The 131,818-nt window shown below is 34.6% G+C and overlaps 1 protein-coding gene across 5 annotated transcripts; it reads right to left on the bottom strand.

Annotated features, from left to right (window-relative positions):
• Positions 1-19,333: 19,333 nt before the first annotated feature.
• On the bottom strand, positions 19,334-79,897 carry X11Lbeta. Of its 5 annotated transcripts, none has more exons than XM_075299036.1 (12): positions 77,621-79,897; positions 55,151-55,513; positions 49,297-49,556; positions 48,271-49,074; positions 43,453-44,173; positions 37,729-37,989; positions 37,383-37,655; positions 36,324-37,316; positions 33,829-33,959; positions 27,217-27,984; positions 26,992-27,132; positions 19,334-20,661 (listed from the first exon to the last, which is right to left on the bottom strand). In XM_075299036.1, the coding sequence occupies exons 1-12, from the start codon at positions 79,875-79,877 to the stop codon at positions 20,590-20,592; spliced, it is 7,044 nt and encodes a 2,347-aa protein (XP_075155151.1). In that variant the 5' UTR covers positions 79,878-79,897; the 3' UTR covers positions 19,334-20,589. The 5 variants fall into 5 exon arrangements, with proteins under 5 accessions (XP_075155151.1, XP_075155152.1, XP_075155153.1 ...); XM_075299037.1 differs by having other exon boundaries at positions 33,829-33,950; XM_075299038.1 differs by having other exon boundaries at positions 36,339-37,316.
• Positions 79,898-131,818: the final 51,921 nt, after the last annotated feature.

The following is a 131,818-nucleotide window of genomic DNA, read 5'->3' as shown; positions in this document are numbered from 1 at the left end:
TCTGGAAGTGCTTTTAAAGTTGTGCCTTTGGAAGAACTTCCAAATTTTTTTGCTGGGTTATCCATTTAGCAGCCTACCTTCATTTTTGGAATCTTTTTGCTATGTTCACTAGAAGATTCGAGATATGTCCTATTAGATTGTGGTATTCAAATGAAATATGACTACTGATATTATTTCATGTCATGCATATTCATTTTATATGAAAGAAAACAATTGCATTTTATCTCTCCTCCGCAAAGGAAACGCATAATTGCTGGGGCAAATTACATATCAACAATGGGCGGAAGATGAAAAACGCTTCACTCCAAACAATCGACTCTACATTTGAAGTTCGTGCCAGAGTAGATCAACTATTAAAGATGAATATGATCACCCGAAGGTAAAAGTAATTAGAGTTTGTTGCTTAACCCAAATACAGATATGGATGAAGATAGGCCATTTTGTCTAGCCACGAGACTGTAACTTGCTGTCCATACACATTGAGTTTCGAGTGGACTATGAAGTGGACAACGAATATTATGGTCATCCATCTCCTTTAGTATAGAGCCAGCCAGCCGAATCAATGTTACTGACATATTTACCCCAAACTGTTCGTAACGATAGCACTTCATCTGATTAATTTGGGCAATTTAATTATAATGTTTGTGGCTTTGTTTGATGGAATCACTTTCATTTTGTATTTCTTCTTTTATTTTGGCATTACCATATTGAGTCACATTTATGGTATTCTGCTATAAAATATCTTTTCATTGGGTCATATGGTCTTCTCCAAAACAATATGAAACTAGTTGATACTTGTCATCTTAACTCTTTAATATATTCGACTTTATTTTTATACAAGCTCGTTAATATTCAATACAAAGTCGATTCTGATTTAAAAATTTCCCTTTCAACAGATGTCTCTAAAAATGTGTGATGTTATTGTGATTTATGATATTGGTTGATGGAATGGGTTCATTGGCATTTTAGTAATCTATTAGACATGCATTTTACGAAATACCAACTAATACCAATAATATTTATTATAAAAACCAATATTAAAAAAAAGGTGTCATAGAGTGTTGTTTATTAGCATGACGCTTTTCTGGTCAAAGAGTCACAGTATACACTGGCTTCAGGTGGACACAGCTTAAAAAATTCTAACGAATTTATTAAACTATTTTCAAGGATGTTTTCCAAGGAATATCTTATAAGAAGTAACTACCTTTTGAATTATCAGGGCAACCAATAATATTGCTATCGGTATTTATTTTTAATAATTTTATTGTTTAATAATATAAAGGCATAAATAATACAAATTTAGACATACAAATTTTTGTAAGTATCCGATTTTGTTGTTCCCTTCAAATCGTAATGCCGCTGGCTCTGCGCCGGTGTGTATGCGAAAATAATCGAAAAGCTCCTTTCCTCCTGTAGCTACCGCCAAGATCTTGTTCAATGAGTTTCCACGTAGACCCCAATGGTTTTTGATGGGTAACGTCCAGACGTCCCGAAACGGCTACCATTGCACATATGCTGACGAAACATAGATCACCTGGTACGCATCTGAGATCAAGGAGTAGTCGAAACAATGAACTTACATATTTTTATTTCGTTTTGGCGATGGATGGATTAGCAGTATTCAGGTTTTATTCGTATGTACGAGTATATAGTATGTACGAGTATATAACTAAAAATTTTCAAAATATTATCTATTTATTGACATTTAATATTCCACTTACTATTTTACTCACATTGAAGTATTGAAGTTGATATGGTTGCAGCAACAATCAGTTTTTAAATCTGTTAACACAACCGAATTATCTGCTGTACAGACTTTCTGTTAGTGTTGCTGACAATGAAATTTGTTTTTAATGAATTGAGTTACAACAACCAATATTTGGTTAGTAATAGCATTTGATTGCATTGATATTTTATTGGTTATATCAACCACCAAACGAAAGAAATAGCAAACATATGATCCACACAACTAAAAATAATGTATCTCAACTATCTTTCTGTTATCTTGCTCGAATTCCAACCAACTATTTCTCTGGGTGTAGTATAACATTGTTGGGACATTACATTTTCCGAAATATATTAATTTAAAAAATTCGTATAAACATATATATGTTTAGAAATTCCAGAGAGAGAGCGAGAGAGAGAATAAGAAACGATCGGAGAGAAAACCATATTTATTATTTCTTTGTATATAATTTATTCTGTTGGTTAAGCTACACTTGTAGTTTAGTCCAGGGCTGTGGAGTCGAGTCAATTTTGCTCAACTCCGGCTCCGACTCCGACTCCAGCATTTCTTATTAGCCTCGACTCCGACTCCGGAGTCGACTCCGGGTGGTGTACCTAAATCTCATTTTAACAGTATTCCAATTGTAATTTTAAGGTGTAGTGTTTCAAAAATAGACCGATATAAGTATTCTATACACATATGGATGTGTTTATATGTCCTAAAGAACACTAATTTTAAATTTTGATACGACTCGACACAAATCTCAGCATTTCAGGGATGTAAAGAACTCCACAATATGTTTTTATAAAAACAAAAATTTCCAAAAAATAATTAGGCTTCCAGAAGTTTAAGAGGTAAAATCCTGGTATTAACCCTTTCACTACCGAAATAAACCTAATGTTAAAAACTTTAATTTTTCTTCTGTTTCTACTTGTACATGCTGTAGAACAAAAATTGTCATTTTAAGAACCTACCTCAATTACTTCAAGAGCTATATGAGCTTATTCTGAAAAGTTGATTCTTGAATTGTGACCAAATGATCTTACAAAAATAAGCGCTATGTGCACGCACAGAAAAACCATGTTTGGACATGGTTGCCGCATGCATTTAATGCTTATCTAGAGCATGTAATTGCCGCGAAAACCATATATTTTGTCTTTGTAAAAATAGTTTTCGAGCGGAGAAAAATGTATGGTGGCAATAAGCATTTGAATGGTTCTCAATTATCGCAAACATGTTCTATCATTTGAATGATAGAATTTGAGACCATTAAATGGTCGGGAAAATCATGTACCTGACCATTCAATTTTTTTATTTTTTTGCAGGGAAAAAGTATTTTTATAGGTTACGTATAGACATGTCTAAAACCATTACATGGCCATAAAGACCATGTACATTGTTTTCGTGACCATTTACTTTTTTAATTTTTTTGTAGCGAAAAGAATTTTATAAAAACATTGACAGGTATACACGATTTTCATTTTGCGCATCAGTCGTGTGTTAATTGTTTCTTGGAATGGACGGAGAGTAGGGAATTACTGTGTTTTGGGTTAATTTAGTTATTCAGAAGTGGCACGTGGTTTTATGTGAACACAAAAAAGGAAAGTGTAATTGAAAAAATGTACCTGTTTTTTGTTCTGCATTTTGATAGGTGGTATAATTTATGGAATAATTACTTATTGTTGAAATTGAAAAAAAGAGTATGTAAAAATATGTGATGTTTGCTTGAACGGCATTATAAATACAAATAAACAATGAACTAGTTTATAAATAAATAACAACAAATAAATAAAGTTAATTTTGTGTTTTCTTTTCTCAAGTGGCGTCCTTTTTTCGACAATGAAAAACATTTTTTCATAAAGATCAAAACATTTTAGGTTGTGACCATGTTCTTTTAACCAGAAGAAAAGCATTTTTAATGAATACCATAACATTTTATGGTATTCATTACATCCAAAACATTGAATTCGGATCACACTTCACTTCTTTACGTAATGCAAATTCAGTACAACGGCTCCTGAAAGGGAGGACTTCCATCCTATGACAAGCCCATGTTAAATTCATCGCTTCTGCGTCAATTTTGCACCACTTCCGGATCCAAAAAGAACATTTTCATTACTTTTTTGGCGACGCTTTTTTTGCTGGGATGTTATAAAAAATTTAATGAAAAATGCTTCTTTGGCTCGGAATCAACACATAAAATTATTGGAACCGGCCATGCTTTTTTTCAGATTCAATCACAAAATTAATTGATCCAATTAAATTTTTAATTGAATTGTCTTCAATCACAAAAATAATAGTGTCAATCACAGTTTTAATTGGGCATCAAAAAAAATACTTGATTAAAAAATTAATTGATTTTATTAGCAAATTTCAATTAATTTTTTAATTGATTCAATTAAATTTTTAATTGATGTTGATTGCAAAATTCAATTAATTTGTTAATTAAAAACGAAACTATTTGTAATCGCTATACTATATTTCAATCACTTTCTATAACTATTTATTAATCCTTTTTAGTTTGATTCAAAAATTTATAGTTTCAAAAAAATTTCAATTTAATTTAAAAAATGTATCCATAATTTTTAACTGTCTTATTCTTCCGAGTTTGATTAAAAAGTTAATTGTATCAATTAATTTTTTAATTGAACATTTTAAAAATTTCAATCATGGACTTAATTGACTTATTGTTTATAGTTTGATTAAAAGATTAATATTATCAATTAATTTTTTAATTGAAAAAGTTTTCAACTTTAATCATCTTTTTAATTGGGAATATTTTTTGATGATATTATTTCATTTATTTATTATTTTAGGAAAGTAATAGTAATTGAATCAATTAAGTTTCTCATATTTCCAATTACATATGTAATTAAATATTTTTTTTTATATAATTAGAATTTTAACATAGATTATTAGTATTTTAATTAAAAACATTAAAAAAGTAATTTTAATGTAAGACGGTTTTATAAAAGAAATATGTGTTTTAGAATAAAAAGGTGTTTTATTGATGATAAAATAACAAATTTGGAAGAAAAATATTTTTTTATGTGATAAAAGTTTTGTAATAAACGAACAACGTTTGCGACACCTGTTTCCAAAGTTTTTATTTTTGTGCGTCTACTAAATTTCAATATTGGCAATAATGAACCCAGTAGCATGATTGTGTTAGACCATTATCCTAATTGAGAATATGCATATTTCATATAATTTCTAACTAGGGATATATAGAGTAAATCAATAATCGATTTCTCGACTTTTTATGTTAAGTATAAAATTTTTAACATGTACAATGATTTAATTATTCTTTATTTCACACTTCCCCAATTAAAACTCCTATAAATTCATAGAAATTGAAAACACAAATCAAATAAGAAGTTTTATTCTTATTGGTAATAAAATTATGTTAATAAAAATTAATTAATTAAATTGATATGGTGATATATATGGTGAATTTTACCTCGTACTATTAACAATGCAGTGTTGATGTTTGGTATAGGAAATTTAATATGAGTTACTGGCACCCATTTGAGTTTGTAATTAAATAAATTTTATGAAAATTGGCAAATTGGCTACTGTTGTCCAATGATCACAACATCAATTCAAATTTAATGGCGATTCAATGTCAAACCTGAAAACCACATTAGATTTTATTTTGATTTTGTCGTTTTGAATAGTCGTTTTACATAAGTAACTTAAATTTTGGATTGTCTACAGATATCTGATATTAATGACTCTATCAATAGATGGTCGTAACCAAAGTAATCGTATCACTTTTTCAGATATGCAAGGGAGCTTTGATTTCTATTGTTTTTGTGCGTTGGTCAACAATGTAAGCAAACAAACAAAATTTAAATTTAAGTAAACCGGTCTCCAGACATGCATATGGATGGTCCAAGTCAATGTCTGCAGATTTAAATTATTTCATACATCTATGGAAATCTCTTCGAACGCCTCGGATGAAGGGATTACATGTTTGTGCATCACACTGACATTTGAAGGTTTATGGTATAAAAACCTGTCGCTATTTGCATATTGGTTTCTTGGTGAAAAAGCCTTTTAGTTTTAAGCGAGTTCTCGGAGACTTGACCGTAGTGTGTCCATAAAATCAAGTTCTACAAAGTTATTACAACTAAACTGTGTGTGCAAGCCCATCTTTTAAAGCAATGAGAATGGCTTTCTTCGTAATTTGGAAGTCACACTCTCTGAATGATTATGGTCGTTGTGATGACAATTTAAAGGGAATTCTCTTTTATATTTAAAAGAATTGAGATTGTACTTACTTTCGTACTTTTCACGAACATATCTGCATCAGCCATTTTAATACTGCGTCTTTTTTACTAGGTTTGCACAACATATTCTTGATTATTGCTTTTTAGAACATTTGACGCTTGCAGTGTTGCCGGGCACATGATGCTTGAATGTGTTGCGCAGTTCATGCGGCGTTTCTCAAAAGGCCCTATATTATAGGCAAATGACCCATTTGCAATAAAGTTCAATTGAACCACTTTTAGGTATAGACAGAAAAAAAGTAAACTACATTATGGGAAAAAAGAACTATCTCGTGCGAAAATTGAACTAAATTGTGTTCCAAATTTTGAGATTCATTAACTTAACGAAAATTTTCCGACGTATTTGGATTTTTAATTAGCATTTACGAAATGCATCTATCTCGAACAGATCAGATCAAAAATCAAATAAAACGTAATACGTCTATAATTACAAAACAAATAATTTTATAGCCAAAATTGGCCAAGGTTAGGTTAGGTTAAAGTGGCAGCCCGATTAAGATTCAGGCTCACTTAGACTATTCAGTCCATTGTGATACCACATTAACTAAAATTACCTATTACATATGGGCACCGCTGAACCTCCTCGATTATTTTTCTTCGCTGAACCAACCAGATTGTTCCAAAAACATTAGCAGACTGCTTAAGTTAACGTTTTCCAGATCCGCCAGTAATCTGAAGCTATATGCTCCTAAAAGTTGCTTGCGCTTTAAACAAAATGCAGGACACTCACACAAGAGGTGTTTAATTGATTATTTTTCCTCCGCATCATGACAGCTCATACAATAGTCATTATACTTCGCGCCAATAGTTTTTGCAAAATCGCCTATCAGGCAGCGACCCGTTATAGCAGATATCAGGAGTGATATCTGATGTCTCGAGAACATTAGCATATGTAGTGTGCGGTTTAAGTTGAAATGGGGCCATATTTGCTTGGTGTCGTTACAACCCTTGCAACATAAACTTCATAGAATCACGCGGACCAAGTCGGAAAGACAATCAACAGCAACAAAAATATCAACAACCCCAGGTATACCAGCAACTGAGTGTAAAAAATGTTCCACAATCAAAAACTTATACGGAAGTTCTGAGCATGAATAATCCACGAACGGTAAATTCAGATAATAATACTGTTTTAAATGAAATTTTGAAAAATATGGAAAAAATAAGTAGACGTTTGGATTCTCAAGCAGCTCTCAATGAAAAGTTAATAGAAAAAATTAATGCTATAGCGATAAACTCACAAAATTCTATAAATCAGTAATGGCTACTTTAAGAATAGCGACATGGAATTGTAATGGTGTGTTAAGCCGAGTCAATGAAATACAATACTTTCTTTATGATCACAAAATCGACATATTGCTTATTTCGGAAAGTCATCTGACAAAGAACTCAATAGTCAGAATTAAAGGTTATAGTGTCTATAATGCGTTTCATCCATCACAAAGACCACGGGGAGGTGCCTCAATAATTATAAAAGCCAATATTGATCACCAAGAAGAACAAAAAGTTGAAAATGAAATGTTCCAAATAGCTTGCGTTTCAGTACAATTAAAAAAATATAAGGACTTCAAAATAGGTGCCATATATTGTCCACCAAGATATAACATTAAAATGGATCGATACGTAGACGTTTTCAAATCAATGGGAAACCACTTCATATTGGGAGGCGATTATAATGCTAAAAACAAATTATGGGGCTCTAGATTAACAACGCCAAAGGGACAACAGCTATACAAAGCATGTAGATTTTTAAAATGTGAGATATACACAGGTAATGAACCTACATATTGGCCATCGAATCAGGAATTAATTCCAGACCTAATCGACTTTTTTGTCACTAAGAATATTCCCAAAAACTATATTTTTGTAGAAAACACAACAGACCTATCCTCTTCGGATCACTCTGCAGTAATAATAACTGTGAGCGATAACGTTATAGAAAAAGAAATTCCTACATTGTTAACCAATAATGGTACAAACTGGCAATTCTTTCAATATCTTCTGGCTGAAAAACTAGAACTAAATACCCAACTTAGAACAGTGGAGCAAATTGATGAAGAATTAACAAAACTAATTGAAGCAATTCAAACATCAGCATGGGAAAGTTCACCTTCCACTTCTACATTCTACCAAAACCGAACATATACGAATGATATTAGAGAGCTATTAACCAAAAAAAGAAAGGCCAGAAAAAAATGGCAACGGGAGAGAACTCCAGAAAATAAAAAACTTTAAACAGGCTTGTTAATGAATTAAAACAATTGACAAATAGGTCCAAAAATAATGCCATGTCTATGTATTTAGGCAATCTAACTTCAACTAAAGAGACAAATTATAGCCTTTGGAAAGCAACACGACAACTTAATCAGGCACCTCCAAAAATACCACCAATTAAAAATGCTGACGGCACATGGGTTCGAAAAACCGAAGAAAAAGCTGATTTATTTGCAAATCATTTCTCAAATATATTCAAACCTTTGGATAGTAGATCAAACAACGAAGATATTCGCTTTATAGAAAAAATAGACAATGTTGCTATAAAACCAGCTACTCTTAAAGAAATTGAATTAATTATTTCAAAGGATTTAAGTGCCAAAAAAGCTCCAGGGTACGACTTGCTTACCGGAAAAATCTTTAAAAAACTGCCTCATGTAGCCTTAAAAAAATGCTCTTTATAATAAATGCATGTTTTCGACTTAGGCACGTTCCGCTTGAATGGAAAGTAGCCGAAATCATTGTTATCCACAAACCTGGTAAACCTGAAAATGAATTAACTTCTTATCGGCCGATATCCCTGCTTCTAGTTATGTCAAAAATATTTGAAAAACTTCTACTAAAAAGACTACGACCCATACTAAGTAGTAGACTATTGATCCCAGATCATCAATTTGGATTCAGAAACAACCACTCTACCATACAACAAGTACATCGCATAGTCGATGTAGCAGAAAGAGCATTAGAAAATAAATCAATTTGCTCCGCTGTGTTCCTGGATGTAGGGCAAGCGTTTGATAAAGTTTGGCATCAAGGGCTCTTGGTTAAACTACAAAAAGATCTCCCAAAAGAATTTTATGAAATTCTGAAATCATACCTACGCGACAGATTCTTCAGAGTAAAGATAGAAGGAAAATACTCAAAACTTTATCCTATAAAAGCTGGTGTACCCCAAGGGAGTGTACTTGGACCAATATTGTATCTATTATATACAAGAGATATACCAAATGACCACGATGCAGTAATTGCAACCTTTGCCGATGATACAGCCGTCCTTACCACAGCAAATAGCGAAGTAGAAGCCACAACTAAGTTACAAGGTATTTTATCAAGCATCCTACTTTGGATAAATAAGTGGAGAATGCACTTAAATGAAAATAAATCAGTACATATGGTATTTACAAACAAAAAAATTCATCATACGCCACTGTATTTGAATGGCACAATAGTACCTTATGCAAACACAGCAAAATATCTGGGTATGACCCTTGACGCCAAATTAAAATGGAAAGAACATGTAAAGAAAAAGAATAAGGAAATTAAAATAAAATTCTCCGATATTTATTGGATGTTAGTGGACCACAGAATATCTATTCAAAATAAAATGTTATTATACAACCAGATAATTAAACCAATATGGACCTACGGAATTCAGCTGTGGGGCTGTGCAGCTAAAGAAGAACTGGAAAAAATTCAAAAAACCCAAAATCAAATACTTCGTACCATTACTCACGCACCTTGGTACATACGCAACCAGGACCTCCACCGTGACCTGGGGATCAGAACCATCAAGGAAGAAATAACTCACAACGCGCTGAAACATGTAGAAAAATTGGTATTGCATGACAACTTGGACTTAAATAATATAGTCCGAAATTTTCAAAAAAACAGAAGACTGCAAAGAACTGTTCCCATGGATTTAGTTATTGCAAATATATAATAAAACCCAAAATTTGAGCATAGTAATTGTACTGTACTCTTCAAATATATCTACTAGTTTAAAAAATTTCTAGTATAAGATTATTACGTTATGCTAGCAAAAAATTACTAGATGAGTAAGACTCAGTTGTAATAAATTGTGAATAAAAAAAAAAAAAAAAAAAAAAAAAAAATTCTCCCATCGAACATTTGCCATCATAACAGCCTTCTCACGCAGTATGAGCTTTCAGGTAGCTAGGGGCATACCAACAAATTCTAGTTCCCCAGGAATATGTAAGGTAGTCTTGCCAACTCATCCGCTTCGCAGTTCCCCGGTATGTTCCTATGGCCAGGCACCCATATTAGGTGAATATTGTACTGCTCAGCCATCTCATTGAGAGATTTGCGGCCGTTTTCGAGTTGAGGAACACAGAGTCCAAGGATTTTATTGCAGGTTGACTGTCTGAGTATATATTAATGCCCACATTTTTTTGGAACATTACTTCTCAGCCAATTCGCCACCTCTCTTATTGCTAATATTTCAGCCTGAAAAACACTACAGTGATTAGGTAATCTTTTCGCTATTTGAAGTTCCAAATCATTAGAATATACTCCGAAACCCACTTGTCCATTCAATTTGGAGCCATCAGTGTAGAAATCTATATATTCTTTATTCCCCGGGGTCTGTGTGCACCACGCCTCACTGTTGGGGATTAGTGTCTCAAACTTTTTGTCGAAAAGTGGACTCGCCAAAGTGTAATCCACTACGTTAGGCACATCTGGCATTGTTTTGAGGACAGAACTGTGACCGTAACCTTTTTTCGACCACAGCGATAGTTCGCGCAACCGCACAGCCGTTGTTGCAGCTGACTGTTTGGCCAAAATGTCTAAAGGCAATAGATGCAGCATGACATTAAGGGAATTTGTTCCTGTCTTGCTGAATGCGCCTGAAATACACAAACACGCCATACGCTGAACTTTATCTAAACCAGTCGGTTTCTGAAGTGCCGGCCACCAGACTACAACACCATATAGCATTATAGGTCTAACCACTGCCGTGTATAGCCAATGCACAATTTTTGGTTTTAGTCCCCACTTTTTTCCTATTGCCTTTTTGCACGAGTACAAAGCTACAGTTGCCTTCCTCGCCCTTTCTTCAATATTAAGCTTAAAGTTCAGCTTCCTGTCCAAAATAACGCCAAGGTATTTTGCACAATCACCAAAGGGAATTTCAATACCCCCTAAGGAAATAGGCCTAACCGTGGGAGTTTTGCGATCTTTGCAGTACATGACTAATTCCGTCTTTGCAGGATTTACCCCAAGACCATTGTCTTTCGCCCATTTCTCAGTCATCCGGAGGGCCCTCTGAATAATATCTCTGATTGTGGATGGGAATTTTCCCCTGACTGCCAGAGCTACATCATCTGCGTATGCCACCACTTTTATCCTTTCTTTTTCTAGAGTAACCAGAAGGCTATTTAAAGCAACATTCCAAAGAAGAGGTGATAGAACTCCTCCTTGGGGAGTGCCTCTGTTCACATACTTTTGTATGTTTGCTTGTCCTAGTGTGGCTGAAATACGTCTCTTCATTAGCAGTTCGTCTAACAGCCTGAGTATACATGGATCAACATTCAGAGTTGTCAGTCCATTTAATATCGAGCTCGGATGGACATTATTGAACGCCCCTTCGATGTCTAGAAACGCCACGATTGTGTATTCTTTGACAGATAGTGAGCTTTCAATAAAGCTGACTAGTTCATGTAGTGCGGTCTCAGTAGACCTGCCCTTCGAGTATGCATGCTGTCGTTTCGAGAACAAACTTGAATCGATGCTAGTTCTAAGATAAATATCTATCATCCTCTCCAGAGTCTTAAGTAGGAAAGAGGATAAGCTGATTGGTCGGAAATCCTTCGCCCTCGAGTGAGAGGCATTTCCCGCTTTAGGTATGAAGACGACTTTTGTTTCCCTCCACTTTCCTGGGATATATGATAAGTTGATACATCCTTTATATATCACCGACAACCAGGGGATAATTTTGTCAGTTACAGCTTGTAACTCCGCCGGAGTAATTCCATCAGGTCCAGGGGATTTGAATGGTCCAAAGCTATTTAGCGCCCATCTTATTCTAGTTTCCGATACAATTTCCTCGACAGGAAACGACCGCTGAGCAACTGTGGCACCGCCAGTACATGGTTCAACCGTCTGATTTCCAGGAAAATGTGTGTCCAATAGTACCTCCAGCGTCTCCTCACTGGACGTTGTCCAATTGCCCTCCGATGTTTTAATGAAACCTGGAGCGGAGTTGGTGGATGCTAGAACCTTCCGTAGTCTGGAAGCCTCGGACGTATTCTCAATACTGCTGCAGTAAGCATTCCAAGAGTTATGCTGAGCCTTTCTCAGTTCTCGCTTGTATCCTCTCAGAATCTTCTTGTAAGCGTCCCAGTCCTCAGAAGCTCTGGTGGACTTTGCCTTGTTAAAGAGCTTCCTGCAGGATTTCCTCATATTACTTAATTCCGTAGACCACCATGGTGGTCGATGTTTCCCCCTTGGCTTTCCTCTAGGGCATGCAGCTTTCAGTGAGATGTTGAAGGCCTTAGTAATCCGCTCCACTGCGTATTCGATATCTTGCACATTTCTCATATTTGTCTCTGTTATTTCCGGTATCATCATATTGAACGATTCCCTATACCTATTCCAGTCAGCTTTCCTAACATTTGGCGGAAATATGATCTTGGTGATATGAACATCAAATTTGAAACTGATGTAGCGATGATCTGAGAAGCTGTGTTCACTTAAAACCTGCCACTCAGATATCATTTCATTCAGTTCTTGCGAGGCCAAGGTGATGTCCAAAACCTCTTGCCTGTTTTTAGTGACAAAGGTTGGGACATCTCCCTTGTTGCAAACTACCAGATTAGTACGCAAAATAAACTCTATTAGCGACTCTCCCCTTGCATTAGTATCACTACTTCCCCATATACTATGATGTGCATTCGCATCGCATCCCATAATGAGTTTCGTCTTTGTTTTCCGTGACTCCTCCACTAAGGTCTTAACGGCATATGGAGGCATCTCCCTGTCATGTCCCATATAGACCGAAGATACCCAATATTTGCATTTGGCTATTTCTAAATTGGCAACGACAGTGTCTGCATTGCACATTGAAGGAAGCAGAAACAAGTTAAGCTCGTTTTTAGCAATTATACAGGCTCGAATTACATCATTACCAGTATACTGCAATAGTTTGAACCCCGGAGTACTTAATTCACATATTTTGTTTCTATAAACATATGGTTCTTGAATAAGAACTATGTCTATGTCCCCTTTCATCAGGAGAACTTTTAAGGCAGCACATGCAGCCTTACAATGATGAAGATTTATCTGGAGGATCCGTAGGACCATCGAGATTTTCAACAACCGTCACATCAGCCGCTTCAATCGAGTCATCAAGAATGTCCTCTTCAGAGATATCGGTGACTCTCGCAATAACCATAGGTTCAACTTTGGTGAGTTCTGAGGCAGTAGAAGCCTCCTCACGCATACGGTATCTATCCATGTCTTCAACTTTGGTATCTCCCTCGACTTCGCAAGAGGATCCGCTTACTTCTGATTCAGACAGAGGCTTGTCCATTTCTGAATCCTTTAGCTGATCGTTTTTATACACCTTCATTTGGATATAATGAAAGCCATAACATACACGGCCCTGGGACTTTGCTAGATGTGGCAAAGACTGAGTGTTCAATATAAACACTGCATGCCGTCTTGGCCCATCCACTTCATCCAAACGGCCAACCTTCCAATCAGCTGTTGGAAGATCTGGATTGCATTGTTTCAGTCTATTTAAAATAGATTCAGGGTCAGGAGGGTTTGCAGGTATCCACGCATGTGCTCTTGGTCTAGCCGGTATGTCTTTCTTCTCGACTAACTCTAAGGCAGCTCCTTCCCAAACTTCACCAATTAGTACCAGAGCAGCTTTAAAACAATCTATAGACCTCTGGTCCTCAAATGCGACTAGCTTAAATCGTCCTTGATACCAACCAGCCTCTTGGTGTCGAGGATCTGGGCCGGGAAACTTTTCCAGCACCTGTGAGTAGACGCCAGACAAAGCATTCTCAATTTCCCCCCATTTTTGCTTTGGAACCATACCGTCCAATGCTCCTTTATTTATGATAGCCATCACAAGGCTGTCTTTAGCAACTGAGGCAAACGATCGTTGATCCCTTTTGGAGGATGGCAGCTCATCCGGTGATCGTTCCCTTTTTCCAGCCTCAAGAATTCCTTGAGCCCATTTTAAGGAATCGCTTTGTTTAGCCGACAACGTGCTTGGGTCGACTGATCCTAATTTCTTTAGGATAAACAAAGCATTTCTGCGTTCTTTGAATCTCTTTCGTGAGGGATTACCTCCTTTTGATGCCGTTACCTTGGAAAAGGTCCGACTTGTCAAATTGTCGCCACCTGTCGACCCGTCTACAGGTCGACTAATTGGGCCTAACTCTTGGTCATTGCCCAAATCTATAACTCCAGTCGATACTCGTCCACTGGGCCCTGAAGTTAGCAACCCAGTGGATGTCTTTGAATTTCTCTGCATGGTGGCCTAATATCCCACCACACTTGAAATTCGTAGTAGGTACTTATTACGATGATTTTATCCGCTATTAAAAAAACACGTCCGTTCCGTTCGACGGTTGAATAAGATTCTCGAATTTAGTTAATCTTTATGCTTCATTTGAGTATATTTTTTTCCTCGGTTTTAGTTAGTTTAACTAACGTACACAAAAAATTATTAGAGTAAAGGAAACTTTCTCCAAACATAATAATTCCATGAACTAAAATATAGTTAAATTGGCTTTAGTGAAATAGAGAGTTCACTTTTTTTGAGTGTATCACAGGACTAATACCAGTGCTCCAGTTTATCACATTTTTTTTAATTTTGATATAATATATTGATTTCTATACTCTCTTGATATTAAAATCTAATTGGATCTACACTTCTACTAAAATACAACAATCATAATTATCTATTGTTCAACATATTCGAAAAACTTGTCCTTTCTGGTGCGATTCGGAGCTTAAAATGAAAAAGGGTTCCTAAGAGTTTTCCCAGACTGGCTCATGAGGAGCTATGGGGAAGACCTACTAAGTTGTTCCAGGACGTGTCCTTTGGAATGAGTTCAAGCCCTGTCCTATCGTGTAAATTTACACCGCCAATGACAAATCCATGTCAAAGTGACCGGTCCCTTCCATACGTTTGGACCAGAACTGGGACTGGTCCACACACACCAGGTACTAGTCCTGTACCGATCCTGGGGTTGATCCATTTCCCGTAGGGTTGCTCTCTTTTGATTCTCTGGCTGTGTTATGTTGATATCTTTCGTCAACCCTCCCGGTTTCCATCTCTATTTCTTTCTCTAGTCTCTCTCTCTCTCTCTCTCTATCGCTCTCTGAATAAAATATCACAACATATATATGTTTACTCGAAATTTGTAAATTTATACATGTTTACAATCACACATATTATTTTTATGAAACATTCATGCCCCAAACATAATATATTCTAACATATTAACATATGTGTCCCAAACATTTAGTGAACATTACATGTTTGTACTTAAATATATTGTGTTTAAAAATTGTGCCCGAAACACATTTTGTTTATATATGAAAAACATATTTTTCTAACAGTGCAACAATTAATTAATATTACTTTTATTTCTACCTTGACCCATTTCAACTTGGTAATAATTTGATCATGGCTAATGAGACAAACAATCTGAATTCATGCTCTAAATCAAGAGAAGATAAAAAACGAAACTTCAGTTTCCAAAGACCGGTCTGCAAATGGCAATTTCTGTGGTTTACTATCTACGATATTCAAAAAAGTGATTTGGTTTCTTTTCAATTTATTCATGGTTTGAAGAGCCCTTTGTTATTAAGTTTCTATCAAAGAAAACAAATGCGAAGAAATACAGGAGAACTTAAAAACAGTTATGTTAAATACCGATTAGTCGAGCATTTGACAAATGAATGGACATTTTTGAATCTTTATTCGATATGAGATGAAGATGTCTGCATTATAGACAACTACATTAGCTGGTTACAATCTAGTATAGAGTACTAATCACGTGGAACTTATTTTTTCAGATTGACCAACCCAATAAATCGGTTCAATGATAAGAAAAATAAAATTGTCCTCATATAAAATGTTATTATATTGATAAAAAGAATGTTGTTTCCATTAAAAGACAATGGTCACGATGTAAAATGTTATGGTATTCGTCAAAAATGTTTTTCTTCCAGTTAATAGAACATGGACACAACCTAAAATGTTTCGATCTTTACACTGTTAGAAAAATATGTTTTTCATATGTTCCGATATAAACAAAATATGTTTCGGGCACAATTTTTAAACACAATATATTTAAGTGCAAACATGTAATGCTCCTAAACTAACACTAAATGTTTGGGACACATACGTTAATATGTTAGAATATATTATGTTTGGGGCATGGATGTTTCATAAAAATAAAATGTGTGAATGTAAATATATATAAACTTACAAATTTCGAGTAAACATATATATGTTATGATATTTTATTCAGAGAGCGACAGAGAGAGAGAGTATAGAGAAAGAAATAGAGATGGAAACACGGAGGGTTGACGAAATATATCAACAAAACACAGCGAGAGAATCAAAAGAGAACAATTTCTGTGAAAACGCTTGTATGTTGTTTCGGAAAAATGTTTAATGATAAGGTCAAAAATTTGATTTGCTTAAGTCTAAATATTATTTAAATTGAATATTAGAATGAATATACGGAGTAAAGGGAATAGACATTCGGAACCAAGAGAATAGACATTTGAAACAAAAAAAAAAAACAGCATGTGTTTTCGCCTTGTTTATCATTTTGGCATTATGGGCACAATTTTTTCTTGGTTCGTTAAAAGAAATCGGAATGTACGACGAGTAAGTCAAAATATTCAGGCAAAGGAAATTAAAAAAAAACGGTGGAAAATATACAAAAATTACAAAGGGATCTTCATAAAAATATCGAAGGGGCACTATACTCTTTTTAGAATTGGGACAGTAAAATGGAAAAAGGAAGAAATAGTGAAAAATTAAACAGTAAGATGTATAAAAACAAAGTTAAGTTTCGCTTTATTAATAAATAGTCCAAGAGGAGTTGACGGACACCTTCAAATATAAAGGCGGGTATTAAGTTCGAGTTTTTCAGCTAAAACAATTGAAAAAGTTTATTTTCTTTAAAATGAATTATTAAAGAAAATTAAAAGGCAAAACAAGGTCATTTTAGAGCGATAATGCCAACTTAATATCGGCTTTAAAGGTAAAAATGAAATTAAGTACAAAACACGATACGTTTTAAATGCATTTAAAATGGTGTCAAATACTCGACTCCACGTTCTTTTTGTTAGAGTTTTTGAATACCTTCCAAAATTTCAAACTTTTATACCAAAAACAGTTTCTTGTTATTTTTGCAATAAAAAAAATTATCCAAAAGCTCAGTCCATTTCGTTTATACCAAGCACAGTTTCTGACTGTAAATCTTTAATAACCCACATTTCGAAGTTTCATTATAAAAATTTAATATAGTATAAATATAAATGTGTAAATTAAAAAAAATGGTGTTCGGTCGGAGCAGGGATTGAATCCACGACCCTTTGCATGCAAGGCAGACATGCTAACCACTGCTCCACGTGGCCAACAAATGTATGTTTCTGATAAATAATGTTATGTTTGCATGGACTCGTGGGCGCTGCAAACTATGCTATATAAATGTAACTTATAACGATAATTATCTACTGGTGACTATAACAGCTACGTAGCCCAGGGGAAAGTGTGTTGGCTTACAAATTGTATGGTCCTCGGTTCGATTCTCCTTCCAGGCGAAAGGTAAAATTTAAATAAAATATAAAATTGAATAATTTCTTCAACATTATTTGTATTACAAAAAAAAGGTGCCAAGAACTAAAAAATTTCATGGAAGTGAAAATTATGTGAGGGAATGAGCACAATCTTCTTTGGGGAAAATTCTTCCAAGCATATAATATTTTTAGGCTCAAAATGCTTCCAAACATATAATATGTTCACATAAAACAAACATATTAATGTTTCGGCAGTATCCAATAATATATGTACTTCCTGCAAAATATGTTTGGAACATATGTTAGAGAAGCGATTTTTTTTGAGGGTGTATTAAAAAACTTTTTTCGTCGTCGAAAAAAGGACGCCACTTGAGAGATCGTTCTTATGGGGGCTATACTAAAATATGGACCGATACTCACCGTTTTCGGCACACCTCTTTATGACCCGAAAATACCTCTAGATTTCCAATGTCAGGCAAATAGGATAAAAACTTCGGATTCTAGAAGCCCAAGAAGTAAAATCGGGAAATCGGTCTATATGGGGGCTATACCAAAATATGGACCGATACTCACCATTTTCGGCACACCATTTTATGGTTCTAAAATACATCTAGATTTCCAATTTCAGGGAAATTGGATAAAAACTACGGTTTCTATAAGCCCAAAACTCCATATCGGGAGGTCGGTTTATATGGGGACCATACCAAAACATGGACCGATACTCACCATTTTAGGCACACATTTTTATGGTTCTAAAGTACCTCTCGATTTCCAATTTCGGGACAATTGAATAAAAACTGCGTATTCTAGAAGCCCAAGAAATAAAATCGGGAGATCGGTCTATATGGAGGCTATACCAAAACATGGGCCGTTACTCACAATTTTTTGCACACCTCTTTCTGGTCTTACAATACCTCTAGGTTTCAGATTTCAGGCAAATTGGATAAGAACTACGATTTCTATAAGACCAGGGCGCCAAATCGGGAGGTCAGTTCATATGGGGACTATATCAAAACCTGGACCGATATAGCCCATTTTCGAACCAGCCTGCAGACAAAAGACGAGTTTGTGCAAAATTTCAGCACGATTGCTCGATTATTGAAGACTGTAGCGTGATTACAACAGACAGCGTCTTCGTCTTAGAATTTCTCCCTGATCAAGAATATATATACTTTATATAGTCGGAAATCGATATTTCGATGTGTTACAAACGGAATGACAAACTTATTATACCCCCGTCACGATTCTATGGTGGTGGGTATAAAAAACATATAAAAAGAAGAAAATTGAATAACTTCATTCAGCCATAAAATTAAAATAAATTTAAAAAAATCAGTAATTTTTAAAGGGAAATTATTTTCGTTAGTTATACTTTTGTGTTTTCATACCATTTGTTCGCTAAATGTTTAGCAAGATTTAAAATATTTTTTGGCATTTAGTTTTTCACCGCAACTACTTACCCAGACATGGCTATTAATGAAGATATAATCTATTAATGATACAAATAAAACAAAGTCGCAACTAATCGAAATTTAAATAATTTTATTTATTTTCTTTATTCAAGCGAGTGTTTGTTATTGGGTTTATGTTGTTTTTGTTGTTGACATTTTCAATTATTGTTAATGTTAGTCAATTAGTTTAAGTACATACGAATCAGTGAGTTAATCAATCAATCAATCAATCAAATACAAAGTGTATATCCTTTTTCTCTTACCGAAAGTAGTACATGTATATGCAGGTGTGGGTGGCTGTTGGTGATTATGTGTATGTGTGTGACTGTGTTTGTCTTTTGAGAGAGAACCGGAACTACCTAATACATAATCAAATGAATACATTGTTTTTTTTTTGAAAATTGTTACTAAAGCATTTCATTAATTCGGGTTTATTATTCGGTTGATCTGTTGTTGTTCTAGCTCTATATATGGACGTCTATGCAAGTTTATATATTTGTTGTTATTTTCTTTCCTTTTGTGTTTTCGTTTTTGTTGATTTTTCTTGAGTATTTAAGAGAATTGATTATATATAATTTTAAGTTTAGGTTTGTTTTTATTTGTGTTTTTGCAATAAATAGCTTCGGTTATGGTGGTCATTTAACACAGGATATACGAGTAAATAAATATTTAGTTAGGACAGAATACAGAGACAATACAAAGATATCGTTTTCACCAAAAAATCGTTTTATATATTTTTTGGATTTCTTGTTTAGTTTTGTTTTATCCTTTGTTGTAATACTAAAAGTTTCCAATCTATCTGTTTGCTCTATTGATTTAAATAAATTAATTAGTTAACAGTATTTATCATTTTCTTTGTTTTGTCTTTGTTGTATATATAGTTATATGTATATCGTTTTTATATATATATTTATAAATAGTATATATTTTTATATAATAATAATTTTGTAATTTATATATAAATCATATAGATCAAGATTTACAATTATTTAGTGTTTTTTATTATTATTTGTTTTTTTTTTTGTAAATTATTTATATATGAATTCTAAAGAAGGATAGTATGTCAGTTAGTTGCAGTATTAGATAGTGGATAGATAGAGACAGTTACAGCATTTATTAATAAATTTGTGTAAATTATAAATATTTTTCATTATTTAGACTAGTTAGAGTTTCGAATTACATTTTGGTTTTCTTGTGTGTTTGTGTTTTTTTGGTATTATTATAGTTTATTTTTCTTTACTTTGGTTAAATGTTTCACTTAATATTAATTATTTTGTTGTATATGTTGTTATCTATATATATGTATTTAATATTTCTTATTAATAATTTATATATAAATTGGATTCTCCTGGCCTGTTAATAGGCGGAACATTGATGTAGGCATGGTTTTCATTAGAATCTGAAATAGAAAAAAAACAATATATTTTATTTAAATTTAAAAAGTTATTTATAAATATCAAATATCATTTTTTGTTAATCTTTTCTTTGATAGCCATTATAAACTACTTAAATACTAGTAAGAGATATGAATGATGTATAAACGATAATACTATAATACGATTGGGAGCCACCGTAGTGCATAGGTTAGGTTAAAGTGGCAGCCCGATTAAATTTCAGGCTCACTTAGACTATTCAGTCCATTGTGATACCACATTTAACTAAAAGTACCTATTACATATGGACACTTCTAGTCTTAACCACTGAACCTTCTCTATTATTTACTTTTGTGCAACCAACCAGATTGCTCCAAAAACATTAACAAACTGCTTAAGTTAACGTTATCCAGGTCAGCCAGTAATCTAAAGCTATATGCTCCTAAAATTCGCTTACGCCTTACACAAAAAGCAGGACACTCACACAAGAGGTGTTTAATTGATTCCTTTTCCTCCACATCACGACAGCTTATACAATAGTCATTATACTTCGCACCTATAGTTTTTGCAAATTCGCCTATCAGGCAGCGACCCGTTATAGCAGATATCAGGAGTGCTATCTGACGCCTTGAGAACACTAGCATATCTAGTGCGCGTGGATTAAGTTTAAATGGGGCCATATTTGCTTGGTGTCGTTACAACCCTTGCAATTTTTCCATCGAATATTGGCCATCATAACAGCCTTCTCACGCAGTAAGAGCTTGCAGGTGGCCAGAGGCATACCAACAGATTCTAGTTCCCCTGGAATATGTAAGGTAGTTCCTAGCCTTGCTAACACATCTGCTTCGGAGTTCCCCGGTATGTTCCTATGGCCAGGCACCCATATTAGGTGAATATTGTACTGCTCAGCCATCTCGTTGAGAGATTTGCGGCAGTCTATGGCCGTTTTCGAGTTAAGGAACACAGAGTCCAAGGATTTTATTGCAGGTTGACTGTCTGAGTATATATTAATGCCAATATTTGTTGGAACATTACTTCTCAGCCAATTCACCACCTCTCTTATTGCCAATATTTCAGCCTGAAAAACACTACAGTGATTAGGTAATCTTTTCGCTATTCGAATTTCCAGATCTTTAGAATATACTCCGAACCCCACTTGTCCATTCAATTTGGAGCCATCAGTATAGAAATCTATATATCTTTTATTCCCCGGGGTCTGTGTACACCACGCCTCACTGTTGGGAATTAGAGTTTCAAACTTTTTGTCGAAAAGTGGTTTTGCCAGGGTATAATCCACTACGTTAGGCACATCTGGCATTACTTTGAGGACCGAACTATGACCGTACATTTTTTCCGACCACAGCGATAGCTCACGCAACCGCACAGCCGTTGTTGCAGCTGACTGTTTGGCCAAAATGTCTAAAGGCAATAGATGTAGCATGACATTAAGGGAGTCTGTTCCTGTCTTACTAAATGCGCCTGAGATACGACCGTAGTGCATACACAAGGTCGTGGGTTCGATTCCTGCTTCGACCGAACACCAAAAAGTTTTTCAGCGGTGGATTACCCCACCACAGTAATGCTGGTGACATTTCTGAGGGTTTCAAAGCATCTCTAAGTGGTTTCACATTAATGTGGAACGCCGTTCACTCAAAAAAAAGTTTACTTGGATCCAAAGATTTTGACCTTCCCTTAAGGATTTTGGTATTGATTCCGAGCCAAAGATGCGGCTTCTTTAAAATAAAGACATTTTTTAGGGACCTCCCTGGCTTTAAATCTAGGATCGATAAAATTAAAATTGGATACAGATCTCATTCATCGAGTTTTTATTTTCTTTTTGCGATATATTAATAAAGGTATTTATGTACAAACAAATTCCAAATTCAAAATCCAAATTATGCCAAGTACTTCAAAGTAAAAACAGTTTTCTTAATGCAAAAAAACTTTAAACCAAAGATGCAAACCCTTAAAATAAGTCTTAGCGTATATTTGAAGCGTTTTTATCTTAAATTTAAAAATTCAATATGTCAGTTGATTTAAAGACGATTTCTTTAAATTAAAAATGTTTTTCTTTATTTTAAGGAAAATTCCCTTAATTTAAAAACTACAACTTCAGCAGAGAGACGCAAAATTTCAAGATTTGTGTCCTAAATTTAATGAAAAAATGTTTGAAGCAAGGATTCAAAACTTTCTTTTAATTAAAATGTCATTGTTTTAAAGAAATTTGTCCTTAGCATTTCGTAAATTTTGAGTCCTAAAATTTAAGTTGCATAATGTTACAAATTAGGTCAATATTGTTTTCAGTGTTCGGATTTGGCTATAAAAAGGAGGTCCCTTGTCATTGAGCTTAACATGGAATCGGGCAGCACTCAGTGATAAAAGAGAAGTTCACCAATGTGGTATCACAATGGACTGAGTAGTCTAAGTGAGCCTGCACTGAAAAACATATTGTCGTGAGGTCAAAGATTTCATGTCTTTAAAATACGAATGTAAATTTTGCTTAGCATAGAAGACGCATTTCTCTAATATAAAGATTTTTTCTTTGTCCAAAAGTCGATAAACTTTTCAATGAAGTCGTATTGTCCTTATAATTAAGTGATTTGACTTAAAAGTGGGTATCATAACATGAAAGGAAAAATGTTGAGTCTGAATTTGGAAAATAAAGTTGTCGTTAACTCGTTTTTAAAGGACTTTGATAGCATATGAAGAAAAAAAGCTGAGAAAGCGAAAAATTAAAATTTGCTTCCTAGAAGCAAGTACACAAAACCCAAATTTAAAAGAGAATTATGTCTTAAAAGTATCCCTACTTGTATTCTCTGCTTCTTTGGCTCGGAATCAATACCAAAATTGTTAAAGTAAAGACAAATTCTTTGGAACCGAGTATGCTTTTTTTTCAGTGTGATACATCGGGATGCCACCTAAATAAGTATCCAATGAAAAAAATCTTCCAAATAATGCTCGAATGAAACGCGGTCTCGAAAGCAAATGAAGTTTTGATCTGATATATACCGCACTGAAAACATATTTTCATACACTGAACAAAATATTGTCTTGAGGTCAAAGATTTCATGTCTTTAAAATACGAATGCAAATTTTGCTTAGCATAGAAGACGCATTTCTCTAATATAATGTGTTTTTTTTTTGCCTTGTCCAAAAGTCAATAAACTTTTCAATTAGGTCGTATTGTCCTAATAATTAAGTGATTTGACTAAAAAATGCGTATCATAACATGAAAGAGAAAATGTTTGGGCTAAGGCTTGACTTTAATAATTCAGAAAAATTCTTTAAATTTAATGAAATTGTCTTTAAATTTGTCGTCTTTTTGCATCTTGACTATATTTGAAAGTCTACCCAAATCGACTATTAACGAAAAATTCTGAGATTATCTGATTTATTTTAAAATGTACTTCAAAAGGTATACATATATACAGGTGATTACGAATAAATAAAAATTACCCGATTATTTTGAGCTGCTGTAAGCTTTAATTTTTAAAAAAGTCGAAAAGTAGATTCTGATTAAGATTTCCTTATAACATATTAATCATAAACAAAACTTCATTCATTGTAAAATTTTCTGTGTATGATTTGTTAATCAAATAATTAATGCAAAAACCATGCGATGAATGGAGTCAAGTATATGGATCAGAATCAACAAATCGACTATTCTACTTTACTACACTGAAAAAATATTCTCGTAAGCACAAAGATTTTATGTCCTTATAATACTAATGCCAATTTTCCTTAGCCCAGCGCCACAAGGCATTATTGGGTTAGTTGGCTAACAAAGATTCATGATTGTACAAAAGTTTGCAATAGCAATTCACATAATTTACAAAACTTAGGAAATCATATAATTTGTGCATGATCTTTTAAAACTTAAAATACTCGTATATGCTTTTATTTCAGGAAGAAGATTATCGTAAGAATTGCGTTGCTTTGTCCTTTCTAGTCTACAAAGGGGTACTGTCAAATTCTTTCTACCTCACGTATTTACATTATTCTGATTTTGCGTAAAAGATATTGGATGAATCTAGTATCCTTGACACACTTGAAAACGTAGACTAAAAGCCACCATGTACACAGACAAAAATAAGTTTGAGAACCAATAACTTTTGTTGGAAAACCAATAACAAAATTTGTTAACGCTACAGTCTTCAATAATGAAGCAATCGTGCTGAAATTTTGCACAAACTCGTCTTTTGTCTGCAGGTAGGTCAATTTCGAAGAGGGGCTATATCGGTCCATATTTTGGTATGGTCCCCATATAAAACGACCTCCAGATTTGGGGTCTTGGGCTTATAGAAACCGTAGTTTTTATCCAATTTGTCTGAAATTGGAAATCTAGAGGTATTGTAGGACCATAAAGAGGTGTGTCGAAAATGGTGAGTATCGGTCCATATTTTGGTGTAGCCCCCATATAGACCGATTTCCCGATTTTACTTCTTGGGCTTATAGAAACCGCAGTTTTTATTCAATTTACCTGAAATTGGAAATCTAGAGGTATTGCAGGACCACAAATACGTGTGCCAACAATTGTGAGTATCGGTCCATGTTTTGGTATAGTCCCCATATAAAACGACCTTCCGATTTGGGGTCTTGGGCTTATAGAAACCGTAGTTTTTATCCAATTTCTCTGAAATTTGAAATCTAGAGGTATTTTAGGACCATAAAGAGGTGTGCCGAAAATGGTGAGTATCGGTCCATATTTTGGTATAGCCCCCATATAGACCGATTTCCCGATTTTACTTCTTGGACTTCTAGAATCCGAAGTTTTTATCCTATTTGCCTGAAATTGGAAATCTAGAGGTATTTTCGGGTCATAAAGAGGTGTGCCGAAAACGGTGAGTATCGGTCCATATTTTAGTATAGCCCCCATAAGAATGATCTCCCTATTTAACTCCTTGGGTTTCTAGAAACCGTAGTTTTTATCTGATTTGCCTGAAATTGTAAATGTTCTTGTATTTTAGGCTCACAAAAACGTGTATCGGATTAAGTTTTTATCGGTCCATTTGGTAATGCCTCCATATAGACCTACTTCACTTCTTGAGGGTGTAGAAGGCGCACTGATCATGAAAATTGCTTGAAACTCAATGTAAAGTTTCCAGATTTTACTTCTACAGATTTAAGATTTCAAATCAAGACGTTATTTTACAATTTTCTTGCACACTTACAAGAGATGTTAATGATTCCTCTAAACCTCAAACAAAAATGGTTCTTATAAATCCAGAATCTGATATAGTCCTCATAGGTGAAATCTTTAAATTTATCTTCGGAAAGTGTCCTCAAGTCCTCAAGCCCTCCTGAAATTTCAGAGGAAACCCTAATATTTGGTTCATGGTGGTGGGTATGTAGGATTCGGCCCGGCCGAACTTAGTGCTGTATATACTTGTTTGATATAATTTTGGTAGTACTCCTTCGGTTTTGCCACAAAATAGGCCTCAGTTTCGGCGATCACCTCTTCATTGCAGCCAAGTTTTTTCCCTGCGAGCATCCTTTTGAGGTCTGAGAACAAAAAAAGTCGCTGGGGGCCAGATCTGGAGAATACGGTGGGTGGGGAAGCAATTCGAAGCCCAATTCATGAATAGTGCTATGACCAACACGTTCCTTTGATATCTTTAAGGCCTCTGCTATCTCGATCAACTTCATTTTACGGTCATTCAAAATCATTTTGTGGATTTTTTTGATGTTTTCGTCGGTAACCACCTCTTTCGGGCGTGTACTGCGTTCACCGTCCTCCGTGCTCAATTCACCACGCTTCAATTTTGCATACCAATCAATTATTGTTGATTTCCCTGGGGCAGAGTCCGGAAACTCATTATCAAGCCAAGTTTTTGCTTCCACCATTTTTTTCCCCTTCAGAAAACAGTATTTTATCAAAACACGAAATTCCTTTTTTTCATTTTTTTTTCACAATAACAAAAGTTGCTTCACAAAAGACGCTCTATATCACAAACTAATTGACTTACAGACGTCAAATTTTGACACGAATCATTTGAAGGTTTGTGCTATATAAAAATAATATGCATTTAATACTAGCAAAATTACATAATTTATGCTTAAAGGCGACTTTGAATGTGGAATTTTAATTATTCAGTTAACACGTTTATTTCATGATATATAGCCAGAAAAACGAATAAATTTATATTTATGTTCTAGCATCAAAAATAAAATTTAAAAGTTAATTGCGTTTTTAAAATCGTTGTAATTGAGCTTTTTCCTCAGTGTATTGATGAAATCAAAAACTTTTATTTCATTATTACAATTGAAATACACAATTGATTCGAATCGAACTATTTTTCACATATTAAGGTAAATATTCAATTAATCTATGTGATTTAATTTGGTACAGTACTCACCTCTCCAACGGATGTGGCTAAAAGATTTACAATTTTCTCATGAGGTACGGCCACCACACTTTGGTTATTAATTTCAATAATCCTATGACCCACTCTAACGCCGCCTCTCTCGGCAATACCGCCTCTTAGTAAACTACAAATCTGTAAGAAGCCAAAGAAATTTCAATCATAACAAAATCCTTTCCAACCATTGATGTTTAGCAGCAATTGCTGCAAAATACATACCACACCATTTTGTACACTGAAACCAAGCTGATATTTAGTTTCGGGTCTTTTGATTTTCACCTCCACTACTGGTGGACATGGCACCACGGTGAATTTGACCACAGTCTGATTTTTGGTATTTTTGATATATGTCTGGCATGTGGACAATGGCAAACCGACCAGACTTAGACCATTGATGGCTATTAGCTGATCACCAATATTCAATTGACCACAACGAGCCGCTGCGCCCGAGGACATAAGATTTGCTATTACTACAGTGGGCAGCATAGATCCCCAACCCGATTCGACAATAACTACACCCAATATTTCGCCCTTGGCCTTGGGTACCACCACCTCTTTCTGCAGTTCTTTTTTAGCGAAAATTTCCAATTCATCGCCGAAAATTTCCTGGCTATTGAGAACTTCCTGGTAGTCCATTTCCTTAACAAAACGATGATCTTCAATTCCATTCGCTTTAAGGAACTCCATGTAGGCCACCTGGAAGGCTTGCCCAATTGACTGGGCTATGAATTGGGCTTCGTCACTCTCGAAGACGTGACAAATCATTTTGGGCGTTCGATTCGGTTTGGGGGCATCATCGATGTCCTGAGGCACAAATCTGCGGCGGGCCATTAACACCACCAAATCTCCAATGTCGGCTATATAGGAAATTGTGCGTAACGCATGATCCATCATGATCTCTTTCAGATCGGTATTCAAGACCATAATCTTTTCGGTGGATATGAAGAGGTCCACCTCTGTACTGGGTTGGACATCACCATCCGGTGCCTAAAAATAGAATGAGATGCATTGTGTAATAGATGCAGCGCAATAGCTGAAATTTGCATGTATATTTCTATTCTGTAAGCTTCGTTTTTGAACAAAACTAAAAATTTTCAAAGCATATGCACAGTGACTTGAAACGAAAAGAAGAATAAAGAAGTGTGAGATTTCCAACGTAAAAGGTTTAATGTCACAAACGCATGATTTTTTTCTGTTTGTTTTTTCGTTTACTTACCAGAGCCTATATTTTAGTTGAGAGGGTGAGTTAAGAACAAACGAGCAATCGGGCCATTAAGAATAGTTCCATGTTTTTTATATATTATATTTTGATATAGAAAAGAATACAATAAAGAGATTGTTTAAAATGGTTTATTTGTATGGAAAATAATAATATGAAAAAAAATATTAAAAAATTTCTTTTTAAAAATTTATGCGACAAAATTTTCAAATACTTTCAAAGGAGTTTAAATTTCATTACAATGCAATTTCGGACCACTTTCAGGATTATATTTAACTTTTGAAATTCAGTTTTCAGTTTTATTCTTTGCAATAAACTATGCTACAGATTTTAATCATTGTTTAAAAACATAGTTATTTTTTGGGTCAGATTGACAATCATTTAAATAATACCTTCGTTAGTACTATTTAAATAAATTGACAGTCTTAAGTTTATTGACTGGTACCATCATGTACACACTTCGAAAAGTAAACCCTTCAGGGTACCTCCTCCAATTAAACTCTAGTTTAGTTTATTGAAATTATTATATTGTAATCCAAATTTCTCTAATGTGAAAAAGTTTCCTTGACTGTATTATTTTTGTGTGTACGTTTGATAAATGGATGAACCACAAATTCCTCTAGATTTTCAATTTCAGGGAAATCGGATAAAAATTGGGATGGACCATATGAGGCCTATACCAAAACATGGACCTAATTCAGGAAAATCCTATATAAATTGCGGTGTCCAGAAGCTCAAGACCCAAAATGGGGAGGTCGGTTTGTATGGGGCTATATCAAAACATGGTCACATACACAACACTTCCGTACACTTATTTATACCTATAGATTTCCAATTTCAGTCATATCTGAGGCTCAAGTTCCCAAATCGGGAGGTCGGTTTGCATGAGGGCTATATCAAAACATGAACCGATATGGTCCATATTTGAACATGACCTGCTAGCAGGCAAAAAAGAATCTGTGCCAAAGTTCAGTATTATTGCGTCATTATTGAATGACGTAGCGTGATTGCAACAAGCAGACAGACGGACATGGATATATCGTCTTGCAATTTCTCCCTGATCAAGAATATACAGTGAAACCTCTCAGAAGTTGACATCTCCGGTCGCCTCAATTTTGTCGATATTTGGGAGTTGTCCAGTTATGAGAGGTTAATTTTAATGTGTCAGTACACCCTCAACAAAAATCGCTTCTGTAACATATACCCCAAACACATTTTGCTTCAAGCATATGTATTTTCAGGATTGGTCCAAACAAAATATTGTTTGTTTTGTTCAAAAATATTATGTACCCACCACCATTTTTTGTTAGAGTTTTAGAGGAATCATAAACATCTCTTGTAAGTGTGTAAGAAAATCATGAAATAACGCCTTGATTTGAAATCTAAAACCTGTAGATTTTCATCCCAATTATTTAAATTATTACGAGAAGTAAAATCTGGTAATTTTGCATTCAGTTTGAAGCAATTTTCATGATCAGTTCGCCTTCTATACCCTCAATAAGTGAAATCGGTCTATATGGAGGCCTTACCAAATAGACCGATGAAACTAAATCATACATACTCTGTCTAAAATGCCTGTATATTTTCAATTTGTGGCAAATCGGATAAAAACTACAATTTTTAGAAACCCTAGGAGATAAATCGGGAGTTCGGTGTAATGGGGGCTATACCAAAACATGGAAGGATACACACAGTATTCAGCACAATTTAATTGTAGTTCTAGGATCTAGACCCCAAATCGGAGGGCCAGTTTATAAGGGGGCTATATAAAAAACTGTACCGATACTCAATATATTCAGCACACCCCTATGTGGTCATAGAATACCTCTAGATTTCCAATTTCAGGCAAATTGGATAAAAACTACGGATTCTAGAAGCCCAAGAAGTAAATCTGGAGATCGGTCTATATGGGGGCTATATAGAAACACGGTCCGATAATCACCATTTTCGGCATATCTCTTTATTTTCCTAGAATACCTCTACACTTCCAATTTCAGGCAAATTGGGTAAAAACTACGGATTCTAGAAGTAAAATCGGGATATCGGTCTATATGGGCCTATAACAAAACACGGACCGGTACTCACCATTTTCGACACACGTCTTTATGGTCCTAGTATACTTCTAGATTTCCGATTTGAGGCAAATTGGGTAAAAATTACGGATTCTAGAGACCAAGAAGTAAAATCGGGAAATCGGTCTATATGGGGGCTATATCAAAACATAAACCGATACAACCCATTTTCGGCACACCTCTTTATGGTCCTAGAATACCTCTAGATTTCCAATTTTAAGCAAATCGGATAGAAAATACACTTTCTAGACGCCCAAGAAGCAAAATCGGGAAATCGGTCCATATGGGGGCTATACCAAAATATGGGCACCACTTTCGGTGCACTTTTTGATGGTCCTAAAATACCTCTAGATTTCAAATTTGGATAAATTTGAAAATTGGATAAAAACTACAGTTTTTATTAGCCCAAGATCCCAAATCAGGAGGTCGGTTTATATGGGGACCATATCAAAATTTGGACCGATATAGCACATCTTCGAACTTGACCTACCTGCAAACAAAAGACGAATCTGTGCCAAATATCAGGACGATAGCGACATTATTGAAGGCTGCAGCATGATTACAACAGACAGACCGACGGACAGACGGACATGCTTATATCGTCTTAGAATTTCTCCCTGATCAAGAATTTATATACTTTATATAGTCGGAAATCGATATTTCGATGTGTTACAAGCGGAATGACAAACCATTCTATGGTGGTGGGTATATAAAAATTAATGAAATTTTCTTTGTGTGGATATATTTATACCCTGCGTCACACTGTGGAACAGGGTATTATTAGTTAGTGCATATGTTTGTAACACCCAGAAGGAGACGAGGTAGACATATGGTGTCTTTGGCAATAATGCTCAGGGTGGTCCATGTCCGTCTGTCCGTCCGTCCGTCTGTCCGTCCGTCTGTCCGTCCGTCCGTCTGTCCGTCCGTCCGTCTGTCCGTCCGTCTGTCCGTCCGTCTGTCCGTCCGTCTGTCCGTCCGTCTGTCTGTGAACACATTTTTGTGATAAAAGTTTAGGTCGCAATATAAGTCCAATCGCCTTCAAATTTGGCACGTGTTCCTTTTTTGGGTCATAATAGAATCCTATTGATTTTGGAAGAAATCGGTTCAGATTTAGATATAGCTCCCATATGTATCTTTCGCCCGATATGCACTTATATGGCCCCAGAAGCCAGAGTTTTGGCCCAATTTGGTAGGAGTACAATTAGTAGTATAGTCATGTGTGCCAAATTTGATTGAAATCGGTTCAGATTTAGATATAGCTCCCATATATATATTTCGCCCGATATGCACTTATATGGACCCAGAAGCCAGAGTTTTATCCAGATTAGCTTGAAATTTTGCACAAGGAGTAAAATTAGTAGTATAGTCGTGTGTGCCAAATTTGATTGAAATCGATTCAGATATAGATATAGCTTCCATATATATCTTTCGCCCGATATGGACTTATATGGCCCCAGAAGCCAGAGTTTTGGCCCAATTTGGTTGAAATTTTGCACTAGGAGTACAATTAGTTGTATAGTCATGTGTGCCAAATTTGATTGAAATCGGTTCAGATTTAGATATAGCTCCCATATATATGTTTTTCTGATTTCGACAAATATGGTCAAAATACCAACAATTTCCTTGTAAAATCGCCTCTGCTTAGTCGAAAAATTGTAAAATTTGACGGATGTTGTATGGTATCCAAAATTTAGATCTACAAATTGGTGCAGGGTATAATATAGTCGGCCCCGCCCGACTTTAAACTTTCCTTACTTGTTTTAAGGTGTCAATTGGTTACATCCATTATTTTACTTGCAGCCTACCCTCTAGGTCTCTTTTTCTAAACATATATGTTTATAGGCTATTTCCAAATTAATATATGTTTGCATCTAAGCATATTATATTTACAAACATTTTATGTCCCAAACATAATATGTTCTAACATATTAACATATATGTCCCAAACATGTTATGCTAGTTCATGAACATTATATGCTTGCATTTAAAAATATTGTGTTAAAAAATTTGAGTTCCAAGCATATAATTATAATATAATATACACCCAAACATATGAAAAACAGTCTTTTTCGTCCGTGTATAGCAAACGTCTCACGACTATTGTCCACTTTTGAGAGGTGTTCAAGTTTAAGAGGTTTCACAGTATACTTTATATAACCGGAAATCGATATTTCGATGTGTTACAAACGGAATGATAAACTTATTATACCCCCATCATTTTATCACAAATGAGCCCATCGTGAATTTCGTATGACGTTTTTGGAATTTTTTTCTTCAAACTACGAAATTTTCTTTAACAAACGAAAGAAAAAGTATGTCCAAAAAAATCGCTTGAATTTGTCGAAAAATATTTACTTATTTAATACAGTAAAGCAAACCATTTTTGATTTAAAAATATAAACTTTAAATTAACTGATATTTTAAATCATTGGATTAAAGCAAAAAAAAAAAACTTTAAATATAGATTAAGACATATTTTGAGGATTTTGCATTTTTGGTCCAAAGTTTTTTTTTAAGTTAAGAAAACCTTTTTTTGACTTTTAAACGCGAATACCTTTGTTAATATATCGCAAAGAGATTTAAAATAAAAAATGTGTTTTAACATTTAACTACTGAGGTGAAATAGTTTTGGCGCTGGTGGTAAATTTTACACCTTTAATTTTCGAAAATTTTGGGCATTTTTTTCAATTTATTTGCTTGACTAGGGTAAGAAATTAAAAAGATATCAAACTTGTAGTTAAAAAAACAACAAGGAATGATATAACTCAAACGAACAGAGAAACTTAAAAAGACAGTTTATAATCTTTGATTCAAAAACAAATTTCATTAAAGTTAGAACACCTATATTCGAAATTTACGTCCCTCCGTTAAAGTCGTATGTCTTTGAATTAAGGCAATTTTCCCTTAAAGTAATGATTTTTTTGGAATAATCTATAATTTAACTGAGATATTATATCTTAGGATTATAAGATAAGATAATATATTTAATAAATCGCAAACAGGGATTGAAAATTCGACAAACTACATCTATGTCCTAATTTTAATTTTATAAAGCCTAGATTGGAAGTTAGATAGTGTCCCAAAAAATGTTTTTATTTAAAAGGAGTCGCATATTTGGCTTGGTGTCTTACGAGAATCCTAAAGTGAAGGTAAAAATGTTTGGATTTTTATTCAGAAAAAAATTTAAACTTTCTGTATTTGGTGTAGAAAGAATTTTAACTAAAATTTGTAAAATTATTTTTAAAATCTCAAAATTTTTTTCGTGGTATATTTATTTACTCTATGAATTAAAAAGGGTGTATGAAGTGATTTGAAAATTAAAATCTTTATAAGAAATTTGATATTTTGCATAAATGATGACTAGCGCTTTTTTGTTAGCCAATAAACATCATTCTCTACAAACGAAATCAGTAACAAATCAATGGAGATGAAAGAAATATTGAATTTCTTAAGCCAAAATGAAATGAAATCCATCAAAAGAGAATGCTGTTTAGATCCTCTCATTCACAAACACACATACACACACATATCAATGCTTACCTTAATCCTTGATACCGCCTCTTCTGCTTGCATCATACGAGTAGATTTTGTGGGTTGACCTTCGCATACCAGCTGAGTGGAACCCAAGTATTTAGCCCGGAAAAGGACACCTTCGATCAGCACTGCACCGCCTTTTTGAAAATGAGTTGATGGGATAAATAAAAATGGAAATTTTATTAGATATCATCTATACAGGGGATTTGATCTATTGTTCTGGGGGAGGGGCGAAAAGACATCGAAAAACCAAAAAAACAAATCGTACTACAAATCATAAAAGGATGTTACTGAAAATACAACTCCAATCTAATTCTACAAAAAATAATTAAATTTTGATTGTTTTAATTTTAAATAAAATGAAATGAAATGTTTTTGAAATGTACTATGTATGGATTTTATAAAAAAGAATTTGTAGCTTACAAAGTATAAACGAACGAACGAACGAACGAGAACGTAGACATCGAGATGTAGAGTTAAGCGATTACACATTTAATATTATATTTTGTTTGTTTTTATTTTGTATTTTTTTTTAAATTGTTTTTTTTTTTTTGAACGTAAACGGAACGGAATGCATGCAAAAGTAAACATTTCATAAAGAAAAACATATTTGCAAATTAGTTGATATATCTCATCTAGTTTTAATTCTATATATACGATTACAACTATGTATATAAAAATATTTTGTATTATATTCTATGTATAAAAATTGTATATGTTTATAAAAATATCTAATATAAATAAGGATACAAAAAATATCTAAAATGTTTTTTTTGTTGGTTATCTAAAATCAATGGAAAGTTAATGGAATTGTCATTTTGTTTATCATTTACAAGAATGTTTGTAAGTCGTATATACAATGTATGGATACATTTTTTTGGCTTCAATCATGAAATAGATTGATCAATCACGGAAATGATAATATCAATACCCAACGTAAAGTAAAATATTATAAAAAATCAATTGGTTCGGTAAGGTTTTCTGCACTTTATACAAAGTTTTGAACTTAGGAAGTTTAGCTCAATTTCAATGTAGTTCAATTTTCCAGAAAATTTCGAAAATATCGTAATGATTATAATTCTGAATTCTTTTGCAATTTATGTGACTACTTAAAATTAATAAAAAATTTTACTTAAAGTAGTGTACTTTGAAACGAAGAACATTTCTTTAAACTTGGTAGAAATTTCCTGTGCAATAGTAAAAAAATTACCTTTTTGGATGTAAAACTATTATAATGTCATGCTTGACGAGAACAAGATACATTTCGGAGATCTGTATCAAATATGCCCGAGTACACAGGCAGGAGTATTTACTGCAAAGAGATCGGATTAGAGAGTTTGAAGACGAATGCACACTAAAAACACTGAACCCACCAGGAAGAAAACTTTTGGTTAATTTTACAAAATTTTGATTATTGGCAGAAAATGTTACCTACACTGAAAAAACAGTGAACCCACCAGGAAGAAAACTTTCGGTTAATTTTAGAAAATTTTGAATATTTGTAGAAAATTTTAACTAAACAGTATTACAAACGTTGACATCACGCCGATGTCATAAAAATAAGTAGATATTTTTCGACAAATTCAAGAAAATTTATTAGACATAACTAAGTTTTTTCACTTGTTAAAGAAAATTTTGTAGTTTGAAGGAAAAACTTGGAGTTCAAAATTGCAAGAATGTCTTTAGTGACATACGAAGTTCATGATGGACGCCTTTTTGGTAAAATTTACAAATTTAAAGAAATTCTGAACTATTTTGTGGAAGACACGAATTTAGTTAATCATTATGCTTCATTTGAGTATATTTTTTTCCTCGGTTTTAGTTAATTTAACTAAAGTAAACAAAAAATTATTAGAGTAAAGGAAACTTCCTCCAAACATAATAATTCCATGAACTAAAATAAAGTTAAATTGGCATTAGTGAAATAGAGAGTTCACTTTTTTTTGAGTGTACACAAACGCTGACATCACGTCGATGTCACTAAAATAAGTAAATATTTTTCCACAAATTCAAGAAAATTTATCGGACATAATTAATTTTTTTACTTAATCAAGAAAATTTTGTAGTTTGATGAAAAAAAAAAATGGAGTTCAAAATTGCTTCTTTATTTTTAGTGCCATACGAAGTTCAAGATGGGTACATTTGTAGTAAAATTTACAAATTTAAAGATATAATGAATTTTTTTGTGAGAAGTACGAATTTAGTAAATCTTTAGTACATTTAACTAACGTACGCAAAAAATTATTAGAGTAAAGGAAACTTTCTCCCATCAAAATAATTCCATGAACTAAAATAAAGTTAAATTGGCTTTAGTGAAATAGAGGGTTGACTTTTTTTGAGTGTTTTAGTGTTGTTCCATTAACTTTTCAATGATCTTAACTACAAATAAAATACAATAATCTCTATTCGAATATAGTTTTTGGTTTGTACTAAAATTGGTTTTACGACTTTTCAAATGACAATACCAAATGTTTGTCACGAAGATAAACCCAATAATTTACCTTCTTTGTTCTTACTCTTTTTAACTTTTTTCTCGCCTGTGGTACTTCCACCAGAACCGACACTGCTGCCGGTGCCTCCTGCATTACCCGTACCGCTATTCACAATGTTTCCGCTGGCTGTGCTGCTGTTACCGCTATTTGCACCACCACCGATACCATTGTCAACATCCTTTTTCATGCAAGCAGAACCTTCCGAACCACCCGGAGAGCCCAGAGTGAGGCCACAGTCCTGTATATCTATGGACTTAATAGGTGATTTGTCACTGTGCTCCGGCGAAGACATTGAACCACCGATATCCAGTAGTTTATTGGAGGAATTTTTAGGCGGTACTGGCGGTGGGATTTCCGGAGTGGACGAGAGTAAGGCGTTATAACCGTTACGAGTTTTGGTGCTTGGCACCTGTTTGGGGGAGATTTTCGAGAGCAGAGATCTCGAAGGTTTGCGATCCCATGTCTTGTTCTCATCATAATAGCCTTGGTCATCGAGACGCTGGTGACCCAGAAGGCGATCTGTTTCCAAATCAGTATCCACATCATCCTCATCGGCACTCAAATTTTTCGAGTGGTTTTCCGAGGGTGACTCCAGAAGGCCTTTGTTGGAACTAACCTCTAAGTGGCGAGAGAGCCAAACTGGAGAATTCATCACAGGCGAAGGAGAACGTGGGCCATTACGTTCTGGCAATGGTGGTGGCGCTTGTTGTTGTTGCTGCTGCTGTTGTTGTTGTTGTTGAACTACACGTTTTACACTTTGAGCTTGTTGCGTCGGCGAGGTATTCTGCATGGCACTACTACTACTGTTGCTCGAGGTCAATGTGGTGGTAGTATTGTTGGTTTCTGTAGGGGAATTTGCATTGTTGGGTCCTGAACGCATATCTCGATAAGGTGTGGGCTGTAGGATATCCGGTTCAGCTGATAGAACATTGGGCTTGCGATGTGGTGCCGGAGCTGGAGGGGGTGGTGTCATTTGCACCATATCATTGCGATGAAAAACACCTAAAAAAACGACAAACAGACATAGTCAGTAAAACTTTTGTGCTTTAGCCAATGGGATCTACGCACTTATTGAATATAACGAATCCAAATCAGGATCAATATTTTTGAAAACTTTGTTATTGCTTATCGCATTGGGACTTTGTCCGATTATCTCCCGCTCCCGAGTATCCCTTATTTCTGGTTTAGCACGTACAGCCTCCCGAATGCTGTCATCAAGCAGACCATTAATGGGACTCTCATTTTTCCGCATGTACGAGTCGTGCAAAAGATTTGGAGACATTGTTGTATTGCGTTTATCGTTCACCACACTACCACCGCTAATACTGCCGCCAACGCCCTCTGTAATTGAAATTTGCCCAAAGAGTTAACATCACGAAGCATATATAGTGGGTACCACACTGTTAATAAATACCTTTGCTGTTACTGTTGCTATTAATGCTGTTATTGGCGGAGACTCGTTTCATATCCATCAGCATTGATATGCCGCCACCTATGGGCGTATGATGTATACCAGAATTTTGTTGATTAAGCAAATTATTCTGATTATTGTTCTCCGTATCAGAGGTGTGACCTGATGAAAGACCATCTTCCAGCACTGGCATACTGGAGGCATAGAACTTTGCATAATTTGAACATGATGTTGAGACACCGCCATTCATTTCTCCCGATAGACCTGAGATACAAAGAAATTCAATGAACCAATTTTAACAATTTATACGAAAATCTTTGGCATACATTTAGGCGATATATGAAATTTCTACATATATATACCCATATATTAACATTGGTTTTATACAGAATCGATGTTAGTCTTGCCGTTTCCGATAAAACAGAGATGTTTGTAATAAAATCCCCAGATCTATAACAGCGCTTACTACTCTAATTTGAGATGTACATTATCAGTAATAGAATCAAATATTAAAAAAAACTAGCTAATGAAAAGGACAATTGCTAAATTTCCCACTAATAGACAAACTCTTTTATATTAATATTCATTAACATTGTTATTTTTAATCATTGTTAATCATATTTTTAGGTTTTGTAATGTAAAATATCACTTTGATATATGACCTTAATACCCAGATTAAAAAGGAAACATAATTCATCACCTCATATTCTTTTTAAATGTCCTACCTACCCACACCTTCCTTCTTGAAGCAAAATTTTGGTTTGGAAAATTTGGAAAATGCTAACTAAACTGTTTAACAATCGACCAATTATTAAAGTCAAGAAAACTTTCTGTAAACATATAAATTCCATGAACGAAAATAGAATTAAATTGTCTTTGATGAAGAATACTTTGTATTATCAAAACATTTTCTCCCGTGTTCTCCATTTATATACAAACTTTTAATATGAAGCACAAAGATTTTGTGCTAACTTCCTTTTAATTCCATTATTATTACGAAGGACTATCGATCATCTATTGGAATGCTTTGTTTCTGACACTTAATTAAACCCTTTCAGTTTTTTAGTTTTGTTTTTACTTCAAACCATTTTGGCCAGCATTTGAATGGTCGTTAAGCCAGTATGACAGGCATTTAACTGCTGCAATACCACTCAACCCTTTCTTGCTGAACAATTTTGCTATCAAAATGAAAGTTTGAATGTAATGTTCATACTTTATGATTTGCAATAGCTATCAAAAAATGCGAAGAACTGAAACATATATATGAATAAAGAGTTACATAGTATGGATTTGATAGGTCATTCGAAAAGTATGTCAGTAAGTAAATCTAACAAATAAATGGAAGAAAATAACTAAAGGTAGTGCGAATTCGTAATAAGTGGTCAGCTTGTTTAAAAAATGATAGCTCCTCTATACCTCCACATATATCATGAAACCATTCACTTACAAATATCTATAATAAAATTCCTAAAATACCTATATATTTATAATTTCAGGCGAAAAGTTGCGAAGTCTAGAAGCTCAAAAGTCATATCGGGAGATTGATCCATATGACATGTATACCAATACATGGACCAATAAACACCATATTGTGGACCTAAAATACCTATATGTTTCCAATTTCACACAAATCGGATAATAAGCGCAGTGTGCAGATGCTCAATACCCCCAAATCGGGGGTCGGTTTATATAGGACTATGTAATCGCTCACTTCAGCTCTATTTGATCATTGAACCGTTGAGAATTTCTGAAAAGTGGTACCCATAATATAAGGTGGCACACACGGATGAAAAAGACTGTTTTTCATATGTTTGGCTATAAACATTATATGTTTGGAACACAAATTTTTAAACACAATATTTTTGAGTGCAAGCATATAATGTTCATAAACTAGCATAACATGTTTGGGACATATATGTTAATATGTTAGAACATATTATGTTTGGGACATAAAATGTTTGTAAAATGGATGCAAACATATATTAATTTAGAAATAGCCTATAAACATATATGTGTTTAGTAGCTTGGAGCGCTATTTAACAGGGAGCGATATTGAATTAAGTTGGTGGTTGTTGCTTGTTATTACAAAATTAGCATTTTATTTTTCCTTGGGCAATTGATCAGCTACTTCTTTGATCCTTACAAACTGTGTGGTCCGCTGTTCGAATCCGCGTCCGGCAAAAGGTAAAATTAAAATAATAAAAAATCATGCAATTGAATAATTTCTTCTACAATGTTTGTATTACAGAAAAAGTTACTAAGAACTAAAAAATCTCGTGGAAGTGAGAAAGATGTGGGGGAATATACAATTGGGCAGAAACAAAATTTTGAGCATTCAGGTCGAAAACCTATGTTGTTAGCACCTATATTACCTGTTTATTTTCATAATTCATTATGATTGTAAATATATAAATAAATAAAATTTTGAGCACAATATTGTTTGGGAGAATTTTTTTAAGCATATAATATTTTTGGGTGCAAAATGCTTCCAAACATATTATATGTTCACATAATAACATATTGTTTTTTGGAAGACAACATTATTGAATTTGGATGCAAAAATATAAAATGTTTGGAACTTAGACTACCTAAACATATATTGTTTAGACCAATATGCTTTCAAACATATTATATATTGGAAGAGATCAAACATATAAATGTTTGGGCAATACCCAAAAATATATATGCTTGAAGCAAAATATGTTTGGGAGTATATGTTACAGACGCGATTTTTTGTGAGCGTGCACTCATTGTAAAAAAGTTTCACACTTTTTCAAAAAGAAAAGTAACAATTAAACGCTTTTATATTAGTATTTTATATAGAAATGTGAAGTATTTTTTCTTCACCGGTCTAACAATCATTTTATTTCCTTTTCATTTAAAACTATTCCTAAAAATTTAATGTCCATATTCATAAAAATTTACTGACAGTTTATCGAAGGAATTTGTATGGAGTAGTAGGATTAAGGTTTACGCTTACTTTTATGAATGTGTGGGTAATATTAAATCGGTTTATCTACTATAGAAAATGTCCACAGCATACTTTTAGGCGACATACTTGTTCACTGAGAACATTATGACGATGGTAAACTCGATTATTTATTAAGACACCGACCTATCCGTAATCTTAGTGGTAATTGGGGTCACAATGTATAAAAAAATAATAGTAAATATCAATGTTATTACAAAGTGACACAGTGGCAGCACGACATTTTACACGCAAAAAAATAATTCTTTCCTCCCAAACGAAATTTTAGACAAACAAAGTTCGTTTCTCATTTGATTTTCGCTGTAAGGAAGTGTATTTGGAAGAAAAGTGTATACTTTTTGTGATAAACGTTTATTCTTTTCAAGGATGTAAAAACAATTTCATAAAGACAAACTCAAAAAAAAACATTGTTTTCTTGCTAATTGCATTTTCCCTCACATCCCTTTTCCTGTAATACCAACAATGTAGAAGAAATTATACGATTTTATAAATTTTTAAAATTTTTTTACCTTTCGCCTGGACGGAGAATCGAACCGCGGACCATGCACTTTGTAAGTCAACACACTAACCACTGAGCTATGTACCTGTTATGGTCATCAATAGATAAATATGCATATAAGTTATATTTATATAGCATAGCTTGCGGCGCCCACGAACCGAATAAACAAAGTTTATTTAACAGAAACAAACATTTAGTTTGGCACCGTGGTGCAGTGGTTGCTACGTCCGACTTGCATGCCAAGGGTCGTGGGTTCGATCCCTGCTTCAACCAAAGTTTTTTTTTTACATATATTCCAGATATGTTCGGAAGATTCCGAAAAAATGTTCAACATTACATTGTAGTATAAAATGTGTCTTATTAAAGACCTAAAGTCAGAAAAGAACAGTGTTTGATATAAACGAAATGGACTGTGTTGTTGTTTCAAAAATAACTTTTTTTATTGAAAAAATAAAAATTTTGTAACAAACGAATTTTTTTGGTGATAAAAGTTTAAAATTTTCGAAGCAATTCAAAAAAACTCTAACAAAAGAAAAACGTTTTCGGTACACGTTTTTCAAACGTTTCTTTTCTTTGCGTGTAGGCTCACTTAGACTATTCAGTCCATTGTGATAACACAGTGGTGAATCACATTTAGTGACACACGTAAAAAGTGGCTTAAAAGTATCACTGCTTTAAAAAAGTGGCAACTTCGTTACTAAAGTGGTACAACGGTAACACTGATCTCACAAAAAAGACATACGAAAAGAATCCCGAATATGTGCAAAAAAGAGCGAAATTAGCGTAAAGATTAAAAATTGCGTGCGATTAGCAAGGAAAGAGAAAATAATTGAGAAGAATTCGAAATGATACACACAAAAAAATTTCACGTAAAATTTTCCAATTAAAATTTTAATTGAGTTTTACAAAATATTCAGTTAAAAATTTAATTGATTCAACAAATTTTTTAATTGAAACAAAAATCAATCACAAAAATAATAGTATCAATTAATTTTTTAATTGGATCAATTAACTTTTTAATTGACCTTCAATTAATTTTTTAATTGATACTATCATTTCCGTGATTGAAGACATTTCAATTAAAAATTAATTGGATCAATTAATTTCGTGATTGAATCAGAAAATTTTTTTTTGTGTGTAGGATGTGCTTAGCAAAGTAAACTGACATGGTGAACTGATGCAAATTAGTTCTGCACGTTCATTTCGGTGACCAGTTCAAATGAACTACCACGCACGAAAATTTAACTAAATTTTATTCCACATTTTGAGATTTCCACAAAGCGTTGTTAAAATCAGGAAAATTTAATGCCCTGTTGTACTTTTTAACAGCAGTTCACGAAATTACATCCTCTCGTAGAAGAAAAAATGAACTAAAAGTAAAGAAGAAAATCATTGGCGCCAAATCATGACCATTTTAACAATACAGTAGTTCATTCTTACTATTTTTGGGAATCGTACGAAAATGTTCATTTGTTTTAGTTCATATTGAACTTATGTGTACGGTCATTGAACTTTATACTCACGCTTAGTTCATAAAATTTTTGAGACATACTTAAAAAAAGTAAGATTCCATTAAGCTGTGGAAAATTTCGATAAAAATAATAAAATTGAACTACAAGCAAATATTTTTTTTCCAATAAAAATAAGTTAAATTTAGCGTTAGTTTAACTAAGGAAATTTTTTTCTGTGTAGTTCGTTCGCGATTCTGACAGCATTTTAAAAATCTGCACTCTATACAGAAATCACCATTAGTAACCCCCTATTACTGGTACAATATATGTTTGAATAAATCAAATTTCTAGTTTTGTCCTAATAAAATTGAACTACAAGCAAATAATTTTTTTCCAATAAAAATAAGTTAAATTTAGCGTTAGTTTAACTCTATACCGAAATCACCATTAGTAACCCCCTATTACTGGTACAACATAAGTTTGAATAAATCAAATTTCTAGTTTTGTCCTAATAAAATTGAACTACAAGCAAATATTTTTTTTCCAATAAAAATAAGTTAAATTTAGCGTTAGTTTAACTAAGGAAATTTTTTTCTGTGTAGTTCGTTCGCGATTCTGGTAGCATTTTAAAAATCTGCACTCTATACAGAAATCGCCATTAGTAACCCCCTATTACTGGTACAATATATGTTTGAATAAATCAAATTTCTAGTTTTGTCCTGCATACACCTGTGACATTTGGTCTTTTCATCAAACTATACCGAACAAGTCCCCCTTGCAATACTCACTATCTAGGTCTCCACAATTTGAATCGTAATCGGTTGTCTCTGGCGAATAACGATAGTTTTGTCTATTCGCAGCATTCATTTGATTATGATTGATGCCATCGATTTGTTGATCGATTTGTTCGCAACTACTGCGACTGGCCGAATCCAAAAAGAAATCAAAATCCCTCATCAATGGGCTGCCAGTGAAGTGGCGTCGTGAATTGTGCTGGCGTGTGCTGTTGTTGTTGCTGTTATTGTGGCGATTGTTCAACAATGAGAAATTGTGATTATTTTCTTGATGTTCTTGCTGTTGTTGTTCCTGCAGATGATGGTCATAGTGATGGCCTTCGTCATGTCCAACAATACCGTCATTGTCCAGATCGATGTCATCATCGTCATCTTCGTTATATGGACGATAGGTAAATTGTGTGGGCGATTGTAGATGATTGCGGAAACTGGAGTGATGATTTAGGCCACGATGATTACTTTGCGTATGTTGCTGTTGATGATGCAATTGTTGTTGCATCTGTTGCTGATGTTGTCCATGTAGTTGCTGTTGCTGTTGATGGTGTTGTGGCGTTTCCCCATCATCATCACCACCATCATTATTATCGATGTCCTCGTCATTGTCACCGTCCAATTGTATTTCATCTTCATCGTCATCCTGTTCCACATCACCATCGCCTTCATCCTCTTCAATGTCACCACGAGTCAGATTACTGTGAAACTCGTATTGGATGTCCTGTGAAAATTAGAAAATAAAGATTGTATTCGCTATTAAGTGGAGGGGAAAAAATCGAACAAGGTATTGCAAAACAAACAATGGATTGGTGTACTTCCATTTTGGAAAAAAATGTTCAGGAAACTCCCCTAAAAACGAATGAAGGAAGGATAGTAATATATATATATGTAGGGTTTGTTTATGGATAGTATAAAATTGTTTTAGTCTATATTTATTTTCTACATATGGTTCGATGTGTGTACTCAAAAAAGTGTAGGGTTTTGGCAAAGACTCGATTTCTTTAAACCAAAAAAAAAAAACAATATTACATTTAGGTTGTGTAAAATCGAAATTAGGATGAAGATCTCATTTGATGAGTTTTCCATTTTTTATGGGATATATGGAAAAAGCTATTGACGAGCAGATGATTTTGGCTTTGATTCCGAGTCAAGGAAGCGGAGTATTGAAGTAAGGACACATTTAAGACACAATTTTTTCTTTCAATTTCTCTTTAAATTTCTTTCAATTCTTTTAAATTTAAATTTTGAGTACTTGATTCTTTCTTCTTCAGCTTCTTACTCCATGTGCTCTCAAAGTCCTTTAAATACGTATCAGCGTAAAGCTAGATCTTCTGGGAAATCTGAATGGAGCGAATAAAGATTGCAAATTTGATAAACGTTTATTGTTGCACCGAAACGCGTCATTGACTCAAAGTTAAAATATTTAAACATCTTGTATTTGAGGAAACCAAAAAGTTGAACACCCAAATAAATGCGAAACCAACTGGAAAAAACTGAAGGATAATTTTAGGAACTCATAACTAAACTATATTGTAAACACCGACATGATAAAAATAACAAAATATTTTTGGATAAAATCTAGAAAATTTATTAGACAAAAGTAATTCTTCGCTACAATATAAGAGTTTATTTTGAAGAATAAAATTGTAAAAATGTCCTTGGCGCTATACGACGTTCAAGATGGAATAAAATTTAAAAACGGAATGATAAAATTTAAAAATGTAGGCATTTCTTAACTACTTTGAGTAAAATTCAATTTCGGTCAAGTGTATCTATTTAAGTTCAAAAGGCGAAAAATAAAACCAAATTTCTTGTAGTATGAAAAGCCAACTGCAATTTGAAACGGAATTAAAACTATATATATTATGTACACTCAAAAAAAAAAAAATGGAACACACCAGGATAAAAGTATGGATTAATTCTACAAATTTTTAACTAAGCGGTTTTACACGCACAGAAAAGCCATGTTTGGACATGGTTGCCGCATCCATTTAATTCTTATCTAGAGCATGTAATTGCCGCGAAAACCATGTATTTTGTATTTGTAAAAATAGTTTTCGAGCGGAGAAAAATGTATGGTGGCAATAAGCATTTGAATGGTTCTGAAATACCGCAAACATGTTCTATCATTTAAATGATAGAATTTGAGACCATTAAATGGTCGGGAAAATCATGTACCTGACCATTCAATTTTTTACTTTTTTACATGGAAAAAAGTATTTTTATAGGTTACGTATAGACATGTCTAAAACCATTACATGGCCATAAAGACCATTTACATTTTTTTCGTGACCATTTAATTTTTTAACTTTTTTGCAGCGAAAAGAATTTTATAAAAACATTGATCAGGTACACACGATTTTCATTTTGCGCGTCAGTCGTGTGTTGATTGTTTCTTGGAATGGGTGGAGAATACGGATTTACTGTGTTTTGTGTTAATTTATTTATTCAGAAGTGGCACGTGGTTTTATGTGAACACAAAAAAGGAAAGTGTAATTGAAAAAAATGTACCTGTTTTTTGTTCTGCATTTTGATATATGGTATAATTTATTTTTATTTGCAGTTAAAGATGTCTGCGTTTGTACATTTGATGGGCACGATGCAAATATGGAATTAATTATTTACTGTTGAAATTAAAATAAAATAGGGTGTGTAAAAATATATGTTGTTTGCTTGAACGGCATTATAAATTCAAATAAACAATAAATTAGTTTATAAATCAAAAACAATGGAAGATGAAGATGGGAAAATGGCGACAGAGGGTATCAAACCATTGACGGCGTTCGATGCAAACGTGTCGTTTATGATTTTTTGTTCCACAAATTAAACTAAGATTAAAAAGAAATTTATATCAGGGAATGACGTAGAACAATCGGTCAAAAGTTTCTCATTATTATTTACACAAAATTTAACATCATTTGTGAGTTTTTAACAAAAAATATTGCAAATTAAAAATGAACGAACGTGTATGTATCGAACACCGTAAATGCAACGTTTGGTATGACGTCGCCCATTTTCCAATCTTCCTTTTCTATTGTTTTTGGTTTATAAATAAATAAAAACAAACAAATAAAGTTAATTTTGTGTTTTCTTTTCTCAAGTGGCGTCCTTTTTTTGACGATGAAAAAAGTTTTTTCATAAAGATCAAAACATTTTAGGTTGTGACCATGTTCTTTTAACTAGGAGAAAAACATTTTTAATGAATACCATAACATTTTAAATCGTTGCCATTGTCTTTTCATTCAAACAAAATTCTTTTTATCAATATAATAACATTTTAGATGAGGACAATTATATTTTTTTTAGAACCATGTTCACTGAGCCAACATGGCTGCAGGTTAAAATGTTACATGGTCGCCGCAAAAATAGCTGCTATCATATTATTTTGCTCTTCGAATATGATTGTGGCAATCATGTTTCTTCTCTGCGTGTAGAAACGCCGATATAACTCAAATAAGTAAATATGACCATGTTTGTGATAAAATTTTCAAATTTTAATAAACTCTGCACTATTTAAACTCAATGAAACTTTCTTATATTGTAGAAATTCTCCGTGATTCGTTCTAAAAAATGTGTATCTTTACATGAAAGAAACTTCGCAATAATAATTCTGAAAAATTCTTCAAAATTAATGAAATAATTTTTAAATTTTTCAACTTTTGGATCTTGATGAAAGTCGCTTTCAAAAATAGCAGATGTTTTTCAATACTTTATTTTAAAGACGTTTTTACTTGAAATTTAGAAGAATTTCTACTTGTTGTCTAGTATGAATTTGAAAATTTAAGTTATCGTTCACCCAGAAAAAAGTGAACTCCCATGTTAAAAAATTTTAACTAAAATGTTTTACTAACTGCAACAAATAAGTTCACCATTTTTGTCAAATTGAAAAAAAAAAAAATATTAGAAATAGTAAATTTTTTTATGTTGTTTATAAAAACTCCATATTTTGAAAAAATAGTAGTTAAAAATTGCTAAAATGTTCTAGGCGCTATATGAAGTTCAAGACGGACACAATTAAAGTAAAAATTAAATTTAAAATTCTGCCATTTTAGGAAAATATGAACTATTTACAAATGTAGTAAAATGGTACTTCAGTTGTATAAAACTTTGATTCTCAGTTTTAGTGTATGTCATTAAATTGAGCAAAAAATAAGAAAAACTTCTCATATTTGGTAAAATTGAACTAAAATCAACTGAATTTCATGAACTGAAATAAAGTTAAATCGACTATAAAAAATTTCGTTGACTTTTTTTCTGAGGATGATAGCACATGAAGAAAAAAGCTGAAAAACAAGTAAATTAAAATTAGATTTCTAGACTCTAGTACGCAAAACTCAAATTTAGAAGCAAATTGTGTTTTAAAGATATCCTTACATCAATTCTTCGAATCTTTGGCTCGGAATCAATACCAAAATCATTAGTGTAAAGTTAAAAAACTTTGGAATTGAAAATGTTTTTTTTTATTGCTAGTAGGTTTTCTTTTTTATGAAATTGCTTCTTTAAAATAAGAATTAATATCAAAATCGAAATCAAACTCAACATCTTTTAATGAAGGCCAAAATATAATCCAAGCCAACTTTTATTTGAGTGTATCGTCATCAAACTGTAGAAATAAAAAATAACAGGCCTAAGATATGTAGCTGTCGTCATAGATATAAACGAAAGACTTTCCATTTGAGAGAATCTAACCACATTTCCGTTCTCTTTCTCTCTGTCTCTCGTGTTTTTGATTACTTCTATTGTTTGGTCTATGGCCTTTGTTTGTGTGTGTGTGTGTGGGAGGATAAAATTCTAGTTCATTGTTTTCGAACAACTTACGATACTATCGACATCACTGCTATTCTCTATGATGGGCTTGTCATCGTTCGAGGGGCACTTGAAAAACTCTTCGAGCACCTTGCGCGTTTCCGAGAACTCATAAAGGTAATCAAAGGTTGATGACTTGCTGGGTATAGTCAAGGGATTGCTGCTGACAATACCCGTTGGTATTATGGACGAAGGTGTCGTTGGGGCTGCTGTTGCTGTTGTGGCTGTGATAACGCCCCCATTAGACATCGTCATAGCCGCTGATGGGGAGGCAATATTATTTAAGGATGTCATTGTCGTCATGACCAAAGTATTTGGCGGCGCTGTTGTTGCATTGCTCGATGGTGTACTGCATGAGCTGGGACTTACTGTCATGGATGTACTGGCGGTTGGTGGTGGAGCTGCAGCGTTGGCTGATGCTGACATCGAGCCAGTCTCAATATCCAATGAGGATGGCAGTGGTGGTGAGGGTGAGGTTGTGGCCCGACTATCACACATGCCTCCACCAATTCCCGTGTGAAGTCCTCCTGTCACTGTTATATGGCTAATGGCATCTGGCGTAGCCAGGTCAGATATTGTACCAATTTCTGATACATCATTGCTGGTATCTTCGGCATTGTTGTCTCTTGTTGGTGACTGGTGTTGTTGTTGGTGTTGAGGCAACGATTGGGAATTCAATTGTTGATGATGTTGTTGCTGTTGCTGCTGCTGTTGTTGTTGGTGATGAAGCTGCTGCTGTTGCTGTTGTTGACTTTTGCCATTGTAATTTAGCAACATAATCGGTGGTGTTGTCTCACGTTGTGGGGATATGATACGCTGTGCCAGAACATTCCAAGAGAACACCGAAGACATGAATTGCAAGAAATTGGAAGAGAAAGAACAGCAACGGAAATAATATTTATTTTTAATCTTATCCCAGTGTCAACATAGAGAAAAACGTATTTGGTTTTATTTTTTTGCCTCTGTCATGTTTGTCCTTTGGCTGCCTTGGCTCATCTTGGCCACCAAGGATTTGTGGTTTGCGTCTGATTTACTTACCTGTGGAAAACCTGGTCTGGCCGCATAGTGTTGTTTGGGTGAATTGGTTGCCACATTGTTTGCGGATGCTGATGCCGTTGTGTTTACTGTCACCGAGGATCCACTCGCCGTTGTGGAGGTGGCAGAAATGACATTATGATGATTGGTTTTATTTGTAACATTCGTTTGTGTTTTACTACTGTTTGCCCGGTGATGATGGTGATCCTCATCGTTATTGCTATTGCCCATTTGTCCAATACGTCTGGGGGAGCCTTCATATTCTGTGGAAGATTAAAAAGAAGCCACGAGAAGTGAACACAAACTGTCGAAATGAAAGTGTAGCAATACTATCGAAGTTCTATGGTGTTGGAGTGTTTGCAGACTAGTGATTTTAAATAGGGATAAGCCGGGAGTCATATACGAAATTTAGCAAAAAAAACTTTGTTAATTTTCGTTTGGTTTTTCTTTGGTTGTGAATATTTTGAAAATTGATTTTTAAATCAAATATTCTTACATATGTGTCAGTGTATTTCAGGGATTATTTGTGGAGGGACCATATTTTGCGATGGCTAGGAAGGTGGCTGTATATATAGAGAGTTTCGTTATAGTCAAAGCACACAAAAAACATGTGGTTTTGGTTTGGCTATCAAAAACAGGAGAATCAACGCATCTGATTTGATTCGACATATTTGTTATGTATGTGTTTTAATGGACGTAATATTACCTAGTAGGACTGGTGGTTTGAATATTTAAGAAGTTGGGCCACAAAAGTCGGAAATATATTTTTTTCAAAACGAATATAAATTTTTGGAAAATTTCGATAAATCGACTAGTAGACTTTCTGACAAAACCGATTGATCAATATTAACTAATGGAGTGAAATATATAAAAATCGAATTTTAATTAAAAGGGAACTTTGATGAAGATCTTTTTTTAATGCTGAGAAACCGGAAGGTAAAAAGTCAACTTTTTCCAAATTTTAAAAATTTTAAAACTCGAAGATTTATAATTATCAAAAATCGGACAAACAATATAGTAAAAATCGAATAGACGAAAGTATATTTTCCAAAATTTTGAAGGTATCAAAAATTCCTGTTTTCCAATTATAGGGAATGAAAAAGCAGATTTACTTTATAAGGAAGGCGCAAGAGGCATGAATAATATCACCATGGACGTTTTTTTTGTATATTTAAAGAATCAATTGAAAATATGATGATTTACGGAAGGGCCGTTGGGCTTCTGCGGGCTGCGAGCAAACAAAACTGATACGGGACAAAAATAATAGTAGAAACACTGGAATGCTAATGGTGATGCACATAGAGGTAAGGCCTATAATAGGAAACATAACAGGACACAATACAATATTAATGACTACCTTTGCAAAAGTCAAACGTAGACTTTTCCAAAATTTAACAAGTGAGTAAAGTAGAAAGTCAGGTGGGGCCGGCTATATCATACCCTTAACCACTCCTACTGTATTAGTAAACATAAGCATTTGTGGGGTATCATTGGTATAGGTTTTGGAGAACATAAAGGGGGGTACATGTTTATGGGTGTCTTGTCACAATCTGAGCAGAAATGTCTAATATTATGAGATGTAGTTTATTTTGCTCCAAAAGAGTTAGTATGCCACTAATATTGAGTCCATTATTAAAAAAGAGGAAATCGGTCAATTAGTTGTGGGTAATAAATCCAAATTTCTGCAAATAGGGCAATAGATTTATGTAAGAGCTACATGTAAGTCTAAATACGATCAGCTAGTACATCAAAATTTGAAATTTGAATAACATAGGTTAATAAATAAGAGTATTATGGCCAAATATGACAAAATCGAGCGATGCATATATATATGGGACCTATATCTAAGTCTGAACCAATTTGTATAATATTTTGCAGGTATGATTGATACCACAGAAGATCACTTTGTGTAAAATTTGAGTACGATCAGTTAATAAATGAGGCCCCTATGGTCAAAAATAAGGTTATTAGGGGCAAATTTTTCAAAATCGGGCGATACATATATATGGGAGCTATATCTAAATTTGAACCGATTTAGATGAAATTTTGCACATACAGTTAGTGCTATAGAATATTACATTCAGCCAACCTTGGTTACGATCGGTTGATAAATAAGGGTTTTACGGCCAAATTTGGCAAAATCGGGCGATACATATATATGGGAACTATATCTAAATCTGAACCGATTTCGATTATTTTTGGCACATATTGTCAGTACCATAAAAGATTAGAGTATGCCAAGTTTGAGTAAGATCGCTTAACAAATAAGGTATTTATGACCAAATTGGGGAAAATCGGGCGATACATATATATGGGAGCTATATCTAAATCTGAACCGATTTCGATGAAATTTTGCAAACTTAAAGGGTGATGAAAAAGTTTACTATGTGCAAAATTTGATGACGATCGGTTTGTAAAAAAGCGCAACGTGACTCCATTTGTCGAAATCGGGCGATACATATATATGGGAGCTATATCTAAATTTGATCCGATTTCTTCCAAATTCAATAGCGTTCGTCCTTGTGCCCAAAAAAACACCCTGTACCAAATTTCATCCAAATCGGTTAATAATTGCGACCGGAATCCTGTGAACAACAAATACATGGACAGACGGACGGACACCAAGCGCTAGATCGACTCAGGAGGTGATTCTGAGTCGATCGGTATATATTTTATGGGGTCTAAAATCAATATTTCTGGTAGGCACATTTTTTGGCCGATCAAACTTATTATACCCTGACCACTATGTGGTTTAGGGTATAAAAATGGTGACTTGGACTTAGAGAATTCTTTGGTTCCAGGAGCTTTGACGGATACGAAAAATGTAATATAATTCTTTAAAATTCAATAAGTGACATGATGTGCATAGATGGAGATGCATTTTTATCGGAGCACATAAAGTGTGCAAATAACCTCGAATTATATGTTTTCGCAAAATGTTTGCATAATATATTCACCCAGATCATAGCGCCCAGGTAATATTGATACTTCAAGTAAATATAATACTCCTTTCATGCGCATTTTATAGATTATATTGTATTCTTCTCGAGATATTGAATGAACACGTTTTTTGGATACAACACTAGAATATGTAAATTAACAATCTTATTGTCACAATTCCCTTGCTATGTGAATTTTTAGAATTTGTTTGCTATGTAGATGCAACTTTCAGTATACAATAGGCAAGTTTTTGATAGCAAATGGAGATGTCCAAAGACATATACTGCTTACTCTCATACATGGATAAGACTATCGGAAGATTTGATGAAAAAGAAAAAAACTTATTGGTTTCTTTAAAATTATGACCTCACCCACGTGCATTTTTTTTTAAGTGGGTGCATTTTTTTTTTTGATACAGAAGGGCTTTTTGAAGTAAAATGGGAAAAAGTGTTCTGCCTCGTGCGAAAATTGAACTAAATTGTATACCATTTTTTAGATTTCAATAGTGCGTTGTTTAAATAGAAACAATTTGAACATTTTTTTTGGATGTTTTACTACCGTTTCTGAAATTCTTCCTTCTCAAAATAGAAAAAATTAACTAAAAGTAAAGAAAACTAGTTAGGAAAGTCTAAAATCAGGCCGGGTCGACTATATTATACCCTTCGATACCACCTCAAATCTTTCAAATTTGTTAGGTGCCATATCTAAAGGATACTATTCCCATATACATATATCTAAATCTGAACAATTTATTACCAAATTTAGCATGCGTAGACAGAATGTTAATTCTACTCCCTGTGCAAAATTTTCAAGTAAAACTTTTGCCCCTCGAGTCATATGAGTGAGGGTTTCTGGGACCATATATGTGTATATCGGACAAAAAATATATACGGAAGCTATACCTAAATCTGAACCGATTTCTTCCAAGATCAATAGGGTTCTATTCTGACACAAACTTGTGTCAACTTTGAAGTCGATCGGGCTAAAACTTCGACCTAGGCATTGATCACAAAAATGTGTTGACAGATGGATGGACTGGCGGATAGTCGGACATGGCTAGGAGCCGGGCCTGAACATTATTGCCAAAGACACCATGTGTCTATCTCATCTTCTTCTGGGTATTGTAATTATATGCCCCACCTAATAATTCCTAATAATAATAGTGTGCCGCAGGGTATAAAACTCGGCCGAAGCCGATTATTTTCCTGAAATTTGTAATTCAAGAATTTTGGAGTGTTTTAATTCGATATTAGCATTTTTATTTAACAAAGGCATAAAACACCAATAAATAGTAATCTTATTATATTCTTTTAGAACTAAGTAGTTTGATATTATTAATGACAAACAAGGATTTTTTATTTATATTTTTGTTTTATTTGTATTGGGTGTTTTTACTGAGACAACTTCAATACTGGGACAATTCGGTATGAAATAAATAATTCAAAATGCTTCGGTTAGCTTATGTTAGGTTACGTTAGGTTAGGCGGCAGCCCGATGTATCCAGCTCACATAGACTATTCAGTCCATTGTGATACCAAATTGGTGAACTTCTCTCTTATCACTGAGTGCTGCCCGATTCCATATTAAACTCAATGACAAGGGACCTACTTTGTATAACCGAGTCCGAACGGCGTCCCAGCAAAAAAAGCGTCGACAAAAAAGTAATGAAAATGTTCTTTTTGGATCCGGAAGTGGTGCAAAATTGACGCAGAAGCGATGAATTTAACATGGGGTTGTCATAGGATGGAAGTCCTCCATTTCAACAGCCGGTGCACTGAATGTGCATCACTTCTTTAGGTGTGATCCGCATTCAATATTTTGGATGTAAATTGAAAAATTCTGTGATATTTTTTCAAATAAATAATTTTTATAATTTTTAATGGATCCTAACGCTTGTCAAAAACGCTTGACCTCAAATATTTTTAAAAATTCACAATTTTTTCAGATTGGATTTAGCATTTTTTTCGACAAAATTTAAATAATTATAAAAAAAGTTAAAATTACCCATTAAAAATATGAAAAAGCATGTTATAAAAAATTTAATGAAAAGGACTTCCTGCGTAGTTAAAATAAAGAACACCATTGGGAGTACATCTTCTGGAAGAGCTTTTACAGTTGTGCCTTTGGAAGAACTTCCAAATTTTTTTGCTGGGGTTCCACATTACAGTGGAAAAATGTTACCAACATTACTTAGGTGGGATAATCCACCGCTGAAAAACTTTTTGGTGTTAGGTCGAAGCAGGAATTGAACCTATACTATGAACGAAGTGAACGAAAACGTTCTTTTGCCTTTGGATTATCAATAATAAATTATTTTTTTTTTAGTTTTAGTAATAAAAAATAAGTTTTGGATTTTTGTATGCCACTACGGGTTGAATTTCGTTGAATAAAATTTTTCACACGCCGACCCATCCTATTTTGTCGTTTGGCAATTCTGCCACTATCATTATAATGATTTATAGGGCGATACACAAACAGTTTGTTTACTGTGAAGTGTTTGAGCTCATCAACAAAGGGCGGTTGTGAGTTTCCAAACAATTATAAAGCAGACATACTTTTACTCATGAACTCAATCAGAAATAACTTTGTTCCTATGTAAGTTCAGACGCAAATGCTTTTTGTGGCTTGTAAATAATGCAAGAAATTGTCCATACAATGAAAACACGCCTATTATTGGTATCTCCTAGAATGATTTTGTTTACGAGCGTGTGTAGATTTTAAGATGTAGAAATGATTCTATGAACTATACTGGCCATTAGACAATAGTCCGCAAATGATTTAAGTGAATATGACTTAGTGCATAAGTTGTGCAAATTTAGAACTACAAGTGATTGAGACAGTGCGATGTGGGGCATTGAAACGGGTGCTTCATCATCAGCATCTGAATAAAAGCAAATGGGATATGGTCACTACTTACCTATAATGCCATGACGTGATTCTACACTAATTCCATGATTTTTCTCTGAATACTTCTTGTGATCCTTAAAGGAGGACGACGATGATGACAATTCCACACTGTCGCACACATTGTTGCCGGAGACAAGATGTGGCGTTGTCTGTGGTACTTGAGAGTGAGACTGATGTTTATCGTCTTTCACATCGGTCACCAATAAATGGGATGATTTTTTCGGACCACTGCTCAACAATGGATTCGACGATGCAGTGCTACCCAGCACATTGGCCGTTGTATTGCTGGATGGTTCATGATGGTTTTTCACATCCGCTAATAATGAATTACGATGATTGTTAATTTGCGATGAATCGGTTGTAACACGTAAATCTAAAAAATAAGAGAAATGGTAGGAGAAAAAAAAAACAGATATCATGAATGAAATGGAAAACACTATGATGGTATATTGGCTTTTTTTCATTGTTATTTTTTTTTTTTTTTTAATAAAACAATGTTGGCTCAATTTTTTTTGTTTTCAATCTATCGGAGCTTAAGGGGAAGGGTTGGTAGAACATGAACATAAAAAATAAATTAAAATATGTACATATTGGTCATTGTATCGCCCTCTGAAATGAGTCCATATGGATAAAGGAGTGTCTATTCATCGACCTTTGGACCAAAGGTCTACCAATGTTATTGATTGGATTTCAGTTCATGGCCATTGATCATAATGAATGGGGCAGAATGATAATGGAATATGTATTCAACTCCCCTCCATTTGCTCTCCAGACTTATTCTCAGTATACACCAACAACAAACAATCATGACCTTACCTTATGGAAATCCCTTTCAATTCATTTGCATTTAATAACATTTTCCCAGAATACAACTTTGTGTTGTAGATGGCCATATTCTGTCACATTGCATCATGTGCAAGGTTGGCAGTGTATATGGATGGCAATAGGGTCGTTTTAAATTAGTATTGAATATTTCTTCTGCACATTGAAGGGTATTTCATTTGAGAGTAGATGAAATATCTGCAATACTACTTTATTGAAAATCTTCTGATAGCTAACATATATTCTGCATTATTCAACAATTCTATATAGCAGTGCTACATATGTATGAATAGCAAGATAACATAAGAAGAAATTTCAAATATTAATTGAAAATTTCAAGTTAAGTTGGAAGTCTCAACTCTAGGGGATTAAGACTTATGGAAGTTATAAAGTTATTCGTTATGGAACTAAAGCGTGATAGTGTTTTTTTATTTATTTGACTAGAAAATTACAAGTGACTATCGTTAGAGCCCTCCAGCATTTAAATCTGTAGAAATTGTTTGTTTCTCGTCAGTCGTTACGGCCATACTGGTAATGTTGCATCGCGTGTCAAAAAGTACGAAAAAATTCGGTAACAACGTCAGACAAGATCAGAAAAATGAATGTCAGTAGTGGTAGAAAACTTATTCGTAATCTTAACTATCTCGAGAACTGATGCTATACATACTGAAAAATGAGCTTGAACTACAGCCATTGAAGTTCCAGAGGGCGCAACAGCTTACAGATGCACAATAATGTTAGACTGGAATGATGTGGACGCTGGAACAGCCATGGTCGCTCCCCGCTCGTAATCATGGACCAAGGGGTCAAACTAAATGGCCAATATTATCGGGAAAATATCCAAAAGACAGTATTGAAGCCCTGGGCAGACAAACATTTCGGCCGCAGACCATGGACATTCCAACAGGACTCAGTACCATCGCACTCAACTGACGTCACCGAAGAATGGCATAAAACGGAGGTTCGTCGCTTAATTTCTGCCGAACAAGGCCCATCAAAATTTTCGCTTCTCAATCCGCTGAACATTTGTGTCTAGGACATTCTGAAGAGAAAGGTTGGCATTAAAAAATACCAAAGTCATCGATCATCTTAGGTTAGGTTAGGTTAGGTGGCAGCCCGATGTGTCAGGCTCACTTAGACTATTCAGTCCATTGTGATACCACATTGGTGAACTTCTCTCTTATCACTGAGTGCTGACCGATTCCATGTTAAGCACAATGACAAGGGACCTCCTTTTTATAGAGTCCGAACGACGTTCCACATTGCAGTGAAACTACTTAGAGAAACTTTGAAACCCTCAGAAATGTCACGAGCAGTGGGATAATCCACCTATGAAGGAATCGAACCCACGACCTTGTGTATGCAAGGCGGGCATACTAACCATTGCACCATGGTGGCTCCCATCTTAAGACAATACTTCATCGGGATTGAACTAAAATACTACCGAGTCACTTTCCTGCAGCATATGAGGGCATCGTCTAAAATTTGATGTTTTGTCCAACATCGGTTGCTGAAGTTGGTACAATTCTACCAAAAATGGTAGGTGTTTTACTGCTTGGTAGATTGGTAGAATTCTTGATGTTTTGGCAGATTTTATGGAACATCCCTCTCCAACTAAAAGGTATGTACTCCAATTCTCTATACACTGAAAAAATAGCATGCTCGGCTCCAAAGAATTTGTCTTTACTAAAAAAATTTTGGTATTGATTCCGAGCCAAAGAAGCGGAGAATACAAGTAAGGATACTTTTAAGGCACAATTCTGTTTTAAATTTCGGTTTTGTGTGTTTGCTTCTAGGAAGCAGATTTTAATTTTTCACTTTTTGAGCATTTTTTCTTCATATGCTATCAAAGTCCTTTAAAAACGAGTTAACGACAACTTTATTTTCCAAATTCAGACTCGACTTCCAGTAGAAATTATGATATGTTTCAAGTAAAAACGTCTTTAAAATAAAGTGCTTAAAAACATGTCCTATATTTTTGCGTTGTAGTCAAGATGCAAAAAGACAACAAATTTAAAGACAATTTCATTAAATTTAAAGAAATTTTCTGAATTATTAAAATCAAGTTGACCTTAGCCCAAACATTTTTTCTTTCATGTTATGATACCCATTTTTAAGTCAAATCACTTAATTATAAGGACAATACGACTTCATTGGAAAGTTTATCGACTTTTGGACAAGGAAAAAAACTTTATATTAGAGAAATACGTCTTCTATGCTAAGCAAAATTTGCATTCGCATTTTAAAGACATGAAATCTTTGACCTCAACACAATATTTTTTTCAGTGTAGAAATAAAATTTAGAAAACTTTTATACAGAAAAAAAATTGTTTTGGGAAATATTTCTATAGAAAAAAAAAATATTGACAAAAATTTCTATAGAACTAAAAATTTCTATAGAACTAAAATCAAAGCGAAAAGGAGCAAAGTTTGGATAAAAGTTTTATTGTAGTTTTGATTTCAGCTTAAAACAATGCGTTGACTAAACTACAAGGGTAGCTTAACCAACAGAGAGAAAAGTATATTTATCAAATTTATTTGGGAGTTTTATAATTTGGTAGACTTGTGGTAAAAATTTACTTGAAATTTTGGTAAATTATTTTTGCCACGAGTGGCAACCGTGATATCTATGTTGCCAGAAGGATGGAAAAAAGTAGTGTCTAGCAATGGATAATATTTCGATTGATCAGTCTGCTATACGTTTTCTCGGAATAAATTCTCAAACATTTAAAAAATTTCCCATATTTAATTTGCGCTCCCAATATATTTGAATATTTTTTATCTTTACCCCAAAGATTCCATATCTCAGTTAATTTTGCGATTATTTCTTTAAATCGAAAATGCGTTTACTAGTAAAAATTTGCCTTACATTGGAGGACTCGAATTTGAATTTGATTCGTTTCCTAAATTTAGTGAATAAAATTAAAGCAAAGATTATGAGAACTCTTTTTTAGTTTCATTTTTAATTATTTGAAAGGAATTTGTCCTTAATATTGTGTAAATTGTGTGTCCTAAAACGGTACTTTTTTTATTATTTTTTATGTTATACATCGTTTTTATTTTTGTATACATGTATTTGTTTCCATTTAAAATCTAAAAAAAAAAAATTATCGTAATTTGCAAAACCTTCTCAAAAGAACTTCCTTGGAAGTGAAAAGGTCAAACGGGACAGGTTCAAATCTCAGCGGGGATGATTTTTTTTATTTTTTGCGTTTTTATTGATTTTCTATCCTTGTTTGCGAAACTTAATTGTTCAAAACTTAAAATTTCACGGCCTAATTCCGTACTTTGTAAGACTTGTCCAAAAGGACTGCATCGCAAGTGTAAAAAATTGATGGGGGATTCCGGGATGCGCTTTAAAAGAAATGTTTGTGAAACAACTTCAATTTTTTTTTGCTGGGATACTATATATTATGAATCTAGGAATAATTTACCAATGACCCGATGAAAACTTGATTCATGGGCCTTAAACCAGAAAATTGGTGTATGTTACGGTCACATTAAAAATTAGACAAATGCAAAGCATATGCAGCAAATCGTTTGATGTTCATAAAATAACAAACTATCACTTGATGCATAATACGTAGAGTCGGGGATTAAAAATATATGGGGACTAATTAATAATGAACAGATAATGGAGAGAACACAGAACAAAAAAAAAAACAATTTTTTCTTATAGGACGAAATTAATTGATTCAATTATTTTTTAATCTTCAATCACAGAAATAATATTATCAATCACAAACGTTAATTAAAAAAATATAATAATTCATTCAATTAAAACATTAATTGATCCAGTTAAAAAATAAATCGATACAATTAATGTTTGTGATTGATGCTCGACTATTTTTATACCCTCCACCATAGGATGGGGGTATATTAACTATGTCATTCCGTTTGTAACACATTGAAATATTTCCCTAAGACCCCATAAAGTATATATATTCTGGGTCGTGGTGAGATTCTGAGTCGATCTGAGCATGTCCGTCCGTCCGTCTGTTGAAATCACGCTAACTTCCGAACGAAACAAGCTATCGACTTGAAACTTGGCACAAGTAGTTGTTATTGATGTAGGTCGGATGGTATTGCAAATGGGCCATATCGGTCCACTTTAACGTATAGCCCCCATATAAACGAACCCCCAAATTTGGCTTGCGATTGCTCTAAGAGAAGCAAATATCATCCGATCCGGCTGAAATTTGGTACATGGTGTTAGTATATAGTCTCTAACAACCATGCAGAAATTGGTCCATATCGGTTTATAAGTACATATAGCCCCCATATAAACCGATCCCCCGATTTGGCTTGCGGAGCCTCTAAGAGAAGCAAAATGTATCCGATCCGGCTGAAATTTTGTACATGGTGTAAGTATTTGGTCTCTAACAACTATGCAAAAATTGGTCTACATAGGTTAACAATTATATATAGCCCCCATATAAACCGATCCCCCGATTTGGCTTGCGGAGCCTCTAAGAGAAGCAAATTTCATCCGATCGGGCTGAAATTTTGTACATGGTGTAAGTATATGATCTCGAATGACCAAGCAAAAAATTGTCCACATCGGTCCATAATTATATATAGCCCCCATATAAACCGATCACCAGATTTGACCTACGGAGTCTCTTGGAAGACCAAAATTCATCTGATTCAGTTGAAATTTGGTACGTGGTGTTAATATATGGCCTCAAACACCCATGCAAAAATTTGTCGAAATCGGTCCATAATTATATATAGCCCCCATATAGACCGATCCCCAGATTTGACCTCCGGAGCCCCTTGGAAGAGCAAAATTCATCCGATTCGGTTGAAATTTGGTACGTGATGTCAGTATATGGTATCCAACAACCATGCAGGAATTGGTTCATATCAGTCCATAATTATCAGATTTTACCTCCGCTGCCTTTTGGAGAAGCAAAATTCATCCGATCTGGTTGAAATTTGGTACGTGATGGTAGTATATGATAAAACTTTGGTGAAATTTTTTATGCGAAAAATATTTATTACCATTCTCTTTTAATGTTGACCTAAAAATAAAAATACGATGTCTAGACGCTCATGTTTCGTTGTCGGAACAACAGATTCCAAATTGTGATCGCAAACATTAAAATTGACCCAACGATTTTTATACCCTGCTCCACACTGTGGAACAGGGTATTATAAGTTAGTGCATATGTTTGCAACACCCAGAAGGAGACGAGATAGACACATGGTGTCTTTGGCAAAAATGCTCAGGCTGGGCTCTTGGGTCGATATAGCGATGTCCGTCTGTCCGTGAACACATTTTTGTAATCAAAGTCTAGGTCGCAGTTTTAGTCCAATCGACTTCAAATTTGGCACAAGTATGTGTTTTGGCTCAGAATAGATCCCTATTGATTTTGAAAGAAATCGGTTCAGATTTAGATATAGTTCCCATATATATATTTCGCCCGATATGGACTTATATGGCCCCAGAAGCCAGAGTTTTAACCTAATTTGCTTAAAATTTTGCACAAGAAGAACAATTAGTACTGTAGTCAAGTGTGCCAAATTTTATTGAAATCGGTTCAGATTTAGATATAACTCCCATATATATCTTTCGCCCGATATGGACTAATACGGTCCCAGAAGCCAGAGTTTTACCCCAATTTGGTTGAAATTTTGCACAGGGAGTAGAATTAGCATTGTAGATATGCATGCCAAATTTGGTTGAAATCGGTTCAGAGTTAGATATAGCTCCCATATATAGCTTTCGGCCGATTTACACTCATTTGACCATAGAGGCCAATTTTTTGCTCCGATTTAGTTTAAATTTTGCACAGGGAGTAGAATTGGCATTGTAGCTATGCGTGCCAAATTTGGTTGAAATCGGTTCAGATGTAGATATATCTCCCATATATAGCTTTCGCCCGATTTACACTCATATGACCACAGAGGCCATTTTTTAACTCCGATTTAGTTGAAATTTTGCACAGGGAGTAGAATTAGCATTATTGCCATGCGTGTCAAATTTGGTTGAAATCGGTTCAGATTTAGATATAGCTCCCATATATATCTTTCGCCCGATTTACACTCATATGACCACAGAGGCCAATTTTTAACTCCGATTTAGTTGAAATTTTGTACAGGGAGTAGAATAAGCATTGTTGCTATGCGTGCCAAATTTGGTTGAAATCGGTTCAGAATTAGATATAGCTCCCATATATATGTTTTTCTGATTTCGACAAAAATGGTCAAAATACCAACATTTTCCTTGTAAAATCGCCACTGCTTAGTCGAAAAGTTGTAAAAATGACTCTAATTTTCCTAAACTTCTAATACATGTATATCGAGCGATAAATCATAAATAAACTTTTTCGAAGTTTCCTTAAAATTGCTTCAGATTTAAACGTTTCCCATATTTTTTACTAAAATTGTGTTCCACCCTAGTGCATTAGCCGACTTAAATTTTGAGTCTATAGATTTTGTAGAAGTCTATCAAATTCTGTTCAGATCGAGTGATATTTAAATGTATGTATGTGGGACAAACCCTTATATATAGCCCCCAACATATTTGACGGATTTGATATGGTATCGAAAATTTAGATCTACAAAGTGGTGCAGGGTATAATATAGTCGGCCCCGCCCGACTTTAGACTTTCGTTACTTGTTTTCATTGATACCATGAAATAATTTCATTATTCGTTAATAGTACGAAACGTTTCTTTAATTATCAGAAAATTAGAAGAAATGAAAGCGAACAATTTCGTTATATCAATTAATTTGTTTCATTGACTCAATTTTAATGACATATTTGGTTTATATAACGAAGTTTTTTCTACCAGTGAATGGAATGAGAAAGTTACTATAAACTCCATTTCATGATGGAGGGCTATGCTAGTAGGTAAATTATTGTAAATGACATGGATTATGTCCTGTAAATAAGTAGAAATGTAATGTCACATCAATATGAAATGACACGAAAATTTAACAACAGCATGTTGATCTCATTTTAGCTTTTCGTCCTTAATGGCCAATATGCTGTTTGCCTTTGTCAGACTCGAACTTGGGGGAATTTTACTATTTTTCCAAATAGATTTCCCTCATAAAGAAATGATAAATGGATCCATGAAAAAAAAAAAACAGATTTTTTTCCAAATTAATTTCATTGAATTAACTTGGCACCTATCACCATAGCATCTCCCCTCCTATCAGAATGTCGTTTCTCTTATTTCTTCTGTTTGTCTTTTTGCCATTTTGGTTTTTATTTTCTTTGCTCTTCATATTGATATTGATTTTATTTTGATTCCTATAATACAGCATCGTTGTATTGCTCACGATGAGTAACCAGAAATTTTTATATCTTTGACAAATCTAGGCCAAGATCACAGCCAGTGATGTCATGCATGGGAAATTTTGTTGTCTCCAGTCCATAGACTGTTTATCCCACTGGGGGGGTTCCTTTAATATTCGAACCCCCCAATGATATGACAATGGTCATATTGTAACACCACAATGACTGACAGAATATTCCTAATTACCTCGGATGTATATGGGATTCGGATGAGTGAATGACCAACCATATGTGTCATAAGCATCAGGGGTTGACCAAAATACATTTAACGTTGCACTTTTATTCCCTAAAAGCCTTGAAATGGGATTGTGGTAATTGGTCCAGTGTGTGATTGTGACAGGCTGAATGGTCATTAGTTCCTCATTCGTTTATGGTGATGAATTACCGAAAGCTGTCATCCTAAGGCTGCCAGCAATTTTAATTCCGGGAGGGGGAAAAGCTTTTTTATGGTGAGTCAATATGGAAAAAGGACCTCTTGCCGAGAGTAAGTGGATACTGTAAGCGATGTGTTGTTCGAGTATAATAACAGCGTCAATATGACAGGTCAGCATGAGTTGTCTGACAAGTCGATGGAGTCACCAGGTAGATGTAGTAGTGTGTGTTTGTGTGCCGATATTTGCCAAAATTAATTGAAGGCGACATTTGTCAAACAATAGCAAGAGTGCTTTCCAATTAGGAGTGATTGTTTGCAATGTGGAAGAAACACAAGTAAATCAATTTTAATTTGTTTACTCTCTTCTTGGCTTTGGAGCTGGGAAGGAAAGATGATTTTCTGTATTTTGCTGTATGTCAACATTTCTAATCAGAGTTATGATAGTGAGTAATTAGGGTGTTCCAAACCGGATTCCATTACAAAAACCGAAAACGCATTGTGAATCAATTTAAACATCGGTTAACCGGGTTTTTGTTTTTCAATGAAATTTCTTATGTTTCCTCTGAAATAAGACCGAGGAATTTTTGTATTGCACAGTGCAACTATGACTTTTAGTCCCTCAGTAAATCAATATTTTCAGCTTCAATTTTCGTAAAAACTTACACAAATTCAGAACCTGCATTGTTCAGTTTTAATTGATTATCGAGTTTTGAGCAAAATTAAAGCGCCGTTTTTTAAAGAAAATCGTTCTTCCAAAAACCGGTTATGTGAATTTGGAAAATGTACACTGAAAAAAAAATATAGTCGTGACGCCAAAGATTTCATGTCCTTAAAATACGAATGCAAATTTTGCTTAGCGTAGAAGACACATTTCTCTAATATAAACTTTTTTCCTTGTCCAAAAGTCGATAGACTTTTCAATGAATTCGTATTGTCCTTATAATTAAGTGATTTCATTTAAAATTGACATGAACATGAAAGAAAAAATGTTTGGCCTAAGGTCAACTTGACTTTAATAATTCAGAAAAATTCTTTAAAATTAATGAAATTGTCTTAAAATTTGTTGACTTTTTGCATCTTGCAAAAAATCGTTCAAAAATAGGACATGTTTTTTTTTTTCAAACATAGCATAATTTCTACTGGAAGTCGTGTCTGAATTTGGAAACTAAAGTTGTCGTTAACTTGTTTTTAAAGGACTTTTACAGAATATAAAGAAAAAAGCTGAAAAAGCGAAAAATTAAAATTTGTTTCCTAGAATCAAGTACACAAACCCCAAATTTAAAAGAGAATTGTGTCTTAAAAGTATCTTTACTAGTATTCTCCGCTTCTTTGGCTCGGAATCAATACCAAACTTTTTAAAGTAAAGACAAAATCTTTGAAACCGGGAATGCTTTTTTTCAGTGTAGGAAAATGCACTTATTCAAATATTGAAAAAAGGAAGTCAGCAGGCGGAGAACCTGATTACAAAAGTGAGCATCGTTAACCCTTATACTACGTTGGGTATTAGGTCGTATTTTTCATCACCGAATTTCTTACTTTTGGATTATAATTAAAAGTTCTTACTACTCAGCATGAATTCAGCATATGCTACCAATTAATGCACTGAGTGATAGAAATTCTTAATTATATTCGAACAGTAAGATATGCGGTGTTAAAAAATACGATATGGGTCATCAAATGACCCCAACGTAATGTAAGGGTTAAAATCAAAAGTGCTTAAAATTCTAACACCATAGGTGTGACCAGGGCTGTGGAGTCGGAGTCTGAAGATTTTGCTGGAGTCGGAGTCGTAGAAATTTTGCTCGACTCCGGCGAAACAAACTGAAAAACACTTCCTATCTTAGTAACTAAAGAAATATTTCGACAAATTAGATTCCATTAGGGTTTTTAATCGAACAACGAAAAAAGAAGTAATGGATTTCAGACCATTCAAAGTGTATTTATATGGATGAAATTTCACGGTGATATAAAAATTAGGGTTTACTAGAATATGGGCCGAATAGATCAATTCTATTGTCCATTTTTAACATATTAAAATATCGATTTATGTACTCTTGATAAAGGTACAATTTTAAGACAATATACATATATACAATATAAGACACTATAGCAGTAGAACCTAACGTTCTAAATTTTTTGGCAGGCATGTCGAGTTCGAAGATGGGCCATACCGGACAACTTTGTGATATAGCACCTACATATAAACCCTTCTTCCGATTGTTTTTAAGAAGTTTTTCCCAGTCTAAAATCTTCATCAGATTTGTCAGAAATTTTGAATTTAGAGTTATTTGGGATCCATATTTTGTATATGGAGATAATTACTTGAGAAATCTCCAAATACACCCGATGTCCTTGGAAGCTGTAATTTTAAATTAAACCTCTGCCATGGCCTCTAACAGGGATGATAAATTATGTTGACGAAAAAGTACTAAAAATGTATTAAAAATGTACTTTTCGAAGTCAAAAGGTGCTAAAATTACATAATATCAAATTTAAAGACTATTGTAAAAGTATACGTTTATATTAAAATCTAGTCCGATTTGGACAATTTTTTTAGTTTTTCTAAAAAAATCTTAATTTGCAAAATTTTATTTCTGTAGAAAATGTTGTCAACATTTAGGAAAGTTTGTCAAACTTTTACTTCTAAGAAAATTTTGTAAAAATTTTATTTCTATAGAAAATTATTTCAAAATTTTATTTCTATAAAATTTTGTAAACATTTAATTTCTGTAGAAAATTTTGTCAAAATTTTATTTCTAAGAAAATTTTGTCAAAATATTATTTCTATAGAAAATGTCAAAAACTTCTATAGAAATTTGTTTTCAAAATTTTATTTCTATAGAAAATTTTGTCACAAAGATGTACCTCTTTGCAAAATCGACCAAACGAATGTGCACTGAAAAAACAGTGAACCCACCAGGAAAGAAAATTTTAGTTAATTTTAGAAAAATTTGATTAACTGTAGAAAATTTTAACTAAACTATATTATAAAGGCAGACGTCATGCCGATTGTACAAAAATAAGTAAAAAATTTTCGACTAACTCAAGAAAATTTATTAGACAAAATTATTATTTTTCACTTATTAAAGAAAATTTCGTAGTTTGAAGGAAAAAAATGGAGTTAAAAATTGCAAAAATGTCTTTAGTGCCATACAAAGTTCATGATGGGTGCATTTTTGGTAAAATTTACAAATATAAGAAATTCTGAACTATTTTGTGGGAGACACGAATTTAGTTCATCTTTATACTTCTTTTGTATATAATTTTTTCCTCTGTTTTAGTTAAGTTAACTTACGTACGCAAAAAATTATTAAAGTCATGGAAACTTTCTTAAAACGTAATAATTCCATGAACTAAAAGAGAATTAAATAAGCTTTAGTGAAATATAGAGTTCTCTTTTTTATGAGTGTGGTATAGATAATATTCCTCTCAAAAATGTTGAGATACTGTAATATCCTAATTTCTCCAATGTCCGCTTTTTATAATTTTTAGAGTTAAGTTTATATGTGAGAAACGTTCACATTTAGGCAGAATAGAGTAATTGTGATGAAACAGAACCAAATGACTCGCGGTCGTGCCACGGTGCTTTTGGCAGTCGAAATGTATAAAAAAAAGCACAAAAGTGTAAACTTTATCAACCCTGGCCTCTAGTGTCCATAACTGATATACCATTTATAAATCGATGTTTCACCATTTTATATCTATAGAAACAATTGGTTATTTAAAATTCCGCCCGTCCTAATTTTGTGGCAGTTTACGTTTGTTTTCTATATCCGACACATTACATTTTTTAACATCTAAACTTTCTGTCTGATTAGCTAGTCATTTTGATTTTTGTGTGTTCTTCTTTTTTATATAGATTTATTTTTTATAAAATTCCTATATAGATTAATTCCAGGATTTTTATTCTTAAACTTCTGGAAGCCCTATTATTTTTTGAATTTTTTTGTTTTTATAAATATGTTACATATTTTGGAGATTGTTGTTATCTACCCATATTTTTATGTGGTCTCCCTATAGTCTTGTGTCGTATTTTAATTTATTGGACTGACATTAAAATGTAGAGTTCTTTACATCCCAAAAATGCTGAGATTTGTCGTCGAGTCCTATCGAAATTTAAATTTAGGGTTCTTTAGGACATATAAACACATATCGCAAAATAAAATACTTATATCGGTCTATTTTTGGAACGCTACACTTTACAATTACAATTGGAATACTGTTAAAATTAGATTTAGGTACACCACCTGGAGTCGACTCCGGAGTCGGAGTCGAGGCTAATAAGAAATGCTGGAGTCGGAGTCGGAGGCGAGCAAAATTGACTCGATTCCACAGCCCTGGGTGTGACTAAACTTGTAAGCGAATACATTTTGTGAACGTGAGTATTCTCATGAGTGCATTATTCCGAAATTTGTTGCTCAAGCCCAAGCATAATAAGTAAATAATCCGTTCCTCACATAGGAAATTTTAGTTTACCATCTGCATTGTTTGGAAGAAAGGAATATATAATATGTTATAAACGTTGATTGTTTTACGGGCTGCCATTATACCTAATCTAACCTAACTATCGTATCGGCGTTTGATATATGTGTTAGCATTTTGTAAACCTACATTTTCTTTTCTGTTGTATTAACTTTTGTTTTTGAGTGTAGACGAATGTAAAGCTTCCATTAAATTGCAATAGCAAATATCAATAAATAACAGCCGGAAAAATCCTATCAATTATACAATTTCCGGCAATTGATTAAAAACAAAACTTCTGTTTGTGAATCAATTTGCAACATTGGTAAAATTCGGATTTAATTTAAACTCCCTGAACTACAAAAAACGTGCTTGCCATATGCTACCTCATCCAGAGATTACAGCGAATATATGAAAGTTTCTTCGTTTTCTTAATAATCGACCTTGTTGTCTGTTAAGGTTATTGTCGCAAAGGTCATGCAAGTCATTGTGAACGTGTCCCAAATGATGAACTGCAAAGACATTTTGCGACGTCTTTGTTGGCAATGACATTTTAATTAGTTTGTTATTACCTTCAGCGAAAAAGTGATGGATATTTTTCAGAGCTATATGTTTTCCTTTTCATAAACTGAGTGAAATTATTCAACATAAGCCAAAATAAAACATGAGTATAAGTTTACCAAAGAAAGTAGGATTTGTTAAATATCCCAGCAAAAAAATTTGGAAGTTCTTCCAAAGGCACAACTTTAAAAGCACTTGCAGAAGATCTACTCCCAATGATGTTCTTTATTTTAACTACACAGGAAGTTCTTTTCATTCAATTTTTTAAAACATGTTTTTCCATATTTTTAATGGGTAATTTGATTTTTTTTTGTTTCAAATTTGTTAGATAAGAATTCATAAAAAGGTACAAATTATTTAAATTTTGTCAAAAAATGCTAAATCCAATCTGAAAAAATTGTGAATTTTTGAAAATATATGAGGTCAAACTTTTCCGACAAGCGTTAGAATTCATTAAAAATTTATTCTGATAATTGGTTGATAGTTTTGCTGCAAGTAGAGGATGCTGATGAGGAATGTGGTAATTCCGAAACAGCTGTACATCCAACCATCTTGCAGTCTATAGGGCTTTGCCCAAATAAATTTGACAAGCATACTTTTCCTCTGTTGGTTAAGCTACACTTGTAGTTTAGTCAATGCATGGCTTTAAGCTGAGATCAAAAAAAAAAAAAAATTAATTAAAAATTATAAAAAATTATAAAAATTATTTATTTGACAAAATATTACAGAATTTTTTAATTTACATCCAAAATATTGAATTCGGATCACACGTAAAGAAGTGATGCAAATTTAGTGCTCCGGCTGTTGAAATGGAGGACTTCCGTCCTATAACAAGCCCATGTGAAGTTCATCGCTTCTTCGTCAATTTTGCACCACTTCCGGATCCAAAAATAACATTTTCATTATTCATTTTGGCGACGCTTTTTTTTGCTGGGTATATATATAATACATTTGAAATGACCGTACAAAAGGTCTGTAAGATGCAGACATTTTCCCCAAAAATATCCTAAAGGGGGCACGGGTATCTACTCTCCTATAAATAATTTCAACTCGCCTCGAAATTTGAGGAATGAGGTTTGTTCGGTGTGACAAAATAGAAACATAAATATGCTAAAGAGTATTTCAAGGGTTCAAGAGAGAAAATACAGAGGTTAGGTGTAATGACATATTTATCCCATCGGGTATGATTTAATTGCGTTTTGTCATTGATTAGGAATTTTCTTTGTTTTGACTTTTTATCAATTCAGGATATTCCAAATTTATACGCGAAATTTTGTCACTAATCAAATAATTATTATTTTTTTCTTTTATTTAATACCTACTTTGAATACCTACTTTGTATCTTAGCAACATGTTGCTAAACATTTTAAGCGAGTAGACTCATAGTTGGCTATCTTGAACATTTTCAGGATTTTTATTTGTTGTTAGAGGATGCTAATACTAATCTGTAGTCCTTTATTGACTTTGATCTTCTTTTTTCTTTCTATTTTGTCATAAATGAAACCTTTATATTTTCGGCATGAACCACATAATGGTATGATTGGTAATATTGTCATAGTCGATTACGTCTACTACTCGCTTAGAATATCATAGGTACGCGATAAATCGATTTTGGCTCGACACTGTAGTAACCAGGGCTATGGAGTCGGAGTCGGAGCCGGAGTCTTGACGTCGGAGTCTGAAGATTTTGCTTGAGTCGGAGCCGGAGTCGTAAAAATTTTGCTCGACGCCGATTCCGGCGAAACAAAATTTGAAAAACACTTCATATCGTTGTAACTAAAGAAATATTTCCACAAATTAGATTCCATTTGGGTTTTTAATTGAACAACGTAAAATGAAGTACTGGATTTCAAGCCATTCAAAGTGTATTTATATGGGTGAAATTTCACGATGATTTATTAGAATATGGGCTGAATTGATCAGTTGTATTGTCCATTTTTAACATATTAAACTACAGATTTATGACCCTTTATACTATTGATGAAGGTAAAATTTTAATGCAATATAGCAGTAGAACCTAACGTTCTGTTTTTGGCTGGCATGTCGAGTTCGAGATGGGTCATACCGGACAATTTTGTGATATAGCACTTACATATAAACCCATCTTCCGATTTGTTTTACGAAATTTTTCCCAGTCTACAATTTTCATAAGATTTATCAGAAATTTTAAATTTAGAATTGATTTGAGATCCATAAACAAATGCGGAAAATTTCCGTCGGCCCAGATTTTGTATATGGAGATAATTACTTGAGAAATCTCCATACAGTCATAGAAAAAATCATGCACGGCGTGCTCATTTCAAAACTATTTGTTCAATCTGACAACGATATATATAATTTTAAATTAAACCTCTGCCAAACTGCCATCTGAGCAGGTCTTTTGGGAGAACGTTTGTTTCATCAAAGCCACTCGAAATTCTTTACAGTAAATTATGGCCTCTAATGCCCATAACTGATAGACCATTTATAAATCGATGTTTCACCTTTTTACTTCCATAGAAACAATATTCGTAATTGTCATCTGTTGTATGGTAACGGTTATTTAAAATCCGCCCGTCCTAATTTATGGCAGTTTATGTTTGTTTCATATATCCGACATATTATATTTTTTAACATCTAAACTTTCTTATTAGCCCGACATTTTGATGTTTGTGTATTTTTCTTTTTATATAGATTTATTTTTTATAAAATGACTAAATAGACCAATACTTTAGATTTTACTTCTTAAACTTCTGGAAGCTTGATTATTTTTTGAAATTGTGTGTTTTTATAACTTCATATTCGAGAGATTGTTGTTATATACCCATATTTTGATGTGGTCTCTATATAGCCTTGTGTCGTATTTTAATTTATTGGCCCGAAATTAAAATGTAGAGTTCTTTACACTCCTAAAATGCTGAGATTTGTCGTCGAGTCGTATCAAAAATTAAAATTAGAGTTCTTTTGGATATATAAACACATATGGCAAAATAGAAAACTTAAAATTACAATTGGAATACTGTTAAAATGAGATTTAGGTACACAACCTGGAGTCCACTCCGGAGTCGGAGTCGAGGCTAAGAAGAAATGCTGTAGTCGGAGTCGAGCAAAATTGACTCGCTTCCACAGCCCTGGTAGTAACAAGACTACGTTTACATCAATCGAAAAGTAGCTTGAAACTTCCTACTCCACAGGGCATTTGCGACGAACAGTTAATAAGTTTTAAGCGTAAAATACAAGTTGGTAGATTCGGTTCTAAGATCTCGAAAAATCTTAAAATAATTATTATTTAATTATTCGCATCCATTGGGTTTTTGCAATAAATAAAGCCCAAGCTTTATGTTTCTAAGGAGTCTACAACAAGTGTTTGCCCAAAGGAAGAACAATAAAATTATAATCATCGGCTACATCCACAAGCGTTTTCTCATAATTCCTTAATTTTGGTCGGAGCTCCGACGAAATAGTTCACGTGGTCCTGTACCGGATTTTGTACCGCACCTGGGTGTGCAAGAATTTTTTGATATGTTTCGGCTTGGCCAGGACTTTTTTGTGTTCAGCGAAAGAAAACCTCCTTAGAAAGGCAAAATTTTATCCCTCTCTGGTCTGACGCCCATGGGGGTTGCTGGTGTCATTGATATTTACCAGAAGAGCGATCAATCAATTTCCAAGGGGTTAAGAGGCAAAGAGAGGATTTTGCTATTTTGTCATACAAACTGCACGATTTACATAACCAGAAAAGACATAACCAGAAAACAAGATTTTGCTCCTCTTCTTTCGGTCTCATCCTCAACCAGTTCAACTTAGTTCAGCGAGCAAAAAAAAAAACGTGAAAAAAGCACCAGTCGGCGTGTTATGTTACAATTAAAGAATTTGGCAGAGTTTTTATCGAGCTATATTACACTATATAAAAAAGTCTAAAAAGACAAGAAAACACCATGGTTAGGTTAGGTTAGGTTATGTGGCAGCCCGATGTATCAGGCTCACTTAGACTATTCAGTCCATTGTGATACCACAGTGGTGAACTTCTCTCTTATCACTGAGTGCTGCCCGATTCCATGTTAAGCTCAATGACAAGGGACCTCCTTTTTATAGCCGAGTCCGAACGGCGTTCCACATTCCAGTGAAACCACTTAGAGAAGCTTTGAAACCCTCAGAAATGTCACCAGCATTACTGAGGTGGGATAATCCACCGCTGAAAAACTTTTTGGTGTTCGGTCGTAGCAGGAATCGAACCCACGACCTTGTATATGCAAGGCGGGCATGCTAACCATTGCACCACGGTGGCCATAAAAGTCATCTAAATCAATATTCTGAAGTCAAAGTAATGACAGAGGTATGTACATTACATACGTTAGGTTAAAGTGGCAGCCCGATTTATTTTCAGGCTCACTTAAGATGTATGCTCCTAATTAAAGAGACTATACATACACACAGAAATAATTGTGAACGGCTGACAATAGACTAAACACAATTTCTCATATTCGTCGTACATCCATGCATATTTGTCTCTTTTTGGCCAACATCGAAAGTCGATTTGAAAGGTTTTTCAAAAGTATTAAAAATCGATTAGTAGATTTTGAAGATTACAAAAAATCGACTTTTTCTGTGCAAAAAAAAATCGATTAGTCGAAAATTGGATTTTCGATGGCACAAAAATTCATACGAAATATTATCGATATTTGTCATATTGTGGTATAGTATTTATCGCTTATTTACCCCTACAGTTAAATAATTTTCCCGTTTAATTGCCAAAATTTCTGAATCCCCGTTTATGGTTTTAATACAAAAATATATAATTAATTAACTTCATCCAATTACCCATCTCGATTAATTGCCCAAAGAATTTTTCTCCAAACTGAAAGATCTTTGGAATTTAATTTCTAATCCTTTATACACACAGAAAAAAGTTAAACTGATGTTAAATTTAACTTATTTTTAATTTATGCTTTAGAAACGCATTGCGGAAATCGTACAATTTGGTGTACAAGTTAGTAAAATTTTCGCCCATCTGAACGCTAACAGATTTATTCCAGTGACAGTTAATTTTATTGTTTACAAACTTTCAAAAAAATTTTGATTTATTGCATTCCGAAATAAAGTTATTTAACTTTGCAACTGTCGCAAAGTTGTAAACGTCGTAAATGTAGAAAAAGTAACAAAAGTCGCAAACTCAAAATACTTTAGTCGCGTCAGTTAGATATGATGATATCCAAGACGATGGTATGTGCGAAGAAGTTTCAATTCTTAGGAATGTTCACAATTTTCTGTTTTAGTCCCCACATTTTCCCTATTGCCTTTTGCAAGAGTACAGGGCAACCGTGGCTTTTCGCGTCTTTTCTTATCTTAAAGTCCAAGTCCAAGGTATTTTGCACCAACGGGATTTTCGATACTACCTAAGAAAATGGGCTTGACCGTGGGAAAACGTTTACAAATTTCTGCAGAAACTGACAACGACTGCATTCCTTTTATCGGGGAGCCAAACTGAATTGATGTTATTTCAGACTTTTTTCTTTTCAATAATAAAATTAAAACAAGTATATATGGCCGTAAGTTCGGCCAGGCCGAATCTTATGTACCCTCCACCATGAATTGCATAGAAACATGTACTCGTACTAAAGACTGTCATTCACAATCGAATTACTTGGGTTGCGGTAACACTTGCCGATGGCAAGGCATCTTAAAACTTCTTAACACCGTGTTCTCAATTGTACGTTAGTCCATACGGGGTATATATTAAACAAAATAAAGGCCGATTAAATACGTAAATAATTCAGTTTGACAAAACTTTCTATAGAAATAAAATTTTGACAAAACTTTCTAAAGAAATAAAATTTTGACAAAATTTTCGATAGCAAAAAAAATTTGACAAAATTTTCTATAGGAATAAAATTTTGACAAAATTTTCTATAGAAATAAAATTTGACAAAATTTTCTATAGAAATAAAATTTGACAAAATTTTCTATAGAAATAAAATTTTGGTAGATTATTTTTGGGGATCGGCTATATATAACTATAGACCGATGTGGACAAATTTTGGTATGGTCGTTAGCGGCCATATACTAGCGCAATGTACCAAATTTCACCACGTACCAAAATTCAACCGGGATGAATGATTTTTGCTCCTCCAATAGCTACGGAGGTCAAATCTGGGGATCGGCTTAAATGTGGGTTATATATAATTAAGACCGGTATGGACCAATTTTTGCATGGTTGTTAGAGACCATATACTAACACCACGTACCAAGTTTCAACCGGATCGGGTTAATTTTGCTCTTCCAAGGGGCTCCGGAGGTCAAATCTGGGGATCGGTTTATATGGGGGCTACATATAATTATAGACTGATATGGACCAATTTCTGCATGGTTGTCAGAGACCATATACTAACACCACGTACCAAATTTCAACCGAATCGGATCATTTTTGCTCATCCGGAGGTCAAATCCGGAGGTCAAATCTGGGGATCGGTTTATATGAGGGCTATATATAATTATAGACCGATTTCGACCAATTTTTGCATGGGTGTTTGAGGCCATTTATTAACACCACGTACCAAATTTCAGCCGGATCCGATGAAATTTGCTTTTCTCAGAGGTTCCTCAAGCCAAATCGGGGGATCGGTTTATATGGAGGCTATATATAAAAATTAACCGATATGGACCCATTTTTGCATAGTTGTTAGAGACCATATACTAACACCATGTACCAAATTTCAGCCGGATCGGATGAAATTTGCTTCTCTTAGAGGCTCCGAAAGCCAAATCGGGGAATCGGGTTATATGGGGGCTATATATAATTATTGACCGATGTGGACAAATTTTTGCATAGATGTTTGAGATCCCAGCAAAAAAGCGTCCCCAAAAAAGTTCTGAAAATGTTCTTTTTGGATCCGGAAGTGGTGCAAAATTGACGCAGAAGCGATGAATTTAACATGGGCTTGTCATAGGACGGAAGTCTTCCATTTCAACAACCGTTGCACTGAATTTGCATCACTTCTATAGGTGTGATCCGAATTCAATGTTTTTGATGTAAATTAAAAAATTCTGTGATATTTTGTCAAATAAAAAATTTTTATAAGTTTTTATAATTTTTAATGGATTCTAGCGCTTGTCGGAAACGCTTGACCTCAAATATTTTCAAAAATTTACCATTTCTTCAGATTGGATTTAGCATTTCTTTCGCCAAAATTTAAATGATTTGTATCATTTTATGAATTCTTACTCTGTTTTTAATCTATTTGAAACAAAAAATGTTAAAATTATCCATTAAAAGTATGAAAAAACCAAGTTATAAAAAATTGCACTAAAAGAACTTCCTGGGTACTAAAATAAAGAACATCATTGGAAGTGCATCTTCTGGAAGTGCTTTTAAAGTTGTGCCTTTAGAAGAACTTCCAAATTTTTTTGCTGGGATCATATACTAACACCATGTACCAAATTTCAGCTGGATCGGATGAAATTTTCTTCTTTTAGAGGCTCCGCAAGCCAAATCTGGGGATCTGTTTATATGGCGGCTATATATAATTATGGACCGATGTGGACCAATTTTTGCATGGTTGTTAGATACCATATACTAACACCATGTACCAAATTTCAGCCGGATCGGATGAAATTTGCTTCTCTTAGAGAGTCTGCAAGCCAAATTTGGGGGTCCGTTTATATGGGGGCTATACGTAAACGTGGACCGATCTGGCCCATTTGCAATACCATCCGACCTACATCAATAACAACTACTTGTGCCAAGTTTCAAGTCGATAGCGTGTGTCGTTCGGAAGTTAGCGTGATTTCAACAGACGGACGGACGGACATGCTCAGATCGACTCAGAATTTCACCACGACCCAGACTATATATACTTTATGGGATCTTAGAGCAATATTTCGATGTGTTGCAAACGGAACGACAAAGTTTATATACTCCCATCCTATGGTGGAGGGTATAAAAAAAAACATGTACACAGTCTTACACAAGTTTACATACCCCTGAGTTTTTAACCTTCTAACTAAACATCTTTCTTGTTGTTGTTTATAAACCACACTTAAAAAATTTTTGTTAAAAATTAACAAATACTTTGTTTTTCAGATTATTTTACAAAAATTAAAGCATGTATATGCATAGTTTATAATATTTTATTATTTAAATAAAATACAAATTCTTTAATCGTATGTAAACTTGTGTGAGACTGTGTATGTACGGCCGTTAGTTCGGTCAGACCGAATATTATGTACCCTCCACCATGGATTGCATAGATTTTGACAAAATTTTCTATAGAAATAAAAAAATTTTCTATATTAATGAAATTGTGACAAAATTTTTTCAACCGGATCGTGTGAATTTTGCTCTTCGAAGGGGCTCCGGAGGTCAAATCTGGGGATCGGTTTGTATGGGGGCTACATTATGGACCGATATGGACCAATTCCTGCATGGTTGTTAGAGACCATATACTAACATCACGTACCAAATTTCAACCGAATCGGATGAATTTTGCTCATCCATGAGGCTCCGGAGGTCAAATCTGGGGATCGGTTTATATGAGGGCTATATATAATTAGGCTATTAAAAAAAAACGTAAAAAAAATACATTGCATATCAGCCACCCTCTAGTTAATAAACTTGTTGATATATACTTGGAATAAAGAAAATTTGGAAATTTGCGCTTGGAAATTTGTCTTTAAGAATTTAAAAGAACAAAATAGTTATTTTTTTTACAATAAACTTAGCATCAGTTTAACAACGGAATTTTTATTGAAGATTTTTATCGAATACTAGGATAGAGACATTTTTGTACAAATTAAATGCTAAGCTGAAGAGCGCTTTTAACATGGCAATCCCGGATTTTGGCGAGGCGGTATATACCCTCGCTTATTTACCTCTTGGAAGTAATTAAGCAAACTTGAATAGATGCCTCACTGGTATAATTGTTCAAAAGTCTAGTGATTTTCAGCGATGCAATTAAAAGGAAAATTTTCTATCTACTTACTTTGCCAACTCTCTGTAATATCATCGAATATCACTTCGTTAGTGTTGGGCAAGCGATCGTCCGACAATTGACGCTGTGACTGACTATACGACTGCTGTTGTGGTTGTTGCTGTTGGACTGTCCTTTGCTGTTGATAATGATGCGATGATAATTTTTGTTGTTGATATTTTTGCGATTGTTGTTGTTGATATGATTGACGTTCTCGTTCCCGTTCACGATCCCGATCACGTCTATCACGCAATTCCAAGGTCGTGGGAGGATTTGCTTCACCCACAGACTCACGTACCAGTGCTGCATTAATGTAACGCTCTGTTTTACTACGCTGTTCGCGTTGTTCACGTTCACGATCACGTTCTCGCATTAGAGTCGATGAACGTTCAATGGACTCACGTTTTTCAGGCCATTCGGCAGGCTGATGGGATGTATGATCCTGCAAGGATGTCTTGCTGCCATAGAGATAATGTTGGGCCAATGTCTTAAGACCAGCTTCAGCATTGGAATGTGTAGACTTTTGATTTTGGGATGCATTATAGCTGTTGCGTTTTTGTGTGGCATCGGCATAATTGGACTCACCATTAGGACTACGACCAAGTCGTATATGTTGACGTCCTCCACTCATGTACGATGAGGATGAAGAAGAGTTTTGCTGTGTCTGGGCCTGTTGTTGTTGTTGTTCCTGTTGCTGATGATAGAGCGTGGAACGCCTATGTTGAGGTCTATTTTGTTCCATCTGATCTACCACAGGCACCCCATTTCCATTGCCACTATACTCAGGCGAATTTAGAACCGTACTTGTAGGTGTGGTATTGGAATTATTCGCTTGCCTTGCCTCCCAATAGTTGTCTTTGACAAATGGATTCTGACTATTGGGATGACCATTCTGCTGGTGATTTGTCACTTGTTGGGCCTCCTGATGGTTTATGTGACTATAGGCTTTCTCCCCGGTAAAGTTTTGCCCATTCATCTGATGATAACGCTCATATTGAGAGCGTTTTCGTGGCATTTCGCTGTGTGAACGCGAATCGCGATATTCTGGCTCGTTATGCTGGCGTTGAGATTTATCTTTACCCTTGGGACTTGTGGAGCTGGCCGAGGTGTGATAGTAAAAAGGTGCGTAATTAGGCACTGGTAATTCTTCGTCGTCTTCTTGTTCTAGTGAAGCTGAGTGGATATTCTTTTGTGGAAATTCTTTGCGTAGCTTTCCTTTATCTTCAGCTTTAGTGGTCTCTCTCAGCTCTGCTCGCTTCTGAGACTCTTCGACCTCAGTGGGGATGTGGAGCGTATTGTACAGAAAGGGGTTTGTGGAAATCCGCGGCGTCACTGATGACTCTGATGATATTGAAGACGCACTGTGTGGTGGTGGCGACTGGGTGATGATATTTACACTGCGGTAATAGTGATTGGATGCTGTAGTTTTTTCTTTGTTCTCTGGTTCAACACCATTCAAGGTTGTCGCCGTGGCAGTTTTTGTTGAGTAGTGCTTTTGCTTGAGACTGTTTGTCGCCGATGAATTGCTCAATGGATCTTCTTTGCTGCAATTCGAATTGGCATCTGTGGCTCCTGGTGGCTGGTATTCCGATGATGTTACTGACTGTGTTGTGCCACTCTGGCCCGACTGATGCTGCTTTGGCCTACACTTGGGAAACAGCAATGAAATTTGATCATTAATTGGGGGCGAGGAGTCAACCAACACCTGCGATAGATCTACTGTTGTGGTGGAGCTGTTGATACCTGTCGACGATTCGAGCTTTGTGGTTTCACCATTCACCACCTTGCCATTCACAAATTTCTGATGCTGCTGCTGTTGCTGTGATTGTTCCCTCTGTTGGTAGTACTTGGCGTTGTGATTGGAATAATCGACGTTGTCGCTATCGTTGCCATTTAGTTGACCCTCATTGTTGGCATGAATGCGATTACTCTGGTAATACGAATACGAACTATTGCGCAAGTTTAATTTACTGTGTGCAGTGGTGGTGGTGCTGGTGGGCGATGCAGCTTTGTTCTGATGCTGCTGGTGATGATGATGCGAATGACTATTATGCCCTAAGGCTGATGTCGACGAGGAGGAAGATGAGTTGGCCGATCTGCTTGTCTGATAGAATATCGAACGATTTGTGGTTTCCGATTGACGTCTGTCAGGCGATACTGTTACAGCAGACCCAGTGGCAGCGACGACGGAGGCGGTTGAATGCAAATTGTTAATGCCACTTGTTGTTTGTCCAGCAGCAGCAATTGTTGTCAATGTTGTGCTGACCATTATTGTTGTCAATTAACTGCATACAAAACAAACAGTCAGTCCATGGTCAAAGAGTCCACACAGGATATGGACGAATGCAGGAGGAAGAGAAGATGGGAAAAGAATAACACATTATTATTATCAATTGAATTTAATTGGTCATTATGAGTTGGTTAATCAATTTTATGTTCGGATTTTTTGTTTAATTAAAACCGAAAGCATTATGACAGAAGAGCCACAAGACTTCATACGTAATTCAGTGGTGACATCAAAGGTTACAAAGGACATTTCGCGGTGTCATCTGGGGCTATAGAGGATATTTTTGTTTTTGCAATTAAAAATGGTCATTGCCACGAGATTTTAGGTGGCATAATAAAATCATAATTTGAAATAATTTAAAGCATAAGAAACTAATTGAAGAGTAAGTACACTCAAAGAAAATTTATGTGGACACAAAGAGTTTGAATTTCAATTAGGGATTTGGTGTTGGTTTCGAGACAAACACTTGGACTTTTTAAGTAAAGATATTTTAAGGGAGCAAACGAATCATTAAATCCCATTCTTATTGACTTGAAATGAGGCTTCAGATCCCACTAATAGCATTTTAAATGTACTTAATTGTCTTAATTTAAAAATAAAAGTTTAATACAAGGATGAATATCTTAAAAACACAACTTGCCATATATTTAAAAAATTAAGACTGTAAAGATCAAGACTAATGGTGATTTCGATTGCTAAAAAATATGTTGCATATTTTACACCTTAACCCATAAATCGAAAATTTTTGTTCGATTGGAAAATTCAGTGCAGCCTACCCAAAATGTGGACGTTCGATTGACGGGGTGTTACCCATCGCAAGAGCAAAAGTGTAGCCCATTTTGCATGTACACCGTAGCTAGTCTGCGGTGCAGATGTTTACACTTTCAATCAGATGTTGAAAACGCTTTTATTCTTCGACCTAAATAATAGCGTGGTTGGAAATACAAAAGAAAGTGCGTGACGCGTGTATTGTGGTTGCTTTTCAATTTCTTCAACACAGCTGATTAATTTACCAAGAAGAAGCATATCAGCTGTCTATTGCCGCGACAACAAAATTCGAAATTAAACATTTTTAATATAATAGCAAAATGCAAAAAGCAAATGCGTTTGTTTGTCAACACCATTATAGATGCGCTACTGGAGAGTAGTTCGTTCTTCTGACGACGATGAAGAAGTTACAACATCATTGCTTGGACGAAATGACCAACGGCGAATTAAAAACTTCAGGATGTAATTAATTTGTACTCTGAAGTACAAGTAGGACTTGTAGCTTCATGATTATCTGTAATAAAATAGTTGGAGGTTATCTTTTATTTAATGTTTAATTCCAATAATAGTTGTTAAAAATAATCGAAATATTTCCGCCAAATTCCTTTTGTTTTGATTTTATATCAGTGTTGCACCTTTTTTGCTCGTTTTCAAACGAAAATGGTGTGGTCTTTGCAAGGGGTTTCGGCAACACTGTGGTAACACCATAAAATGTTGTACCATTTATATGCAACACTCTTTTTCCCAAACGAAATCACCATAACATATATTTTTAAACCTTATCTTAACGACTTCGACGGAGGAACGCAAATTTCTAAGATGAATACCGAAGTTTAAAAAAAAATATTTTGATAACATGTTTTTATTGTAATGAAATTGTGTATATTTATGTCTTCTTCCTTTCTTGCAAAATATTATAGCCTATTTCGCATTTTGTCCAGAATATGACTTATTAGGTTCTTTAAGGGAGCCACCGTGGTGCAATGGTTAGTATGGCCGCCTTCCATACACAAGGTCGTGGGTTCGATTCCTGCTTCGACCGAAGATCAAAAAGTTTTTCAGCTGTGGATTATCCCACCTCAGTAATGCTGGTGACATTTCTGTGTGCTTCAAAGCTTCTCTAAGTGGTTTTAAAGGGTGATACGGTCAAAATTTGGTCAATATACACTTGACGTATTTCTTTCAATTTTGCATTTAAAAAACCTGAACACCCCTCATTTTGAAGATGTGTGTGTGTAGAATGTTGCTCCTATTTTGATTTTTGAATTGACTTTCTGTTGTCACAATGCCGCCCAAGCAAAAAGAGCAGCGTATCAAAATTTTGCTCGCGCATCGCCAAAATCCGAGCTACTCGCACGCAAAGCTGGCAAAATTGCTAAAAGTTGCCAAATCAACCGTTACAAATGTAAGTAAAGTGTTTGGGCAACGTTTGTCGACAGCCAGGAAGTCTGGATCAGGGGGAAATCGAAAACCGGAAGCCGACAGAGTTGCCGGTAGTTTCAAGCGAAACCCTAACCTCCCTCTCCGAGATGCCGCAAATAAGCTGGGTGTATCGTCTACAACCGTGCATCGAGCCAAAAAACGAGCCGGACTATCGACTTACAAGAAGGTAGTGACTCCAAGTCGCGATTATAAACAAAATACGACTGCCAAAGCGCGATCCCGGAGGCTGTACACGACGATGCTGACGAAGTTTGACTGCGTGGTAATGGACGACGAAACCTACGTCAAAGCCGACTACAAGCAGCTTCCGGGACAGGAGTTTTATACGGCAAAAGGAAGGGGAAGGTAGCAGATATTTTCAAGCACATAAAACTGTCAAAGTTCGCAAAGAAATATCTGGTTTGGCAAGCCATCTGTACCTGTGGTTTGAAATGCAGCATTTTCATAGTTTCCGGGACTGTCAACCAAGAAATTTACGTGAAAGAGTGTTTGAATAAACGTCTGCTGCCTTTCCTGAAGAAACACGGTTGTTCCGTACTGTTTTGGCCGGATTTGGCATCTTGCCATTACGGTAAAAAGGTCATGGAGTGGTACGCCGCCAACAACGTGCAGGTGGTTCCCAAGGACAAGAACCCTCCCAACACGCCAGAGCTCCGCCCAATTGAGAAGTACTGGGCTATTGTCAAGCGGAACGTAAAGAAGACCAAAAAAACTACTAAGGACGAGCAGCAGTTCAAGGCAAAGTGGCTTTCTGCGGCGAAAAAGGTGGACAAGGTGGCTGTACAAAATCTGATGGCAGGTGTCAAGCGTGAGGCCCGGCAATTCGGATTTGGAAAAGCGAAAGCCTAACTGAATATTTTTCCTGAATTTTATACTAATTGAACTTGAAAAAGAAATTTAATTCGATTTTTTAAATAAACGATTTCACCGATTTACATGCGTTTTCCCTTGACCAAACTTTGACCGTATCACCCTTTATCACAACTTGGAACATCGTACGTGGTCCGATATAAAAAGGGGACCACTTAGAGAAGCTTTAAAACACTAAGAAATGTCACCAGCATTATTGAGAGGGGATAATCCACCGCTGATAAAGTTTTTGGTGTTTAGTCGAAACTGGGTTTGAACTGCCGACCCTATGTATGTAAAGCTGACATGCTAATCATTGCACCACAGTCTCATTTCCTTGGCATAATTTGGACATTGCCCAACGCCAACCAGAGCCTTGAAGATGATACTGGACTTAAGATCTATAATGGTTCAGATCAAAAGCGAAGCCGCCAAGGACGGGAACATGAAATATGAAGAACAATTAAATGACAATAGGGGATACGGCGTGTATGCCGCCAATCCATGATCGTATACCTGAGGTGACTATATCTGTTGAGTATGAGACCACAGAACAAATACCAGAGGGAAAAAACTGCTACACCGATGGATTGAAGGTGGGTGAGGTCGGGACTATATGTGGAGGACTCAGGCGCCGAGATCCTATGCCGATTACTGGACCACAACACAATCCTGCAAGCAGAAGTGCGTGTCATAGCAGAATGTGTTAATTGGCTCGGAAATAACACAAGACCACAAAACATGAACAATCTCACAGAATTAGCTTATTTAAATTTAATATAATGAAAGCATTCAAATATTAAAAAGGAAACATCTAAAACAATATATGATTAACTAAAATTACATTATTTTATAGTAATTATTGCATAATAGAAAAATTAAAAACTGTCTATTACGGTTCTATTGCATATTCCTATATTGATGACTGACTAGCTACAGAATTATTTCCAAGGATTTCGTCCAACTGCTCCAATTCACATTTTATCATCAATTTAAAAATTGAAATAATGGCAGTTACCATTTCAACCTCAATCATGCTTTCCAAAAATTTTACGTAAAGAGTAAAACACCAGCAATTTTAAATTTCTTTCGTTTCATTTTGCAACTTTATGATTCATTCTGGTATTGTCATAATGGCACAAGTACGTTATTTGGTCAAATGAATATTTATCATTGTCCCCCAATGAGATAGAGATCTTTTATTTTGCCGCCATTTAAAAATGTAATGAGAGTACATTTCATAACTCCGCAATCCCGCATTCCCATAATGTCTCCTCGCAACTCATAATTTAGAGTCCATGTCCTCGAAAGCTTTGTAATTTGTTTGAACCATTAGTTGTGAATAGGCGACAAAAGACATAAATTTTGACAGTTGGCATAAATTATGTCATTACAGTAACATCAACAATAGAATCAGAGACAGTAGTCCAATAGCGTCCCACAACAATATTAAAAGAGGGCACGTGGGGAATGCGCTCTGCTCGATTAAATACATATTTGTTACAAATGTCGATATATTATTGCAGAACATTCTTTCATTTCAAATATTGATATATTATTAGAGAATTTTTGTTCATTGATAACAGGTTGGCTGATAAGTCCCCGGTCTGACACATAGATGGCGTCGCTAGTATTAAATGCATATTATTTTTATATAGTACCAACCTTCAAATGATTCGTGTCAAAATTTAACATCTGTAAGTCAATTAGTTTGTGAGCGTCTTTTGTGAAGCAACTTTTGTTATTGTGAAAAATGGAAAAAAAGGAATTTCGTGTTTTGATAAAATACTGTTTTCTGAAGGAAAAAAATACGGTGGAATCAAAAACTTGGCTTGATAATGAGTTTCCGGACCCTGCCCCAGGGAAATCAACAATATTTGATTGGTATGCAAAATTCTAGCGTGGTGAAATGAGCACGGAGAACGGTGAACGCAGTGGACGCCCGAAAGAGGTGGTTACCGACGAAAACATCAAAAAAAAAATCCACAAAATGATTTTGAATGACCGTAAAATGAAGTTGATCGAGATAGCAGAGGCTTTAAAGATATCAAAGGAACGTGTTGGTAATATCATTCATCAATATTTGAATATGAGGAAGCTCTGTGCAAAATGGGTGCCGCGCGAGCTCACATTTGACCAAAAACAACAACGTGTTGATGATTCTGAGCGGTGTTTGCAGCTGTTAACTCGTAATACACCCGAGGTTTTCCGTCGATATGTGACAATGGATGAAACATGGCTCCATCACTACACTCCTGAGTCCAATCGACAGTCGGCTGAGTGGACAGCGACCGGTGAACCGTCTCCGAAGCGTGGAAAGACTCAAAAGTCCGCTGGCAAAGTAATGACCTCTGTTTTTTGGGATGCGCATGGAATAATTTTTATCGATTATCTTGATTACCAACAGTGGCTATTATATACCGTTATTGGAGCGTTTGAAGGTCGAAATCGGCCCCATATGGCAAAAATTCATGAATTGGGCTTCGAATTGCTTCTCCACCCACCGTATTCTCCAGATCTGGCCCCCAGCGACTTCTTCTTGTTCTCAAACCTCAAAAGGATGCCCGTAGGAAAAAATTTTGGCTGCAATGATCGCCGAAACTGAGGCCTATTTTGAGGCAAAACCGAAGGAGTACTACCAAAATGGTATCAAAAAATTGGAAGGTCGTTATAATCGTTGTATCGCTGTTGAAGGGAACTATGTTGAAAAATACAAACGAATTTTGACAAAAAAATGTGTTTTTCTTTGTTAGACCGGGGACTTATAAGCCAACCTGTTACAAGGAAAATATTCATATATTGTATGAAGTATGAAAATGTCATACTTTTTTTTTAAATTATTTAGTTGGAGTTTTTCGAAATCGGTTCACTATAATAAATCAGGTTTACAATAATAGTTTACATGCAATTCACTTTTCTACATTATTAAAAAAGGCTCCTCTTTATTGCACCAACATAGGATTTTATTTTAGGGGCCCAAACGCTCATTTATAATTTTACTCTGCTTGGCTAAGACATTTTTCTACAATTGTGGAATCATTTCGTGAGGACTTAGGCATAAATGTTGCCCCTATAAATATAGAAACGATGAAGATGGTTCACCTTCACATTGATCGATCACCCAATTTTATTATTTGAGTATTTCGAAGTAAATTTTCGTTCATAAATACATAGTGACCGAATTCCGATTTTCAGTTCTCTCCCAAATTTGTTTTTCGAAATCTTGATCATATTGTAACTCGCAAGTTGGTAAGAAAAACGTTTTATATATATTTTTTTAAATTTTGCAATTCGTTCGGATTTTGTACAGCAGATTTTATTTTTTTCTTAAAAACTTGTCAACATTTATTTAGTATTTTTGTGATGAATTTTAATTTAATGAACCAGAAAATAATAGCAAAACTGAACCTTTAGGAATTTTTATACATAACAATTTTTTTCGTGGTTTTAAGAAATTCACTCCGTTATCTAAAGTTTAAAATTTCAATATGACGACACTAGATATTAAAGGGTGATACGGTCAACATTTGGTCAAGGGAAAACACGTGTAAATCGGTGAAATCGTTTATTTAAAAAATCAAATTAAATTTCTTTTTCAAGTTCAATTAGTAAAAAATTCAGGAAAATATTCAGTTAGGCTTTCGATTTTCCAAATCCGAATTGCCGGGCCTCACGCTTGACACCTGCCATCAGGTTTTGTACAGCCACCTTGTCCACCTTCTTCGCCTCAGAAAGCCGTTTTCCTTGAACTGCTGCTCGTCCTTAGCAGTTTTTTTTGGTTTTCTTTAGGTTCCCCTTGACAATAGCCCAGTATTTCTCAATTGGGCGGAGTTCTGGCGTGTTGGGAGGGTTCTTGTCCTTGGGAACCACCTGCACGTTGTTGGCGGCGTACCACTCCATGGCCTTTTTACCGTAATGGCAAGATGCCAAATCCGGCCAAAACAGTACGGAACAACCGTGTTTCTTCAGGAAAGGCAGCAGACGTTTATTCAAACACTCTTTCACGTAAATTTCTTGGTTGACAGTCCCGGAAGCTATGAAAAGGCTGCTTTTCAAGCCACAGGTACAGATGCCAAACCAGATATTTCTTTGGGAACTTTGACAGTTTTATGTGCTTAAAAATATCTGCTACCTTTCCCCTTCCTTTTACCGTATAAAACTCCTGTCTCGGAAGCTGCTTGTAGTCGGCTTTGACGTAGGTTTCGTCGTCCATTACCACGCAGTCAAACTTCGTCAGCATCGTCGTGTACAGCCTCCGGGATCGCGCTTTGGCCGTCGTATTTTGTTTATCATCACGATTTGGAGTCACTACCTTGTGTAAGTCGATATTCCGGCTCGTTTTTTAGCTCGATGCACGGTTGTAAACGATACACCCAGCTTATTTGCGGCATCTCGGAGAGAGAGGTTAGGGTTTCGCTTGAAACTACCGGCAACTCTCTTTGTCGTCTCAGCGGCTTCCGGTTTTCGATTTCCTCCCGATCCAGATTCCCCCCGATCCAGACTTCCTGGCTGTCGACAAACGTTCCCCAAACACTTTAATTACATTTGTAACGGTTGATTTGGCAACTTTTAGCGATTTTGCCAGCTTTGCGTGCGAGTAGCTCGGATTTTCGCGATGCGCGAGCAAAATTTTGATACGCTGCTCTTCTTGCTTGGACGGCATTTTGACAACTGAAGAGTGAATTCCAAAATCAAAATAGGAGCAACATTCTACACACACATCTTCAAAATGAGGGGTGTTCAGGTTTTTTAAATGCAAAATTGAAAGAAATACGTTAAGTTTATATTGACCAAATTTTGGCCGTATCATCCTTTAGCATTATTTTCGAATACCAAATACGGAAAATGCATAGTTAAGCAAATTTTGGCGGCCATTTTTATTTAGCTCCAGTAGGCTTTAACTGTCAGTTAACAAACGGTAAATTGAAGATAATTTAATTAAAAAAAGTTTGACAGTTACATTCTAAAAAAGCTTGTGAGTATATCGACAGGATTACGGTTTGAATGTTGGCTAGCTAATCCTTTTCTGACGAAGCTTCATGAAAAGTATATTCAAAGTATATTCGAATATCAGGATGTATTGTGATATACTCTCTTGTGAGTACTCTTTTACTCTGATAAGTACCATTTTGTGGTAAAACATTGAGGTGAAATATATTATTGCCAAAGTTCAAAAACATTTAGAAAAAACAAATTAAAATTTATTATTGTTTTATCGAGCCCTAGGAATAAAGTTTGAAGTTTGAAGTATCTGCTCCTCCTGGAATATCTCCTTTTCAATGTATTTTAAGAAGAATATGTTTATCCTCGATTTAAGTATATCAAAACCTGGCTTTAAATCGATCGATTCGATTTAAATTCGATAAAATTTATAAAATTGGTTCGAAAATATAACAAAATCCTTAAAAGAAGCTCAAATCTTTAGTAACGTATGCTCCCCATTTTAGCTCTATCACACTTGCTTTTCTTGAAATGTGATCCATATATCATTTCCCATCCATATTTTTCAAATTCATATCGCTTTAGTACCACTGTGCCGACCATAAAACACCTAACCCACATATAGGTGTTTTGCCACTCAGGACACTTTTACATGACAAACGATAATTGTATGCTGGATAAATGAAAAATACGACATCGACGAAGGGCAGAAAAGCGCTAAAATGGTGTCATTTATAACACATTTATATGTACGTCCATTTGACTCAGACGACTTTGGTACACGGGAATATTTGAGCAATACCTGTGCGGTTTATGTTCACTGGGGATATAAAGAGTATCAGGGACGTTTGGGGCAGATACATGCAGACAGATAGACAAGCTTGTAAATTATTAGCGTTTACAAGGTCTTACATGTGTAGTAAAATATAGAGAAAGGGAGAGAGAGAGATGCCATTGAGAGCAAAGCCAGCCTAAAACAAAAGTGAACGTATACAACTGGCTATTAATGGAATGTTCAAATGTTTTCTATGGATTTATAGGATAGTTGACACGAAGTGGTATCAAGTTCACACTAGCCTATTACTCAAATGATTGATTGACAATTCATTATATTGTAAAGAAGCCACAAAACGCATTTGCGTTTGAGTTTATAAGAAAGAAGTATATACGGTAAAAAGTTTGACCAGTATGGACTAATGTTTCACATTGTATAGTAACATCACGTATAATATTTAGAGTGCATTTAGGCTCAAATCTGGCGATTGGTTTATATGGGGGCTATATACGATTAGAAGTCAAATCTGGGCTCCGATTTATATGGGGATTGTACTCAGGGCTGGCCTGTCTCAAACTGTGACTTTTGCAAAATATATTTACGACGGTATAATACGTATGTCGCAAAAGTCGTAAACCTAATGTAGAAAATCTAATTTTGAATAAAAGAAATATAAAACTTTTTTATTTTAATTTAATTTAGTTCCCCGATTAAAAGGGATGCAACAAGTATTTCTTAGCTCTAAATGTAATATTATAAAATTTTCTCTGAACAGCATTTCACTTATGCATGTCTTAAGTGTTGGTCTTTCTTCGCCATCAGTTTCTGCAGAAATTTGTAGAAAGTTGATTCTGTGCGAGTACCGATCGTCACGTTTACTGCTCCATGGCTTGGAGTCCCCCGTTGACATAAGTCTAGTCTCCAGTTTATTTGTTTTAAATCCGTTAATAATTTTATGAACATTTCTGAGAATTTAAACTTCTTCGAACATACCATCATCTTGGATATCTTCCAATTCGATCCCAAGTTACCGCGACTCACTTTTTTTGAGTTTGCTACGTTTATGCCTTTTTCTACATTTACGACATTCGCAAACCTAAAAAAGTTTGATACAGACAATCTCTGGTTATACCTAAAACCTATATTGCTTATTTACAAAACTATTACACTGAAAAAACAGTGAACCCACCAGGAAGAAAACTTTCGGTTAATTTTGGAAAATTTTGAATATTTTTAGAAAATTTTAACTAAACAGTATTACAAACGCTGGCATCACGCCGATGTCATTAAAATAAGTAAATATTTTTCGACAAACTCAAGAAAATTTATTAGACATAATTAAGTTTTTCCACTTGTTAAAGGAAAAATTGTAGTTTGAAGGAAAACAAGTATATACGGCCGTAAGTTCGGCCAGGCCGAAGCTTATGTACCCTCCACCATGGATTGCGTAGAAACTTCTACTGAAGCCGATGGCAAGGTATCTTAAAACTTCCTAACACCGTAATATATACCACATAGTCCATACGTGGTATATATTAAACTAAAAAAGTCCACCTAATTACGTATATAATTAAGTTTAAAGTTTCTATAGAAATAAAATTTTGACAAAATAAAATTTTGACAACATTTTCTATAGAAGTAAAATTTTGACAAAATTTTCTATAGAAATAAAATTTGGAAAAAAAAATTCTATAGAAATAAAATTTTGACAAAAATTTCTATGGAAATTAAATTTTGACAAAATTTTCTATAGAAATAACATTTTGACAATGTTTTCTATAAAAATAAAATTTTGGTAGATTATTTTTGGCTCGAGTGGCAACCATGATTATGAACCGATATGGACCAATTTTTGTGTGATTGGGGATCGGCTATCTATAACTATATACCGATATGGACCAATTCTTGCGTGTTTGTTAGAGACCACATTCTAACACCACGTTGCAAATTTCAACCGGATCGGATGAATTTTGCTCCTCCAAGAGGCTCCGGAGATCAAATCTGGGGAACGGTTTATATGGGGGCTATATATAATTATGGACCAATATAGACCAATTCTTGCGTGTTTGTTAGAGACCACATTCTAACACGATGTTCCAAATTTCAACCGGATCGGATGAATTTTGCTCCTCCAAGAGGCTCCGGAGGACAAATCTGGGGATCGATTTATATGGGGGCTATATATAATTATTGACCGATATGGACGTACTAAATTTCAACCTGATCGGATGAATTTTGCTCCTCTAAGAGGCTCCGGACGTCAAATCTGGGGATCGGCTTATATGGGGGCTATATATAATTATGGGTCGATGTGGACCAATTCTTGCATGGTCATTAGAGCACATATACCAACACCATGTACCAAATTTCAGCCGGATCGGATGAAATTTGCTTCTCTTAGAGGCTCCGCAAGCCAAATATGGGGGTCGGTTTATATGGGGGCTATACGTAAAAGTGGACCGATATGGACCAATTTTTGCATGATTGTTAGAGACCATATACTAACACCATGTACCAAATATCAGCCGGATCGGATGTAATTTGCTTCTATTAGAGCAATCGCAAGCCAAATATGGGGGTCGGTTTATATGGGGGCTATACGTAAAAGTGGACCGATATGGACCAATTTTTGCATGATCGTTAGAGACCATATACTAACACCATGTACCAAATTTTAGCCGGATCGGATGAAATTTGCTTCTCTTAGAGCATTCGCAAGCCAAGTTTGAGGGTCCGTTTATATGGGGGCTATACGTAAAAGTGGACCGATATGGCCCATTTGCAATCCCATCCGACCTACATCAATAACAACTACTTGTGCCAAGTTTCAAGTCGATAGCTTGTTTCGTTCGAAAGTTAGCGTGATTTCAACAGACGGACGGACGGACATGCTCAGATCGACACAGAATTTCACCACGACCCAGAATATATATACTTTATGGGGTCTGAGAGCAATATTTCGATGTGTTACAAACGGAATGACAAAGTTAATATACCCCCATCCTATGGTGGAGGGTATAAAAATGGAGTTCAAAATTGCAAGAATGTTTTTAGTGACATACGAAGTTCATGATGAACGCATTTGTAGTAAAATTTGCAAATTTATAGAAATACTGAACTAGTTTGTGGAAGACACGAATTTAGTTATTCTTTATGCTTCTTTTGTGCATAATTTTCCCGTTTTTTAGTTAATAAGGAAAATTTCTCCATGAACTAAAATAAAGTTAAATTGACTTTAGTGAAAGAGAGAGAGTTCACTTTTTTTTGAGTGTAGGCCTACATCAATAAGTATTGTTTGCCGGAAGAAACAATTGTTGATTTAAAGAAAAAATTAACTGATGTACTAAATCTTTAGATTTGAAATAGAAACGTTTCAAATGTAAGTTATGACTTATTTTGAGGATTTTGTATCTTTGATTTAAAGTTGTTTCGAAATTAAGAAGCCTTTTTGTACTTTGAAGTATCTGCTATCATTTGGATTTGTAAACTGGCATTTATTTGAATAGTTATCTTAAAATATCGCAAAAAGGGAAAGATAATTCTATTAATGAGAGTTGTATCCTTATTTTGAATTTTATTGGCCCTAGGTTTAAAATTATTTTTTTTTTAAAGAAGCCCCGACATTAGCTCGTGATCAATACCAAAATCCTTAAACGAAGGTCAAAATCTTTGGACACATCTGTGTACACAGAAAAATATTGTTTTGCTGTTGATAGTTTTGCTGCAAGTAGAATATGCTGATGAGCAATGTGGTAATTCCGAAATGTGCGTCCGTGGGTATTTGGGCTTTGCCCAAATAAATTTGACATTCTTTTCCTCTATTGGTTAAGCTACTCTTGTAGTTTAGTCAACGCAATGGTTTTAAAGCTGAGATCAAAACAACTTTAGATTTAAGATGAAAACGCTTCAAATATAGGGTAAGACTTATTTTGAGGATTTAGCGTGTTTGTTTTTTTTTTGAATTAAGAAGACATTATTTACTTTGAAGAATTCGTTATAATTTTGATTTTTTTAACTCGCATTTATTTATACTTGAGTATCTTTATTAATAAACCGCGAAAAGAGAATGAAAATTTGATAATTGAGATCTGTATCCTAATTTTAATTTTATTGGTCCTAGACTTAAAGCCAGATAGGTCTCTAAAAATTTTTTATTTTAAAGAAGCCGCATCTTTGGATCGTAAACTTTTTTTGGGTGTACGAATGTAAATTTTGCTCAGCACTTTTCTTCTTTTCCCATTTTTATAGAATGTGATTTGAATATTTGACATTATTTCTCAATTCGCGATTTAGATCATTTTCTTCTTCTAAGCTTAACACATTTATGTCTGGTATTGGCGTTTAAATTATCCCCATACAGCCAGCTTGAGCATTACAATTCTACAACGTGTACTCTACTATGAAACATGATGTACTTCATCCCTTGCCTTAAATATTCTTGTCGACTGAAATGACAATGTGATGGCAGATGAAATAGAGGCGGATTAAAATATAGGAATAATTTGAAATGCCATTGAAATACATTTGCTGACATTGGATTATAAGACAGTCTGGAGAAAACGCTTCCATTTCATGAATCGGGCCATTAAGGTTTTTACCCAGAGGTTCAAGGTTAATGACAAGTTTTAAGTTTTCATATGAATCTAAGTATTGAACTCAAAACGATTCATATCCTCAAAAAAAGGTTTATTTGGATCCAAAGAGTCTGCCCTTCACTTAAGGATTTTGAAGTTGATTCCAAGAAAACTACGGGCCTTTTTAAAATAATAATGTTTTGAAGAAGCAAATTTAGCCGGGGTTACTGTGGCTAAACATGTGCATAATTGGAACTATGCGAAAGTATATCGCAATAGAACAAATTTTTTCTTCTCGGAGATATGAAATTTTAGATAAGCAAAGATTTCTTTTGACGCTAAAATTTTTTTCTTTCATCGTGACAGATTATAATAGTGGATTTACGCCAATGGACCCGAAAGTAAAAAGCAATCGACTGTATCGGTGTTTCAAGATGAGCCAAATATAGTGAAACTTCTCAGAAGTGCACACTCACGGTCGCATAAATCTGATCCACAGTTACACCATCAAAAAAAAATCGCTTCTGTAACATATACTCCCAAACACATTCTGCTTCAAGCATATATATTTTCAGGATTAGTCCAAACAAAATATCGTTTGTATTGTTCACACATATTATGTTTAACCTTAGGCATACACTGGAAGAAAAAAAATTTAATGAATTTTTCTTTGTGTATATAAATGTTTAAGGCGCAAGTTGGTTACTTCCATTATTTACTTTCATCATACTCTCTCGGACCCTCTTTATAACCACATATATGTTTGCATTCACACATATTATATTTAGAAACATGTTATGTCCCAAACATAATATGTTGTAACGTATAATGTATATGTCGCAAACAAGTTAAGCCAGTATATGAACATTATATGCTTGCACTTAAAAATAATGTGTTAAAAATCTGAGTTCCAAATCTTTTTCGTCCGTGTATGAGTGGTTACTTTTAATGTAATATAGCAAGCGTATCACGAAAATTGTTTACTTTTGAGAGGTGTCGGGTTTTCAGAGTGTCAAAGTTTCAGAAGTGTCACTGTACAATAAAAGTTGTTCGCGAACAAAGGACTTCCAAGCAAATGATCTCCTATTTTTTCGAAAAAAAATGAATCTGTCGCATTCGTATCACTGAACAGTCAATTCTGAGTGGTAGAAAACCATTCATTTTCCAGGTGTCTTCTAAGAAATCAGCAAAACTAACCGTCGAAGACTTATCACTCTTCTACTACATTTTTGAGCACTCAAAACATCGATTGCATATAGCTTCAAATGCACTGACAAAAAAAAGCATGCTCGGTTCCAAAGATTTTGTCTTTACTTTAAACATGTTGGTATTGATTTCGAGCCAAAGAAGCGGATAAATAAGTAAGGATACTTTTAAGACACAATTCTCTTTTAAGTTTGGGTTTTGTGTATTTGCTTCTAGGAAGCAATTTTTAATTTTTCGCTTTTTCAGACTATGCTATCAAAGTCCTTTAAAAACGAGTTAACGACAACTTTATTTTCCAAATTCAGACACGACTTCCAGTAGAAATTATGGTATGTTTCAAGTAAAAAACGTCTTTAAAATAAAGTGTTGAAAAACATGTACTAGTTTTGAACACATTTTTGCTTTGTAGTGAGGATGCAAAAAATTTTTCTGAATTATTAAAGTCGAGTTGACCTTAGCCCAAACATTTTTTCTTTCATGTTATGATACCCATTTTTAAGTGAAATCACTTAATTATAAGTACAATACGACTTCATTGAAAAGTTTATCGACTTTTGGACAAGGAAAAAAACTTTATATTGAGAAAGAATTGAGTCTTCTATGCTAAGCAAAATTTGCATTCGTATTTTAAAGACATGAAATCTTTGACCTCACGACAATATTTTTTTCAGTGTGCATGCACAAATTTTTAGATGTTATTGGGTATTAGTCTGAAAAATAATCTAGCTTTTTTCGATAATATTTATTTTGGTTTTATAATCCCGAAATATAAAAGTCAACACTCGTTTAATGTATTACAAGAACAGAATGAAAATTCTATAAATGAGATTTGTATCGTAATTTTAATTTTATTGATCCTAGATTTAAAGTTATGTAGGCTCCTTGAAAATATCTTTATTTTTAAGAAGCCTCATCTTTGGCTCGGAATCAATACCAATCCTTACGGGAAGGTCAAAATCTTGGATCCAAGTAAATTTTTTTGTGCACATCAAATATTTTTAGTAGAGACACTCTATTGTTGAAGAAAATTTTGAATATATGCATGATCATAGCCATCAAAGGCAGGAAATCAATATCAATTCGGAACACTTGGAAACCTTGAAACACGTGGTGGCTACATGATGACTTTTTGTCCAAACGTTCTATGTTGCGACGCCTTTACAAAGGTTAGAAAGTTGCGAATGATTTAATAAATTCATATGAATGTGCCCTAGTTGTTACTGGATATGCAATGTGGATGAATTTATTTGTATGAGTGTGAGAACGAGTATGCCTCCCTTCAGTTCTTGGGACTGGTCCCAAACCGGTCGATTCACCTGTCCTTTATAGCCGGTACAGGTCCTTTAACTGGTTAGGTGACCGGTGAAATTAACATGGGGTTGTCATAGGAAGGGTCAATTGACCCCCACATAGATACCTACAAACCAATCCTTTAACCGGTTGTTTTCAACCCACCAATTAACCAGTTCAAATAGACATTTTAGAGAGACAGTTCTAAAAAAACAAATTTTTCCACCAATTTTACTTCTTATTTCTATCAATGTTTTTTTTATTTGTCTTATGTTATTTTATCTAATTTTTACAATTTGAAAAACTTTTTCGCTCCGGCCAGGTTTTGAACCTGGGTTTACTGGCAGCATAACAAAACGCCTTAACGCATTCAGCCACAAACGCCATTGAACACCCAGCGTTGAAACGTCAATTTAAATGTTTGTGATATTGGTAGAAAATGAACAAATGTAGGGAAAATATAACTGAAAAAAAAATCTAAAAATAGAACTGTCCCTGTTATAGATGCAAAAGGGCCAGAAATGTGTTAATTAACCCTGTGATAGAGACATTTGAACCGGTTAGGGGATGGGTTCATTGTGGTCTAGAGACAAATTCATGAAGTGGCTACCAATTGGCTAAATACAACCAGTCCCATGACCGGTATAAAATTCCAATTGCTTGGAAAAAGGGGTCAATTGGCACCAAAAAAACTGAAGGGCTATGGTAGATTCTTGTTGATTTGATTTGTCTAAGTATTTGGTGATATCTCAGCAATGGTGTTTACGTTTTGTCACCCACACGTATTCATTCAGTTGTACGAATACACACATACAGAAGTGACTTTGGGGACCCCCAAACTGTTAAGTGAAGCTCGTAACAGTTTGAGTTGTACAAATGTTGGCTCTCAATGTTGTCATTTAAACATCAACGCCCCCCAATCCGTAGCAAACCAACATATCAAGCGCCCCATTGTAATCTGCTATACTCAGTGAGACAGACATTCCGACACAATTAAATGCGTGTGCGTTTATAACAGATGTTCATGTATTTATCTCTCGTCATCTCTTACCTCACCATGACTCTGATCCCTTGGCTCTATTTGCAACTAAATGGAAGAGTAATAAACATTGGGGCAATGTAATCCTTCGAGTGAGTTTCTTCGTGTGTGTGTGTGGATTGAAATTAAATTTGAATTTTTAACGGAAAACCTTCATTTGGGGCCTTTTTCATAAGAGCTCGCTTTCGTTTAGCTCATGCATAGGACTTTGTAATAAAATTTATTTGCAATTTGCGATTAACAGTGGATGCAGAGCGTGAAAAATATGGCAAAAAGTTTTCAATATTTGGCATATGCATTAATCGTGAAATTTGCTCCACTGTCCATTTAACAACAGGGATTGAAATGTGACTATACCAATGGAGCAGAAAATGATAAAAACCCAAAGAATTTTACTTTAATTGCTCTTAATGGTGAATGAATGAATGAATGAATTGTCGATGGATAAAGAAAGCTCTTAGTCATGGGCATGTGTGTTAATGTGGGTGTATAGGGGAGTTGTGTGAGGGTGTTCGTCGAGATAGGTGTTATCGATACAAGAGATAAGGCAGGCAATGAGTAATACTGAGATAAACATGCTCATGAATTTTTCCTTTACAGATTTCGTTGTTATCCTTAATGAATCTGCTGTTTTCATCTTCACTCATCATCCCCCAAACACACACACTCACAGAGAGAGAAAGGCCCACCACCTACATCTGTCCTTACGATATTTTTAATCTTTCATAAGTGAAATTTAATTATTCATTATACGCTTCGTAACACTTTCATTAAGTTCAAACGAATGTGAGTTTCGTTAAACTGCTTTACAGCGACCATGGATGATGCATTCGCATTCGTTGACGACGCTATCGTCATCATCGTCATTGTATTTAACATAATTGCCAGATTTGCTGAAATTCCCTTAAGCGGGAATATTTGAATGTGTGCCAAGTGGAGATGGTCAGAATTACTATGACTTTATTGAGTAAATAGTTGTAGCCGTAATGGGAGGTTATATAAAATTGCAATTAAGATAATGAGATATTTTTTCCGAAAATAATTAAAGTTTTTCCCTATAGAACATGAACCATTATATAGTTGTATATAATATGGGAAACTGTATTATGTTATGTGAATGTAGTTCATTTGATATGCATTTTATGAACGCTTTCTGTATATGTAGTATGGTGGCAGCTAACTTTGCAAAGACACTCCAGTCCAATCGTACTATAGAAGATGTTGTAAATGATAAAATTGGGCTTTCATATATACAAAAAACCTTCTGACAATGAAATAAAACAATAGTGACTTGTGCCCAGCTGTTACTTCCATCCCGTACACCAGTAGTAAATCGATTTTAGTACATAATACATTCCAAAATATCCAATAATTGTGACTTATAAATGTCCTAGAATATATTTCGATGTAAAATATATAAAAACTGTTCCGATATAGGTTAGGTTAGGTGACAGCCCGATGTATCAGGCTCACTTAGACTATTCAGTCCATTGTGATACCACATTGGTGAACTTCTCTCTAATCACTGAGTGCTTCCCGATTCCATGTTAAGCTCAATGACAAGGGACCTGCTTTTTATAGCCGAGTCCGAACGGTGTTCCACATTGCAGTGAAACCACTTAGAGAAGCTTTGAAACCCTCAGAAATGTCACCAGCATTACTTTTTTGGTGTTCGGTCGAAGCAAGAATCGAACCCACAACCTTGTGTATGCAAGGCGGGCATGCTAACCATTTCACCACGGTTAGTTATAGTTATAACCAGGGCTGTGGAGCCGGAGTCGGAGTCTTGGAGTTGGAGTCTGAAGATTTTGCTTGTAAAAATTTTGCTCGACTCCGACTCCGGCTAAACCAAATTTTTCACTTCACATTTTTTGTAACAAAGCAAGTTTTTACGCAAATTAGTTTCCATTGCGTTATTCATTCGATCAATGTACAGCATGATTGTAAATATAAATCAACTTCCAATTACGGCTATCTTTTTATGTTTCCTAGAATGTTAGACTAGCAGATGGGCTGGATCGATCCATTTTAATGCACATATTAATTTATTTGAAATATTTCAAACAATCGAAATTATTTTTTTTTAATTTTATTTTAAGGCCATATACATATGTGGAATATTGACAGAAAAATTTTTCACAGTTGGTTTTTTATAGAAAATTTTGTCAAAATATTAGTTCTATAAAAAGTTTTGTCAAAATTTTATTTATTCAAAATTTTATTACTATAGAAATATTTTTTTATAGAAAATTTAGTCAAAATTTTATAGTAATAGATTTGTTTATTAGAAAATTTAGTCAAAATTTTATAGGAATAGATTTTTTTTATTAGAAAATTTGATCAAAATTTTATTTCTATAGAAAATTTTGCCAAAATTTTATAGTAATAGATTTTTGTATTAGAAAATTTGGTCAAAATTTTATTTCTATATAAAATTTGGTCAAAATTTTATTTCTATAGAAAATTTTGTTTCTATAGAATATTTTGCACAATTTTATTTCTATAGAAAATTTTGCAAAATCTTGTTTGCTACACAATTTCTGTTTTTAAATTGTGTTTCTATTGATAATTTTTTTTCAAACTTTTATATCTATAAAAAATTTTGCCAAATTTTATTTCTATAAAAATTTTTTTTTCAAAATTTTATTTCTATATATTTGCTTAAAATTTGATTTCTATAAATAATTTTTCCAAAATTTTATTTCTATAGAAAATTTAGTCAAAATTTTGTTTCTGTAGAAAATTTTGCAAAATTTTATTTCTATATAAAATTTTTGGAAAATTTTATTTACTAGACAAAAATTTTTCCAAAATTGTATGCTCACTGATACTCACTGCTAAGTCGAAAACTTGTACAAATGACTCAAATTTTAAAATTTTTCAATGAATGAATCATAAATGCATTTTTGCGAAATTGTCTAAACAATTATAAATATTTCCCAAATATTGCCCGAGATTTTGTAGAAGTCTGATTTGAGATTTTATCAAAATGTACAAAGTTGTGCAGAGTATATTATAATCGGCCCGCCCGACCTTAGACTTTCCTTGCATTTTTATTTTTTGTTAAAATTGTGTTACGTCCCGTAACGTTAGTTTTAAATTTTAAGTACATAGATTTTGTAGAAGTATGTACAATTTTGTCTAAATCGATTCAGATTCAAATTCATGCATATGAATATAAAGCTCGCAACAAATTTAAAGGATTTGAGATAGTATTAAAAATGTTGGTCCACAAATACATATACTGTTGGTATCTTCTCATATTATGATGGGTATTTATATCATTATTTTATTTATTAAACATTGCACTAAATTTGAAATATAGAGTTCAATTGGCATCTAATGTGAAATTAAGACCTTTTTTTGCACACATAAATAAATACGATACTTTATATCGATCTACTTACGGTACCCCCACAATAGAACTACAAATTAGTGGTATTAAAATGAAATTAAGTTATATTACCCAGAGTCGACTCCGGAGTCGGGGACGAGCTGATGAAAAATGCTGGAGTCGGAGTCCGAGTCGAGCAAAATTGGCTCTACTCCACAGCCCTGGTTATAACCCGTTATTATAATCTCACTTAGACTATTTAGTCCATTGCCCACAATCAATGAGTGGACAATGAACTGTTCGGCCGAAACTGAGATTAAACCCATAGCCATTTGTATGCAAGGCAGTCGTGCTAACCATTACACCTTGTGAAAAAAACCCTCAGAGAATGTTTTGTAAAAATACCATGTCATTTTGTCATGGTTTGAGGAGAAAAACGTTTTTAAGTTAAAACTGAAAAATTAATAATTTTACAATTACGAAATCCAAAAAAATATTCCTATTTTGATTAATAGACGGCAGCAATGAATATTCGTTTTCAATGGAAACACAAAATATGAATTTCTATTTATTTTATATTTGCACGGACGAAAACGACTGTTTTTCATATGTTTGGGTGTAAAAAATATATGTTTGGAACACAAATTTTTTTAACACAATATTTTTAAGTGCATACAATGTTCATAAACTAGCATAACATGTTTGGGACATATATGTTAATATGTTACAGCATATTATGTTTGGGATATAATTTGTTTGTAAATATAATATGCTTGGATGCAAACATATATTAATTTAGAAATAGCCTATAAACATATATGTGTTTAGAAAGAGAGACCAAGAGAGTATGCTACAAAAAAAAAAAAAAAAGAATGGAAGTAACCAATTGGCGCCTTAAAAATATATATATACACAAAGAAAATTTAATTAAATTTTTTTTCTACCCGTGTATGCCTAAGGTGAAACATAATATGTTTGAACAATACAAACAATATTTTGTTTGGACCAATCCTGAAAATATATATGCTTGAAGCAAAATGTGTTTGTGGTATATGTTACAGAAGCGATTTTTTGAGGGTGTATGTTCGGTTCAGATTTTAAAACTTATTTTAATTTGATGTCGAAATGATGTTATTTAATATTCCTTTTAATTAATTAAAATAATCAATTATTGTGAAATGGGATCTTCTAGTTTTATTTTAAAAACAAAATTTGTATGAAAATGTTACTAGCAAAATATGTGTTTTAAAACGGGTATTTATTTGTCCGTTTTTTTCAGTTATTCCAAAATGGAACAGGAAAATTCTATAAACGAGATTTGTAATAGTAAATTAACATAAATTACAAAATTCTATTTTTAAATTTTTGTTTCTTTCTCAAAGTATCTTCATGTTAAAGAAGCCGTGCCTTGTGCTCGAAATTAATAATAACATAAGACATTTCAATAGCATGTTTTTTTTTTGAAATAAAAATACATTATGCTCTTGGAACATGTTTCGGGTGATCATATTTCGTCCCTGTACTAAAAAAATACGTGAATTGAAAGATGTTGAACTTCCCTTCAGGATCTTGATTCCGAGCCAAATATGCAGCTTCTTTAAAATAAATACAGTTTTAGGGAACTGCCTAGCTTTAAATCTAGGCTCTATAAATTTAGAATTTTATTGAATTTTCGTTCTCTTTCTGCGATATATACAAATTATACCAAATACTTCATAGTAAAAAATTATTTCTTAATTTGAAACTAGCTTTAACCCAAATATGCAAAATCCGTAAAGAAATTATTAGTTTATCTTTGAAGCTTATATTTGTAAACCAAAAACGTATTTCTTTGCTTTAAACATTTCAATGATTCATGTCCTAAGTGTAATGAAACAAAATTTTAAATCATAGATTATGATGTTTCCTTTAATTGAAATTTATTCTAAAGAAATTTATCTTTAATAGTGTGTAAATTGTATGTCCTAATTAAAAAAAAAAAAAAAAAAAAACTTTTTTTATCTTAAATCCTATGATTCAATATGCCAGTTATTTAATTTAAGAAAATATTATTTTATTTCAATTTCAATTTCGGAAAAACTTCACCCAGAAAAAAGTGACCCCTTCTTTAAGTTAAAATGAACTTACTGTGAAGAAAGTTGAACTTCGTATAGCGCCAAAGACATTTTTATTTGTTTGAACGATGTGATTTTCGTAGAAATTAGGAATAATGCATTCCATATATTAGTTAACATTTTCCTATATTTATTTACCACTATGCTACAGAATGAAAAAATTTAACTGATTTGAATTCATATATGGAATGAGTTTATTGAAATTTTTTCATTCATTTGGACAAATTTTACATATTTGTGGTAAAACTTTTACTTCATAATTAGAACTGCTTACCTTCGTTTTTAAATACAATTTTATTTATTTATATAAGCAATTTTATCTTCAATAAAAGACATGTTTTATTAATATATTGAATATATTTATTAAGAATCAACAGCATCGACTGGCCTTGAAATATTAGTTTATTATTCCACTATTTCCAATTTCCATGTAATGTCATCAACTGCAAAACGCATTTTTTCTTCTTCTTGTACCTTTCACTTTTAATGAGTTCCTTTTACAATTTCAATACCTACAAATATAAAAAATCATAAACCATTTTTGTTACAAAAGGTTAGCGTCACTGAATATTACCTGATAATTGAAGATTCCAAAATGAAGACAAATGAAAGGGTTGTTATTCTGCTGGTGTTTTCTTTCTTTATACACCATCACGAACATTGATAGATTTATTTTCAAAAAACGAACATTTTTCTCACTAATTTAAAATAATAATTATTTTATATATTTTATTTGTTACTTATTATATTATTTTACCATATTATTTTTTAACAATCTCCCCGTATACCACAACAACGCGATTCCAACTAAAAAAACAACCCACGCGCAAACATATCGATTACACCCACGCGCAAACACATCGATTACGATGACAGGTATCGATTACAGGTAGACAATAGAAATATAGGAAAATTTCCTATATTCTAACAAGTGTGTTTCCTTAAGATTTGAAAGGATTGCATACTTCTTAGTACGAATGAACTAAAATATTTTTCTATGCCAAGTGTTGTTCGTATGTATGAAAAACTTTCTATTATAAAGGAAGTCGCAATTATCATTTTATAAGAAATTTTACTAATTTTGAGGAAACTTGGTTTTAGTTCGGATTTTGTTTATTTTTACGAATGCTTTGTTATCGGTGAATAAAATTTTCTTGTTCAGTAGTAAATTCTTATACCCAGCGAAGAAAACAGTATTAGTAAAATTCCATGCCTTATTCTAGTTAATGAACTATTCCTAACTGCTTACAGTTTAGGATTTTTTTACTGAAACGAGTAAATTTTATTATTTCTCACAAAAATTTACCTTAATGGATAAACTATATTGATGAAGAATTTTTCCTTTAGTTTCGAAGGCACTTTTTTCTGGGTGTTTAAATCAAAGATACCAAATCCTCAAAATAAGTCTTAGGCTATTGTTGAAGTTTTATATCTTTATTACGAAGATTCAATATCCCACTTCATTTACATATTATTGCTGTAAATTGAAAACGTTTTTATATATTTTTGCTTTCCTTCAAAGGCAATGATTATTAACTTTCATTTAATTAAATTTATTTATTTTAAGAAATGTGTGTAAATTGCAATTTCAATTCAATTTCCCAAAAATTAGAAAGTTTCATTCACTTTCAAACTTTTTGTTTAAAAAAGGAAAAAAAAATTATACTCAACTGAGGCATAGAATTTTACAGATTTTGAATTTCCCACAGAATAGTTAAGAATTTTAGCAAAAACACGTCCACCTTGAACTTCTCATGGCTCTAAAGATATTTTTGACCTATATTTTCTCTCCTGGTGGATTCACTTTTTTTAATGTTTGGTTTTACTTTATTTATATTATTTTAATTAATTCGATTTAAAACTAACGTTTTATCCCCAAAACATCTGGCAAGTCTAAAGTTCAATTTTCAGTCATCTGCAAAACAACACGACTCTTTGGTCCACACTCATCATTGCCAATGAGCGCAACCATTGAAGGAATGTAAATGCCTATTTATTCCTGTTTCCCTTCTTTGATATCGGTGTTGTTTTGTCCTCTTCGAGGTAAAGAGTCCGAGAGAATCTCTCATAAATTTTATCCTGTTGCGTTTTAAGTATCTCGCATGAATAAAATTGTTTTGCTGATTGCTGTGAGGAAAAACAGAAGGAATGCACGATAAAATGGATGGATGTATGAAAACAACAACAACAACAATTCCTGGCATTTCCTGTCATTGTACTCCGTAAGTGTGGTATTCGCAAGCACGAATCCGGGATGCATTCCATCCATTCAGCTAAAGAGGTTTTAAATTGTTGTGGAATTTAATGAACGTCAAGTGTTGGCATTGAGTGTTGCTTTTGCTTTTCATGTTCGCGCGGCATAAACGTTTTGTGTTTATTGCTTCGTCCTTAGCTCTTCTTGTTCTTCTCGTTCTTCTTTTTCTACTTTGCCTACTAAATGGATGGCTAGATATGAGTGAAGCTTTCCATTTGTGGGCTTTATTAATTTCTATAATGCTTTCCTGGGCTTTTGTATATTTGTTTTGTCGTTTTGTGTAATGTAAATGGAAGGAAATATGCTTTTATGCAGAACAATTGCTTCGCTTTGGAAGCAATTCATTCAGTGTTTCGATGAAGAAGTGCTTTCGAAATGTAATTAATTTTATTGGGTATGGGAATACAATGGGTTTCAAATGTAGATTTAGTAATGGAAAAAGGGGGGAAGCAATCGCTGAACTTATTGAGAAGAAAGAAAACATACCACCGCTTAATATTAGAATAGTACAGGCATTTAGATTTATTATGACCAGTTCACTTTAATTTTTATACCCTCCACCATAGGATGGGGGGTATATTAACTTTGTCATTCCGTTTGTAACACATCGAAATATTGCTCTAAGACCCCATAAAGTATTTATATTCTGGGTCGTGGTAAAATTCTGAGTCGATCTAGGCATGTCCGTCCGTCTGTTGAAATCACGCTGACTTCCGAACGAAATAAGCTATCGACTTGAAACTTGGCACAAGTAGTTGTTATTGATGTAGGTCGGATGGTATTGCATATGGGCCATATCGGACCACTTTTACGTATGCCCCCATATAAATCGACACTCAGATTGGCTTGCGGAGCCTCTTGGAGGAGCAAAATTCGTCCGATCCGGTTGAAATTTTGACAGGTAGAGCCACGTCTCCGACGAATACAACATCTTCCAAAATTTATTAGGATCATACTTCCAATGATTTTGCCTTTTCTTACCCATTTTTTAATACGATTTTAACCACAAGTATGTACCCCACTATGTGGAAACATGCGAAAATCATTCCGGTTCCTAAATCTAATTTGGATTTCCGTCCCATATCTATACTCTGCTACTTGTCTAAGGTCTTTGAAAAGATATTGCACTCTCAGATGTCAGAATATCTTCACCGGGAGTCACTGTTGACTGGTAGGCAGTCTGGGTTTCGCCCGGACCATAGTTGCATCACTGCCCTGGCGGAGGTTTCAGAATCGTTGAGAGGAGATATTGATAACAACAAAGTTGGATTTCTTGTACTTTTGGACCACTCAAAAGGGTTTGATTCTGTTGATCATAAAAACCGGGCCATGAAATTGAGACGTTTCTTTAAATGCATATCAACCGCATTGGACCTGATTACGTCGTACCTTAAGGACAGGATTCAAACAGTTTATAGTGGAGGCGATAGATCGGGACCTCTACCTGTATATAAGGGTGTGCCACAGGGGTCCATTATAGGTTCGTTATTATTCTCACTATATGCCAACGATCTCCCCCTACAATTAGAGCATTGCAAGACTGTCATGTATGCTGATGACGTCCAGGTTTTCCTGAGCGGCAATGTTAGCAGGGACGCTGTAGAGAGGCTTAACAATGATCTTACCCGTGTATTTAATTGGGCGAAGGCTAACGGATTATTGCTGAACCCTACGAAATCGAAATGCCTTATAATACACAGGAACAAGCATTTCCACCCACATGCGCCGGATATTATTATAAATGATCAGAAGGTAGATGTTGTCACCAGAGCGAAGAATTTAGGAGTAATTTTCAATAGTTCACTTAGTTGGACAGATCATGGCAATTCTGCTGTGGGCCAGACTTATGCTAGGTTAAGAGCGCTGTGGTTTAGCCATTCCTATACGCCACTGAACATACGAATTCTCTTGGCGAAAACTTTACTGGTATCAGGACTGATTTATGGCTGTGAAGTTTTTGCTAATTGTGACTCGGGGAGTCTACGGAGGTTAAATGTTGCCTTCAATAGCATCATCCGTTATGTGTATGGACTGAATAGGCGACAACGGGTCACACATCTAGCGAATTCTCTGTATGGATTTAGTTTTCAGTAAATAAAAAATAAATAAATAAAAATATATGGTCTCTAACAACTATGCAAAAATTGGTACACATTGGTCCATAATTATATATAGCCGATCCCCAGATTTTACCTCCCGAGCCTCATGGATGAGCAAAATTCATCCGATTCGGTTGAAATTTGGTACGTGGTGTTAGTATATGGTATCTGACAACCATGCGGGAATTGGTCCATACCGTTCCATAATTATATATAGCCCCCATATAAACCGATCCCCAGATATGGCCTCCGTAGCCCCTTGGAAGAGAAAAATTCACCCGATCTGGTTAAAATTTGATACGTGGTGTTAGTATATGGTCTCTAACAACCATGCAAAAATTGGTCCATACCGTTCCATAATTGTATATAAATTTGGTACATTGCCCTAGTATATGGCCGCTAACAACCATGCCAAAATTGGTCCATATCGGTCGATAGTTATATATAGCCGATTGTCAAAATTTTATTACTATAGACAATTTTGTAAAAAATTTATTAGCATAGAAAATTTTGTCAAAATGTTATTTCTATAGAAAATTTTATCAATATTTTATTTCTATAGAAAATTTTGTCAAAATTGTATTTCTATGGAAAATGTTTTCAAAATTTTATTTCTATAGAAAATTTTGTCAAACTGAATTATTTACGTATTTAATCGGCCTTTTTATACCCTCCATCATAGGATGGGGGTATATTAACTTTGTCATTCCGTTTGTAACACATCGAAATATTGCTCTAAGACCCCATAAAGTATATATATTCTGGGTCGTGGTGAAATTCTGAGTCGATCTAAGCATGTCCGTCCGTCCGTCCGTCCGTCCGTCTGTTGAAATCACGCTAACTTCCGAAGGAAACAAGCTATCGACTTGAAACTTGGCACAAGTAGTTGTTATCGATGTAGGTCGGATGGTATTGAAAATGGGCCATATCGATCCACTTTTACGTATAGCCCCCATATAAAGGGACCCTCAGATTTGGCTTGTGGAGCCTCTAACAGAAGCAAATTTCATCCGATCCGGCTGAAATTTGGTACATGGTGTTGGTATATGGTCTCTAACAACCATGCAAAAATTGGTCCACATCGGTTCATAATTATATATAGCCCCCATATAAACCGATCCCAAGATTTGGCTTGCGAAGTCTCCAAGAGAAGCAAATATCATCCAAGCCGGTCGTAATTTGGAACATGGTGTTAGTATATGATCTTTAACAACCGTGCCAGAATTGGTCCATATCGGTCCATAATTATATATAGCCCCCATATAAAACGTTCTCCAGATTTGACCTCCGGAGCCTCTTGGAGGAGCAAAATTCATCCGATCCGGTTCAAATTAGGAACGTGGTGTTAGTATATGGTCGCTAACAACCATACCAAAATTGGTCCAATCACACAAAAATTGGTCCATATCGGTTCATAATCATGGTTGCCAATAGAGCCAAAAATAATCTACCAACATTTTATTTCTATAGAAAATTTTGTCAAAAAGTTATTTCTATAGAAAATTTTGTCAAAATTTTATTTCTAGAGAAAATTTTGTTAAAATTTTATTCGGTTCATAATAAAATTTTCATCATTTTCAAAATTTTATTTCTATAGGAAATTTTGTCAAAATTTTATATCTATAGAAAATTTTGTTCAAATTTTATTCGGTTCATAATCATGGTTGCCACTCGAGCCACAAATAATCTACCAAGATTTAATTTCTATAGAAAATTTTGTCAAAAGTTTATTTCTATAGAAAATTTTGTTAAAATTTTATTTCTGTAGAAATTTTTGTCAAAATTTTCTTTCTATAGAATATTTTGTCAAAATTTTTATTTCTATAGAAAATTTTGTGAAAATTTTATTTCTATAGAAAATTTTGTTAAAATTTTATTTCTGTAGAAAATTTTGTCAAAATTGTATGTCTACTTTGTCAAACTGAATTATATACGTATTGGATCGATCTTTTTTGATTTAATATATACCACGTATGGACTTACATACAATTTAGAAGATGGTCTTAGGAGGTTTTAAGATACCTTGCCATCGGCAAGCGTTACCGCAACTTAAGTAATTCGATTGTGGATGGCAGTGTTTAGAAGAAGTTTCTACGCAATCCATGATGGAGGGTACATAAGCTTCGGCCTGGCCGAACTTACGGCCCTATATACTTGTTTTGTTTAATATATACCCCGTATGGACTAACTTACAATTGAGAAGACGGTGTTACGAAGTTTTAAGATACCTTGCCATCGGCAAGTGTTACCGCAACCCAAGTAATTCGATTGTGGATGACAGTCTTTAGTACAAGTTTCTATGCAATCCATGGTGGAGGGTACATAAGATTCGGCCTGGCCGAACCTACGGCCGTATAGACTTGTTTACTCTAATTTTTGGATCCTATACTTAGGGAGGATTAGTATTCTATAATTGGAGCGAGTAAGTAAATTATGCAATATTGTGGCACTATATCTCATTCTGCAGTTTTTCTATTTTTAATATTTTTTTCATTTATTTATTTATTTGCAAATCATTCTTTTGGAGGGGGGATATATACCATTTTTTCTGATACCGGTATGGTTATACATGGTTATAAGTTTGACAATAACATTATATTTGCGGCGAAAATGTTTCACACTGAAAAAAATATTGTCGTGGAACAAAAACTTTCATAAAATGTGAATGCGAATTTTGCTTAGCATAGAAGACAGATTTCTCTGATATAAAGTTGTTTTCCTTGTCCAAAAGTCTATAAAGTTTTCAATGTCCATAAAATTAAGTGATTTGACTTAAAATTGGGTATCCTAACATGAACGAACATTTTTTTTTAATAATTCAGAAAAATTCTTCAAAATTAATGAAATCGTCTTTTATCGTCGCAAAAATTCTTTCAAAAATTATGACATGTTTGTCAATACTTTATTTTAAAGACATTTTTTACTTGAAACAGCATAATCTCTACTTGAAGTCGAGTCTGAATTTGAAAATTGAAGTTGTTTCTTAACACCTTTTTAAAGTATTTTGATAGCACATGAAAAAAAAAAATCTAAAAAGATGAATAAATTAAAATTTGTTTCCTACAATCAACTACGCAAAACTCAAATTTAAAAGAGAATTATGTCCTAAAAGTACTTCGTACTTTTTTGGCTCGGAATCAATACCTAAATCATTAGTGTAAAGACAAAATCTTTGGAACCGGCATTCATTTTTTCAGTGTATGAGAATTAAGATTATCTAAAAAACTTATTTTAATAATACTCCCAAAAAAAAATTCAGTAGGGGTGGTTTAGGGTATGATATAGTCGATTCATACCCACTATCTACTCTACTTACTTGTTTCTATTTCAAATTTGAATTTCTTAACTCTCGAAAGTTTATTTTCCAGGAGTGCTTGCAAGCGGGACGCCATGGAATGGAACTCTGATATATTATTTAAAAAATTAAAATGTAATATTCGCAATTAACATAATTTTCTTACATTATCAGTGTATCTTTTTTAATTAGATGGCCAAAGAAATGCATTTATATAGAAATGACAAGATATCATTCATTGATTAAAGAAAGAATACTGATGACGTCGACGGCAATGAGGTGTTTCACAATAAGATCTACCCCGACATTCTCTTAAAGATAAACGTGCAGAAATTTTTTCGTATTCACGACTGGATTGAAGAGTTCAGTGAACTCATTTAAAGGCCTCATTTGAACAATCGCTAAAGTTATTTTCCTTTCAATTCTTGTCTCTGTTACCTCGCCATAAACTCACTGTATGTAGCACTCTCTATCTCTCTTGTACACTATCTCTCTTTCTCTCTCTATTCTAGTTCCACTGTTAATGTTAGTGTTTATGGTCGTTAAGTGGGTGAACAAGGGGGTTATCAGAGTTAGTTATGGGTTTGAGAGAGTGGTGGAGTGGAGTTGAAATTTCATAGTATGAATCCATATATTCCAAGTTTTTATAGCCGGGTGATAAAATGGGGGAGGTAAGAAAGAAGAGAAAAGAATAATAGGCTTTGTTGCCTACTTGAAGTCAAAACTAGACTAGAAAAGAATGGTGGAAATACTACTAAGAACGAAGCAACCACCTACGGCGCCCTTCAGAGTTAAAGGAACTGTCGAGGCAAAAAGGAAATTTCTCTGCTCATCTTTAAAGTACACTAAAAAGAAAACTAGAAAACAGGCAACTAGAAAAAAGGCTAAAAGAATTTTTGTGCTTTGTACAAAACTACCTTCGATTGTCAGCGCCTAGAAGATAGTCGTCGTCATCGAATTCAGTTCTCAGCGGTCGTAAACAACCATTAAAACCAACAAAAAAGCAAAATGGGCAATAGCCTGTACACCCCATACACACACACACTGCTATAAACATCCACCCACTCAATCTAAAGTTTGAGGAAATATTGGTTGTTTGGTATTTAAACTCTATGAGAGGCTCTATCATATAGGTATGTAGAAATGTAAACGAAATCGTTGGGGCTCTTTGAGTGAGGATGTGTGCGCTTTTGTATTCATTTCAACAGCTGAGTTTTTTGTTTGTTTACCTCTGAAGTGATTCATCCACAAAACTGTTCGATTGTATGAATTTAGTAGGCATAGCAAACTGATGTTGTAAGTATGAGTCCAAACATCACAAATCGATTTCAATTAGGATACCACTTATGTTGTACTAAGAAAAAATCGAGAAGGTTTTAGAAGTCAAACAATTGTCAGTATTTAGGAGAAGAAATATGCAAATTCCAGGAAGATATATTCAGCACTTCTCTGATGTATCATAGATCCAAAAGGTCTGATGGTTGTTATTGCGCTAATTTTAAAATTAAGTAAATGTGAACAAATCTTATTGTGGTTTAAACAGTTGGTAACGGATATAAGCACATATAATATAAGAACAAGTATATACGGACTTAAGTTCGGCCGGCCGAATCTTAATGAATAAAAAAATGTAATTGTTTCCGTAGAAAACTCTTCGTCAGGTTACTTGAAAATACATATATCGAATTTCAGGTGGATTTGATGACAGATACTCTGCCAAGCAAACATTTATACATGGAAATCAGGCGACTTTTACACATGGGAGCTATACCAAAGCATGGACCGATCCAAACCATATCCGCTACACCTATTTACGGACCGAAAATACCTCGAAATTTTGAATTATTGGCAAATCGGATAAAAATTGCGGTGTCTCGAAGTCAAATCGGGAGATCGATCTCTATGGGGGTATATCAAACTCGATCGATATGCCTCAAATTCATAAAAATTGGGATATCTACACACTTAAGAGGTCAAATCTGGAGATCGGTCTACCCTATGGTATATGAGGTAAATACCAAAACATGAACCGATATACATCATATTCGGCGTACTTATGCGTAGACCCAAAATATCAACAGATTTTGAATTTCAGGTAAATCGGATAAAAATTGTGGTATCTAGAAGCCCAAGAAGTAAAATCGGGAGATCGGGCTGTATTGGGGCTATACCAAAACCTGAACCGACAAGGCCCATTTTCGAACTTGGCCTGCGTGCAGACAAAAGACGAATCTGTGTCAAGTTTCAGGACGATAGCGCCATTATTGAAGACTTTAGCGTGATTACAACAAACAGACAGACGGACATGCTTATATCGTCTTACAATTTTTCCCTGATCAAGAATATATATACTTTATATAGTCGGAAATCGATATTTCGATGTGTTGCAAACGGAATGACAAACTTATTATACCATCACCATTCTATGGTGGTGGGTATAAAAATAGTACACTTTTCTTCCAAACAAGGCTTTTGTACCTCGAAAAAAATTTCCAAACTATGTTCGTTGATCTAGAATTTTCTTTCGGAGGGAAACATTTTTGTGTACATATCAGATAATGAAAAGAGTACTCATGAGAGATATACTTTGAATGCATTTATAGATTATAAAGTACATAGATGGTTCAAAAATTGCGACCAAAATCGCAAAAATACAAAATTCAATTTTGTGCGGATTTTCTCTTTACGAACGATACAAAAGCAAATTACTGTCCGCAATTGACTGTTTTGGGAAAAATCAATACGAAATGCTAAAAATTTTATGTCTGGAGCTGACATATTTTTTTTTTTGGAGAATAGAAACGGGTCATATATGTTAGGTAATCTTTAATCTATGCTTTATGTGAGTAGTATGCACTTCAGTACACATACTCGCTACGCCATGCGAATTTTGGGTAGATATAAATGCATACCGGTTTGCGTTCTCTGGTACCGTTTTACAATTGCATTATGTGTTAAAAACCTATTACGTTTAGAAGGGACTACATTTCTTTGTAATTATGAGAATACTAAACTTTAACTCAATAAAATGTTAGCTCTTTTTTCATTCCATTTGGTAAGTAGAACCTACTCATCTACTTTAAATAACATAATTTTTATTGCGACTTGGAGTTAAAATTACGTCTGACAGGAAACCACATAAACATTAAAATAGTGCCTCCATGTTGAAAATATTTCTAAGTCACTTTTGTTGTTGCTTTTTTAAACTTCAAAACTATTTTGGTGAATTGTTACCACTGTCCGTTGAGTACTTTGTAAATATTTTGCCCTTGGATAGCTGAGTGTATGAATCTCTGTGTGTAAGTGTGTGACTGTGTTGGTCTCTATGAGGTTTTGAGTTTATTGGAAAGTGGTTGATTTTATGTTGTCTACTTTCAGGCAATTGCCCCAAAAATATAAACACCATTCAATGAGGGTTGGCTAAACTGCCAGACTTTATTCTTCTTTTTTTTACTATATTTAAAAATAAATCCACTAACAACAACAACAACTAAGCAAATGCTGCAGACAAACACTTTACAAAGCCCAGCAGTTCAAAGGCATAAACAAGGATGCTGATGATGATGAGGACGGATGCTATTGATGTTCCTGCAACAGTGACTATTATTGATGAGAACGGCGATACGGATGTGAATGTCGATTCGAAGAGTCAAAGTCGATATTGATAACGACTATGACGATGACGACGAGGACGATGATGATGGTGATGACGATAACAAAGTTTATGCCAAAGCATTTTATGTTCACCATGCGATAATAACAAATCAATAAAAATGTGGAAAATAACACAAAAACAACTACAACACCAATGCCATAACGAACAACTACAATGACACAAAGCAATAGCGTAACTAACACAACAAAGTATACGACAGTAGAAGACAAACAAATCCTTTGAGGAAACTCAATACCAATAAAAACAATGACACCCCAATAAGGGCTGCCATTCGAGAATGCAAACTCTTTACAATGTCACAAAGTTGCGACTATCATAAAATAGATGGTATTCGCTGGAGATTTTCTAGAACAGAGTTCCACGACTAAAATGGATGGTGGAGGGTATCATTGGTAAGAGGTCGTTCTTTGGTCCTATTCTTCGCTAATGAATGTTGTTCCTATTTTGATTTTGGAATTCACTCTTCAGTTGTCAAAATGCCGTCCAAGCAAGAAGAGCAGCGTATCAAAATTTTGCTCGCACATCGCGAAAATCCGAGCTACTCGCACGCAAAGCTGGCAAAATCGCTAAAAGTTGCCAAATCAACCGTTACAAATGTAATTAAAGTGTTTGGGGAACGTTTGTCGACAGCCAGGAAGTCTGGATCGGGGGGAAATCGAAAACCGGAAGCCGCTGAGACGACAAAGAGAGTTGCCGGTAGTTTCAAGCGAGACCCTAACCTATCTCTCCAAGATGCCGCAAATAAGCTGGGTGTATCGTCTACAACCGTGCATCGAGCCGGACTATCGACTTACAAAAAGGTAGTGACTCCAAATCGCAATGATAAACAAAATATGACGGCCAAAGCGCGATCCCGGAGGCTGTACACGACGATGCTGACGAAGTTTTACTGCGTGGTAATGGACGACGAAACCTACGTCAAAGCCGACTACCAGCAGTTTCCGGGACAGGAGTTGTATACGTCAAAAGGAAGGGGAAAGGTAGCAGATATTTTCGCGCACATAAAACTGTCAAAGTTCTCAAAGAAATATCTGATTTGGCAAGCCATCTGTACCTGTGGCTTGAAAAGCAGCATTTTCATAGCTTCCGGGACTGTCAACCAAGAAATTTACGTGAAAGAGTGTTTGAATAAACGTCTGGTGCATTTCCTGAAGAAACACGGTTGTTCCGTACTGTTTTGGCCGGATTTGGCATCTTGCCATTACGGTAAAAAGGCCATGGAGTGGTACGCCGCCAACAACGTGTAGGTGGTTCCCAAGGACAAGAAGAGAAATACTGGGCTATTGTCAAGCGGAACCTAAAGAAGACCAAAAAAACTTCAAGGCAAACTGGCTTTCTGCGGCGAAGAAGGTGGACAAGGTGGCTGTACAAAATCTGATGGCAGGTGTCAAGCGTGAAGCCCGGCAATTCGGATTTGGAAAAGCGAAAGCCTAACTGAATATTTTTCCTGAATTTTATACTAATTGAACTTGAAAAAGAAATTTAATTTGATTTTTTAAATAAACGATTTCACCGATTTACACGCGTTTTCCCTTTTGACCGTATCACCCTTTAGCATAACTTAGCTGATTAATTGAAATCTTTAAGAAACCTGAAAATGTTCAAAGGATGTGCATGAGGAAGCACATGTTCAGGGAAATTTTAAGAAGATCCATTTTTGTATTTGGGTGACAAAATCCACAGAAAAATAAAAACATTTACTGTGACAACTTTTCGCAGCTTCAATTTAATTTTTTTTTGTGATCGCAGGTTTGTTTTTGTGAACTAAGTCCAGGTGCCTCAAAAATACGTAGAATGGACAATTTCCTCTACGGGAAATGGATTAGTCCCAATACCTTGGAACCTTTGAAATTAGTCCAAAACGTGCCCTGAAGTGTAAATTTACCGCGTCAGTGACAAACACATATTAAAGTGACCGGTTCGTTCCATACCTTTGGACAAGGACTAGGACGGGTCCATACACCCCAGGGACTAGTCCTGTACCGGTCCTGAGGTTGATGCATTTTCCGTAGGGTGTTATGTCCCGCAATTTGGACTTGGCAATAACATAACTAACCTAGTAGAACCCAGACTTATCTGCAAACATAACTACTGGAAATCGACCCTTTATCACGAGCGGTAAATAAAGAAGCTACAACATTTTTTGGTAAAGGAGAGGCTAAAAGAGATCCATTTTAGAATAAGCACCAATTAAAGAATGCTCCCAAACTGCGTTTAATCTGCATTTGTGCGAGATCAATTTCTGTTGATAAATACAGAATTGTGGCTTCTTTAGACATTGAACGAGTTTGAGATCGATAATAGGCGAATTGTCAATTCTAAAAGTTAAATAAGGTATACATAGATTAAGATTATGCAAACTCCTATTCTGCCCACTATGGGCCAGGAGTTTTATTACCTTTATATTGCAACGTTGCTATAAAAAGTGTTGTACTCTTCGTTAAAAAAGCGAAGTAAAATGGGAGAGAGAGAACGAGAAGAAGAGACGTCGTAAACGGCCATATATTTTATAGAATCTCTCAAAATTAATGGAACAGCAGTTCAATATTCACCTAATATTGGTGGCCGCTAACAGGATTGTAATAAGGATTGTAATGTAATGGATTGATTTAGCGATACTAGGATGTACCTTTCAAACGATACTAGGATGTACCTTTCAAACAAAATGTACCTTTCATTCTAACCTAGCTCAATGACAAGGGACCTCCTTTTTATAGCCTAGTGCGAACGACATTTTACATTGCAGTGAAACCACTTAGGGAAGCTTTGAAATACTCAGAAATGCCACCAGCATTACCGAGAGGGGACCAGTTGAATGCATGGTGCTGCCAGATGATGGTTGCCGAAATCCGGGTCGTTGCGTCGTTCATTCCGAGATTTGTCGGGACAAGCAAAAACAGTTGCATTTTTCGAAAATAGTTGCCCATATTTTATCACGTGGTATTTCTTTTGGTAAATTCGCGTAAACGCCATGTCGTAGTCGTTATTGCCTGCAGACTTTGAAATTCCTAAATATGTTGGAGCCTCTCAAACTTTCTCCCAAGATGGCTGCGATGATTTTATATCAAGTTGTCTCTTGAAAGCCGGAAGCCTAAACTAATATTTACTGGCAATCACTTTCGGTTATGGCAAAAAAAAAATTTGATCTAAGGTGGCATTCGCTGCTTCTTTCGTAGTGCCTTTCGATACTAGGAATTTGGTTATCGCCATGGACATGAATTTGGCTATAATTCGTATCACTGTTGGTGATTGTTATAGTAAAATCGAATTTGAAATGTTGGCAGGGAATTATAATTTGTGAACTGATAATTATAATTTGTAAAAATACAATTCACAGAAAAACGTGAATTTGAAATAAAATTAAATATGTGCGTATATTTTTCTACTGCTCAAGAGATAGCTGATGATTCGAAAGATAGTGATAGTCATTTGATTTGTTTCAGTTAGTGAGGAGATTGAATGAAATGGCAAAAAATCTGACTGACAAACGTACATTTAAAAAGTATGATAATCAAAAACCAAAAATATTTTTGAAAGCGATTTAATTTCAAATCGTTTTCTTTTCTAAGAAATGGGAAAAATTAAAACATATGCCTTGAGCAATTAAAATTCCGGGATTTTTTGGCAAAATTTTGTGAATGATTCGGGACACTTCCAGGAGACGGAATTCCGGGACCATCCAGGCGAATCTCGGCCATCTGGCATGCCTACTCCCTTCGAATTATTAGGATTTTCCCAAAATACCACTCACAATCTTTAAAATCCTTAAAATGCCATCTCTATGCAGTACTGTCTCACCCGCACACAGGGCCACCCTCTATTACAAAAGGATCACGGATATAAACCAATACAGCAAGACGAATGAAACGGAATACAAAGTCGTAACGCTTCAAAGAGAATCTACCGTCCGCTCTGCTGGCATGTCTGCAACAAATCATCCCCTTTACGTGTTCCAAGGATATAAGGAGCAAGAAATGAAATCCTGTCCTGTGTTGAATGTTTCTTTTATCTATTCTTTGGGGTTTGTTGTTATTTTAAACGCTAAAGGCAAAATTCAACCTAAACACGCACGCATCGTGTCTAAAGACTCTTGGCAAGGCAAACTATAGTCTGATGTGGTCCGACGACCATGGCTCGCTGGGTGGTAAAGGAGTCCTGGTTACAATGTAGGTTCACACATTGTTTCTCGCTCATGTCAAGCACAGACTTTATGTGAAAGACCCATTTTCAGAGGCGACGACAGTGAGACAACGTTCAACAGCAATGGCTTCAGCGTCGGCTGCTGACCTGAAAACATGTAGGCGAAATGTACTGCTTTTGGCACTTTTACTTAAAACATCATCGTAACGACCGTATTAGGTTTCGTAGGGAAGAAACGGAAAATCACAAACGGAAAAGGATTTCTTCTACATATTCGTTTTAGTCGGTCTTTTAAATAGAAATCGAATACAAAAGGAAAAGGGAGAAGTTTTGACAGACTGCCCAGCCAATTAAGAGTCCATGCAACATGACCGGATTATCCGTTCCAGACACCAAATGGCTTTGGTTTAATTTTCAACAGAAAACGAGAAAAAACGAGGAAAGTTAAGCAAACAAAAAATCTGCCACAAAAATTTGCCAACAACTTTCTTGTTTGCATAACTTCTAGCGTAGCCTTGGTCTCAATTATGTGAAACAGACAGACATTTTAAGTGAAACCTCAGAACCAAATTTTGCCAAGTATATAACCAGAATGTAGTTTCTATTCGATTTTTATGTAGTTTAAAATGAATCACTTCAAATTTTTAGTATAATAAGTTTGTCATTCCGTTTGTAACACATCGAAATATCGATTTCCGACTATATAAAGTATATATATTCTTGATCAGGGAGAAATTTTAAGACGATATAAGCATGTCCGTCTGTCTGTTGTAATCACGCTACAGTCTTCAATAATGGCGCTATCGTCCTGAAATTTGGCACAGATTGGTCTTTTGTTTGCAGGCAGGTCAAGTTCGAAGATGGGCTATATCGGTCAAAGTTATGATCGGGGCTGTGGAGTCGGAGTCGGAGTCTGAAGATTTTGCCGGAGTCGGAGTCGTATAAATTTTGCTCGACTCCGACTCCGGCGAAACCAAATTTGAAAAACACTTCATATCTTTGTAACTAAAGAAATATTTCGAAAAATTAGATTCGATTGGGATTTTTAAACGAAAAACGAAGTACTGGATTTCAGGTCATTCAAAGTGTATTTATATTTTCGTAGGTGAAATTTCACGGTGTTGTAAAAAGTAGGTTTTTCTAGAATATGGGCTGAATTGATCAATTGTATAGTCCATTTTTAACATATTAAACAATCGTTTTTTAACCCTATATATACTCTTGATAAAGGTACAATTTTAAGGCAATATAGCAGTAGAACCTAACGTTCTGAATTTTTGGCAGCCATGTCAAGTTCGAAGATGGGTCATACCGGACAATTTTGTGATACAGCACCTACATAAAAACGCATCTCCGATTTGTTTTAAGAAAATTTTCCCAGTCTAAAATTTTTATAAGATTTGTCAGAAATTTTGTGTTATTTGAGATCCATAAATAAATGGGGAAATTTCCCGTCGGCCCAGATTTTGTATATGGAGATAATTACTTGAGAAATCTCCACATACACCCGATGTTCTTGGAAGCTGTAATTTTAAATTAAATCTCTGCCAACGTGTCATGAGGCGGTCTTTTGGGAGAAAGTTTGCCACTTGAAATTCTTTAGATTAAATTAATGGATTAGAGGCCTTTACTGATAGACCATTTCTAAATCGATTTTTCACCTTTTTACGTCTATAGAAACAATATTCGTAACTGTCCAGCTATTCCTGTCATCTGTTGTATAGTAGTGGTTATTTAAAATTCCGCCCGTCCTAATTTATGACATTTTATGTTTGTTTTATATATCCGACACATTACGTTTTTTAACATCTAAACTTTCTATCTGATTAGCCCTACATTTTGATTTTTGTGTATTTTTCTTTTTTATATAGATTTATTTTTTATAAAATGCCTATATAGACCCATACCAGGATTTTACTTCTTAAACTTCTGGAAGCCTAATTATTTTTTGAAATTTTGTGTTTTTATAAATTCATATTCTGGAGATTGTTGTTATCTACCCATATTTTGATGTGGTCTCTATATAGTCTTGTGTCATATTTTAATTTATTGGCCTTACATTAAAATGTAGAGTTCTTTACATCCCTAAAAGGCTGAGATTTGTCGTCGAGTCGTATCAAAATTAAAAATTAGAGTTCTTTTGGACATATATCGGTCTATTTTTGGAACACTACACCTTAAAATTACTATTGGAATACTGTTAAAATGAGATTTAGGTACACTACCTGGAGTCGACTCCGGAGTCTGAGTCGAGGCTAATAACAAATGCTGGAGTCGGAGCCGGAGTCGAGCAAAATTGACTCGACTCCACAGCCCTGGTTATGATATAGTCCCCATATATAGACCTCCCGATTTGGGGCTTATAAAAACCGTAGTTTTTGTCCAATTTGCCTGAAATTGGAAATCTAGAGGTATTTTAGGACCATCAAAAAGTGTACCGAAAATGGTGCCCATCGGTCCATGTTTTGGCATAGCCCCCATATGGACCGATTTCCGATTTTGCTTCTTTGGCGTGTAGAAAGTGTATTTTCTATTCGATTTGCCTGAAATTGGAAATCTAGAGGTATTCAGACCATAAAGACGTGTGTCGAAAATGGTGAGTACTGGTCCATGTTATGTTTTGATATAGCCTCCATATAGATCGATCTCCCGATTTTACTTTTTGGGCTTCTAGAATTCGTAGTTTTTATACAATTTGCCTGAAATTGGAAATCTAGAGACATTCTAGGACCATAAAGAGGTGTGCCGAATATATTGTGTATCGGTACAGTTTTTGATATAGCCCCCTTATAAACCGGCCCTCCGATTTGGGTCCTAGATTCTAGAACTACAATTAGATGTGCTGAATACTGTTTGTATCGTTCCATGGTTTGGTATTGCCCCCATTTCACCGAACTCCCAATTTAACTCCTAGGGTTTCTAGAAATTGTAGTTTTTATCCGATTTGCCACAAATTGAAAATATACTGGCATTTTAGACCCATAAATATATAATTTAGTTTTATCGGTCCATTTGGTAAGGCATCCATATAAACCGATTTCACTTATTGAGGGTATAGAAGGCGCACTGATCAGTTTTGCTCCAATCAACTTCAACTTTAGCGTAAGTATTTATTTTGAATCAGAACAGAATCAGATTTAGATATAGCTCCCATGTATTAGAGGTGTGCGCGTGAGTAATATTTTACTCACGCTCACGCTCACGCACACTCACGAAAAGAAAAATTGTACTCACGCCCACTCACGCACGAAAATGTCGTGAGTCACGAAAAATACCGTGACTCACGAAAAATATCGTGACTCACGAAAAATGTCGTGACTCACGAACAATTTTTTGAGCAATTTACCTTAGCGACGTGTCTGAAAACATGAGCATTATTAAAATCGAGAGCGTTATTACACTCTTAACATCCCAGGTGTCACTAAAATTGTAATGAATTTAACTCTTAAGCGTTTTATGTTGATGAGGTCAAAGTTGTAATCCGATTTACGTCAAAAAGCGTCGCCGAATAGTGAAAATTTTCTTTTTGGATCCGGAAGTGGTGCAAAATTGGCGCAGAAGCGATGAATTTAACATGGGCTTGTCATAGGACGGATGTCCACCATTTCAACAGTCGTTGCATTGAATTTGCATCACTTCTTAAGGTGTGATGCGAATTCAGCGTTTTGGATGTGAATTAAGAAATTTTGTGATATTTTGACAAATAAATAATTTTTAAAATTTCTTGTGGTTTTTAATGCATTCTAACGCTTGTCTGGAGCGTTTGGCATCAAATATTATCAAAAACTCGCAAGTTTTCTAGAACGGATTTAGCATTTTTTTCGTCAAAATTTAAATAAATTGTACCATTTTATTAATTCTTAATCTGTTTTTAACCTAATTGAAACAAAAAAAATTAAATTTCCCATTAAAAATTATGAAAAAAGCGAGTTATAAAAAATGGACTGAAATGAACTTCTCGTGCAGTTAAAATAAATAACATCTTTGGGAGAACATTTTTGGAAGTGCTTCTAAAGTTGTGCCTGGGATATTACACCCAACAAATTTTAAGGATTTGGGATGGTATCGAAAATGTAGATCTACAAAGTGCAGGTGCAGGGTATATTATAGTCGGTCCCGCCCAACTTAAGACTTTCCTTATTTACTTTTTACCAACAGTGTGTTTCGTCCCAAGACGTTATCCGAATAAAATTTGTCCAAATAGGTTCAGATTTAAATTCATGTATGTGGGTATATAAATCTTTATATAACTCCCAACAAATTTGAAGCATTTGCGATGCTATCACAAATTTTGGTGGTGAAGCCCGATTATTGACATTCCTTAATTGTTTTAATTTTTCTGTTTAAAAGCGAAAAATGTCGGAAAAACATACGATTTTAAAATCAGCAAGGAACCTACTTTTTAGAAATGAAGGAGGAACGTATTAAGTCTAAATTATTCTTGGTTGACGCGTACTGAGTGCAATGGTGCTGAGTCCTGTTATAATGTCCATGATACGGTCTTGAAATTACATCATAAGCAAAAATGAGAACAAAAACTTTGTTTAATTTTTTATTCAATAATATTATAATATTAAACAAAAATTCATAAAATTTTTGAATTAGAATAACTTAGAATATTGAATTAAAATAACTTCATGCGCTAGGTTAGGTTAAAGTGGCAGCCCGATTACGTTTTAGGCTCACTTAGACTATTCAGTCCATTTTGATATCACATTAACTAAAATTACCTCTTACATATGGGCACTTCTAGTTTTAACAGTTGAACCTTCTCGATTATTTCCTTCTGTTTAACCAACCAGATTGTTCCAAAAACATTAGTAGATTACTTAAGTTAACGTTTTCCAGGTCCGCCAGTAATCTAAAGCTATATGCCCCTAAAATTCGCTTACGCCTTACACAAAAAAAGCAGGACACTCACACAAAAGGCGTTTATTTGATTCCTCTTCCTCCGCATCATGACAGCTCATACAATAGTCATTATACTTCGGGCCTATCAGGCAGCGACCTGTTATAGCAGATATCAGAACTGATATCTGACGCCTCGAGAACACTAGCATATCTAGTGTGCAATTCTCCCATCGAACATTTGCCATTATAACCGCCTTCTCACGCAGTATGAGCTTGCAGGTAGCCAGAGGCATACCAACAGATTCTATTTCCCCGGGAATATGTAAGGTAGTTCCTAGCCTTGCTAACTCATCCGCTTCGCAGTTCCCCGGTATGTTCCTATGGCTAGTCACCCATGTTAGGTAAATATTATACTGCTCAGCCATCTTGTTGAGAGATTTGCGGCAGTCTATGGCCGTTTTCGAGTTAAGGAACACAGAATCCAAGGATTTTATTGCAGGTTGACTGTTTGAGTATATATGAATGCCAACATTTGTTGGAACATTACTTCTCAGCTTTTTATCTTTAGTTCAAAAATACACTTAATCCTATGAATTAAAAATTAAAAAATTAATTGGCATACAACATTAACGAAGGGACGCAAATTTTAAGAGTTCGTGTCTTAAGTTTGAAGAAATACATTTTAAATGGAAACATTTTGAGCATTCTTTTAATAAAAAACAAGTATATACGGCCGTAAGTTCGGCCAGGCCGAAGCTTATGTACCCTCCATCATGGATTGCGTAGAAACTTCTACTGAAGACTGTCATCCACAATCGAATTACTTAAGTTGTGGTAACACTTGCAGATGGCAAGGTATCTTAAAACTTCCTAACACCGTCTTCTAAATTTCAAGGTAGTCCATACGTGGTATATATTAAACTAAAAAAGCCGATTAAATACGTATATAATTAAGTTTGACAAAATGTTTTATAGAAATAAAATTTTGACAAAAGTTTCTATAGAAATAAAATTTTGACAACATTTTCTATAGAAGTAAAATTTGGACAAACTTTTCTATAGAAATAAAATTTTGAAAAAATGTTCTATAGAAATAAAATTTTGACAAAATTTTCTATAGAAATAAAATTTTGACAAAATTTTCTGTACAACAAAAATGTTGACAAAATTTTCTATAGAAATAAAATTTAGACAAAATTTTCTATAGAACAAAAATTTTGACAAAATTTTCTAGAGAAATAAAATTTCGTTTTGTTTGTTATTGTTGGCTTCTCTTCAATCGTTATTGTTGTTTTTTTTTTGATCTCAGCTTAAAGCCATGCATTGACTAAACTACAAGTGTAGCTTAACCAACAGAGGAAAAGTATGCTTGTCAAATTTATTTGGGCAAAGCCCTATAGACTGCGAGATGGTTGGATGTACAGCTGTTTCGGAATTACCACATTCCTCATCAGCATCCTCTACTTGCAGCAAAACTATCAACCAATTATCAGAATAAATTCGGGTAATTCACTCAACCCAACGTGAACTACACTTGAACCTCCCGAAAAAGGGTTTGATAGTCGGCTACTGCCTAAACAAATTTGCCAGCATATCTCTTTTGAAAAAATTTTGAAAAAATTTTCTATAGAAATAAAATTTTGGTAGATTATTTTTGGCTCGGGTGGCAACCATGATTATGAACCGATATGGACCAATTTTGGCATGGTTGTGATAGGCCATATACTAACACCACGTTCCAAATTTCAACCGGATCGGATGAATTTTGCTTCTGCAAGAGGTTCCGGAGTTCAAATCTGGGGATCGGTTTATATGGGGGCTATATATAATTATGGACCGATATGGACCAACTTATTCATGGTTGTTAGAGACCATATACTTATACCGTGTACCAAATTTCAGCCGGATCGGATGAAATTTGCTTCTCTTAGAGGCACCGCAAGCCAAATCGGGGGATCGGTTTATATGGAGGCTATATATAATAATGGACTGATGTGGACCAATTTTTGCACAGTTGTTAGAGACCATATACTAACACTATGTACCAAATTTCAGCCGGATCAAATGAAATTTGCTTCTCTTAGAGGCTCCGCAAGCCAAATCTGGGGATCGGTTTATATGGGAGCTATATATAATTATGGACCGATGTAGACCAATTTTTGCATGTTTGTTAAAGACCATATACTAGCACTACCCAGCAAAAACTCCTATTACCAGGTATGAGTACAAGTATGCCTGCGCCAAATTGGTAACAACTTCCTCGTACATATATCAGTAGTAATACTTTTACACGGGCATGACATTGGAGGAAAGTACTTCCGTGCAAGCATACCAGCAGTCGAAAAATAAGTACTTCTTCGCAAGCATACCAGCCCTCCAAAAATAATATATTTACCATAAAGGTACCCAAAAAGTGCGAACTCACCCCTGTTGTTTTGTAATCCAACACACTATACCACGCTCCACGACATGGATCTATTCAATAATGTTATTTTGTAATATAAATTATGTACTATACAACTTTAGAAAACAAAGGTATATTTTATTGGCAATTTTTTCTGAAATGTAATTTGGCATTACTTATCGCTACTATTAACGGTGCCCACTGTAGAGCCGAACCCGGACCTCAAGATTTGATTTTGATTACCGGTATTAATAGAAAGAATCACTTTTTGCCTACACAGGTAAGTTATTATTTTTAAATCCCAGGTAATACTGCAAGTAGTAACTTTTTGATTACCGGTATTACTGAAAGAATCACTAGTGCTTACCCAGTTTTTGCTGGGTATGTATCAAATTGCAGCCGGATCAGATAAAATTTCCTTCTCTTAGAGGCTCCGCAAGCCAAATCTGGGGATCGGTTTATATGGGGGCTATACGTAAAAATGGTCCGATATGGCCCATGATCAATGCCATCCGACCTACATCAATAGCAACTACTTGTGCCAATCGATATATTGTTTCGTTCGGAAGTTAGCGTGACGTCAACAGACGGACGGACATGCTTAGATCGACTCAGAATTTCACCACGTCCCAGAATATATATACTTTATGGGATCTTAGAGCAATATTTCGATGTGTTACAAACGGAATGACAAAGATTTTTTCGCTGGGATGTTCAAAGGTTCAATTATTGATTTTAGGCGTGAGATTTCCGTAATTACCCCATAGTGCAATGTTTAAAGATTCAAACCCATGGGAGAAATAATATAAATTGTGCCCTGCAGAACAAGGTCGTTCTAACGTGTTAGCAATATTTTAATATTGCTAGTCCATATGGTAAATCGTTGTAATATCAACGCCTTCGATTAAGAGTAATATTCTGCAGACCTCTTATTATTTATTTTGAAAACAAAAAAATCGCACTTCCGATATATACTACCAAGTACGTCATCCTTTGTGTCGTGCCATAAACGTAATCATATGTGAGTATCTCTCTCAATGGTTACGTGAATCCTTTTTGGCCTGGATTATAGGACAATGTACTTTGTGGTTAATAGACCAAAAAACGACAACGCAAACACAATGTTATGCCGTTCAGCTCGTTCATTTTAAATGAGAAATTAAAGCAACAAAGAACCCTTAAACCGGCCGACTATCGACCGGACAACAAATCGTCACAAAGCGAAGGAAAAGGATAAAACGAGCGCAAAAACACAACGACAACAACAACAGGGTAGAAAATCGACACGAATAAATGTCTGTATAATAAGGACGAAGCATGAAACACAGCAGATCCAAAGGATAGGAACGAAAAGAAAAACTAAATTATATCCATTTATATTGAAATTCCACAGAGAATGGAAATGGATATCGTATTGCGTGTCGGTATCCCAGCTCTTACTGACTCTTGTCCGGCCTCCTGGATTTGGTCGGCCAGAGCGATTAAAAACAATGCCACCATGTTGACTTATATTATGACCAGGTTTGTTGACTGACTCTTTCTCTGTCTGTCTGTCTGTTTGTCTGTATGACTATCCTTTTGCTTCGTGTTAGCTTCATTATGGGCCCTAGGGCGTTATTTCTTTTTCGCTTACTTGAGTTTGCAAGGAAATTTAAGTTGACCCCTTCCGCAGGATGACGAGAACACCAAAGCAAACCTGCAATAATAATAAAAACGAATACGTCAACCGCAATTGAAAGCTTACAAATCACATTCGAATCTAGGGACATACGGCCACAAAAGCAATGTCCACAATCTCACACCCCTCCATGATCGCTAATGGACTCGGACATGTATTAAAGGGGAACCCTTCGCAACAAATGGTGATTGAATGACAAACGTAAAGAGGAAAGGAAGGAGGTTGATTAATTTCGTATTTATTGCCAGGATTTTTGTCTTCCGCCCTTGTTTTATCGCTGGTCGATGTTTACGTTGCCGCAATGCAATGACGAGAAGTCCCTTGGTCTTGTATTCCTGATTTTATTTTTGCTGGCATTACACTTTCCAGGCAAGTGTTAATTACTTTTGGTTCCATTGCCACTAGCATAGGGCACATATCTGGTGTTGGCAAGCCTATGGATTGTGCTGTTGTCGTTTGTCTCATTAATGACTCCTTAAATTCTTGGCTTGTTCCATTAACGTGTGCTCTGCCAACATGGTTTGCTTAAATTGAATGCTCTATAAAATTCATTGATACGAAAGGCCTTCTTTGGTGGTTGGTGGTCGTGTCCGGAGGCAGTGTAGCTAAGGTAGCTTTAGTCTATGTTATTATCAGCTTAATATTTTTTGCACTTCATTAAATACAAAGAGCGCCTGTCATGAACAGTGATTTGAAGGGGAAAATAGTTGTAGAAATATAAAAGGAAAAAAAAAATTGTGAATAGGCCATTCCTAATTTAATTTCGATTGAAAATAATTGAACTTGATTTTTTTTTTGTGATTTTGATATTAGACAGTATTCAAAGATATTTTAAGGAATCATCTATCAATGTTGTTGTTTTTGATTTCAGCTTAAAACCATGCATTGACTAAACTACAAGTGTAGCTTAACCAACAGAGGAAAATAATGTTTGTCAAATTTATTTGGGCAAAGCCCTATAGACTGCAAGATGGTTGGATGGACGCACGTTTCGGAATTACCACATTCCTCATAAGCATCCTCTACTTGCAGCAAAACTATCAACCAATTATCAGAATAAATTCAGGCATTTCACTAAACCCAAAAGTGAGCCACACTTGAACCTTCCGAAAAAAGGTTTAAACGATAGCCGGCTTATGCCGAAATAAATTCGTACAAACATAATACTTTTCCTTTTAACACAAGTTTTAATATAAAATTTTTCCTTGGGATATTAAAAGAGAATTCAGTAACTTCATTTCAATATCGGAAAGCTTGATAAAAAGGTATTTCATGGAGATGAGGGAAATCACTACACGCAATTTCAAAAACGTTTGGAAAGCGTGCACTGAAGACGTTTTTCTTTTTTTAGTTTTTTTTTTTTTGAATTTCTTCGAAAATTTTAAACTTTTATCACCAAAAAAAATCGTTTGTTACAAAATTTTTATTTTTTTTAATAAAAGAAATATGTTTGAACCAACAACACAGTCCATTTCGTTTATATCAAGCACTGTTTTTTTCTGACTTTAAATCTTTAATAAGACACATTTTACAGTTTCATAGTAAAAATTTAATATAGTAGTATGTAATGTTGATTATCTTTTTGGAATCTTCCGAACTTATGTGGAATATATGTAAAAAAAAAAAAAACAAATAAAACTTTTTTGGTGTTCGGTCGAAGCAGGGATCGAACCCACGACCCTTGGTATGTAAGGCGGACGTACTAACCATTGCTCCACAGTGCCCAACTAAATGCATGTTTCTGTTAAATAAAGTTTGTTTAATCGGCTCGTGGGCGCCGAAAACGATGCTATATAAATATAACTGTTTGACTGCTGATGTCAATACAGCTACGTAGCCCAGTGGATAGTGTGTTGGCTTACAAATTGTATGGTCCGAGGTTCGATTCTCCGTTCAGGCGAAAGGTAAAATTAAAAAAAAAAAAACAAGTATATACGGCCGTAAGTTCGGCAAGGCCGAAGCTTATGTACCCTCCATCATGGATTGCGTAGAAACTTCTTCTAAACACTGCCATCCACAATCGAATAACTTAAGTTGCGGTAACGCTTGCCGATGGCAAGGTATCTTAAAACCTCTTAACACCATCTTCTAAATTGTATGTAAGTCCATACGTGGTATATATTAAATCAAAAAGATCGATCCAATACGTATATAATTCAGTTTGACAAAGGAGACGTAAAATTTTGACAAAATTTTCTACAGAAATAAAATTTTAACAAAATTTTCTACAGAAATAAAATTTTCACAAAATTTTCTATAGAAATAAAAATTTTGACAAAATTTTCTATAGAAAGAAAATTTTTACAAAAATTTCTACAGAAATAAAATTTTAACAAAATTTTCTATAGAAATAAACTTTTGACAAAATTTTCTATAGAAATAAAATCTTGGTAGATTATTTTTGGCTCGAGTGGCAACCATGATTATGAACCGAATAAAATTTGAACAAAATTTTCTATAGAAATAAAATTTTGACATAATTTTCTATAGAAATAAAATTTTGACAATGATGAAAATTTTATTATGAACCGAATAAAATTTTAACAAAATTTTCACTAGAAATAAAATTTTGACAACATTTTCTATAGAAATAAAATTTTGACAAAATTTTCTATAGAAATAAAATTTTGGTAGATTATTTTTGGCTCTAGTGGCAACCTGATTATGAACAGATATGGACCAATTTTTGTGTGATTGGACCAATTTTGGTATGGTTGTTAGCGACCATATACTAACACCACGTTCCTAATTTGAACCGGATCGGATGAATTTTACTCCTCCAAATCTGGAGAACGTTTTATATGGGCGCTATATATAATTATGGACCGATATGGACCAATTCTGGCACGGTTGTTAAAGATCATATACTAACACCATGTTCCAAATTACAACCGGATTCGATGAAATTTGCTTCTCTTGGAGACTTCGCAAGCCAAATCTGGAGTTCGGTTTATTGGGGGCTATATATAATTAAGGACCGATATGGACCAATTTTTGCGTGGTTGTTAGAGACCATATACCAACATCATGTACCAAATTTCAGCCGGATCGGATGAAATTTTCTTCTCTTTGAGGCTCCGCAACCCAAATCTGGGGATCGGTTTATATGGGCGCTATATATATTTATGGACCGATGTGGACCAATTTTTGCGCGGTTGTTAGAGACCATATACCAATACCATGTACCAAATTTCAGCCGGATCGGATGCAATTTGCTTCTCTTTGAGGCTTCGCAAGCCAAATCTGGAGATCGGTTTATATGGGGTCTATATATAATTATGGACTGATGTGGACCAATTTTTGCATGGTTATTAGAGACCATATCCCAACATCATGTACCAAATTTCAGCCGGATCGGATGAAATTTGCTTCTCTTTGAGGCTCCGCAAGCCAAATCGGGGGATGGGTTTATATGGGGGCTATATATAATTATGGACCGATGTGGACCAATTTTTGCATGATTGTTAGAGACCATATACCAACACCATGTACCAAATTTCAGCCGGATCGGATGAAATATGCTTCTCTTAGAGGCTCCACAAGCCAAATCTGGGGATCGGTTTATATGGGGGCTATATATAATTAAGGACCGATATGGACCAATTTTTGCGTGGTTGTTAGAGACCATATACCAACATCATGTACCAAATTTCAGCCGGATCGGATGAAATTTTCTTCTCTTTGAGGCTCCGCAAGCCAAATCTGGGATCGGTTTATATGGGGGCTATATATAATTATGGACCGATGTGGACCAATTTTTGCATGGTTGTTAGAGACCATATACCAACACCATGTACCAAATTTCAGCCGGATCGGATGAAATTTGCTTCTCTTTTAGGCTCCGCAAGCCAACTCTGGGGATCGGTTTATATGGGAGCTATATATAATTAAGGACCGATGTGGACCAATTTCTGCATGGTTGTTAGAGACCATATACCAACACCATGTACCAAATTTCAGCCGGATCGGATGAAATATTCTTCTCTTTGAGCCTGCGCAAGCGAAATCTGGGGATCGGTTTATATGGGGGCTATATATAATTATGGACCGATGTGGACCAATTTTTGCATGGTTGTTAGAGACCATATTCCAACACCATACACCAAATTTCAGCCGAATCGGATGAAATATGCTTCTGTTAGAGGCCTCGCAAGCCAAATCTGAGGGTCCCTTTACGTAAAAGTGGACCGATATGGCCCATTTTCAATACCATCCGACCTATATCGATAACAACTACTTGTGCCAAGTTTCAAGTCGATAGCTTGTTTCGTTCGGAAGTTAGCGTGATTTCAACAGACGGACGGACGGACATGCTTAGATCGACTCAGAATTTCACCACGACGCAGAATATATATACTTTATGGGGTCTTTGAGCAATATTTCGATGTGTTACAAATGGAATGACAAAGTTAATATACCCCCATCCTATGATGGAGGGTATAAAAACAAGTAAGGAAAGTCTAAAGTCGGGCGGGGCCGACTATATTATACCCTGCACCACTTTATAGATCTAAATTTTCGATACCATATCACATCCGTCAAATGTGTTGGGGGCTATATATAAAGGTTTGTCCCAAATACATACATTTAAATATCACTCGATCTGGACAGAATTTGATAGACTTCCCCAAAATCTATAGACTCAAAATTTAAGTCGGCTAATGCACTAGGGTGGAACACAAAGTTAGTAAAAAATATGGGAAGCAATTTTAAGGAAACTTCGCAAAAGTTTATTTATAATTTATCGCTCGATATATATGTATTAAAAGTTTAGGAAAATTAGAGTAATTTTTACAACTTTTCGACTAAGCAGTGGCGATTTTACAAGGAAATCTGAACCGATTTCAACCAAATTTGGCACGCATAGCTACAATGCTAATTCTACTCCCTGTGCAAAATTTCAATTAAATCGGAGTAAAAAATTGGCCACTGTGTTCATATGAGTGTAAATCGGGCGAATGATACATATAGGAGCTATATCTAAATCTGAACCGATTTCAATAAAATTTGGCACACTTGACTACACTACTATTTGTACTCCTAGTGCAAAATTTCAACCAAATTGGGGTAAAACTCTGGCTTCTGGGACCGTATTAGTCCATATCGGGCGAAATATATATAGGGGAGCTATATCTAAATCTGAACCGATTTCTTCCAAAATCAATAGGGTTCTATTCTGAGCCAAAACACATT

Source organism: Haematobia irritans, chromosome 3 (genome assembly GCF_050003625.1).
Source record: "Haematobia irritans isolate KBUSLIRL chromosome 3, ASM5000362v1, whole genome shotgun sequence".
In the NCBI taxonomy this organism is placed as follows: Eukaryota; Metazoa; Arthropoda; class Insecta; order Diptera; family Muscidae; genus Haematobia; species Haematobia irritans.
This window is presented reverse-complemented; position numbering and strand designations above follow the sequence as displayed.

What these genes read in the sequence shown, in the direction of transcription:
- X11Lbeta (XM_075299036.1), bottom strand. Translation starts at nt 79,877, where the DNA reads ATGGTCAGCACAACATTGACAACAATTGCTGCTGCTGGACAAACAACA. An exon ending in CCAGACCAGGTTTTCCACAG is followed by an intron (nt 49,075 to 49,296) that starts GTAAGTAAATCA and finishes GTTCTGGCACAG; the next exon opens with CGTATCATATCCCCACAACG. An exon ending in GGATTCGTTATATTCAATAA is followed by an intron (nt 37,317 to 37,382) that starts GTGCGTAGATCC and finishes TCGTTTTTTTAG; the next exon opens with GTGTTTTTCATCGCAATGAT.